At 43.9% G+C, this 138,301-nt stretch overlaps 44 protein-coding genes across 44 annotated transcripts in view; 23 read left to right on the forward strand and 21 right to left on the reverse strand.

The window, feature by feature from the left end:
• Positions 1-6,165: 6,165 nt before the first annotated feature.
• On the forward strand, positions 6,166-9,492 carry O0I10_010485 (potassium/sodium efflux P-type ATPase, fungal-type; the record flags this gene model as incomplete). Its single annotated transcript, XM_058490464.1, has 5 exons — positions 6,166-6,576; positions 6,645-6,901; positions 6,964-7,118; positions 7,185-8,823; positions 8,895-9,492. 5 exons carry the CDS (start codon positions 6,166-6,168, stop codon positions 9,490-9,492), a joined length of 3,060 nt encoding a protein of 1,019 aa, XP_058338718.1.
• A 435-nt stretch (positions 9,493-9,927) lies between these two features.
• On the reverse strand, positions 9,928-11,430 carry O0I10_010486 (uncharacterized protein; the record flags this gene model as incomplete). Its single annotated transcript, XM_058490465.1, has 1 exon — positions 9,928-11,430. One exon carries the CDS (start codon positions 11,428-11,430, stop codon positions 9,928-9,930), a length of 1,503 nt encoding a protein of 500 aa, XP_058338719.1.
• A 3,080-nt stretch (positions 11,431-14,510) lies between these two features.
• O0I10_010487 (uncharacterized protein) lies at positions 14,511-17,499 on the forward strand (the record flags this gene model as incomplete). The annotated part of the gene is made up of 4 exons (XM_058490466.1): positions 14,511-14,572; positions 14,629-14,734; positions 14,800-15,744; positions 15,829-17,499. The coding sequence occupies 4 exons, from the start codon at positions 14,511-14,513 to the stop codon at positions 17,497-17,499; spliced, it is 2,784 nt and encodes a 927-aa protein (XP_058338720.1).
• A 3,058-nt stretch (positions 17,500-20,557) lies between these two features.
• Positions 20,558-23,272, forward strand: O0I10_010488 (uncharacterized protein; the record flags this gene model as incomplete). The annotated part of the gene is made up of 13 exons (XM_058490467.1): positions 20,558-20,629; positions 20,693-21,153; positions 21,211-21,250; positions 21,312-21,455; positions 21,511-21,554; positions 21,611-21,745; positions 21,802-22,093; positions 22,169-22,287; positions 22,342-22,403; positions 22,483-22,592; positions 22,654-22,780; positions 22,844-23,005; positions 23,067-23,272. The coding sequence occupies 13 exons, from the start codon at positions 20,558-20,560 to the stop codon at positions 23,270-23,272; spliced, it is 1,974 nt and encodes a 657-aa protein (XP_058338721.1).
• A 197-nt stretch (positions 23,273-23,469) lies between these two features.
• On the reverse strand, positions 23,470-23,986 carry O0I10_010489 (uncharacterized protein; the record flags this gene model as incomplete). Its single annotated transcript, XM_058490468.1, has 4 exons — positions 23,470-23,547; positions 23,603-23,689; positions 23,771-23,876; positions 23,940-23,986. 4 exons carry the CDS (start codon positions 23,984-23,986, stop codon positions 23,470-23,472), a joined length of 318 nt encoding a protein of 105 aa, XP_058338722.1.
• Positions 23,987-25,143: 1,157 nt separating this feature from the next.
• On the reverse strand, positions 25,144-26,525 carry O0I10_010490 (mannose-1-phosphate guanyltransferase; the record flags this gene model as incomplete). Its single annotated transcript, XM_058490469.1, has 5 exons — positions 25,144-25,275; positions 25,370-25,768; positions 25,836-26,270; positions 26,323-26,426; positions 26,501-26,525. 5 exons carry the CDS (start codon positions 26,523-26,525, stop codon positions 25,144-25,146), a joined length of 1,095 nt encoding a protein of 364 aa, XP_058338723.1.
• A 1,264-nt stretch (positions 26,526-27,789) lies between these two features.
• Positions 27,790-28,251, forward strand: O0I10_010491 (uncharacterized protein; the record flags this gene model as incomplete). The annotated part of the gene is made up of 2 exons (XM_058490470.1): positions 27,790-28,165; positions 28,229-28,251. The coding sequence occupies 2 exons, from the start codon at positions 27,790-27,792 to the stop codon at positions 28,249-28,251; spliced, it is 399 nt and encodes a 132-aa protein (XP_058338724.1).
• A 372-nt stretch (positions 28,252-28,623) lies between these two features.
• On the reverse strand, positions 28,624-29,199 carry O0I10_010492 (uncharacterized protein; the record flags this gene model as incomplete). Its single annotated transcript, XM_058490471.1, has 4 exons — positions 28,624-28,816; positions 28,879-28,972; positions 29,037-29,109; positions 29,167-29,199. 4 exons carry the CDS (start codon positions 29,197-29,199, stop codon positions 28,624-28,626), a joined length of 393 nt encoding a protein of 130 aa, XP_058338725.1.
• A 383-nt stretch (positions 29,200-29,582) lies between these two features.
• On the reverse strand, positions 29,583-31,853 carry O0I10_010493 (uncharacterized protein; the record flags this gene model as incomplete). Its single annotated transcript, XM_058490472.1, has 7 exons — positions 29,583-29,992; positions 30,053-30,647; positions 30,714-30,845; positions 30,911-31,048; positions 31,111-31,173; positions 31,262-31,561; positions 31,674-31,853. 7 exons carry the CDS (start codon positions 31,851-31,853, stop codon positions 29,583-29,585), a joined length of 1,818 nt encoding a protein of 605 aa, XP_058338726.1.
• A 3,726-nt stretch (positions 31,854-35,579) lies between these two features.
• O0I10_010494 (uncharacterized protein) lies at positions 35,580-36,803 on the reverse strand (the record flags this gene model as incomplete). The annotated part of the gene is made up of 1 exon (XM_058490473.1): positions 35,580-36,803. The coding sequence occupies one exon, from the start codon at positions 36,801-36,803 to the stop codon at positions 35,580-35,582; it is 1,224 nt and encodes a 407-aa protein (XP_058338727.1).
• A 360-nt stretch (positions 36,804-37,163) lies between these two features.
• Positions 37,164-40,263, reverse strand: O0I10_010495 (uncharacterized protein; the record flags this gene model as incomplete). The annotated part of the gene is made up of 8 exons (XM_058490474.1): positions 37,164-37,504; positions 37,572-37,815; positions 37,896-37,935; positions 38,004-38,071; positions 38,133-38,302; positions 38,390-39,448; positions 39,514-39,831; positions 39,915-40,263. 8 exons carry the CDS (start codon positions 40,261-40,263, stop codon positions 37,164-37,166), a joined length of 2,589 nt encoding a protein of 862 aa, XP_058338728.1.
• An 875-nt stretch (positions 40,264-41,138) lies between these two features.
• Positions 41,139-44,449, forward strand: O0I10_010496 (uncharacterized protein; the record flags this gene model as incomplete). The annotated part of the gene is made up of 8 exons (XM_058490475.1): positions 41,139-41,177; positions 41,243-41,335; positions 41,401-41,723; positions 41,796-41,929; positions 42,003-42,035; positions 42,097-42,234; positions 42,314-44,244; positions 44,300-44,449. The coding sequence occupies 8 exons, from the start codon at positions 41,139-41,141 to the stop codon at positions 44,447-44,449; spliced, it is 2,841 nt and encodes a 946-aa protein (XP_058338729.1).
• An 831-nt stretch (positions 44,450-45,280) lies between these two features.
• O0I10_010497 (uncharacterized protein) lies at positions 45,281-46,963 on the forward strand (the record flags this gene model as incomplete). Its single annotated transcript, XM_058490476.1, has 1 exon — positions 45,281-46,963. One exon carries the CDS (start codon positions 45,281-45,283, stop codon positions 46,961-46,963), a length of 1,683 nt encoding a protein of 560 aa, XP_058338730.1.
• Positions 46,964-47,089: 126 nt separating this feature from the next.
• On the reverse strand, positions 47,090-48,460 carry O0I10_010498 (uncharacterized protein; the record flags this gene model as incomplete). Its single annotated transcript, XM_058490477.1, has 6 exons — positions 47,090-47,246; positions 47,321-47,642; positions 47,730-47,805; positions 47,872-48,066; positions 48,122-48,168; positions 48,232-48,460. The coding sequence occupies 6 exons, from the start codon at positions 48,458-48,460 to the stop codon at positions 47,090-47,092; spliced, it is 1,026 nt and encodes a 341-aa protein (XP_058338731.1).
• Positions 48,461-48,728: 268 nt separating this feature from the next.
• O0I10_010499 (uncharacterized protein) lies at positions 48,729-51,068 on the forward strand (the record flags this gene model as incomplete). Its single annotated transcript, XM_058490478.1, has 5 exons — positions 48,729-49,002; positions 49,086-49,281; positions 49,372-49,611; positions 49,685-50,477; positions 50,592-51,068. 5 exons carry the CDS (start codon positions 48,729-48,731, stop codon positions 51,066-51,068), a joined length of 1,980 nt encoding a protein of 659 aa, XP_058338732.1.
• Positions 51,069-51,344: 276 nt separating this feature from the next.
• Positions 51,345-52,370, forward strand: O0I10_010500 (uncharacterized protein; the record flags this gene model as incomplete). The annotated part of the gene is made up of 2 exons (XM_058490479.1): positions 51,345-51,694; positions 51,755-52,370. 2 exons carry the CDS (start codon positions 51,345-51,347, stop codon positions 52,368-52,370), a joined length of 966 nt encoding a protein of 321 aa, XP_058338733.1.
• A 173-nt stretch (positions 52,371-52,543) lies between these two features.
• Positions 52,544-53,418, forward strand: O0I10_010501 (uncharacterized protein; the record flags this gene model as incomplete). Its single annotated transcript, XM_058490480.1, has 3 exons — positions 52,544-52,619; positions 52,688-53,060; positions 53,151-53,418. 3 exons carry the CDS (start codon positions 52,544-52,546, stop codon positions 53,416-53,418), a joined length of 717 nt encoding a protein of 238 aa, XP_058338734.1.
• Positions 53,419-54,017: 599 nt separating this feature from the next.
• O0I10_010502 (uncharacterized protein) lies at positions 54,018-55,429 on the forward strand (the record flags this gene model as incomplete). Its single annotated transcript, XM_058490481.1, has 4 exons — positions 54,018-54,076; positions 54,133-54,247; positions 54,316-54,589; positions 54,657-55,429. The coding sequence occupies 4 exons, from the start codon at positions 54,018-54,020 to the stop codon at positions 55,427-55,429; spliced, it is 1,221 nt and encodes a 406-aa protein (XP_058338735.1).
• A 114-nt stretch (positions 55,430-55,543) lies between these two features.
• On the reverse strand, positions 55,544-58,067 carry O0I10_010503 (uncharacterized protein; the record flags this gene model as incomplete). Its single annotated transcript, XM_058490482.1, has 2 exons — positions 55,544-55,667; positions 55,732-58,067. 2 exons carry the CDS (start codon positions 58,065-58,067, stop codon positions 55,544-55,546), a joined length of 2,460 nt encoding a protein of 819 aa, XP_058338736.1.
• Positions 58,068-58,539: 472 nt separating this feature from the next.
• On the reverse strand, positions 58,540-60,994 carry O0I10_010504 (uncharacterized protein; the record flags this gene model as incomplete). The annotated part of the gene is made up of 2 exons (XM_058490483.1): positions 58,540-58,626; positions 58,691-60,994. 2 exons carry the CDS (start codon positions 60,992-60,994, stop codon positions 58,540-58,542), a joined length of 2,391 nt encoding a protein of 796 aa, XP_058338737.1.
• Positions 60,995-63,681: 2,687 nt separating this feature from the next.
• On the forward strand, positions 63,682-66,905 carry O0I10_010505 (uncharacterized protein; the record flags this gene model as incomplete). Its single annotated transcript, XM_058490484.1, has 9 exons — positions 63,682-63,780; positions 63,856-64,182; positions 64,259-65,147; positions 65,219-65,292; positions 65,353-65,757; positions 65,821-66,090; positions 66,144-66,336; positions 66,387-66,733; positions 66,798-66,905. The coding sequence occupies 9 exons, from the start codon at positions 63,682-63,684 to the stop codon at positions 66,903-66,905; spliced, it is 2,712 nt and encodes a 903-aa protein (XP_058338738.1).
• A 325-nt stretch (positions 66,906-67,230) lies between these two features.
• Positions 67,231-69,292, reverse strand: O0I10_010506 (uncharacterized protein; the record flags this gene model as incomplete). Its single annotated transcript, XM_058490485.1, has 9 exons — positions 67,231-67,397; positions 67,483-67,767; positions 67,828-68,193; positions 68,266-68,488; positions 68,566-68,648; positions 68,718-68,899; positions 68,971-69,032; positions 69,096-69,156; positions 69,246-69,292. The coding sequence occupies 9 exons, from the start codon at positions 69,290-69,292 to the stop codon at positions 67,231-67,233; spliced, it is 1,476 nt and encodes a 491-aa protein (XP_058338739.1).
• A 214-nt stretch (positions 69,293-69,506) lies between these two features.
• Positions 69,507-70,715, forward strand: O0I10_010507 (uncharacterized protein; the record flags this gene model as incomplete). Its single annotated transcript, XM_058490486.1, has 5 exons — positions 69,507-69,711; positions 69,778-70,046; positions 70,118-70,442; positions 70,502-70,549; positions 70,633-70,715. The coding sequence occupies 5 exons, from the start codon at positions 69,507-69,509 to the stop codon at positions 70,713-70,715; spliced, it is 930 nt and encodes a 309-aa protein (XP_058338740.1).
• Positions 70,716-71,749: 1,034 nt separating this feature from the next.
• Positions 71,750-73,575, forward strand: O0I10_010508 (uncharacterized protein; the record flags this gene model as incomplete). Its single annotated transcript, XM_058490487.1, has 3 exons — positions 71,750-72,164; positions 72,265-72,399; positions 72,524-73,575. The coding sequence occupies 3 exons, from the start codon at positions 71,750-71,752 to the stop codon at positions 73,573-73,575; spliced, it is 1,602 nt and encodes a 533-aa protein (XP_058338741.1).
• A 488-nt stretch (positions 73,576-74,063) lies between these two features.
• On the reverse strand, positions 74,064-75,901 carry O0I10_010509 (uncharacterized protein; the record flags this gene model as incomplete). The annotated part of the gene is made up of 5 exons (XM_058490488.1): positions 74,064-74,925; positions 74,985-75,090; positions 75,151-75,379; positions 75,463-75,695; positions 75,823-75,901. The coding sequence occupies 5 exons, from the start codon at positions 75,899-75,901 to the stop codon at positions 74,064-74,066; spliced, it is 1,509 nt and encodes a 502-aa protein (XP_058338742.1).
• A 1,188-nt stretch (positions 75,902-77,089) lies between these two features.
• On the reverse strand, positions 77,090-78,424 carry O0I10_010510 (uncharacterized protein; the record flags this gene model as incomplete). The annotated part of the gene is made up of 6 exons (XM_058490489.1): positions 77,090-77,131; positions 77,193-77,357; positions 77,418-77,594; positions 77,656-78,200; positions 78,254-78,292; positions 78,361-78,424. 6 exons carry the CDS (start codon positions 78,422-78,424, stop codon positions 77,090-77,092), a joined length of 1,032 nt encoding a protein of 343 aa, XP_058338743.1.
• Positions 78,425-80,304: 1,880 nt separating this feature from the next.
• Positions 80,305-83,287, forward strand: O0I10_010511 (uncharacterized protein; the record flags this gene model as incomplete). Its single annotated transcript, XM_058490490.1, has 9 exons — positions 80,305-80,749; positions 80,830-80,931; positions 81,044-81,153; positions 81,211-81,269; positions 81,332-81,488; positions 81,553-81,635; positions 81,704-82,098; positions 82,153-82,300; positions 82,366-83,287. 9 exons carry the CDS (start codon positions 80,305-80,307, stop codon positions 83,285-83,287), a joined length of 2,421 nt encoding a protein of 806 aa, XP_058338744.1.
• Positions 83,288-86,680: 3,393 nt separating this feature from the next.
• Positions 86,681-89,541, reverse strand: O0I10_010512 (uncharacterized protein; the record flags this gene model as incomplete). Its single annotated transcript, XM_058490491.1, has 10 exons — positions 86,681-87,307; positions 87,379-87,666; positions 87,736-87,884; positions 87,950-88,207; positions 88,270-88,307; positions 88,365-88,667; positions 88,729-88,947; positions 89,020-89,219; positions 89,277-89,367; positions 89,441-89,541. 10 exons carry the CDS (start codon positions 89,539-89,541, stop codon positions 86,681-86,683), a joined length of 2,274 nt encoding a protein of 757 aa, XP_058338745.1.
• A 1,067-nt stretch (positions 89,542-90,608) lies between these two features.
• O0I10_010513 (60S ribosomal protein L11) lies at positions 90,609-91,250 on the forward strand (the record flags this gene model as incomplete). The annotated part of the gene is made up of 3 exons (XM_058490492.1): positions 90,609-91,052; positions 91,123-91,152; positions 91,224-91,250. 3 exons carry the CDS (start codon positions 90,609-90,611, stop codon positions 91,248-91,250), a joined length of 501 nt encoding a protein of 166 aa, XP_058338746.1.
• Positions 91,251-91,596: 346 nt separating this feature from the next.
• On the forward strand, positions 91,597-92,613 carry O0I10_010514 (uncharacterized protein; the record flags this gene model as incomplete). Its single annotated transcript, XM_058490493.1, has 6 exons — positions 91,597-91,599; positions 91,685-92,008; positions 92,071-92,166; positions 92,231-92,311; positions 92,372-92,494; positions 92,560-92,613. The coding sequence occupies 6 exons, from the start codon at positions 91,597-91,599 to the stop codon at positions 92,611-92,613; spliced, it is 681 nt and encodes a 226-aa protein (XP_058338747.1).
• A 932-nt stretch (positions 92,614-93,545) lies between these two features.
• O0I10_010515 (uncharacterized protein) lies at positions 93,546-95,065 on the forward strand (the record flags this gene model as incomplete). The annotated part of the gene is made up of 7 exons (XM_058490494.1): positions 93,546-93,739; positions 93,798-93,863; positions 93,932-93,983; positions 94,295-94,368; positions 94,439-94,532; positions 94,592-94,899; positions 95,038-95,065. 7 exons carry the CDS (start codon positions 93,546-93,548, stop codon positions 95,063-95,065), a joined length of 816 nt encoding a protein of 271 aa, XP_058338748.1.
• Positions 95,066-95,281: 216 nt separating this feature from the next.
• On the reverse strand, positions 95,282-96,368 carry O0I10_010516 (uncharacterized protein; the record flags this gene model as incomplete). The annotated part of the gene is made up of 2 exons (XM_058490495.1): positions 95,282-95,727; positions 95,864-96,368. 2 exons carry the CDS (start codon positions 96,366-96,368, stop codon positions 95,282-95,284), a joined length of 951 nt encoding a protein of 316 aa, XP_058338749.1.
• Positions 96,369-97,448: 1,080 nt separating this feature from the next.
• On the reverse strand, positions 97,449-99,484 carry O0I10_010517 (uncharacterized protein; the record flags this gene model as incomplete). The annotated part of the gene is made up of 10 exons (XM_058490496.1): positions 97,449-97,503; positions 97,609-97,901; positions 97,994-98,121; positions 98,208-98,286; positions 98,352-98,471; positions 98,572-98,823; positions 98,902-98,957; positions 99,026-99,068; positions 99,197-99,357; positions 99,430-99,484. The coding sequence occupies 10 exons, from the start codon at positions 99,482-99,484 to the stop codon at positions 97,449-97,451; spliced, it is 1,242 nt and encodes a 413-aa protein (XP_058338750.1).
• Positions 99,485-99,752: 268 nt separating this feature from the next.
• On the reverse strand, positions 99,753-101,054 carry O0I10_010518 (uncharacterized protein; the record flags this gene model as incomplete). Its single annotated transcript, XM_058490497.1, has 2 exons — positions 99,753-100,853; positions 100,923-101,054. 2 exons carry the CDS (start codon positions 101,052-101,054, stop codon positions 99,753-99,755), a joined length of 1,233 nt encoding a protein of 410 aa, XP_058338751.1.
• Positions 101,055-105,060: 4,006 nt separating this feature from the next.
• O0I10_010519 (uncharacterized protein) lies at positions 105,061-105,891 on the forward strand (the record flags this gene model as incomplete). Its single annotated transcript, XM_058490498.1, has 1 exon — positions 105,061-105,891. The coding sequence occupies one exon, from the start codon at positions 105,061-105,063 to the stop codon at positions 105,889-105,891; it is 831 nt and encodes a 276-aa protein (XP_058338752.1).
• Positions 105,892-106,737: 846 nt separating this feature from the next.
• Positions 106,738-109,388, reverse strand: O0I10_010520 (uncharacterized protein; the record flags this gene model as incomplete). The annotated part of the gene is made up of 11 exons (XM_058490499.1): positions 106,738-106,759; positions 106,815-106,848; positions 106,926-107,017; positions 107,079-107,947; positions 108,011-108,215; positions 108,268-108,364; positions 108,421-108,514; positions 108,576-108,795; positions 108,852-109,000; positions 109,116-109,201; positions 109,304-109,388. 11 exons carry the CDS (start codon positions 109,386-109,388, stop codon positions 106,738-106,740), a joined length of 1,953 nt encoding a protein of 650 aa, XP_058338753.1.
• A 219-nt stretch (positions 109,389-109,607) lies between these two features.
• O0I10_010521 (5-aminolevulinic acid synthase) lies at positions 109,608-111,469 on the reverse strand (the record flags this gene model as incomplete). The annotated part of the gene is made up of 3 exons (XM_058490500.1): positions 109,608-110,802; positions 110,869-111,133; positions 111,205-111,469. The coding sequence occupies 3 exons, from the start codon at positions 111,467-111,469 to the stop codon at positions 109,608-109,610; spliced, it is 1,725 nt and encodes a 574-aa protein (XP_058338754.1).
• A 1,158-nt stretch (positions 111,470-112,627) lies between these two features.
• O0I10_010522 (uncharacterized protein) lies at positions 112,628-114,416 on the reverse strand (the record flags this gene model as incomplete). Its single annotated transcript, XM_058490501.1, has 3 exons — positions 112,628-113,899; positions 113,961-114,299; positions 114,360-114,416. 3 exons carry the CDS (start codon positions 114,414-114,416, stop codon positions 112,628-112,630), a joined length of 1,668 nt encoding a protein of 555 aa, XP_058338755.1.
• Positions 114,417-114,814: 398 nt separating this feature from the next.
• On the reverse strand, positions 114,815-116,656 carry O0I10_010523 (uncharacterized protein; the record flags this gene model as incomplete). Its single annotated transcript, XM_058490502.1, has 6 exons — positions 114,815-114,948; positions 115,006-115,817; positions 115,878-116,179; positions 116,247-116,348; positions 116,411-116,508; positions 116,572-116,656. The coding sequence occupies 6 exons, from the start codon at positions 116,654-116,656 to the stop codon at positions 114,815-114,817; spliced, it is 1,533 nt and encodes a 510-aa protein (XP_058338756.1).
• Positions 116,657-122,661: 6,005 nt separating this feature from the next.
• O0I10_010524 (uncharacterized protein) lies at positions 122,662-124,121 on the forward strand (the record flags this gene model as incomplete). The annotated part of the gene is made up of 7 exons (XM_058490503.1): positions 122,662-122,865; positions 122,918-123,082; positions 123,300-123,338; positions 123,400-123,515; positions 123,569-123,698; positions 123,755-123,867; positions 123,926-124,121. 7 exons carry the CDS (start codon positions 122,662-122,664, stop codon positions 124,119-124,121), a joined length of 963 nt encoding a protein of 320 aa, XP_058338757.1.
• A 1,372-nt stretch (positions 124,122-125,493) lies between these two features.
• On the forward strand, positions 125,494-127,005 carry O0I10_010525 (uncharacterized protein; the record flags this gene model as incomplete). The annotated part of the gene is made up of 4 exons (XM_058490504.1): positions 125,494-125,719; positions 125,826-126,590; positions 126,650-126,777; positions 126,835-127,005. 4 exons carry the CDS (start codon positions 125,494-125,496, stop codon positions 127,003-127,005), a joined length of 1,290 nt encoding a protein of 429 aa, XP_058338758.1.
• Positions 127,006-128,269: 1,264 nt separating this feature from the next.
• On the forward strand, positions 128,270-134,149 carry O0I10_010526 (multi drug resistance-associated protein (MRP); the record flags this gene model as incomplete). Its single annotated transcript, XM_058490505.1, has 21 exons — positions 128,270-128,359; positions 128,418-128,470; positions 128,552-128,666; positions 128,806-128,925; positions 128,998-129,252; positions 129,313-129,422; positions 129,477-129,560; positions 129,622-129,679; positions 129,740-129,872; positions 129,940-130,103; positions 130,168-130,231; positions 130,291-130,475; positions 130,532-130,597; positions 130,649-132,473; positions 132,532-132,941; positions 133,012-133,044; positions 133,111-133,406; positions 133,464-133,527; positions 133,584-133,727; positions 133,792-133,860; positions 133,925-134,149. 21 exons carry the CDS (start codon positions 128,270-128,272, stop codon positions 134,147-134,149), a joined length of 4,563 nt encoding a protein of 1,520 aa, XP_058338759.1.
• Positions 134,150-135,013: 864 nt separating this feature from the next.
• O0I10_010527 (uncharacterized protein) lies at positions 135,014-136,136 on the forward strand (the record flags this gene model as incomplete). The annotated part of the gene is made up of 2 exons (XM_058490506.1): positions 135,014-135,032; positions 135,088-136,136. 2 exons carry the CDS (start codon positions 135,014-135,016, stop codon positions 136,134-136,136), a joined length of 1,068 nt encoding a protein of 355 aa, XP_058338760.1.
• A 417-nt stretch (positions 136,137-136,553) lies between these two features.
• O0I10_010528 (uncharacterized protein) overlaps positions 136,554-138,301 on the forward strand; it is a gene marked incomplete at both ends in the record, with an annotated part of 5,875 nt that continues 4,127 nt past the window's right edge. The window contains 10 exons of the mRNA XM_058490507.1: positions 136,554-136,655; positions 136,734-136,786; positions 136,864-136,987; positions 137,100-137,219; positions 137,292-137,546; positions 137,610-137,719; positions 137,788-137,871; positions 137,929-137,986; positions 138,046-138,178; positions 138,246-138,301. The exon at positions 138,246-138,301 is cut by the window's right edge and continues 108 nt beyond it. Of these exons, the coding sequence (XP_058338761.1) occupies positions 136,554-136,655; positions 136,734-136,786; positions 136,864-136,987; positions 137,100-137,219; positions 137,292-137,546; positions 137,610-137,719; positions 137,788-137,871; positions 137,929-137,986; positions 138,046-138,178; positions 138,246-138,301 (1,095 nt within the window). The remainder of the gene's footprint in view (positions 136,656-136,733; positions 136,787-136,863; positions 136,988-137,099; positions 137,220-137,291; positions 137,547-137,609; positions 137,720-137,787; positions 137,872-137,928; positions 137,987-138,045; positions 138,179-138,245) is intronic.

The following is a 138,301-nucleotide window of genomic DNA, read 5'->3' on the forward strand; positions in this document are numbered from 1 at the left end:
ATACAAATTGGTTTATGCAGCTCGACTTTCTTCTACATGCAAATGTGATGCATACCTTGACACACCTTCATTATTGGATGCTGTTTACTTACGTACCTTCACAAAAGGCAGTCATCATCATCATCCATTTGTGTAGCAACCTGTCAAGGACGTGTCTGTGTAACCACCACGTGCGGTTTCACTCAGCTCTTCAACTTTCCGTTAATGCAGCCGACACCATCCACTAGGAAAAAGCAACTCCATCACGCTTACAGCATAGGTAAAACATAAACGTGCCTGTATCTCCAAACTTTACAATGAGACGTGTGGTTTTTATTAGAGCAATGTGCTCGGCTTGGCCAACAGCACCTTGTGTGCAAGTTTCGCGTTCAATGTCGCAAATAGCCCAAAAAATATTTTTTGGTCGTCGTCGTCGTCGAAGAGGTCGACCCCCTGACCAGTTTGGCTGGTGGCGACATTGCGAAATCTGGGATTGGCAAGCTTGATCGTGAAACTGGCACCCAAGGTGCAGTTGGCCAAGCCGAGCACATTGCTCTAATAAAAACCCCACGTTTGATTGTAAAGTTTGGAGATACAGGCACCTTTATGTTTGTAAGCGGGATGCTGTATGAAGAGTGGTCTTTGTTCATTGTCAAGTAGGTGGACCCTGGCAGAGCAAAAGATGCAGAGAGACCTCTTTGTGTAACTCAGCTACTTTGCATGACTGGAAGGATTGATGGATTATACTTTATGGTCTATCCACGATAGTCCAATATTGCGCGCTATCAGCCATTTCCTCACAATCAGTGTTGTTGCAAAATCTACTGCATGTGAACGATGCTCCTGCTCCAGCCGAGCATTTCCATCATTCAAGTTTCGTGATCCGAGTCGATTTGACTGAGCTACGGTGGAACAGCAAACATGAAAATTAATGAATCGCAGACCCTGCGAATGTCTCCGTCTCTCAAACTTTTGGACGCACCCATTCCAAATTTTCAAATGAAGCGTGAAGTTTTTATTAGAAAAACGTTGATCAGCATGCTCGGAGCACCCTTCTGACCAATTTTCAAGTTGGAGGTGGGCAACTTCGGGGCGGTGGGCCGTCCGCTCTTTTGTTCCCATCATCCACCATTTGGACAGCCCCGCATTTTAAATCTTCATAATGAAGCCTACGACTTTTAAATGAATGAAGTTGATCAGCATGTTGCAGCGAACCTTCTGACAAAGTTTCATATTCGAAATCGGGAATCCCAAGGTAATGCATACTATTTCCATAAATCATGAATCTGGCGCTGACCTCCATTTCCGCCTTACATAGTAAACCCACATTATACCCTCCCATTCCAATTTTTATAATGAAGCATGGGCTCTTTTTTAGATCAACGTGATCAGCATGTCCAAGAGCATCTTGTGTGAAAGTTTGAGGTTTGAGATAGGAAATCTCAGTATCAAGTATTGATGTACAGTGTACATGCATTTATACAAGAGGTGTCCGATCTATATGATTTTCACTTCTTTCACTCAACTACTTCCCTCTTCCTCCTATTCTCATCTGTTGCCCCATTCAAGCATACAACTACCACCTGCGAACGATTGTCCTGCTTCAACCCATCATGTCAATCCTACAACTATCGTGATCCGATTGTCTTTGACTGAATGGCAGGTCCATGGCGTGTACACACCCTCTACAACACCTGCCTTTCCTGATACTACACACCCTCTTGCACATTCTTCTGCCATAATCAATCGTAACAGCATGCATTTCAGCTACTAGCAAGACCTTTACTCTATTGGTTCAAACAGCCTTTACAAGCTTGGCTATCTACTACAACATAGCCTTTGCCACGACCAAAACAACAGCAGTTGCTACCAGGAGGTCTTTACTCCATTGTCTCAAGTTACTTGCAGCTACTTGCTTTGGTACATACGGATTCCAATGGATGGGGTGCCACATCAGCTATCAAGTTTACCACAATACAAGCAAGCTTCACCTTGTTGAGATGCGCTACAGACAATCAGGCGTGATGGAAAAGGAAGCAATCAGCAGCAGCCACAGAATGCTCTTTCTTATTGGACTTGCAATGGTTGTGGTGGGTGGATGGATGGAATCAAGTGCATGATGAGAAATACTGGCATGTTGCTTTGGTTACTTGGCACGTCGTCGGCAGGAATGATCATGTCGCGTGGATACGGCTGTGGATGGGCATTGACGAAAGGGATTGTATCTTTGACGAGAGCTGTTTTACGGCCATGGACGATATTGGAGTACTCGATTCAATGCTACAAGCCGCTACTTTGCAATCATGGATGAAGGATGATTATGACACCAGCAACCAAGAATACAATGACATCATTATCCCCGTTGCCTCTATATGATTCACTCGTTCCTTACCGTTTAATCCTATTCCTTCATCATGTTTGTTTGGTAAACATCCACACTACACCATATGCTATTCTTTGACTTTTTCATTGGATGATTCTCATGATAACGGCGACTTCAACAGATGAAAGCTACCATGGCAAACAAGTTATGTACAAGCATGTGGATTTAGCTAGGATATTCCTTCCTTCTTGTTGCTTGTGGATTATACCTCATTGGATGAAATAAAGGTGGTATCGGTGTTGTAAGTCATTCAATACGATGTACTCCTAAGATGTTGCGCTTGAGAAAATGCATGGGCGAAGGGATTTCGGGTCCTGTAGGATGCAAGTAGCTGCAGCATCAAGATGAGAGAAACAACAACAGTATCTTAATCCAAGACATTTATTGAAGCTTTGGATGATGGAAGCATACGGCAACCTAACGTAGTCTGCTAATGGATCAAGGCACAGGAGGTATGCTCTGCCATATAGAATCAGTGCCCCAACGAGAGGGAGGTGCCTGATCTCGGCTCCATTAGATCGTGGAAGGTCCAGCAATCAAGATCGCAACATAAACATAAACCAGGATCAACAAGGTACTCGATCGCTGTTATGCTCCTGTTGGTGGCTGGTATCAAACAAGAGCGCTTGTCGTAGTAGTCGTACTTGGTGTATAGAGTCAACTCTTGTGCACATGTTTTAGTAGTTGATCGTGGGGATTTTTTAACCTCTCCTTCCTTTTCCACCACCACCACCACACACACTATTGTCGATACACTTGAAAGATCCTTAAAAATCGATAATAAAAGATCACGAAATCGGGACCAGCTGAGTCAGTAGTAGTACACAAATGAGTATGCGGCATGCGTGTCGTGAACCCCCTGGTCTGTGCGCCGAATTTATACTATATCAAGTAAAGAATAGCTATGTCTCCGCTTCCCTGCTATGTTTCACCATGCACATTACATCTTTTCTTTCAAAAAGTACCCTTTATACAAGTTAAAAGCATGCCTTTACTACTGATCTCTACACGCTGAGTCAATAGCCAATGAGATAAGAGTCCCAAAAAGGTCATAATAGCCAAACGGACGTCAGAGCTGGGAGCGAAATTGGGATCGAAAGGTATAAAAGAAGGGCGTTTCCCCACACTTTTTTTCTCTTTTTTCTTTTCATCAGAGCACCGTTACCAATTCCGTAAACATGAGGACTGTAATACCTTCCAAGTCTTAAAGGCCTGTTCAAGGGGGGCTTCCTTTATTGCGACCGTAACTACCTTGCAGTTCTTTAAGCTCTGGTTAAGGGCTGCTTCCTCACTGTGCCTTGGTCAAGGTTGGTGTCCTTGGCTAAAGGCGGGAATGATGAGGCAAACCTTCTCGTGGTCATTCCTGTGAGTACATGAGTCGTCTTAGACTTGTGGAAACCAATTGCCTCCTTTAGTTCTTGTTTTAATCTTGAATGCAAATCATACATAATAAACTCTCATCTCTTTAAAACATAAACTCGAGCTTTAATGAAACAAGCAATACCTCAAATGATAGAGAAAAGTGCTGCGGTCAACATGAGACCAAGGTTGGGTGGGGTAGTATTGGTGGAACACGCTTAAAAACGCGATAATACTTCCCGGACCCGAGTCTTTTGGTTGCACTTTTTCATTGTTTCTAGACAAATAAGATATCAAACGATAGAGAAAAGTTGTGCGATCAACATTATGTATACATCGTAGGACACATGTTTGAGAGACGTGTGGAAAAGCGCGCTTTTAGTTGGTTGACACGCACTTTTCCCCTTTCTTTGTCCATAGGTACCTCCACCAAATTCCATCCTTTTTACACGAGTAATACTGCAAACAATAGAGAAGCGTCATATGATTAAGATGATATCAATAAAGTATATGCAAGTTTATTTGGATCAGGGGATAGAGTGGTATGAGGCAACAAGAGCAAGTGGTTCCCATTCAGATAGTTCGCACTTGACCCCTTCTTTTCTCCGTCACTTGCATTCTAACTCTTCTTTGCCGATCGACGTTGAGGATCTTGACCCTATACTTGTGGCATCGATGGCCAAAGATCTGGAGCATTGGTAAACACAAGATCGTCATTGCGAGCCTTCTTGAACACGAAGAGAGCGTGGATCGCACATACACTAGTGCATACAAACTCACAACCTACCTCTGGATATGGATCATTTTGCCATGGCAACGCACAGAGTATCGTATGCTGTTGGTATAGCTTTTACGCCTTCTCAGCAGCCAACCGACATTGTGGACGCTTGTTATGGTTATCAACGTTTGGATCCAAGGAGGGTGTGCACTGCATGAATGGACGGCAGACCATCAACTCATGATTGGATTACGGCCTTTACAAGTGCGTTCCATATGTGATGACAGCAACCCACCAACACTACCTTGTTGATGATAATGACGGAGCAAGATTGGATTGTATTGAATGGCTATGCCCTTGGCAGTACTTTTACGTCGCCACAGTTAATAGATCCCCACCATTGCATCATACCTTTGTAATCATCGAATGGATCATCTCCTTTTACATTATAAAGCAGTACTATATACTATACTTTTGTTGCTGAAAGACCGGATATTAAAGTATACATGTATCATCAAAGTGATTTGGGATGTTGCCAAGTATCAGCAACAATAAGGTTGAGCTCCTGAAAATGCCGCTCTTTCCATACAGCTGACTCGGAAAGATGGTTGTTGTCGGATCGACGGGTGTAATTTATGCATCCACACACAACGTAATGAATGTGATACGAACGTTGGAAATGAACATGATTATCAAGGATATCAAATAATGACAGCATCTTTGACCTAGAAGCCGTCTTACTGAGTCAGCTTTATACATGTGAATGTGAGTGGATGGGCTACGACAACCATGACCACACGTGCTAAGCTAGATCGGATCTATGATGCAAAGTTTTAGAGGTGGGTAACCAAGGATCAGTGTAACACAAAAGTAGCAAGAAGAGAGAGGGTTTCTTATTTGAGGAATAAAGGGCAGCGAATCATGTTACAGAAAAATGCAATGTGGGTGAGAGCTAGGACCACTTTGTTGTTTGAGATTTCCCCCACCGCACACGCACACGCACACACCTAAATAGATCTTATAGGTAAGCAACAACATCTACTCACTATCCCCGATCTCAAGCTGCATCAACACACAGCTTTAGACTTGACGAATCGCATTTTTCGCGCATGAATGATTAGAGCCCCAAAATGAAAACACCGCTCAAAGCATTACGTTTGTTTCGTAGCGTTTTGCCGTGGTTGATGAGTGGCTGGTTGCACCAGGGATTCGGACACATGGTTTTTTGTTTCCTATTTCATCCAATTGCAAACACCCGGGATCCCACATACACCTCGTCGCGTGCTTTCAAGCATGCCATTCATGTTTATGGTACCCAATATTCACATCAACATTGAAAGTCATATGATCTTGACAGCTGCTATTTGACCAGATTGGGATATATACACATTTGCCCTTTGCGTGATACCTGTTACTTTTACCCTTCGTACACGCTATCCTCTTTATCAGCAGCAGCAGTAGCAGGCTGACAAAGAAAAACTTTGAAACCAGGAACCCTTTTAGCGTGGAGCAGTGCCGACGACCGAGAATGCGCGAATTTTCCTATAGGCCAATCCAACCTTGCTGGGTTATCGGATTACTGTTCTGCTGTTTCCATCGGAAACAACGACACATTCACGTTGAACCAGTCTCAATGGTCGATCATGGGCATATGGGTGTCGAAATATAAGGGCACCGGGATGGAGACGTATTTTTGGTTTCTTTTTCTCTTTAACAACTTTTTTTTATGTCTGAACCGCAAAATACCACAATCAGCTTTGCTGATGGCGGCACAAACACACTACCAACAGCAACTACGAACGAGAAAAAGATTCAAAACAATGACTCGACATTGACATTGTCAACGGATACCGAATCCAAATCCGGCAAAACATCCATCAAGGACAAGATCAACCCTTTCAATCGCAAAAAGCCGGTGATGCGAGTGGAAGGTCCTCCTTATCACACCATGGATCTCGATACGGTATGCAGCTTGCTCAAATCCGATCTCGAGCGAGGCGTCGATGATGATCAAGTCGAAGCACGACGTGCTGAATGCGGCTTTAACGAACTACAAGGATCCGGTGGTGTCAATCCAATCCAATTGTTTATTAAGCAATTCGTCAATCTGCTGGTCATGATTCTCTTGATTGCTACCGTAAGTGTTGAAAAGTTCTCTCTCTCGATTGTAAAATGCATGATGATGCTTATCCAATCGATCTATAGATTGTCTCGTTTGTCTACCGTGATTGGATCGAAGGCGGTGTCATTTGCTTTATCATGTTTCTAAATGCCTTTGTTGGTTTCATGCAAGAATTCAAGGCTGAAAAGACCATGGAGTCACTACGCAAGATGGCTTCACCCACTAGCACTGTTATTCGCTCTGGCAAAGAACAAAGTGTACCCACACGTGAACTCGTCGTTGGCGACGTTATCATTCTCAAGAGTGGTGATGTTGTTGGTGCTGATTGTCGTATCATTGAGTATGTTGTTTATTGCCTCATTCACTTTACAATTGTGTAATTAACCTAAATCTCTACTACAGGGCATCTAATATGGATGTGGACGAAGCGCTCTTGACCGGTGAATCTGTTCCTGTCAACAAGAATCCTGAAACATTGCCCAATGCCGAGGTATCTCTTGGAGATCGTGTCAACATGTCCTATTCCAGCACCACATTGGCCAAGGGTCGTGGTAAAGGTGAGTGATCCACGCCACAAATAGATATTGCATCCTTGCATCATACTCACATGAAAATAATCGTAGCCATGATCACTGCCATTGGCATGGAAACCGAAATTGGTCGTATTGCGCAACGTTTGATGGATAGCGATGATGCCAGCAAGACCCCTCTTCAACGTTCCATTGATCGCCTTGCCATGTTTTTGTTCGTCTTTGCTGTTATTGTGGTGATCGTCATTTTTGCTATCTCCAAATTCCAATTGGATGACCAAGATATTTTGTATGCCATTACAACCGCCATTGCTGCTGTACCCGAAGGATTGTTGGCCGTGCTCACCCTTACACAAGCATTTGGTGTCCATGCCATGGCGAAAGCCAATGCTTTGGTGCGTCGTCTTGTATCCCTCGAATTGCTTGGCTCGGTGACCAATATTTGCTCTGATAAGACGGGTACCCTTACTCAATCCAAGATGGTCATGACACGATTTTGGCGTCCAGGAGCTGGTTTTCATTCTGTATCTGGATTGGGTTTCACGACTGAAGGCGAAGCAACGGCTGAAGAGACCAATACCCCTGTTGAAATGACCGATGCCATGAAGCAATTCATCCATTGTGCTGCTTTGTGTAACATGAGCGATGTCCAAGAGAATGAACAAGTATCGGGTGATCCCACCGAAATTGCTTTGCAGGTGTTTGCACACAAGATGAAGATGGGTAAGCCTGCATTGAACGAGAAGAATTGGTCGATGGCGGCAGAATATCCCTTTGATTCGACGATCAAGCGCATGAGTGTATTGATGCGTACACCGGATGGTCATCATGTTGCCTTTGGAAAGGGTGCCACTGAACGCATGTTGGATCGTTGTGGTGGTATTCTCAATGCCGATAACGAAGTTGAATACATGAACGTGAGCGATATGCAAGCATTGATTCTTCCTCAAGTCGAAGCCCTCGCTCGTTGTGGTCTACGTGTGCTTACATTGGTGTATCGCCCTGTCAAGACTGACAAAGATGTCGTTGATCAAGAGACTTTCGCACGTGATTTCATTGAACGCGATATGATCTTTTTGGGACTTGCTGGTATCTATGATCCACCTCGTGAAGAATCCAAGGTTGCTGTTGAGAGATGTCATCGTGCTGGTATCACTGTTCACATGTTGACGGGTGATCATATTGCCACTGCCACTGCCATTGCTCGTGAGGTCTCCATTCTCCCAGCCGATTATGGTCTTGATAAGGACCCTGAAAAGGATGGTCTTGTCATGTCAGCTCAAAAGTTTGACAAGCTATCCGAAGAACAAATCGATGCATTACCTGAACTCCCTCTCGTCATTGGCCGTTGCTCACCAGAAACCAAGGTTAAGGTCATTGAAGCCCTTTATCGACGACGCAAGATCTCTGCCATGACTGGTGATGGTGTGAATGACTCTCCTAGTCTCAAGGAAGCCGACGTTGGTATTGCCATGGGTGAAACAGGCTCTGATGTTGCCAAACAAGCATCCGATATCATCCTTGTTGACGACAACTTTTCAACCATTGTCCATGCCATTGAAGAAGGCCGCCGTGTGTTCGCCAACATTAGCCGCTTTTGTGTACACTTGATCACTGCCAATGTGGCTCTTGCATTCCTCCTGATTGTGGGTCTTGCCTTCCGTGACAGTACTGGAAAGGCTGCATTCGCATTGTCGCCGCTTCAGATTCTCTTCGCCAACTGTTTGACTACGTAAGTACAAGGAAGGAAGAAAGGAACAAAGAAATTTCATGCAGCAGCTGACTTTTTATATGTGTATATAGAACACCTCCCGCACTCGGCTTAGGACTTGAGCCTGTGAATCCACTTCAAATGCAGGTGCCTCCTCGCAAGCGTAGCCATGGCTTATTCCGTGCATCCAATCTATGCGATATCTTCATCTATGGTGTCATTGTCGGTGGTATTGGCTTGTGCAACTTTGCCGTATCCATGTACGCTTGGGGTGACAACGACTTTGGTATCGATTGCAGCAAGAACTACAATGAAACATGCTCAACGGTGTATCGTGCACGTGGTGCTTTGTTTACATCCATTTGCTGCATGTTGCTCATGCACAGCTTCACATGCCGTGATTTACGTAATCCACAATGGTTGCCTTCTTTCTTTTGCGGTGAACGTCGTTGGTATCTTGCTTGGGTCCCCAAGGCTTTCAATCAGCGTCAAAATTGGTACCTTTATTATGCATTTGCATTCACCATTGCCCTCCTCATCATCACCCTTTACGTACCGGTCCTCAACGAAGTTGTCTTTAAGCAACACGGTATTGGTTGGGAATGGGGTATGGTCGCTGCTTCTTGCCTTGTATACACCATCATTGTGGAAATCTACAAGTTCTTTAAGCGTATGGTCGTCCCTTACTAATTTCCCATTTTCTCATCACACTCCCCCATCACATACACACACTTTTCATCCTTCTTCCTCCTCCTCCTTATACATTTTGTACATGTTGCTTGTATTATACCATCTAGAAGATTTAGTTTTGTAATAGAATTTTGTGGGTGGAAGGTATCGCTATTACTCCTTCCTCCCATTTTGCGTTTGTTGCATACATACACAATGATCGTTCTCCTTGATTTGTGATCGGATCTGGTTCGTTTTTATGCAGCTTGCATGCCGAATCATCTCCCGCTCTACTTATGTACTCTACTACATGTGCTGCTGTGATTGGAAAAGCTTATTCTTCATTGTTTGCTCTGTTATGAACATGCATATTGTTGTATTATATATGCACATTGGCGGGGGGGATCTTGTTTGTTTATTCAATGATGCTACTATATCAAACACAAAAGGAAAATATTAAGAAAGGCTACTCGTAGTAGCAGCAGCAGCAGCAGTGGATGGTGTAGTGGCGACACGTTGAAAAGCGGATGGATGAAGGGGAGATGGTGGTGAAGTACGATGAGGAGCAAACGGATGAGGAGAAGTAAAGGAGGCATCATTCGAATCATATTGCTGCTCAAATGATGTCAATAGATTGGCAGCAGCAGCAGCAGCAGTAGCCGCTGTGCTGGATGAGGGGCGTGATGATGATGATGAGGAGTAAACAAGGGGTGGCTGTGGTGTAGTTGCTATGGTAAAAGTGGGCTCATGCGTATCCGTGCGTTGCTGTGCACTGTTGTTATTATTGAGCAAATTGCTAATTGAAGAAGAAGAAGGAGTATGGATCGACAAAAGGTGTGGAGATGATGATGAAGATGGGTGTTGTTGATCACCACGATTATGGCGAATAGGTGCCAGCTGGATAGATGATGTTGATGTATAACCGCCCAAAGGTGCTGTTGTTGATGATGGTGGTGATGACAGGGGTAATGTTGATGATATACTACCAGGTGTTGTCATACTGTTGTAGGATGATGGTAAATGACGATATGCTCCTTTCGGTTGTGCACCGGCGGCTAGCACATTAGGAACAGGAGCAACAGGGGCGGTAGTAGAAGGGGGAGGATATACAGGAGCACTCGTACCAGCACCACTATTACCTATCACCGCTGTTGCTGAAGTGGGAGAATGTTGGTGATAATGAGGGGGAGACGATGGCAACGACGAAGATGAAGACGACGATATGGATCCCACTGTGACTCGATCCGGCTCCTGTTGCTGATGCTGATGCTGCTGTTGTTCATGCTCCTTGCCGCAAGATGTCATCATCATCGTTACACCATTGTTATTACTGCACCTGGCAGTATGGTTGTGTGTTTGATCTAAGGCTAGTAACAATGTGCTGCTTGGAGGAGGTGAAGCATGACTACCATTGCCACTACCACTGCCGCCATGGTGATTGGAGCTTAATATGGCACGTAAGATGTCTTCAATAACCACCAAGCGATGCTCAATAGCTTGAATGTGTGAGGTCTTGTATCGTTGTTGTTGTTGGTGTGATGATGAAGATGCCGTGCTCATTGTTGTTGCGGTGTTATTATTGTTGCTGTTGGTTGTATAGTGGTTATTATTGGCGGGATCATGGTGTTGTTGTTGTTGATGCCGAGATAGTTGATGCGCGCGATGACCAGCAGCAGAGGCATTGGTATTAGTAGTGGTAGTTGTATTAAGAGAAATGAGTTGCTGTTTTTGTTGTTGTGCTTGGCGGTTTGATGAATGACCGGTTGTGCCTTTGGTGGGAGAGCTGATATACTTGCATTCTACCCGAGCCTTTATACACCCTGTGCAAGGCTGCTCTCCATTGCATTTTGTCTTTTTGCGTCTACATTCGCTACAAGCGCTAACCACCTTGAGACGTTTACGCCTTGTCTTGTCGACAGGCAATGCCTTGGTTGCTATCACACCATGTTGTTGAGTCATGACAATTTATAAAAGAAAAAGCGAAAGAAAGAGAGAGAAAGAGTAAAAGGAAAAGGTCACAAGAGGGAAAAAAAAGAGCACAAGCAAACGGGAGTGTTGCGGGCGGCGCGAAAAAGAAGGAGAGCATGGGTAGTTGGGGGAGGAGAATACGAGTAAGATGTGTATGTGTGTGTGTATGTGTGCCGGTGATAGAGCGTGTATGTGCCTTTGTGTGTATGTTTGTAAAAGAGGGGGAGGGATTGTTTTCGGGAAACGTCGGTGCACTTTTACATATACACACGCACCAACATTGCATCCTTGTTGGTTCTTACAGCAAAATCATCAACATGATATAGCTATAACACTCGCCACAATGAGCAGCATTCTCTTCCAAAACAAAGGTGGTGGTGCGATGGTTGCATTCATGATACGACGAGCATTTTGAAATGGAACGGTTGATACCGGGAGCATGATGGTTGTTGTGGGGACACTGATTTTTTGACGGGCACCCTTGATATCGTTGATATGAACAACAAGAGCAGCAACAGCATGACCAGAGTATCCGAATCCACCCCCTGTGATACCACAACAACAGATCATGGGAAACGCTGTGCCACCTTGCCCGCGTTTATTGTCGCCCCTCACCGCATTAATCTAATTTACTCATCGTCTCGGAAGCCTTACCCGACTTTGTTCTCGATAATGATAATAATCCCGGGACCATAGCTTCACCATTTATCATTGTCATCTGTCAGGTAAGGGAAACCTATCATATGTACTTGTCACTATTGCCACGATGTGATCTGACAACATCCATTACACAAGTGCACTCCTTACAATGTACCATCATAGCGATGAGCAAAAGGGATAGGGTGGTAACAAATGAGCTTATTTATGCTGTTGATGACATATCTCCTTAATGCATCACCTCCTCTTTGATCTCCATCTTTAACCTCCTTCCCTTTAGCCGATCCCCGATCATGATCGATGTGCGTTTATGCTGATTATGTATTGAGGATCTTTATGTGTGTGGGGAACAACGCCCGGACCATGAGAGATCGGCAGCGACAGCCTTTGAAAAGTCCGCCTTTTCTTTGTATCCGCTAATTATGCACGTACATGGATGGATGATTCCATCGACAAAGTTTTTGATATCAAGGTCAATATGCAATGCCACCGTTAGGCTGCAATGCGCCGGATAATATGTCCGATACATGTCGCCTTTTACTCTAATATAAGCTTTCAACTAAAACTCTATGTACGACAGCGTATGTACATTTCTTGCAATGAGGGATATGGTAATCGGAATATGCAACGGGGAAATGAACATGCTGCAGCCATGAAACGCAAAAGAGAAAATCTTGTTTGAATCATGCATCTCTATCAATGAAGAGCATACACTGTGATGTCAATCATTGCATAACCAACAGGTTTTGTTTAATCGCAACAATCATGTGCAATGCCCATAAGTGTGGATTGCTGTTCTCGGATGCCATGTATGTATGTGCACTTGATAACTTTTATGAAGATGTACATCGCTCATCGACGACGAGTACATAATAATGCATTTGAATGGGCGGCTGTGTCATGCATGCAAAGGTTTTCTCGTTCTTGGCAGGCAGCAAATGCATCGCTTATGATAAAGTTGATGACCATAATAATCAATCTGCTGTATTCAATCATGCCCATTATGCATTGCTGAAAAGTAGTTGACTCATTCACCTCATCTCAGAAGAAAAGGGGGGGGAATTGAGGGTGGTTGAAAGGATAGCACAAAAGTAGTAGCACAAAGCATGGGCATCATTGATCATTGATTGCAAGCGATCCGAGCACCTTGTGACACCGTAGGTCATGGGAGCATGCATACGCACACACACACACGCATACATTCAACAGGTTCCCCCAAGCTCACACAAACGAGGAATGGCTTCCAGATTACCTTGTTGCACATCCTACCATTTCCATCGGATTACCAAAATCATCCATACCTACATTTTTTTTGTCTCCAGTAGTAGCTACGACTACCACTGCCTTGCAGCTGATATCTGTCACCAGATGACACTATGGGGCTAAACCATATTGATAGAGCAACAATCGATCATCAATCCATTGTATTGGTTTACCTTTTTTACGTATACAAATGGTGTTAGGATGGGGTGTGTGCAACGGGACTGGGAGAAGCGTACACGCAAGGGATACAAAATCAGTCAGCTTGAAGAACCTTTCCAGCAAACCGTAAGGATACGTAGCATTTGAGCGTGAGACAATATTCCAAAGTATACCTCTTTTTCAGCTAAAGGCCATGTTTTCTCCCAGCTGGCACACCCCAAATGATGGATCTTTAAAAGAGGAATCATCGCACATACTTTTGAGCAAGAGCAGGATGCAGTCAACAAAGAAGATAAGTAAGAGAGTGGAATGCAACAATGGGGACATTTCATTATACACGCCTCTGTAGTAGCTATACACGTTTATTCAACGACCCATTATCAGAGGGTATGTAAGTATTCAGATGGATAATGTCAGCATTGTAATTGGGGTGATTACTCTAGTCAAGCGCAATTAAGGGGTGACAGCATGTGCGATTCGGGGAAGGATACAGCATGACAAGGAATGATGTCAGAGTCATTGAGCGAATATCAACACCTTTATCCAACCAGCCAACTACTACTGCAAGCTACTATGCCAACCCATAAATACAAGTGGATGATCATGATGCTGTGCAACAAATATATATATGGCTCTTACGCCCGTGGTGCTCATCCATGTGCATTGTTCTTCTTCTTTCTATATCTAATATGCTTGTTCTCCTTCAGCTGCTCCTTAATAATTTATCTCATTGTCATTCCCACATGCTCTCTTTATTGTAAAATCTCATTAAACAACACATGGATAGCATTGGATGCCAAGTAATACTGATTGGGTTCAAGAGGTAACATTTACCACGGTTTTGGAAGAGTCGATTGGACTGTGTTTCACAAGTTGCCTTTCTCTCTCTCTCTCTGCTCTCTCTCTCTCATTCTTTTTGTTGCCTTTTTTTTGCACACGCACAACACACACACACAGCATTCATTCACGCATACTGGCGACCTCTTGTGACAATGTCGAGTGGTGAAGCGAGCGATGGCTCTTTTTTGAAGAGACAACGAGTCAGCCGCGCTTGGTAAGCTCTTGATTTCACTCCACGTTAAGAGCTTGGTCTCATTAGAGTTGTTGTAGTGATCAGTGTAGACGAAAAAAGATCAAATGCGATGGGCTTTTCCCTGTATGCACCAACTGTCAGGCGTTTACACTTCAATGCAGTTATAACGACACGACCAAAAAGGTAATAGTAGCAAGGGATTTTTCCTTTATTATAGAGAGTGGAAGTATACTAACATGCAAGTAAAGCGAGGACCGCCCAAAGGATACATTGAAGCGATCGAGAACCGGTTGTACAAGCTAGAGCAAACGCTTGCAGATATCGCCGACCATAGCGACGATGCACGATCCAAAGCTGTTCTTGCCGAGTTACATGCACCTCTTGAAACAGCTTATGGAGAGCAGATCAGAACACGGCCTATACGTCGAGGTCGCAGCAAAGAAAAGAATCGCACCTTCTTTTGGCAAACACCCTCTTCTTCATCGCCCGCATCACCTACCGTATCGACTACAGGCAACATTACATCGACTCAGCTTATGGATAGTCCCATTGAAGATGAACAACCATCAGCACCGGGAAGTCCTGTTGGCACATCGTCGTCGGCAGTGAATGATAGCCATGGTCAATTATCGATGGATGAATCTGGTCAAGTGCGTTTCCTTGGCAAATCTTCTGGATTTTATCTACTACAAAACAGCCGCTCGTATCATGATGGAGCTTTTCATTTATCACACTATGGGCATCATCATCACAAATCATCATCGAGCACCAGCAGCACTTCAGGCCTTATCAACAGCCCAACAACATCAACACCCTTGGATCCATTAGCAATGCCACCCAAAGATTTATCATTCGATTTGATCTCGTTGTACTTTGCTCATTTTTATCCCGTGTTGCCCATGTTTTACAAGAAGCGATTGACGTTGCCACAAGATGGTCCTGCCGATGCTGTATCCCCACTCTTAGTGAACGCCATTTACGCTGTTGCATCACGTATATCCCCTGACACACGCGTTCGTGCTGATCCATCTTCACCCGATACCGCTGGAGACGTGTTTTTTGAACGCGCCAAGCGATTGTTGGATGATTATTACGATGTACCTCGAATATCAACAGTACAAGCGCTCTTGTTAATGGCTATGCATCAACATGGTATGCTAAAGGGACCACGTGCATGGTTGTATAGTGGCATGGTAAGCATTCTATAAGAGCTGGTAGTGGAAGGGAGGAATCGAGATATGATCAGGGTGCTCACTACCACACTGAGTGAATTATAGGCATTTCGTATGGCTCAAGATATGGGATTGCATCGAAATTGTGATCATTGGGATATTTCACTCGAGGATCGAGAACGTCGAAAACGTGTATTTTGGTGTTGTTTTATTGTGGATCGATTACTCAGTGCAACATTTGGACGTGCATCTCTCTTTGAAGAACGTGATTGCGATGTACCCTTTCCTTCAGTGGATGACGATGAACCTATTTCACCACCCAATGACAACCAACAATCGAATTCGCCTGTACGACTTTTGGACTCCTTTGTGCACACCATTCGTATCTGTGACATCTTGGGGCATGTGCTAAAGAGCAACTATTACGCCAAAGCCAAACATCACACGCCTGGATCACAACACATTGACCATGTCTTTGCAGCGCTCAATCAACAACTCACCAATTGGTATCACAATTTACCTCCAGCACTTGGCTATGATTTGAACAAAAAGAACGACCATGATCAACCCAACCCGGTGTGTCAATTGCACATGATTTACTATACAACAGTCATCTTGCTGCATAGATCATTCATTCCGCCTTACTCGAAATTACCACCAGCATCACTACCATCGTACAATGTATGCATGTCAGCAGCAGAATCGATTTCAGAGATTGTGGATGGAATGCTTCAAAATCGCCATCTCAAATGTGTAACCAACTTTGGTGTATATTACATCTTCACGGCAGGGATCATGTTTATCAAGGCAGCTGCAGCATCAGATGCGGATAAGGCTATGCGAGCCAAGGCTAAAATACGACAAATCATGTGCGCTCTTGATGAAGTTGAATTAACGTGGATGACCGCTGGCCGTTGCTGTGATATCCTTGGAGATCTTGCAGGGTTACGACAAATCAATCTAGAATCGGATGACAAGCATTCGGAGGCTACAGTTGGGAGCACTACACTTCAAACACCTTCCCCAATGTCTTTATCGGCAACAACAATGCAACCACCAGGTCTTTTGCAACAAGGATTTTGGAACACCGTTACCACGGCAACAGCCAACAATAATCCATTGCAACAGCACCAACGTAGTGGTGTACCACCTCCGTATCCTAATGTATCATGGATGCATCCAGCTGCTTATCGGCCCCCTGTTCCCACTATGGATCCATTCGCTGCACCAGACACTATTCCTCCACCTTCACAACAACAGCAACAATTCGATCCATTGGGTACTGCTTTTTGGGGCGTGCCTCAATCATTGGATATCAATGAATGGAATAATTACTTTGGTGGCCAACAACAACAGCAACAACAACAACAGCAGGAGCAGGATCAGCAACCACCACAAACAGCAACAGGGGCATCATCACATCAATCAACGATAGGAGCTTACACACAACAACAACAACAAGCAGGCAATCAACAACAGCCATTGATCCCATCGCATGAATACTTCCAGCCACGCTTGTCGTTCTCCAATCATGATCCATCTCCACTCCAACCACTCCAACAGCAACAACAACAGCAGCAGCAGCAACAACAAAGCAAACATTTAATCCACAATGATGATAATGTGGATGTATTGTCGGGTATCGCTATTCCAGAGACGAAGAGTGGTGTATCATTGCTTGGGTTCTTGGGTGGTCAAACAGATCCTTCGGCCAATACGCTTCCAGGCACTGAAGAAGGTGGTAATGGCAGCAATACACCAGCATTGCAATGGTAAAATAGCACACATATACGCATTAGATACTACCTTTGACCATCATTTCATACACACACACACACACACACACATACATCATTACTCCATGTACACATGTAGATGCGCACCGACCACACAATACCCCCTATTTATCTCTTGTATATTTGTTTCTTTTTGCATACGGCTTTTCTTTTGGCGTGTGTTTGTGTCAATTACGCCTTGATAAACTTTGTAGTAGCCTTCTCTTTTCTCCTCCATCCATCATTATCAGTCATTATCTTTTTCATTCTTTTTCCTTTATCTGAAGAAAGCTTGATACGGTGCGGGAGAGAATAATATGTGTAGGTGACGGGGTTATAAAAAGAAAAGAGAAAAGCATACATGAGAGGGAAAAGCAGAGGAGGTTAGGAAAGTGTGTTGATGAAACATATACTACAGCCGGAGAGAGAGAGAGCATAAAAACGAGCGGAAGGGGGTAGTGTGTGTTGTAGAGACAACTGGTATTTGTTGTGTACATGATACAGGGTCATTTGACGCGTCCGCGTGTATTACGCGATCGCATACAGCCCATTGATCCTTGTATCAAGATGCACACACCATCTACCGTGTCGTTGCACAGACCAAAAAGGAAGAAAATAAGCAGAGACTTGTTCATGGTGGCCAGATCCAAAAAAGAAAGAGAGGAAGATGCAACAAGGATAAATAAAAGTACATGAAAAACTACAAAAACTATACAAAGAGAGGGATATGGAAAGAGGAAAAGTGCGTGCACACACACATTTGTATCCACGGAAAGGTAAACTATTATTATCATGCACCACATGTAAGTTTGATGTTCGCATCATCATCATGTTCATTTTTTACGTACCTTGATCGCGTTGTTGTTGGATGCTATTGTGCTCAGGATACGAGATAGACATCATTCGTTATGTACATATCATGATCGATTCGCACTGATGAAAAAAGCGCAACCGCCAAACAACGGATGTTGACTTGCACCAGGCAAGACATTGTGTCGTACACGATCCGCTTCATGTGTGGTGAGCCACCTCTTCCTAGGCTCCACAACTGCGCGTGATGGCAGTATCAACTTTTTCTTGATGGCTAACGAGTTTTTCTTTGATGCAGTAGATAGACGGCTAAAGACTGAAAAGAGGAAAAGATGCTATTGTGGTGACAATTTGATGCGGATGTTGCAAAAGATGTTGATGACGAGGTGGGGCGGTGTTCAATGGATGAAGAAGAAAGGATGATATGAGAGAGAGAGAGAGAGAGGGAGGAGCGAGTAAATGGTTGAATCATTCGTTGTGGATTTATATGTATCGATCATTCATCATCAAGACAAGGGGCACACACACACGCACACACAACAGTGGAAGATTCGAATGTTCCTGTTTGTGTATTGCCACGTTGCTTCTTCAAACATTCCATTTTTCTCTTTCCGGTGGTACGCACGCGTCAATAGGGCAAGGACATGTGTTTCAAATGGACCTCTCTCGTTGTTGTCAAAGCACGCATCGTTGGCGGCGGAGCCTCTTAATCGTCATTTTTACACTCTTTTGGTTCCGTTAGCGGAGCAAAGAGGGAGAGACGCCTCGTTTGTTTTGGGCACATAACAGAACGTTCCAACGTAGATGCGGCGAATCATTCGTATATACACACACAACGTACTTGCACATATATATTCACATAAACCACATGCGTAAAATTCTCGGGCTTTACCATTTTCTGATATATGGACATGTGCTTATACCAAGGATGAACCACATCGGTTGGCGGGAGATCATCTCTCTCCCTCCCCCATGCTGCATCAAAATGAAATTAGATATGATCCACACAATCTCTCTTTCTCTCGCTATCTCGTTCACATATCATCATCTCCACGTGGTTACTTTGACATGGTAGCCACATGGCTCTTCGTTTAGCCTCGCTCTTCTCCCTTTTCTTTTGATGTTGCCCGATGCACTAGAAGCCTGACGCTGATGTAATCCAGGGGTAGTAGATTTTTAACTAAATCGCTGCCGAGACCATTTAATGCTATAGGTTTACATGGTCCATCCAAAAGTGCTATAGAATACCCATTACAAGGCTTGGATGGTCATCGACATTGCGCCATATCCTAACGCCTTGTTGCTCTTGGTGTCACGGAAAACGTGAAAATCCGGGGTAGAGTCCTATTGACGACCCTCATATGTTGCATCTAAGGGATCGTCCGTTTCGAGGCATATGTACCAATACTCTTTCGGAACCACATGTGGTCATGTATGCGAGGTTTTTTTTTTACCCTTCTCTATTTACATTCATAGACAAAAGAATGGGGGGGTAGAGGAGATGCATCATCATCATGTACAATGATACATTACATGCTGTGCTTCATAGGGTGATTCAGTGCTACCAATCATGTGTGTCATGTATTGTCATAAGGTCGTGGTGGATGAAGCGTTTAAGCAAGGCTACAATAGTACGTAGTGATGAAATGACGCTAATACGACTAGACAATGGCCATACCTTGTAGTCAAGAACATTTCAGGGTGCATTCTAGACACAGCAAGAAGGTGGCGATGAATTGAGCCCGTTCGTTCAAACAAAATGATCGAAAAGGGGGATTTGGGGATAATTGATTCTCGTGCACAAATGTTTATTTGCTAACAGCAAGTCCACTCTTGGACAAGCGTGATCTTCAACAATGAAAACAAGCATCTAGATTCAACCAATCAGCCAATTTCCTCTAACGCTGGCAGGGGAAGGATCGTCCACTCCTTTATTAAAGTAAAATTGGGTTCATCATCATAATCATCTGCTACTACTACTATAGTAGCGCAATTGATACAATAGGACAGCAATACTGTTTATTTATCGAGAGAAATTATACTAATATCAAGATGCCTATTACCATCTTATCCGAATGGGCGTTCAAGATTGCATTTGTTAGGTATCCATGCTGAGGGAATAATGAGGATCTTGGTGTCACGTGCATAGCTGCTAATGTAAAGTGACACAAAGAAGGTGTGGTTTTCCTAATTCGATCGCAGCAGCAGCATACTGCTCTTTGTCCCACTTGCCGTACTCCTCCATTGCGATGCTCAGTAGTCCACAGCAGAAACCTCCTTTAAAGGAAAAGTTTGTAGTGCTTACCGAATACCTATTCCAAGTAAGGAGAGACAACAACTTCTTGAAATGGTACATGCGCGAGCTCACTCACCCAATGTCCTAGTCCAATGAGCCATACAACACCAACGATCAAGCTGCCTTTTGGGATGAATTCTTGATGCTCCCCGTCAACACGACCGCTCTTTCAGAATTGATTCAGTCAAAGCCCGAGGAATCGCTGTTGGCCGTCAGCAACAATATCACGAGACTCTTTGAAACGTGTTTGACCCGTTTGGTTATCCAGGCACCAAATGACAGCAGCAGCAAAAGTGACCAGATACGGCAACAGCATGCTATGCAAATCCTAGCTTGCCTTATGCGACAACTCTTCCTCAAGAAACGGCTAAGCCATTTCAACATCATCCAGCTTCTTGCAGGTCTCGACAAGGCCGATACTGTGTTTGGAGAACTCGTCAAGAATATCCACGACCTGCTTGGCAATCCATCCACTCGATCCAATGCGTTATTGCTGGCTATCAATTTTTCAGCAGGCAACGACAATGTCAACCAGAACAATCTCAACACGTATGTACATCGAAAAGGTGGTGGAACAATGCGCTTATTACTTTTGGGTCGATATAGATATTTCATGCAACACGACATATCGGATGCATTGATCAAGGTGAGATCCGTCGTCATGCTTATTGCTCAAAATGGAACACTCACGTTGCTATGATACGTAGATACTTGACGATGATCAAAGTACCATGGAACAAGTACATGATACAGTCATGCTTTGGGGGATGTTGGCCAACTACAACAAGCGTGAGATCAAGAATCCATATCTAACACGGCTCACACGTTGCAAAAACGGGCGCGTTCTTGAGGTAAAGAAAGGCTTGGGATAACAAGGAAGTATGTTGTTGCTAAGATGTATAATAGAGCTTCGTCCTTTTGTTCACGAATGTGTTATTACGGATGACCGAGTAAGCCTATCGGCGTTGTATGGGAATGGACATAGCATTAACCACTGGAATATTAGTCGCTACATTCAACTCAAGAACGATAATGAGACGCTGACACAATCCATGGTGAATTATATGGCAAGTTGGTTTTCTGGGCCGGGATCAAAATCAACGACTGTGGATTTGGATGATATCGAAGCAGCAGCCGATTTGTAAGTTCTCTCTATATCGTCCACAGAAGCTATCTCGATGATTAATTCAACAATAGACCTCCTTATGAGTCATCGCTATTCTTGGTTCTATATGATCTGATCACTGCCAACCCTCATTTTGTCGCCATCATGCTACATCAATCAGCTCGGGAGGATAAGACGGGTCCTACGTTTCTCGGGTCATTCATATCATATGCCTCATACCTTTTCCAGCACAATCGAAATCCTCGGGCTTTCCTATATACGAGATTGATGTTGACTATCTTTTTATCCATTGTGGAGAACCAATCCATCATGAATTACATGGCCAAAGAACAGAATGCTGAGTTTGTCAGGATATGTCGGCAGGTAGAGTGATCAGCCCTTTTCTTTTCCAAAGTTCGCACATGACCTATTTACTAACACAGCCTTTTGTTAATGTAGCGCCCAACGCCACTACCACTCGTGAAAAAGGAGCGATCATTATTCTGTTCCATAATGGATGTCATGTTGATCTTTCTAAAGTACAACATTCGCAAGAGGCTTGATATCATCACCTACAAGTAAGCCTACATCGGTTGGGAGAAGTGGCTATAGCTCACACATTGATTCCCTAGGCTTGCATTTGCATGTATCCATCGTATTTTGGTATATCTCAACAATCGCAACATCCAGCTACGTGAGTATAATGGGAGGGTGCTTGTAGAGAACAAAGATGGTGACCAAGAAGGGCGTGGCTAACAAAGGGATGTATGTAGAATACCATTGGGTCGAAGTATGGCCGATCGTTACATCCACAATACATTTCATTGCAACGCATCTCCAAGATCTCGAGCTTCGGGACGGCTTTGACAGCTTAGTCACCTCGGTAACAAGATGGCATGATGGCATTGAATTCCAAGATACTAATTTTCGACAATGTCCGCTAGATCATGGATGTGATTAACCTATGCACAGCACATGGCGAATCATTCCTATCAGATACCACCAGCTACGACATGCTGTTTTACGAAATCATTCGTGCCAGCAACGATTTCAATACGCTTGCATCCTATGGTATGTATCATTGGGAGTATGTATGCATGAGGATGGTGAGATAACCTTTATGATGCAATATAGTGAGTCAAACCACTTTCCACAAGGCACCGGGTGATCGATCCTCACCACTCTCACAATCGGATTTTGCCAACGTCAAATTGATATGCAATCACTTCAAGCCTGTGCTGGATGAATGGCAAGAAACACAAAAGGCACATTTCTTGACACCTGAAAAAGTATTAGGTAAGGGCCCAGCGTCAAGATTGGAAAAGCGATCCCTTGGTTAACCATGCTATAACCTTAGGCATCATCAATGAGCATTATGATACGTTGGATTTGGGACCAGTGGGTAAAGCGGACCAGTATACGCCATATCATGAGATACCTGCCGAGATGGCATTTTTCCGTCACGTCTTACGCACAGCAACCACCGATTACATCGCTCATATTACGCAATGTTCTCCTCCCATTCGCCCTATGTCACCACCCAACCCAAGCACCTCACCATAATTGTCCATGTACTTTAGCCATCTTCCATTACATTTGTATCATTAATAACAAGACGCATGCCATTCTTCCACCCCTTGAGGACGTTGACAAGTGATGTATATTGGTCAAAGTGGATCATTCTTATTTGTAATACGTGCATTCAACATTGACTTTTGTGTGGTATCTGGAATGAGTGATGAGTGTATAGAGCTGTTCTACTACTGTGACACCTCAATGTCAGAAAGGACAGAGCGTGCTTCTTCCAATTCGGTGGTGCCAGCGTACTGTGGATCTTCCTATATATCCTTATGTAAGAATCCCCCCATTCAAGACACGTATATCCATACTAACCACTGCATCCTGCAAGTTCTTGTAGGCTTCGGCAAGTCGTCTCTTGACATCAGGAATCATTTGTAGCGTCTCGTTCAAGACCTCTTTCTATACAACAACAACAACCCCCACCCAATAAGTTTCAGTGGATCGAACAAGAGCACGTACAGGAAACAAGCTGCTTCGTACCTGTTTACGCACATCAGCCTCATCGGCGTTGTCAGCAATCAACTTGTCGATGCGTTTCTGTTGCTGCTCGGCTTCCTTGCCATAGGCAATTTGCTCCTTGTGGATGCTGGTAACGTAGCCAATCTCGGTCAGATAAACGACTCTTTACAATTGACAGCTTCTCATTTACCGCTTAACAACGTTGGTCTTGATTTTCAAATCACGGGGTGGTGCCATAGTAGAAGTGATAAAGCCCTTCCTCTCTCTTGTATCCACGCATCATAAATGAATACCAATTCACGCAACTTTGAACTTCCGCAACATAGCATCATTATCAGACAGGTTGTTTCTTTGAAGAATAAAGATAAGGGGAGGGGAAGAACAAACAGTCATTTTACATGATTGAAGCTACATTTGGAGGAGAATAAGGATGAGGACGAGGACGAGGACGAGGAGGGTACTGCTTGATTGTTTAACCACAATGACCATAGCCATTATCTGCTTCTATGCATGTTTGGCCATCAGGGCAATCCTTCAATCCTACGATACATTCTCTTCCGGCATCTATAGTTGTCGAGTTAATATCATTTCATCATCCCTACCACACACACCAAGAAACATTACTTATGGTAGCACCGGGAACAACAATCAACAACGTACACCCTATCAACAGCAATAGAAGCCGATGCGATCTCATTATGGGATATATAAACAAGTTGAAGGATAACGAAGGAGAGAGAAAAAGTATAAATAAAATGGGCTGTGATGGATCCACACGGCTCGCCTTTAACTTTCGGATGTTTGCTGGGAGACAATAGCTAATGACACGGAATAAACTTGTTTTCATGCTCAACGGGCAGCTTTTTAACGCGACTGTGTGTCATCCACGCATCATGTATCTACAGTGTGATGATGATGATGATGATGAGGCTTTGGTAGTAAATCACTCGAACGATAGTATCAAGACGGCCGAGAATACCGATGGTTTCAAAAGATGAGCAGCTGAATAGTGACAACTTACATCCACGTGATGGCCAAAGTGGGCAAGATCGTGATCACGTAATATGTTGAGATTTATCTATACATGCTTCTTATATCCGCATCATGAAATAAAATGCGGCAAAAGACACGGCCATTATCCATCAGAAGACGTTTGACAGCATATGATGCTCTTGTTTCATCTTGCATAAATCTTGAGCCGATGCCATGCGAACGATGGCATTGGTTCATTGTTGCATCTTTATTTGCTATTTGGTGGTGGTTCATACGCATACACAAACACTGGATCCATGTAACCGGGTAATTCAATCACTACCTGTCATTGATGGTTGATAATAGAGTCGTCATTTCAAGAAACATCCGTTTTGATATACAATAAACATTGGTTCATTTATTTACATGATGATCTTGGGTTCCGTAATATTGGTTGAGATCCCCTTATGTGGAAGAATGGAACCTCCATTGACATAGATCTCGTCGTTAATGGTCACGTCGTCACCAAGAACAGAGCAGCCCTCCAAGCGCGACTACATTGGAAGACACAACGCATTCCAGTCAATCATTCAATTCCACCATCATGAGAAAATTTCACTGGCCACTCCTATTAACCCGAAAACTTACCCATCGACCCACTGATGAATGCCACCCAACAATGCTAGATTGAACCCAAGCATAATCCTTCACCTTTGCGCCCTGAAGAATGACGCATCGCTGCAAACGTACACCATCACCCACTTGAACATCAGGTCCAATCACTACATTTGGCCCAATACGGCATCCCTTTCCTATCTTGGCTGATGGATGCACCATGACATTGCCCTTGTGAACATAATCGGTATCGGTGTTGGCTAATTGTTCAGGATGCTTCTTGGAAAGATGGCTGAGATATAAGCAAGTTCCACTCAAAAAGTCCTTGGGTTGACCAACATCCATCCAAAAGCCTTCGAGATCAAACGTGTGCAATTGGCCATCATTGGCGATATAGGGGAAGACTTCCTTTTCAATGGAAGTTGGTTTCAACTACATACACATGCATGAGCGTTTCGCACATTTTTTTCCCTCTGCACACCATCATCATCCCTCTTACCTCGATGCGATCTAGTACCCGTGGGCTCAAAACGTAAATACCGGCATTGATCTTGTTGCTGATAAACTCCTTTGGTTTTTCCACAAAGCGCTCAATTTGTGTGCTTCCACCGGGGCAGTTAACAATGACACCATATTTTGATGGATCATCCACTTTGGTCACCACAATGGTTCCCTCATTTCCATGACTCAAATGAAAATCACGGAGTTGTTCAAATGGATAATCACAAATGATGTCGCTGTTGAGAACAAAGAAAGGGCTATCGTCTTTGGCGAGAATGTCTCTTGCCAATGCCAGGGGTCCAGCAGTGCCCAAAGGCTCGGTTTCAACCGAAAATGTAATGGTGACACCAAATTCTTGCTCGTACTTTTTCAACGTGGATACCATGATCTCAGGACGATAGTTGACAGCCAACACAATATCGGTGACACCAGCCTTCATCATTGTATTCAGTCTCCTCAATCAAAAGAATAGGTGAATGGCTTACCTTTGCAAGGTGTTCAATTTGGTGCAAAATCATGGGCTTGTTGGCAAATTCCACGAGAGGCTTGGGAAGTGTAAGGGTAAGAGGTCGAAGACGTGTACCAAAACCTGCACCAAAAGGCAACATGGTGAATGTTATAGAAGAAGCAAGTCGTCAAACAATGACAACAGCCAACACTTACCACCAACAAGAATAAGTGCCTTCATGATTTATAGTATACGTGTGAGGAAAAAAAGAATGGATAGGATCACAAATGAATGCGTAAAAGACGCTAGGATGTAACAATGATGACAAGGATAGGATGCCTGCTTCTTATATATATGCGTGGAGAAAAAAAAGACAACAACAGGGTGAAAGATCTCCGTGTTTTACCCTGCATCTTTAACGACCCCCATCCCTTTCCATGCCAGGCAAGAAACAGCATACTTGCCACACCCAAGATATACTGGAATGAGCGAGCGTGTGGGTTAAAGGAGCTGCCACCATACATACATTGTGAGATTAGTGGGAACGTATACACATGCAAGTTCAACCCCGCGGGTGTTGTCTCGAGCAATGCAATAAGGGCGCTTTCAAATACGTCGGAAGGAAAACCGTGCCCTACTATCCCTGCATGTATTGTTGTAGTATCTTGAAGCACACCATTATCACATCCCACGCCTATGTATATGTAACACAAAATGATGGATCAATGAGTTGCATAATCTGATCGATCACACACACAAAATAAGCATCGTACGTTTTCATTTTACAGACACCTAGTTGAGTTCAAACCATGATGATGATGGCACCACGATGATGGCATGTGCTTTTTTACACAGCTCACATACATCATCCCCGTAGTAGCCTATGGTTTATGCATGTGACAATCATTTTCCGAGAATGCTCGAGATGCCTTCCAAAGTAGCCCACATCATTGACAAGCGACATTTACCATTTGATTCGGCCAAAGGGTCATTGATAAATCTAATCAAACACCAATCAAACCCATCTATCACTCCACATCCCTCTATAAAGGATACGTGTGTGGTGGTGGCGTGTGTGTTCTTTACCTTCTGAGATGGTTACATAGCATCCTACAGAATGGGTTTGCTGTTGTATATGCAATTTCAATAGTATCCGAAAGCACACGTCTATGTACAGGTATTGCCAAAAAGTCAAAAAAGGAGTGTCTATAGCTGAAGGTCATTGATTCCTTTGCGTGATTCATCGATCCACGCCAATGATGATGCATATCGTCATTTATCAAAATGGGTGTCATCATGTATCATTAGACGTCTATGATGATCAAGATTTTCAATTGCATTTTCATCCAGCAAGCAGGTCTATAACACACGCCGACAAATGGTTCTTTATGCTAGGGTATTTGTCAATGCAAGAAGGATGTGCAAGTGTATGTGTGTGCGACAAATGAAAATCGCCGATGGGTCCACCTTTGAGTCCCATTCGCTCCCTTTTCCCTTGTTTGTCATGGAAGCTGCTGCATCCAGCTCGACAACCACTGAACGATTACTTGAACCCGAGCAGAACAAAAGGATAGCATTGCCCATACGTATCGAACCCAAGGTCTTTTTCGCCAACGAACGCACGTTTTTATCATGGCTTAACTTTACGGTTGTCTTGGGTGGTCTCGCTATTGGCTTGCTCAACTTTGGTGATCGTGTCAGTCGTATGGCAGCTGCTCTATTTACAATGGTCGCTATGGGTGTCATGCTTTATTCCCTTTACACCTTTCTTTGGCGTGCCAACAAAATCAGGAAACGCGAAGCAGCACCTTACGATGATCGAGTAGGGCCAACTGTTCTCTGTATCGTGCTCATCTTGGCTGTCTCATTCAACTTTTATTGTAAGTATATGTACATACTGTTGTATATCCATTCAATGCATGAAGCTAACATCATGTCATTAGTACGGCTAGGGACTGATGTATAAAAAAGAACATTCATATGTATCCAATTGGCTTTGTCACACACGCACACACACACATGCATTCTTAAATCAAAATTACGCATATCTATTGGAAGATAAAATCGCCTATCATGCATATTGGAGAAAGTAAACAATTGTATATTATATACGATGCAATATGGAAGAGTGAGGAAGCATGAATGATAAAGGATTCGAGATAGTAGGATTCACTCGAAGACACAATAAGAGAGAGAGAGGGAGATATACACAAACGGATGAAGGTAGCTAGCTGCTGTTGGTCTAAAACTGCTGGGGGGTGGTGGGTGCGTGGGTTGGTTGTCGTTGGTTTTTTCCCCGAAGTTCATCGACGACGTAAAGAAGTATGATGGATCGTGATCATGTTTCTTCTTGACCGGGTTGTTGTGTGGTATCAACAGCTTCTTGTTGTGGTTGTTGTTGCTTTGCAGATTTGGCGGTGCGCCTCCGTGTGGGTTTAGGATCCTCTTCCATAGCTTCTGTTGGATCGGGAATACTGGCTACCATGTCCTTTAAGAAATCGAATTGCTCAACGGTCTCAATGGTCTTTTTCCTATAATCCATCATCATAAGTAAGCCCATAAAAGGAGACGTGTGGATGGTGTGATACATTACAAATGAGCTGCGGATAAGCGTTTAGCATTGCGTTGTCTGGTCTCCTGGCAAGCCTGGTCGATCAAAGACTGCATAAACAACTCCAGTGCTTTGGCTACACCAAAATACAAGGTCAATGAGGGTGTTGGATTGAGACGCTTCATGCCATGATGACTTACAAATCAATACAGGAGTTGCCTGGGCCACCTTGCCGACATCTTCATCGAGCTGCATGATCTTCTTGATGCGAGCCTAGAACGCCATGGAACGTGTTAACTAGTTTGTAAAAGTAAAGACGATATCACATACCACGGGGAATTTGGTTTTGTATTTCTTTTTCATGACAAGTGTAAGAGTTGAGAGTAGTGGAGGGAAAGGGAGGAAAGGAATAACAGGCCAAAGAGAGAGCGGCTTTTTGACTTTTGCCATGCGACTTCGAAAGTCACGACGCTTGTGTGGAAGATTGATTTGTACTACAATTGTGTAATGTATTGTTCTTTGTTGCTTGATACAAAAGAGAGAGATGGATGACAAATGTAAATAAGGAAAAGCGTGATTGTGGTGATCGTGTATGAGAGAGAGAGAGAGAGAGAGATGGATGAAAATCGTGTATATAATACTGTGTTGCTGTTGTTGTTCTACCGGTTGCTGCTGCTGCTGCTGCTGCTGCTAACTACTAACAATGAAGAATGGGGGAGAGGGGGGCAAAATAATATATGGATGTGTTAACGAGCCTGATGTTGTTGCCGCAATCCTTTAGGTGTAGACGCAGGGGATGGTGGTCGATAACCCGGCTCAGTAGGTGATATACGAGAGCTACTACTGGGACCTCCTCCACCTCCTCCTCCTAGTGCACCTGTTGCTTTTGCTTCGTGTGCATGCGCCAATGGTGGTGTAGCATGGGGAGAGACATGAACAGGGTGTTGTGATGTACTACTTACATTGGCAGAAGAAGAGGTTGGTGATGATGTTGATGATGATGTGGGTTGATCAAGAAGGGCAGCAATCGTAGGTGAATGCCTTGCATCAGGTGGTGGTGCTTGTTGTTGTCCCATCCGCGGTGAATCAATTCTTGCTTTTTTGGATGATGGCTCTCTGGATCCCGAATCTTTGCTTTCCGTTTCTTCCATAATCACTTGTAACCAATATGAGTATCACGCTATCATCCATCACCAAAGCACCCCAAATCTTATACCTTCATTATCCTTTCGTGCAGGGAATTTCAATGTCGGCATCGATAAAAGTGCATTGGCTGAATCAATGGATCGCTTGGATCGTCTTGCCTCTTTGGTGGCTTCATGTTCTTCTTTGCTGAAATCAGGATCATTCAACATTCTATCAGCAACAATTCCAAGACTTTCAAGTGCTGACATGTGCTGCTGCTGTTGTTGGGTGTTCGGTGAGGATGATGCAGCATGAGTCGATTGTGATTGTGTTGAAGTATGTTGTTGCTGTGGTGATTGTGCTGGTGGTGGTAAAGGTGATTGAGATTGTTTAGGAGGTGGTGGACGAATCTCATGTCTCATCTTTGGTGAATACTGTTGCTGGAACAAATAAGGTGGGCCTCGTCGTGGTGATGAAGTGAATGACGCTAGCTGCTGATGTTGTAATTTAGGTGACGATACTTCATGGTGTGGATAATACGATGGATGTGAATTGGATGACTTTGACACCTGATACAGGTACTCGAGCTCGGCATCACGTGTATTCAATCGTAATTCAGCCAAATGCAACTTGCGTTTCAAAATCTTGCGTTCTTCTAGTAACGTGTCTCGATCCAATTTCTCATCCTATTTTGACGATTTCGGTCATTCATCTGGAATAAAGAGATCGCCGCCCCATTTTCATTGTTATACCTCTGTTGGAAGTTTCATTGTTTCAATATTGTGCAATGTCGACGTCAATCGCTTGAGCTTTCTTGATAAAGCCTCCATATCCTTATGCAACGTCTTTGTATCCATCAGGTATCGTAGCTTTTGCTCGTTTTCCTGAAAGATGTCCAATAAGAAGATGGCTTGTGGGAATGATGGTGGTGGTAGGTTTCATGACTTACCGACATCATGTAAATACTACGCATGGTTTCAATTGCCTTATTCGCGTCGGGAGGATACGTCTGGGATTCCTGGATTTGTTCAGCTTGAGAGCGTACAATATTCTCCAAATAGCGCTGTCTCTCAAATGAATCATGCAGCTGCATAGGCGGAGCAATTAGCGTAGTTGAACACAATAAAAGGAAAGGTCTCTCCTTGTTACCTGTTGCTTTAGCTCGTCGACTGATACCTCGGTAGGTACGCCTGTGGGTGTCACATAGTCCATCTAGTGTGAGTGAAACATTCATTATTATCATTGTTATTATCCGACAACCCCAACCCAGAAATAAAAAAAAACGCCACATTACACTTACAGGATATTGCGTTGTCCTTGAAACTGGTAACATGTATCCTTGATGACCCATCCCAGGCTCTTGCGGTGCTAATTGTGTTGGATGTGGATGCATAAAACCGCGTGGTGATGATGATGATGAAGCAGCATGGTGATGATGAGGATGATGATGGTGTATTGGAGCAGGTGACCCCGGAAGACTGCGGTTGCCGCTTGTAGTAGTCATATTATTCTTGGTTGCCGTAGTATTAGTGTCGTTGTTGTTGTTATCAAGCAGTACAAGATCAATCTTCCATTTAGCATTGTCACCCCAACGTTGTATCTAATAATGATAATAAATGAGTGGGTTTTGTGTGTGTGTGTCTCGGGAAGATGTTTGCAAGCGATAGGCAAAAAAGATACCCTCCCCACCCCCATCCAATATGATGACATACTTGTTGCCGTACAGCATTGAATATATGAGTCAATTTATCTTGTGGTGCGAGTGTGGGTGATTCCGTTGGAGGTCGATAGCTATTCGTCTCTGAAGCTGATAGTGGTGGAGTGCCAAGTGGTGAACGCGTTCGAACGGTTGCAGTGGCATCCCGTAGTCGATTGGATGCTGGGCTGAACATGACAGCAAGAATGAGGATTAACGTACAAGTCGAAAAGCAATGTCGAGTTCCAAATCGGTAGAGATGGAAATGTACAAGTAAAAAGTGGAGAGAAAGGAAAGAGAAGGAAAAAAGAGTGTCGCTGGTAGCTGCCCCGAACGCGTTCTCCAATGACTGAAGCTCTCACGCATGAAATGGGACATTATCGTATCTAAAACTGAAACCCTGACGTCATGTTACTACGGTTAAATAGCCATTTGGAATACTCCATCCTTTATTGAAAGAAAAGCATCATTCATGTGTGTTGTCTCACATAATTAACGTGTGTGCTTCGTTTGTACCAACATGCCACAGGCTGAGATAGGTGTCATTTTCTTCTAGATGCAAAGGTAAGGAGCGTACATGTGTGTGGTATGCCGAAGATATCATCCAATCACAAACAAGTCTTATGCGAGCAGGCTTGGCATAAACTATGCTTGCATTTAGGTCATACACGGGCCATTTACATATCACAGTGATAGATGATCATGCTGACAATAGCAAAAGAGAGAGACGTACAACATTCACAATAAAAAGAAAACAAAGCTTGCCTACATCATGCTCTTTTAGTCAAGGCGGACATTGGATCCGCGGCATATGCGGAAAGGCTATAATTGGTGATGAAGGCGGAGACCCAAAAGTAGGATGAACAACACCACAACAGATGACCTACCTGGTTGCCCCCCGAGTAAACACGTTCTTTGCTCTTGCGCAGTTTTCTAGTATACAACCATAGGGATTGTTGCATATACGTGCATTATTGTGTCTATTTAATCTCAATGCTCACACGTACTCACGTGCCATACTTACAGCAACGTTGTTTATTCTTCTCGATTGTGTTATGCTGTCTATCCCTGTGAAGATGCCACAATGTACGAGGCTTGCCAGCCGTGTCCAGAATGCTGCTCATAGATGTAATCTTATACCATATTTCAGTAGACCATGATCGATCGCGAAGTTGCTATTGTCAAATAACGTCATTGTACGATACGTAGCCAAAAATGGTACAGGGCATGATAGCACCTTTTGGCACTTGAAAAACTGGCAGCAGTAAGAATCTCGTTTCCATAAGTGAGCCTGCTTTAGGATTGAAGGATCATGATTCATTACATAGCAATCATTCTCCCTTTAGTGTGTATCCTGCTACATAAATGATAAACCACCCTGTAATATGCTAATGCAATTACGCAGAGAGTGGAGCGACATGCCCTTGTATTGGATGATCACAAGCGTCATGTTGTTGATGCGTATCTTAATAGAAAGGCACCCCATCTTCCTCATCGTCACGGGTCAAACATTGTTTACGCGCAAGGCGAGAAATCAGGTATTCACATCCTCTACTACCATCACAATGACATAGTTTTCATGCATAGCTCAAGAGAAAAATAGTACCCGTATGTCCAATGATTGACACGGTGCTCCGTGTCAAACACAAAAATCATAAGCCAAAGCCGTTGATCATTACGAGCAATGCATAGGTGATGTACAAGCGAGAGTGAGGTGCCCTTAATGTATTGCATGATCCCAAGCGTCATGTTGTTGATGCATATCTTAAGAGAGAGGTGCGCCCCAACCACCCCATTTTGTCGAGTGAAACATTGTTTACGCGCAAGGCGAGAAATCAGGTATTCACATCCTCTACCACCATCACAATGACATAGTTTTCATGCATAGCTCGGGAGAAAAAGAGTGTCTGTGTATAACATAAGAAATGGTAATCCATAGCCGTTGATCGTTACGAGCAATGCATAGGTGATGTACAAGCAAGAGTGAGATGCCCTTGATGTATTTCATGATCACAAGCAACATGTTGCTGACGCGTATCTCATGAGAGGGGCTCACCATGCACCCCATTTTCTCGAGTGAAACATTGTTTACGCACAAGGCGAGAAATCAGATGTTCGCGCCTTCTACCACCATCACAATGGCATAGTCCTCATGCATAGCTCGGGAGAAAAAGAGTGCGTGTATAACATAAGAAACGGCAATCCATAGCCGTTGATCCTTACGAGCAATGCATAGGTGATGTACAAGCAAGAGTGAGATGCCCTTGCAATCCATCATCACAAGCGACATGTTGCTGATGCATATCATAAGAGAGGGGCTCACCATGCACCCCATTTTCTCGAGTGAAACATTGTTTACGCACAAGGCGAGAAATCAGATGTTCGCGCCTTCTACCATCATCAACACGATAAGGGGGAATGACTCCATCACGCATAAAAAGACACCAACCGGTTATGCTCTTCCACAGCATCTTTCTTTCTTTCTTTGCTCTCATCGTCTTTATTCACACACATGCACACACGCACACAAGCCGTTCCAATGTCACGATAAGCCTTCTGGTTTTCCCGCAAGGTACGTGTGCGCTGGTGTAGATGAGTACTGAAGCATTGATTACTGACAATATTACATAGGAAAAGATGTCGTCTGGTCCCTACGTTTTGACACGGTTGTTGGCGCATATGGCTTATCAAGTTTCTCCTGCTGGAATCGAAGGCTGTACACCGTGCTCATGGAGTGGGTTTATCACAAACTACGCATCAATGAAGGGAAGTACATTTTATTTCATGGGAGCATGTTACAAAGGATCTCATTTCTTCTATATCTAGTTTTCTTTTGCCCATGTTGAGCTGACCATCTCCATGTGGGCTGACAACACGGGGTTCTGAGATGCACTATGATTGTTGGGAAGAGCTTGGTCAGGAGCTTGTAGATCCACTTTTACAGCTGCGGAGAGCCTTGTGGATTCCTTTCTTTGGTACCTTCAAGGTAAGTTATGAAGCATTATGGTCAATGCTATTTTGGTTTTGACAACGTTTATTTTTAGGGCCATTTATCATATGAATTGCCGTTATGCCTCTGTCTTAGGTGTGGCGGTAATAGCCGGCACGGTGCGAGTCCGTTGAAGCTCATTTTGTCTGAGGAGATTGGGACAGCAATCGAGGATTCATTCAATTTCTGGCTGAGGGCTAAATCAGCGGGGACCATCAGCTTTCGGGTTTGACAGTGTCCTCGCGATTAAGATACGTGGTAAGTGCTTTTTATTGGACTGCTGAGATTACAAAAAAGCTAACAGTGAATTTCCTGGGTGCGTAACTACAAGTCCCGAGTAATCCCAGCTTGTTATTATTGCCATATCCACTCGTCTGTGCACTTTTGGTCTTGTGATAATCAATCATGTCTATCCCAACTTTTGAATTTCATATCCCCCCTCCTCTCTCTCTCTCGTCATAACCTGTTGTACACGCGCCGTTAACAAAGGTACTATGCAAGAGTAGATCTACACTATGCATAACACTTGGCTGGTGCATCAAACATTTACATCAACAACGGCCCAACAGGTATGACAAGAGAATCAACCCCGGCAACGCGTGCACTCACATAAACATGTATACACGTATGCTCTCTCTCATGTTACTAAACACGGGTACAAATGAACTTGGTAATCTGTCATATGCAGCTGCGTGCTGCTGAGTTGAACTTTTGACAAGTGAGCAATGCATGCTGCGATCAATGCATAGCTCCCTTCTTAGTGTCTCCTCTATTTTACCAAACAAAAAATGTTTCTCAACCTCCTTTTTCTTCCATCTCACGCCATATTGACATACTTTGCGTATCTATCTTTTTGACCTGCAATTGTATTTATAATATAAAGAAGTGTGCGAGATAAAAAAAAGAAAATAAAAAAAGGGGGGGACGATTGCTTTAGAAAGAATAACGACGTTTGATCATCATGCGCGATGTTGAAAAAAGGGTGGGTTGTTGTTGTTGTTCTTCTGGCAATGATGATGGATGCACGGGTTGTGTACGAGAACGTGCAAGGGCTGAGGAATGTGGTTGTTTTCTATAGACAGATGGCCTGCGAACCACCCTTGATCGTCGCTTGACTATGTACATGGCAGGGGTGTGTTGCTGTGGTGATGGAGGAAGTTTATCGGTGGTGGTGTTGGTGGTGGTGTTGGTATCAACCTTCTTTGGGCTTGTAGTAGTAGGCAAACGGATCACCCGATCGACCATGACGTTGGCCAAGGCGAAAAAGATACCCCATGCAATCATACCCGTTAGATTATTGGGATCCTTGGTCGATAACGAATCGAATACCATTGAGATGAGTGCATGTGGGATATGTAAAAATGGCAAAATGAGTAGTGCCGATAACCGGAGTGCAGATGACGGCTGTACTAGTAGTTGTTGCTTTGCTTGTTGCATTTTCCTATCACTTGCTGCAAGATCACGCGACAAGGATTCAACAAGTGCCATGGATGAATCGAGTCGCTTGTACGATTCCACAAGTGGATCACGTAACACAACTGCAGACGCACGACGCATGCGTTGTTGTTGTTGTTGTCGCATACCCACTACTACTCCTTCACCAGATGAACGTCGTGCCATCAACATAGGACATGAAAGAGGTCTTGATGTTCGCTTCTTGACTACCATTGTTGGTGATGGAGCAGCAGCAGCAGCAGCAGCAGTGGTCGTACTAGTAGGTTTCAAAGGTGATGAAGGCCTTGACATGGTAGGCGATGTGGCACGAGATGATGTAGAAGGTGTTGGAGAAAAGAGAGGTTCAGCTTGTGAAGAAGATGAAGATGATGCAATTGATAGATTGGACAATCGCCGAGATTGTGTATATATTGGACGTGGTAATCGAGAAGGATGCATGTGTCGAGATCCACGTTGCTGTGCTGGTGAAGATGGTCTGATATTGTTGGTGCTGGTGCTGCTGCAGCTATTATAGTCTTCTTGTACTCTCTTATCAGACGCGTCGGCATCACTATTATTTTCATTCTCCACACCGTGAATGGCGTTGTTGGCTTCTTCAAGCAAGTTGGACAGGATGCCTGATATCCGATTAAAGGCTTCTTGTTGTTCTCCATCATCATCGTCATCATCCTTTTCAAAACAGGATTCTGGGTATAAGGACATTGCCGAGTTGGGTCGTGAAATCGAGTTTTGCTCCTTTTCGGATGACAATGGATGCTGGTTTGTCATCCATGCTGGGGTGGATACTGACGGAAATGGTTCCGGTTTAATAAAATCCTCTGGTATGGCCGATTCCTTTTACAAAAGAAACGGGGGGTTAATATAGGTGGTGGTAAAAAGAGATGGCAATAGAGAATGTATTTTACCATGATAGAGGAGGAGGACAAAGAAAGAGAAAAGAGAGGTTGTTTATGATGTGCGAGACGAAAACGGTGGCAAACAAAGAAAAGGAAGGGAGAAAGAAACTCTAGTCGTGTCTAAAAACCACCGCGTGTCCCCTGTTCTCTGCGAATTGCACATGACTTAAGAAAATCCGATAGCTTGCTTCTTGCGTTCGCTACCCCCATCACCGTATTTGGCGGCCCACTTGCGGATCTCAACCAATGAATCCATGTCTTCTGCAGAACTGGGTCGTACGAGTTTCAACGCCTCATCAAAATGAGCTTGAGTTAAGATTCGCTTCTTTTTGCTTGATACTTCTTGCTGCACAGCTCGCAGGGCAGTCGTTACACACAAGTTTTTCAAGTCCGAGCCAGAGTAGTGTTCCGTTGCGTGAGCCAGCTCCGCCAATGACACCTCATGCTCTTCGTCACGCAACAGGAGCTTCAGAATCTCCATGCGATCATCCTCTTTCGGCAAGTCAACTAAACAATCCTCATGCATTAGGCAACTGCATATAATATAAACACCCTGAACAACTCGGTCACTTACCCAATATCCGCCGTGGCATACGTCGCAACACTGCATCATCAAGATCAAAAGGTCGATTTGTAGCTGCCATCACCATCACACCTTGATTGTCACTCGATAATCCATCCCATTCCACCATAAATTGATTGATGATCTCTCGACGCGAATTGGATGATGAATCAGATCGTCTTCGTCCCAACAAGCTGTCAACTTCGTCAATGAACACGACGCAGGGTGATAACTTGCGTGCAAGTGAGAAAAGGGCCTGCATGCGAATGTTAGTACATTGCCAAATGAGGATATGCCGTGCAACCAATGATGGCTTTTCTTCTTCTTTGTACTTGCCTTGACGTTCTTTTCTCCTTCACCCACATACATTTCGTAGCTATTGCAAAAAATGGAAAGGATCAGTTATTTGTGTTTTGTTTCCTTTGTCTACACAAAACCCCGTACATGTCACTGGCTTGGATTTCGAGCATACGACTTCCACTTTCCTTGGCAACAGCCTTGGCTAACATGGTCTAATGATCATTTTAGTCTTTAAAACATCCCATGATCCCCATCCATGTTGATGATAAATACCTTTCCTGTTCCTGGTGGACCAAAGAGTAATACACCCGATATAAAGTTATCCTTGAGAATTCCTTTGCGGAACACATCTGGCCGAACCAGCGGCAGAGTGATCAAACTTTGAAGCGTGTCGATGGTCGTTTGTGGAACTCTGACATCTGCAAATGAACCATGCACCTTGTCTGCAAAAGCACTATGTGAGTTTTTCAGCTGATCCCACTACCTCTCTCGTATCACGCAACACACACACACACACACACACTACTCACATGGATCGACAATGCGGCTGAGAAAACGACTCTCGTATGAATCGCAATACTTTTGCAGCTGATGTATGTTGAGTGGCTCATTGTTGTCCATATCGATCGTTATCCGCTGCTTATCAAGGAGGCGCTTTACTTGCTTCCGCTGATCCATATTATGCCGTACAAAGTTGGTTGCAACCACAAAGTCATCAAGCGTCACCATCGTCTTGCCACTGGATAATGCGTTGCCAATAGCACAGGTCACATGACGATCAATCTCCCCTGGTTGCCATAGCGACTTTTGAATTCCTTCAAGATTTGACAACTCGGCTACCATCTTGGTTTGAGATCCCTGAAAGCCCTTGATACCAATCACATCCTTTTGCTTGAGAGCCATAAGAATCTGCCGGGCATTGATCTCGCCAATCCGCTTTGCTGCATCCACTTCTAGCTGTGTTTCCCATGATCGGAAAAGAAACGTATCATGCATAGGTGGTGGTACACTGATACATTTCATACCAGGCATGAGGGGTATATCAAACTCGGAAAGCGATCTCTTGTAATTCTGATACTTTGTTGTCAAGGAGGGTGAATATCCAGCAAGAGCAATAATTCGATGTCCTTTTTGTCGCAATTGTTCCACCGAATCCATCAATGCTTCTCGTAAGGTGAGCGACAAATGATCCCGCATTCTCTCATAATCACGAAGGTACACAATCTTGGGTGACGATGGGTTTTTGTCGTCACCGGTCATCAGCATGCGATTGAACATGGTATTGAATTTTGAATACATCTCTTCGGATGGCTTGGTTGTTGTTGTTGTTGTTGTTTCCTCTTCTGTTGTTGACGTTGTTGTCGCATCCTTAGCCTCCTCCGCTTCTTGTAATCTTTGCTCCAAACGGTTATATAACTCTTGCAGTGGTGGGAAACCCATATCTCGCAATTTGCTGATGAATTCTGTTGAAAATTCGTCTCCTACGATCGCTTTATCATCCAAGATTGACTGATCCCTGTCTACAAACATAACAATGGATGGCTGCCCTTTGGAATCAATCGACCCTTGTTGTGATGCTGATAATGTGCCTGATAAAGAAGATATGGATGAGCTCATTATCATCCTTCCTCCTTTTGTTGATTTGCTTACTTACTTTGGCCATTGCTATCACTCGCTTGTGCCAATGCAATAAAGTCTTGTGGGTCAAAGACGATGAGATCAGCTCCAACATCTGCTGCAAGTCGCTTGGCGATATTGTCTTGCATGTAAGTGGCTCCTCGACCGGGAACGTTGAGCAATAGATGGTCGGCATGATTGGATGATGCAAGTGCTCCCTTGGGTGCAAGGCCTGTTTGTACAGCGAAACGTAGCTCGTGCCATAGCTGCTCTGTAAATGACTCGGCATAGCTCGGATGTAAAGCTTGTACTTTGATAGATGAATGAGGTGTATAGTTGCTGTTGAGGAATGACTCTATAGATGTAGATGTATGCATGATCAATATCTGCTACTTTGAGAATATAGGCTAAAATAAGGGGCCTGTAAGATATACTCACTCGGAAGAACCGAAAACGATCGTCTAGATTTGCGAGAGATCTTGCGTCCTCTTGAAGAATCAGAGGAACCCTTTGAACCATTGGGCGAAGCAGCATCGAGCATTGAATGAACAAAGGCTTTTGACTCGTCGATGGGTGGCTCTGAGGAAGACGAAGAGCGTGGAGGAGGTGTGGTTGGTGCTGTTGCTGCAGCTGTTGCGTTGTTGTTACTGTTGTCCTCGGTAGCTGGTGCGTCTCGACCTGCTGCAGTACTAGCTCTTGCTAATCGTTGATAGCTCGTTCTTGCAACCCATTGTGCTTTAGATGGAAGAGTCGATCGGCCCAAGCGCGCAAACAAAACTGCTGACATGATAAGTAAGGGGGAGGAGATGTTGCAACAGCCAAGTCGAATCCTGAAATCTCAACCAGGCTTTTCATTCCCAGTCGCTCTTGTTGATAGCTCCAGTCGTCATTGGCACTTGCACCACTATAAAGCTCATTTGGTAGTAGACTACAATTCAAGTCGCTGCACATTGTAGTATTTCGACCCATTCAATAAACACGCCATGCTACATGCAATGCTCTCATTGCCATATTTATTGGATCTGTATATGTCATTTGTGTGTCTTGTATATGAAAGCAAGGATGCCCATCTATAATTCATATGGTATAATCCATCAACCATTACTCTAGCTACCTACTGAGGAAGAAGCACCACGATGCTGGGCATTGATTCTTCTATGTAGGTATGGTGGATAATATAGTTTGAGTCACGTGGTTTAATGAAAAGGCTTATGTCTGCTGCATGAATCGTACCATATTGCTTTCAGTTCCATAGTGACACAACATTTGACAGCATTTGCATAATTGATCAAGGAACAAGTTGTATGATGGATCAAGCTTGTAGACATGTGCAAACTGGGGCAAAAGACAAACGAGGAAAGGTGCAAGCTGACTTGAAATTGGGCCTCCTTATCTCAATGCAATACTTGAGCTTCCTTTTCTCTCATCTCTCCCTTGATCGCCTTCTTGTATTGATGCTGTCTTCCATTCATTAAATGACGTGTCATTGAAGCTTCTCTCTTCCCTACATTCATTCGTTCAATATACCATTTCGACCTACACCCCATTCATTCTACTCCATTACCGTTGTCCTCGATACCACTTCCTTCTTCCAATATCATCCATACTCCGTTCCGCTCCTTCCTTTTTTATCTATATCTTATTTTATCAACACAATAAGCCATGATGCCACGATCCACATCTCGTAACCAAAAAGCCAAGGTAAAGTAAGTGGGGGATGGGAAATGGAATGTGCTAGATATGTACTGATTGCATCCATCCTCCAGCTCGCAGCAGATTACAATGAATTGCTCAAGGAGTTATCTTCAACTGAAATGTCATCTGTGGGTTATTATCGTTTAGGAGAAACCATTGGCCAAGTACGTTAACTTTCGTTCCCCAAGAAAAAAAGAGAGGCATTGGGTTTAATTAGATACCTTTATAGGGAACTTTTGGCAAAGTCAAATTAGGCACGCATCAACTGACAGGCCAAAGGGTTGCCGTGAAAAAGATCAGCAAGCAACATGCTCCCATGATTGCCCGCGAGATTCATCATCATCGTCAACTTCGTCATCCCAATATCGTCACCCTGTATGAGATCATTGTTACCGAATCATCCATCTATGTCGTTTCAGAATACTGCCCGAACGGTGAATTGTTCGATGCATTAGCAACATGCGGAAGATGCCCAGAACACTATGCCCGAAAATGGTTCTCGCAACTTGCAAGTGCCATCAAATATTGTCATGAACAAGGCATTGTCCATAGGTATATACATACAACCACGCCATTCGATAGTATCATCATTCATTTAACTCATCATCACATTATCCATTACAGAGATTTGAAGCTGGAGAATATCCTTCTGGATGAGAATGACAATGCCAAATTATGCGACTTTGGCTTTGCGAGGCAAACGGATAATCGACAACTCTTGGAAACCTTTTGTGGAAGCCTTGCTTATTCCGCCCCAGGTAAACTTTTCATATCCCACCCCTTTGTTTTGGAGTGATGGTCTATTAACATCAAGTCCCCCTCTCTCTTCAGAGGTCATTGAAAGGAAAAAGTATACAGGGCCTGGTAAGAAGGATGATCATGCATCATTGTACAGCGTTCGTTTAGTAATAATGTGTCTCTATAGAAACCGACATTTGGTCGCTTGGTGTGATTTTGTACACGCTATTGGCCGGCGAATTGCCTTTTGACGATGATTCTGAAATTATGACCCAACGCAAGATTGTCAAGGGGGTATATGAGATGCCATTTTATTTCTCTACTGGTATGTGTTGTGAAAAAGCTTAAATGGGGATTTCATGCATAAGCATGTAGCACGAATCTTAAAATGAACAACATTTTAGGTTCAGCCGATCTTATCCGATCCATGCTTCAAAAAGAACCATCACAGCGAATTACAATCGACCAGATATTGGCTCATCCATGGTTGCAGGAGGCGGCTACAAATGGTTCAGAAGATACCGATGACTGGATAACCAATGCATCCTTGACACGCAATTCAAGCCAATGCGACCTCGATTCAGTGTTTTCAGGGAAACATGCAGCAATGGATGAGGATGATGGTTGCACTGATATCTCCAGTTACGACAGCTATTCGAGTCTTTGTGAAAAGTCAACCATGCATGTGGATAATCGCTTATGCCCTCCTTCTGCACAAGAATCAGCAACCGCGTCCAGGTTCTCCCCACAAGTTCGCCATAGCCTGGGTATGCTGCGACATGATGACATGAAACGTAATGCTGCTCCACGATCACCACGATTCTCTGCTCCCAGTACAATGAATATCAAGTCGCCACTATCACCACCATCGTCACCTTTAGGCAACCGATCATCCATGCCGAGCACTTTGCCGTCAAGTTTTATCAACTCCCTTTGTGATGTACCACGACATGACGTACCTTCCATGACTGCCAATGAACAACATTTGGCTGTGGCATTGACGGCTGCAGGTGTGGATAGCGAGACGATTAAAGAGATGCGAAAGGGCACATGCGATTCCTTGAATGGCTTGTGGACAATGCTGCTTGAGAAATCTTCGGCAAAATACGCAAAGGAAGGATTTGCTACTGTTTTGCAACGTCAACAGCAACAAAATACATCACGAATCCCTATCCAATTACCAACCAAGTACGCCACTAGCTGCAATGCAAGCGATGATAGCAACCAAAAAACACCATCCTCACGTATTAAAATTGATGCTACGACACAAACAGCTGATCACTATCATGCATCATCTACAACACCATCACGTCATTGTGTTGCTATGCAACCATCGCCTTCGCAACCGTCACCACAGCAACAACGTCGTACAATGAGTCATGTTCGAGGTGGAGGTACCATGCCAATCAACAACAATCGTTCCCCACCAGAGAAACAGGCTGCTGGATGGTTTAGTGCCACGGTCAAGGCATTGTTTGTTGGTAGCAACAATGAATCTGAACGCCATCAGCGTCGGGGATCGAGAACTTTCAGGAACGTGGATGCACCACCCTCCAGCAATGGTAGTTCCAGAAAGCGGTATTGGGATGATTCTGAGAACCAACAACAGCATCAGCAGCCATACAATGGAAAGGATGTTGTGGCTCATCGCAACATGAACCACAAATACAGGCTACACATGCTACAGTTTTCAGATCCACCCGCTGGTGAACTAGATCAGCTCAGCTACAGCAATGAAAAATCACGCCTTTTACGTCAACAGGATCATCGTATTTCACAGCAGCCTCATCATCACGCTTCAATGCATCATCATCCTAGTCAACGACAACAACAGCAGCGGCCATCTTCTCATGAACCACTGATTCCACCTATAGCACGCACTATCATCAAGCCAGCCACTGAGATCTTGCCTTTGATGACCGAAGCTGATTCTTCAACTTCAGTGACCATGCGTAAAAAACGGTATTCAACTACGCCTTATCGTCCATCGATTAATGATCGTGCGTCTGAAGAGGAGGAATTGGTATGTGTGCCTCCTATTGCAGCATCGGCTTTATCCACACCTCCTTCATGTCAGCAGCATGTTCATCGTGAGGAAGATAAACAACAACAATCAGATGTCATAAACACCTCATCTCAACAACAACAACAACGCCCCCCACAAATCGTTACACCTCTATCACCAGTCCTTTCAGCACTTTCACCTTCTTCATCCACATCTTCTTCCACTGATGAAGATGATCCTGCTTCACCTGTTTTATCACTTCCGGTTTCTCAAGCAAAGCAACCTATCAAGAACATTACCCCAACTACTACTACACTCTCCAATGTTTGTGTAAGTCATTCTACATTTATTGATGCAATACGCTAATAGGGTTTGATGTCTATAGCACATGCAACAGGCAAGCACAAGTCTTAGACGTCCCGAGTTTATGCCACGCTCAAGACTCAATGTTTACGGGATGAGTAGTGGTGGTGGCGGTAGTGCAAACAGCTTTGCTTCCAAGGCCATCATTGAAGAGGACGAGGAAGAAGAATAATGGTGAAGAGAGCAACATCACCGTACACAACCTTCTTTTTGAAATCCAACAAAAACAGCATTTCATATCACACAACAGCATCTTACATTAGCCGCATCGTTCTTCCATCATACACATCACCATATCTCAAATCCTTTTTTCTCCTTGTTTCATATTACTGTTATACTCTCCTTTGTCGCACGTAGTTTTTCTTTATATCCGCGTCAGCGTATCTGCGAAAGCTTACACATTAAAAATGTATGTCGTCTTTTTCGCCACGCCACCTGATATTCGTCTTTTAGCAGCTTGGGGCAAAATGATAATATGTGTGTAACTGAAAACTCACAATGAGGTGCAGCAGCAGCAGCATCATCAGCCACGACGCTTAGTGCCGTTTGTGCCGTTGCTATCATACCCGCCAAAAAATTATATGTACAAGTGAAGGGCAGCGGTGGTGTGTCATGTTATCGTCCATCAGACCTTGCCTGGTAACGTCCATGTTACACCGTATTGTAGTGAAGATCCAATCCTGTCAACAATGATCAAAGCTTACACGCATACAAATGACGTTGTATACACACCACCTTTAGTGTTTTCATATTCACATACATAGCAACGGAAGGAAGGATACATAAAAACAATAAACATGTCATTATAAAAGGACGCAAACTTTATCGGAAAACGGGATGCTCGGGTGGTGTTCCGTGGGAATGGCTAAAATTGGACATGAGCGCGCGCCCATGCAGAGAGCTTTTGCCTTTCTCTCTCTTACTCCCTTTATCTCTTTCTCCCTCTATTCCTTTCTTCTCCGCTCTTTTTCTTTGTTCCTTACTACCGCTGCAGTTCATCTTGATGCGTAGAATACTACCGTCGAAAAAGAGTAAAAAGAGACCTGGTGACCTTAAGATCCCTATTCCTCTTGTGGGAGGTGTATACAACGCAAATCTCACTGATAATCAAATCGATCAACTACTCACAGGCCGTCGCCATGATAATTCATTGTCAACAGCAACAAACGATCATCATCATAAAAAAGCGTCCTCTATCGCTGAGGAAAGATCAAATGCTTATGAGGAGAAACCACCACCACGACCTATCAGCTCACCACCTATTCTTGCTATGCCTAATCCACGTCGACCCTTTGCTCCAAAAGATTCTGTTCTTCAATGCCCGGAATATGATAAGACGCAAATTGAAAATAGCACTATCACCACCAACACCACAACACCACCACCACTCTCTGCAGAGAGCAACAACAGCGACCAGCAGAGTGTGCTTGTATTATTACCACAAAATTGGAAAGAGATTCCTAACCACATTCAACGAGAGCAAATCATGGCTGCACCAGAAAGACCAATGTTGATGGATGATTCTGAACAGTGGGCAGAAAGCAGTGAAGATTCAAATTTGCAATATACTTCAGCGCCCCAATCACCCCTTGTTTCAGATGATGATCCTTCATCCACTGCCCTGTCATTCAACCATCAATACAAACATCACCATTTATCATCTGACAGTTCCACACCAAGAGCACATCGCCATCAACGTGCTGCTAACAATATCCGTCAACCACCTCCAATCATCCAACCAACAATGGCACCTTCACAAAGACCACCTGCTGCTGCACCAGAACACAATGTTATCAGCCTTGAGGCGTTGAAACGACAAGTAGATATGATTCAACAACAGCGAGAACTAGAAAGACGTGAATGGGAAAGGAGAGAAATGGAACATCGGCAACGTGAACAAGTGATGCTTGATAAGATCATGGATACTCAACGACAACTTGAAAGAGCCTTGGCAGCAAGCAGCAATAGTAGCAATAGCAGCTCATCCAATCGGCGGCGTAATATCACAATACGCCCCTTACCGCGTGATCATGACGATGATGATGATGATGATAGTGATTCATCTATTGCTGCAGCACCTGAACGAATACGACGATCGCAACGTCGACGATCAGCTCCTGGATCGCCTCAATATCATTCAGCTGTTGAAGAAGACCATCTTGATCAAGATGATCCAATGGCATCATTTCCAAGACGTCGTGCAGCAGCAGCAGCAGCAAGAAGATCTTCCATTCGTGATGATACAGCAGCAGCTTACATGTCATTACCAGGTCCACATCACCATCACCATCATCGTTTACGACGCCCTCATCATCATCATCCATCTGCAACAACGACTACTATTATGCACCTACATCCTCCTCCTCCTATTCGTCCTCCTCCACATGCAACACCAGCTGGTGGTCCACCTCCACCTCCTCCACCACCTTTACTTTATGATGAATGGGCTGCTGCTGCTGCTGTTGGATGGGGTGGTCCACCACCTCCACCACCACCTCATTATCCTATAGCCCCACCTTTTTCAGAAAGTGCATATCAAGATGAGCCTGCATTGTATCGTTCATACAATCGTCGTTCATTAAGACAGCAACAGCAACAACAAGCACCAGGATCAACACGTATACAACATCGACGACCAAGTGGCTATCATACCTTCGTTGATGGTCCACCTTCCTTAGGATATTGATATGTAGAAAAGATCATACACTTTTTATCTCTCCCCCTCCACCCTCACCTCCTCATTGTATCATACTTGTTAAATTATATATGTATATTCTTTTGTCTTACACGTGTGTATTTATATATATTGGTTCTACATGATTAAGGTAAACAGTAGGAAAAAGAATATAATGGTAGCAAAAATCTTGATCATGAGCCATCGGTTTGAGCTGATATTTGTATAATATTTGAGTAGTTCACGCTGAGCACCCATCACATTCATCTCGATATCCTCTGTATTTTGATCAATCCTACATTTTCCCATCCCAATCATTCCATGGTCAATCACCATTCTATACAACACCTTTTTTTCATGATGACTTGCCTTTGTACCGTTTCACGTTGTTCAGCAACCATGGTAGCAAGTTGTTGAAAGATGGAACCCAATTCGGCAATCGTACTCTCGATGCTTTCGATGGCTGTAGATCGGTTTTCAATGTATCGATCTTGTTCTGCAAGGACCATTTGCTGCTGCTGCTGTTGCTGTTCGGGTGTAATCATGGGTATACCCAGAGATAATGTTGAATCTTCCGGTGGTGGTTGTGGTGGTAGCTGTTGTTGGAGTTGTTGTTGTTGCTGCTGCTGCTGATTATGCGCATCCTCGGGTGGTGAATCACGCCGCCTTGACTTGAGCAAGGGTGAGCTTCCTTTTTATCCACAACATACACACACACACGCACACTCCATCAGCATGATCAATAAGAATAATACCTTTTTCCTCTCTCTCAGCTTACCGAATGATGGATCCACAGCTTGCTCGGATGCCGAAAAGAGAAACTGATCGCGCTTGTCCTTGGACATTTTCATATTCTAACATCACATCACCCACACTTAGCTCATCATCATCCCTTCCACGTCTCCCTATTCACAACTTACCTCTGTCCTAATCTCAAGTACATCCTTAAAACTCATTGACGTATCGGCTAACTTGCTCTGAAGGGCAACAACGACATTCGATGTATGCTCGGTTGCTTGCTTGGAGGATTGGCGTTGGTGCTTGGTATAATCTTGCAACATGGCAATTTGCTTGTTGAGCTTGGCAATATCTTGCTTGATAATAAACGTCAATTCCTATATATCTCTCGTTGAGTATCCATGATGCTGCTATGAGTCGTCGACGACATACGCTGATCTCCACGGGTTTATCATCAAATAAGGTCTTGCGTTTGGCCACTACATACATGTATATACAGTTAGTGAGGTCTTGTTGCAATAGACAAAAGCATCCATATTTACGTTTGGTCAGCTTCTCTAGCTTGCTTGCTGTACTGGTGATATTACGACTGATCTCTGCTGCCATCAAGGAGAATTCGCTTCGAGGATGGTGTTGCTTTTGTTTTCCATTGGAAGTCATCCGAGGGGATGAAAGGAGTGAACGTCGTTCGAGAGTCGATGATGCGTTTGAACGTGACCGAATACGGTCCACCATGGAGTGGAATTCATTGGTGCGATCTTTGAAGGACATGGCTGGTGGTGGTTTAAAAAGGGAGGGAGGAGAAAGAGAAAGAGAACAGCACACACCATTCTCCGCTTGGAACACGCATTGGCCTTATTTGGATCTTCCTTTTGAGAGAGAGCACACGCATAAAAGGTGTGAGTGTGTGTGAGAGAGTGCATGTGTGTGTGTCATACATGTGATTCTCGCTAACGCATATATTTTAAGACCTTTTCATTCCCATTTCCTCTTTCTTTCTTTCTTCTTTACTCATTTACCACAACAACAACCGATCACCATGACGACGGCTGCCACGACGAATACTAGGAAAAAGACCTTTTCGATGCAACATACCGTACCACGCCTCCCTATCCCTTCATTGGAAGAGTCCTGTGCGCTCTATCTACAATCCTTACGTCCATTGCTGTCACCAGATGAATACCAAAAATCAGCAACGTTGGTTCAAGACTTTGTGAACAGTGATCTTGGCAAATCCCTGCAACAACGACTTGCGGATATTGATCAAGCTTCTCCTTACAATTGGCTTGAAGATAACTTTTGGCTACGAAAAGGTAAATCCATCATCATCATCATCATCATCTCTTTATTGCGTGTGTATGTGCCTGACTCAACAAGGGTTACACACATGATATAGCCTATCTGGAATGGCGGGATCCACTTATGGTCAACAGCAACTGGTATATGCTTGGCGTCAATGATCCAAATCATCCACAAGAATTATTGACCACCAATGGAGGTGTGTTGCCCAAAGGCGAGTTTACGCATTTTCAAATCCATCGAGCTGCACACTTGATTCACCGCGGTTTGGAGTACAAGGAAATTCTTGAAAAGTGAGTTAAAAAGATGATCCGTACCATCGTCTCGGTATTTCTCACGGCATGGAAAACTGACATGTGTGTATCACCACCACATACGTATAGCGAAGACATTCCTGCCGACATGATCCGAGGAAACAAGGCTCAATGCATGTGGCAGCATACCCGTATCTTTTGCTTGACACGCATTCCAATGCATCATTGCGACAAGTTGGTTCAATACGATATGGCATCCACCAAGCACATTATTGTCCTTGTACGGGATCAGGTTTATAAGCTCCCTGTATACAAGCAGCAACCTGGTACAACAACATGGACATTATTGACACGTCAAGAAATCGAGCAGTAAGGCACCCTCCACCCTTGTGTATAATATGAAAAACATGCCAGATTCATTCTTGGACAATCAATCATGCAGTGCTCTTTTGGCTATCGTATGCCATGTACAACGCATGGACAGCAATCAACTACAACCTCCCATTGGTCTTCTTACATCCTGGGATCGAGATAATTGGGCTGTGGCACGCAACCATCTACTTGCTTTGGACACCATCAACAAGGCTACCAACCAGGATATTGAATCCAGCCTTTTTGCTGTAGCCTTGGATGATTACAGTAATGGAGCCGATATGGGAGGACGTACCAAGATGGCCTTTTGTGGTAATTTGGGAATCGGCAATGGGCACAATCGGTGGTATGACAAGAGTATCACTGTCTTAGTGGAAAGCAACGGCCAATGCGTGTATACGGGTGAACATTCGCCTGCCGATGCGCTCCTTGTCAGCTATGTCTTTGATCACATGCTCATTGAACCATGCCCGCCACCCTTTGACATCCGCCCTGTGGCACCTGACGCAGTACAAGATGCATCATGCTTTGAACATCTCACATGGAAGGTTGATCCGGTTATTGAAAAGTGCTTGGAGAATGCTCAAAAGGCGGCCGATGATACAGCAGCATTCTCAGATTCATACGTTGAAGTTTTTGAAGATTATGGCACCGATTGGATCAAAAAAGTAGCCAAGCTCCCACCCGACGCCTTTTATCAAATGACAATTCAACTTGCATACCACCGTATCCATGGCAAGGTTGCGCCAACGTATGAGACAGCATCCACTCGGCAGTTTTTACATGGTAGAACGGATACCATTCGTACATGCAGTGTGCAAAGCAAACGATTGTGTGAAGAATGGATGAATGAGCAAAACGATGTAAGTCATTTGACAAGGTTCTCTTTGTTACCCTCTATTCGCATGATGTTGTTGGTGGTGGTATCTTTGTTCTCATGCATACAGTACATGTTCAATTTGGGCATTTTAATATAGGCCAAAACCAAGTACGATCTTTTGAAAGATGCCATCAATGTCCATCGCAAGTACACCCAAATCTCGAGTAATGGCCATGGATGTGATCGTCATTTGATGGTGCTGCGTCTACTCAACATGGATCATCAAATTGTATCTCCTACCACGGGCAAGCTTGTACCAGCACCTATGCATCCAATGTTTGAAGATCCTATATTCAGCAAATCACAAACATGGGTGCTTAGTACATCCAATTTGCATTCGGGAGTTCGTCTTATGGGCACTGGTTTTGGTTCAGCTGTCAAGGATGGCTATGGTGTCAATTACATGGCCGCTCCCACAGTGGTCAAGTTCACTATTGAAGTAAAGCAAGTGCCTGATACAGTGTCTGCCAAAGAATTTGGTGCAACTTTACGCAGAGTACTATTGGAGCTCAAGGACGTTTGTGAAAAAGTCCACCAATCCACATCTTCAACAACAGTGCAGGCAAGGATGTGAAAATGGTCTTTGTTTATCCCAAATCCACATATATCCCATATAGCACACACTCATTGTCTTTGTGTTGACCTCCCCCCGCCTCCTCCTCATCTTTAGACAATGTGCGCATTTTGGCACTAGAATAATAAAAAGCCAATACTATTTTACACGTATCCATATTATCCTTTCTTTACGATCTACCTTCGACTCTACCTACTCCTCCCTCCTCTCGTTATTCTTTCCTTACAGCCATTATTACACACACCCTCCTTTATTTTTCCATACTTTCCTTTACAAATGTCTCAAGAAACCTCTTTTCCAATCCCTACTATGATACCTGGTCTCATCGATGATACCAAGACTAAGGATGTCAAGATACTAGCTGAGCAAACCATGATCCACGCAGGAAAACAACGTCGTCGTCGCACACGTAATCGTGGATTTGACCCTAATCACATTCCAAGACCAGTCAACTGCTTCATGCTGTATCGTATCGAGATGCAAAAGTATATTCGAAAGCATTGTCCATACGCCAACCACCGACAAATCTCGAAAATTGTAGCCAAGTGGTGGCATCAAGAGACCGAGGAAATCAAGGACGAATTCCGCTCTGCTGCTGACAAGGTTAAAATGGAACATCGTAGCAAGTAAGCATCATCAACGTTTAATCTTTGGAAGTTTGATTCTAATGTTGCTTATCTTTACAGGTATCCTGAATACAAGTATTCCCCCAAGAAAAAGAAACAGCAAGAGCCAAAGCATCAAGAGCCAAATCAGCAACATGTAGTGCCTCACAATGTTCAAGAAAGCAACGTTGATGAGAAGTTCGAGACCTTTGATTATATGGCTAGTGCTCCATGGCGCCAACAACCTGCTACCTTGTATGGTGATGAGAAGCCAAGTCCCGTTCTTTATATGCCACAGCCTCAGTATTACATGCTATCACCTGAAACAGCTCTTCCTTCCTCGCATCTGCCATCGTTGGATTACCCACTTACAAGCACTTCTGCAAGCTTGAATACACCAGTGTGGGATTCGAAAGCACTAGACCATGATGACTATAAGCTTGATATGCCCAAAGGCAGAGGTTGTGCATTATCATCGTCATCATGTTCGTCATCGTCCTTGTCCCCTGATATGTGGAGCAATCCATCCTTGCCATCATGCAACTTGGAAGCCTATGCTTTGCAGCAGCCTATCCTTGACCATCATCCAATCATCAGCCCGTGGACCCATTCCTTTGTTCCAGTAGGACAAGAATCAATGCTAGTGGAGCCTCTCGCTTCTGATTATTCCAGTAGTAGTACCCATGACAATGCCTAATCACGTGTCTAAATGTAAAGCAAGTATGCATGGCATACTATGTTTGTTGTAGTAAATAAAGATTCGGATTCGTTCAGTAAAATAATTTACCGAGGCCACACAGGGATGCAGGGGGATGGAGATTCAATCCACTGAATAAACACCACTCCTTTGTCTTACACAAAATCATATCCATGCCGTGTTTTCCCATCCCAGATCCAAAGGGCACTAGCCATTATACCCGTATTCCTTTTGAATTTGATCAAGAACGCAAGTTGGTGTTGTTGTTTATATGACAAGAAAAGAAAAATGGAGCTAATTGTATCTATTCGTTCTAGTCACTGCATCCCGTGTCTTTGTCAAGCTTCCTGATGGTTTTTCGCCCTTGGAACGGATGGTGTTGCAGACAACAGGCAACTTGCAACGGCTTCTCTCCGCATACTTTAACGTCCCAAGTCGTGTCACCATTATCAAGAACGAATTGGTCCCATGCGATGCTGGATCGTCAGGATCGGACGATGACGACGATACTTGCCGACATTCCAGTGCCAGCGATCTAAAGAGCAACCTCGATATGCGATTCGAACGACGTATTCTCATGCATTTTGGCGACAAGTTTGCATACGATGCCGACTCGATTGTCACTGTCAACGACCAAAAGACACTTGGCTTATTGACGAACCATGAATTTGGTCTGGGTCAGGTATTCAGGTATGTGTGTGTGTGTGTATGCGCCTCATTTGACAGGGCGTCTATGCATTGTGATGCAACTTGACTTTTGACATGTTTTCTATTATGCAGTCACCTGCGACACACACCCAAGTTTGCATTGCATGCTATAGGTCGTCATGGCACCGAGCACGGAAGCAGTTTTTGGAGAGATTATACATTACAAGCTCCTGGCGTCGTCAATTGCTTTATTCGTGAGACTTTTGTGGAAGGATTGTTTGAACCATTCACAGGTGAACCTTCGAATCAAGGTACTATTTGGTATTCTCCGGAATGTTGCTGTGGTGCTAGTACTTCTACTACTACACGTCGTCCTGAAGCTCAACATACATTGATCTAGTTCTAGTTGCATTTTTTTCTCCCCCTTCATCATCTTCATCTTCATCGCTTAGCATCGATTTATTCTATTTTCAATACATACAAAACATGGATACCATTGTCCTGCATATGTACTTAATATCATGACCTGCCATGTATGGTATACAATGAACCCTGCAGCAGCAGCCTTCTTTATCAAATGCAATCAAAAAGTACTTTGATATGCTTATCTATTGCGTCATTTTACCATCAATCATGCATCATGCATTTATCCCTACTCTCGGTCATTTATCATATAGTAGGCCCTCCTACTAGCTTGCTTATTATGTAGGATGGGTTAAAGCACTGGTGGGATCAAGCCCGTCCATGACAATGATGCTATTTATGTTCATTGTTTATCATATCAAAGAGGATTGATCTCGAGGCCAGAACCATCAAATGAAGCGCGCGTCATTGTGTACCGTCATCATCTTGTCTTGGCTATGACCTGTATTTGTGTACCCATTTATACACACAAATCCAGGCTAAGGTGCCAAGAGAGCGAACAAGTCCGATACACCGTGCCACATTAATGCACCACCCTCTCTTTATTTCGTCTATATTCAAAAAACACACGCCCCGATGCAACCACCACCACCAGCTACCAATGGTCCCGTCATTGCAGGCTACTTTGTCAATTGGTATGATCTCATGCACTGAACTGTCACCAAGCCAACCGCCTTTTCTTTTCATTCAGGGGGATTTATGCACGCAACCACAATGTCATAGATCTCGCACCCGATGCACACAAGCTCACACACTTGCTATATGCTTTTGCCAATCTCGAGCCTTCTGGCAACGTTATCCTCGGCGTATGTACATGTAGGGGAGTAATGGCTATGTCTATCAGCGTACTTATTTGGTTGGGGTTGGGCATTAGGATGTATGGGCTGATAAAGACAAGCATTTCCCTGCCGAACAAACGATTGATGGGCAAGCTGACAGCTGGAATGACCAAGGCAACAACTTGTATGGCAACTTTAAGCAACTCTATCTACTCAAGCAACGCCATCGACATCTCAAAGTGACTCTCAGCGTGGGTGGATATTCATGGTCTGCCAATTTCGGCGCCGTTGCAGCGGATCCACAGAAAAGGGCTACCTTTATACAGTCGGCTATCAAGCATGTTGCTGATCTTGGATTGGATGGCCTAGGCAAGTATATATCGATCACGTCAAGAGATGGTATTGGAAGTTCTAAAAGGTAGTTTTTGTGATTTAGATATTGATTGGGAGTATCCAAAGAATCCTCAAGAAGCATTCAATTTTGTGCATTTGCTGTACGAGTTACGTATCGCTCTTGATCGATATCAGCAAAGCTTGGGACAAACAAACGAGCCGCGTTTACTACTCACTTTGGCCGTTGCATGTGGACCCGACAACTACCGATTGCTTCGACTACGTGAGATGGAGCCCTATGTGGATATCTTTTATTTGATGGCGTACGATTTTGCAGGCTCGTGGGATAGCCAAACAGGGAATCAATCAGCATTACATGGAGGTTCAATCAATGGCCATCGAGCTGTGACCGATTATATGCAAGCAGGTGTTCCGCCCCATAAGCTGGTACTTGGCATTCCTGCGTATGGTCGTGCCTTTTCCAACACATCAGGACTTCATTCGAGCTTTCGAGGTTTACCAAAAGGAACTTGGGGAGAGGATGGCATGTATGATTACAAAACACTTCCCATGCCTGGAGCCACCGAACACAACGATCTTCAAAATATGGCCTCCTATTCATATGATCCTGCAAAACGAGAATTTGTCTCCTATGATACACCCGAAGTCGTTCGAGCCAAATGCGAATATGTTAAACAAATGCGGCTTGGTGGTGCCATGTTTTGGGAATTATCAGCAGATCACAAGGACAATCATCCACGCAGCTTGCTGAATACAGTCTACAACTCATTCGGTGGTCGCCTAGATACAATCCCCAATCATCTTCGCTTTCCACAAAGTCAATATGATAATATCAGAGCGATGGGAAATATGTAATAAACCAAGTATCCGGTATATTGATTAGGAGTTTCTAAGATAGTAAATAAAAGATGATACTACTACATGTATGGGAATGATGTTATAAAAGGTCTATGAATAGGATGTATGTATTTATGCGGCATTAGGGCGGAATCGAAGGTAAAAGTTGACAATGAGCGCACCAACCAAGAGACAACAGAGAACGGCAGGGCCCCATAAATCATCATAGCGACCAAGCACACGACGATTGATCATCCTGAATAAAAAAATGGATATGAGTTAAGAGTATTTGAAAAGACAAAAAGAACAATGATACATACCATGCACGTTTCTCAAAGCGATAAAGGGCATAGATGGCAACAACAGCCGAGATACCAATGAAGATACCACCAGCAATACGCGAGACATTGTCACCAAAGTTGAGTAAACTGAGAGCCACCGTCAACAACAATGCACAAAATTGAAGCCAGCTGATGAATGTACGTTCGTTGGCAAAGAACACCTTGGGCTCAATCTTGATTTTCTTGAGTGGCACCCGCTCATCACCATTCTTCACAGTAAGATTCTGGTTGGCACCTTTGCCGAAAAGCACACGCTCCCATAATTGCATTGGACGTTGGGCAATCATTTCTTCCTCGGCTTCCTTGTCCTTTTTCTTCTTTTCCTTTTCCTTGGTGATCACACGCTTGTTTTCCATATCCAATACAATATCACCCTTTTCCAATTGTACGTCTTCGCCCAACTCGTTCTTGTCATCGATGACGGGTGAAGGTAACGGAGTGCCATAGTCTCTTGGTGCATCACCTGTTTTGATAATAGTGGCACCCACAGGCTCGTTATAGGTGGTTGATCCAGTAGATGACAGCGTACCAAGCGAGATATTGGAATGTTTACCCATTGCTGATCCAGGTGCTAATAAACCAGCCTCCCCTTCTTTTGCCTTGGTTGGGTCTGTGGCTATCGTAGGTGGTTGTGGTTGTGGTGGTGGCTGTTGTGTTGTTGGTCCTTCATCAACCAAAGTGCCATTCGATGTGCGTTGTTGTGGTACGGCAAGCTTTCCATCCTTGTCCTCAAGTTGTTGTTGCTCTGCAGCTTGTTCTTCTTCCTTTTGCTTATTGACATGGGCATTGACAACATCAATACGACGCTCCTCAGCTTGCATAGCAGTACGATATTGACCATCAATCAAAGGCTTGTATGAAGTTGAGCGACTCAATCCAAAATTGGTTTCACGTGGCTTGCGAATGTCAATATCCATCTCTGACAACCACCAAGGAAGCAAAGGTAGATGATCACGGAAAAGATTGGCTGCAGCGTGAAGGTACTTGCTAAATCTTGGGACTTCATGCACCAAATGAGACTTGATAAGATTTTCCAACCATGCTGGAGGCTCTTGACCCAAATGACTTTGCACCTTCGTTTCAAGTACAGCATAAGGAAAGCGTACGATATCCTTTTCATCCACATGGTTGAATGGATAATCAACACCAACATCAGGACGGTGCCATTCTTGCCAAGAAGGAGCCTTTTCACGAATAAAAGTAAGGTCTGTATCAAGGCTTACACGCACACGCTGATCACCAGGTAGCTGGAATGCTGTACGATTATAAAAGATGCGCACCACAGGACGTAAATGTTTCTCGTGAACCGATTGTTGAACACCCGTTGCAATAAATTCCGTATCTTTGGCTTGCTGAGGATTATCCTGGAAGCGAGATGCAATGGTTTGTGGTGATAGCTTTCCTTCTAAGAAATCGGGTACTTCTTTTGCATCCAAACGAAAACGATCCTTGATGGAAACACCATTCAACCAAGGAGCATGATGTGTCTTGCGTTCAATAAAGATACTGTGTTGATCCGATGGGCCATACCAGCGAAAGCGAATAGCCTCAGCACCTTCATCACGTTGTAACCTTCCCGTGTACAAGTCAAAATCCTCGTTATCAAAGTAAACCGATGAGATGGCTGAATCGGTTTGCTCATATGGCTTGTCTTTGTTGAAAATAAGCACCGGCAAATGAAGCAGCAAAATCGATTGCACCTCTGTGACGTTATCAGGATGGATCCAATACTTGGCCGTGGCACGTTCAAATGCATTTTGTGAACCACCAGCAGCTGCATTGCCCGTTCTTGGTTTGCCTTGACGTCGACAAATATCATGCAAAGCCGAAATAAACACAATGGCCACATCAAATCGCTGATTATCCAAAGGCTCCACACGCAACCACTCGACCAATTTTTGCTTGAGGTTCAAGTTTGTCCACTTGTCGTGCTTTTTGACGATCTTTACAAAGCCGGTGTAGTTGATGCGAGTAAACTTGGCAAGGTCGTTGATATCAAAAAGCACTTCAGTCAATGCATCATCCATGATTTGCCAGCTTTGATCAGAAGCCCATCGTGGATTGCTCATAAAAGACTTGACCGTACGCTCACAATAGCAAATGCGTGCATCGGCTTCACGCATCTTTGCAGTGACAAAATCGTACACCTTATGAAGTTCACTTTCCACGAGGTGAGAAAAGTCTCGTTCATCTTCATCGGACCAGGGGTGATCCATTTGTCGCATCTTGAGTTCAGTCTTGAGCATGTCATATTGGATATAGGAAAGGCGCCATGGAGGAAAAATCTCCTGTTGCAATTGTGCGCCAAACTTCATGATGGAAAAAGAAAGCGAAAGGGAGGAAGAAACAAAAGCAGAGAGAGAGAGAGAGAGAAGATCAGAGAAGAAGTTATCAACCCCCTTCACACAACATAACAACCACGGCGGCTAAGGTATAGCCTTGAAATTCACGCACAGCAGCAAAAGATTACCAGTGAAACCCTTGACCGCTGGGATTGAGCGGTGGATTTGGGTGTCCCAAGCAATGGCCTTTGGTATGTTTCGTAATGGAAACATCGGCCCGAATGCCGTAACCATTGACTCATGCCGTTTTGGTAACACGAAGTATGCGTAAGCGAGCTGTCATGTCGGGTCTGTGCTTTAATGTCGGTACCTGGTTTCTCATTACACATGCTTTATTTGTTTGAATTTTCCCCAAAAAGGACAGTAGAAGGGTTATGGAAGATGTGTTTCGGGAAATTCATATACATCGTATAATCCATGGGGAAGGGAATAATTTGTCTAATACTTATTGTTGTCGACCGGTGCTGTTGTTGATGTTGAGGTAGGTAGCGTTGGGATCCACAGGTTGCATCATACGCAAAACAAAGTTGAGCTATGTGATGAGACAAGGTGAGTGAAAAAAAATCTTTCAAGCATTATGCTGACTAATTACTTACAATCAAGGCTCCAACAAGAAGAATGCACAAGCCAATTGGGCCATACAAGTCGTCGTACCGTATCCGAGGACGATTGGTAATTTGCCATGCACGATAACGGTATCGTCCAAATGCATACAATGACAAGATCATCGATACGCCAAAGAACACTGCACCAGCAATCTTACTCGTCTTGTCACCAAAGTTGATCAATGTCAAGGCCGCCATAAGAATCAAAGCTGCAAATTGAAGCCAATTGATAAAGGTGCGTTCGTTGGCGAAATAAATCTTGGGTTCAATTTGCTTGATTTCCTTCTTTTTCTTGTTGCCTTTGCCATTATTATTGTCGTCATCAATCAACAAGACCGAATCACGTCCCTGAGTAGGTTGAGTTGTTGTTGTTGTGGGTAGTGGTTGTGGTGGTGGTGATAACATGGCTGATGATTGTTGTTGTTTCTTTTCATTGATGATGGGCCGTTCCACCAAATAATCAGTTGAAGAGCTGTCAACCATGCCATTGGTACTGCTGGCCATAAAAGGCGAGTTGCGATTACGCATTCCACCCACTTGACTGCCATTGTTGTAAGACCGAGATACTTGTGAATCATGCTCGAAATCAAGTGGCTCACTACGACTCCAAATAGGGTCCTCAAATGGATTACTGCTGACATCCAATGCTTGATGATCTTTGCCATTGCCATTGACCATACCACCAGCAGCATAGGTTGGACGAGGCGTTGCTTGTGGTTGCTTCTCGCTTGGTTTGCGTTTGAGAGTGGCGCGCTTTTCCAATTGCGTGTTGAGATAACCCATGCGATAACGGCCATCAATAAGAGGTTTGAGACTCTTGGATCGTGACAAACCAGAAAAGTTGCCGGTAGGTTGTTTGGCATTACGGATATCCAAATCCATTTCAGTGAGCCACCATGGCAACAATGGCAACTTTGGTTTCCAAAAGTGAGCTGCACCATGCAAATACTTTGAAAAACGAGGGACTTCATACACCAAACGCGAGTCAAGCAAACGAGTAAGCCATTCAGGAGGCTCCTGACCAAGGTGTGTTTGTAACTTGGTTTCAAGCACGGCATAAGGGAAATGGTATACATCTTCGGGTGGTAGATAAGAGAATGGATGATCGATTCCCATATCAGGACGACGCCAACCACCTTGACGACGCTTGCCATCTTCACGAACAAAAGTCAAGTCTGTGTCGAGTGAGATACGCAATCGTTGATCACCAGGGATTTGGAATGCTGTGCGGTTGTAAAAGACTCGCATCACCGGGTCAAGCTTTTTATCACGGATCGAAGTCTGTACACCCGAAGCGATAAAATGATTTTGGCGTACAAGATCATCCGACATGGAGCCGGCAATATCCCGAGCGTATTGATCTGCGGTGTAACGTTGATGGATAAAATCATCGACTTGGTTGGCATGCAATCGAAAACGATCTTTTACGGATGCACCATCAAGCCAAGGAGCATGGTGCGTCTTTCGTTCAATGAAAATGTGTGGCGTTTCCATGGGACCATACCATCGGAATCGAATCGCTTCGGCACCTTCATCACGTTGGAGACGACCCGTATAAAGTTCATAATCACCGTTATCGAAATAAACAGATGAAATGGCACTGTCACTAGGCTCAATGGGCTTATCCTTGTTGAAGATGAGCACTGGCAAATGAAAAAGCAGGATTGCTTTGAGCTCCGTAACATTATCCGGATGCACCCAATACTTGGCTGTGGCTCGTTCAAAGGCATTTTGATCAGCGCCTGCAGCTGCATTGCCAGTGCGTGCTTCACCATTCAAGCGGCAAATGTCGTGCAAAGTTGATATCTTGACGAGCGTTGTATCAAATCGTTGTCGATCGAGGGGTGCCTTGGATCTGGAAATGTCAACCAGGAGCTGTTTGCCATTCGTATGCGTGTATTTGTCATGCTCCTCAATCAGCTTCTCCAATGCAAGAAAGTTGTAACGGGTATACTTGGACAAGTCATTCAGGTCAATCAGAATGTCCGTCAGCGCATCGTCCATCGTGTCATAGACTTGGCGTGCCGAGGCTGCCGTCAAATGCTGTCGTTGTTGTACAAGGGTACGTTCGCAATAGGCAACTCGTGAATCGATCTCTCTTTGCTTACGAGTGATGAATTGATCCACCTTATCAGCTTCCAATCGTAATGTGCGTTCAAAGTCGGCTTCGTCGTTATTCGACCATCCATGGTGTTCCTGACGACTCAACATGTCATTGCGGATAGCTGTAAAAGATACATATTGAAATCGCCATGGCTCATAAATGTTTGCTTCCAACTCTTCAGCAAATTCCATGATTGATATGAATAACAAGGAATAGAGACAGAGAGAGAGTGAAAGAGAGAAGAGGAAAATGAAAGAGAAGTAAGAAAAAGGGGGTCTTTGGAATCGGGGGTGAAGAAACAAAAGAGGGAGAGTGTAGGGGAAAAGAGAAATAGATGTCCTCACGTGTATGGCGCATTCAACAATATGCAAACACAACTATACCAAGTACAACCTACTCCCCTCTCTCAACCAATACCCTTGGGTGATATATTCTTAGAACAACAAACACTGATGCCCCAAACAAGAGGTCATGTGCCTACATGTGCACGCCACCTGCATTACTCCCTCTCTCCTCTCTCTCCATCTCTCTCTCTCTCCTCCCCCGTTTATCATCATCATCACCCATTCACATTATATATAAACTACTACTTACCCCGCCATTGCTCTTGTAATGTAAATCCCCGGATTTTCCCTCTTTCCATACATATGATGCACCATGACATTGCTAATCAAAACCATATCCATCCATCCACCCAAATGAATAATAATGAGCTATTTGCATGTATGTATATACTACGTGTAGTTTTGTGGCGCACGCAATTCACAACGCACATCTGTTGTACCTTGTGTAAAGCGTACTAGAGCTTAATCATTCATTTAATAGGGAACACAGCAGGTTTGCCAAGATGCAAGAATTGCCATCGTGCATCAATCTTCTTCTTCCCCGCCGCTAAGCGCGCCATACTCTTTTTCTTTCGGAACCTTCATCAAGTAGTACACAGTCAAAGCATAATCAAAGGTTGTACAAAGGAAGCGGCTAAACATAGGCACACTTCCGAAAACGACATCAATACCAAATCTCAGGTTGCCAAGAGCATTGTATTTCTTTGACCATCTTACGTACTGAGAGTTAAATGATCGGCGCTGGATAACAATCCTGCAGCAAACATGTCGCCCATCGGCACGTCACTTGACCTAACATCATTCTTCGCATGCTTCTTCTTGCCACACCAACATCATCGTGTGATCTCGTATTATGCTGGTGTACGTACATCATAGGTATAGGATCGATGATTCTATGCAGGATGCATATTCTTCATGACTTAGCATCATACGTGTAGTGGACAAGCCGTGTGGTATCGGCATCCTCGTTATTACTTTATCCTCCTTTTTGAATTTCTGCTACATACCCATTATCCACCATCAAATGCATGAGCTTGGTGACGATCGGTGGCAACGACTTGTAATGCTGTTATGTATACACATGATGCACGCGTTGTACATACAAAAAACTAGGTACAACTCTCTAAGGGTTCTTGTTATTGGATATCAATTGGATCAATATAGAAACCATTGGCAAAATATCTTTTTGCTTATAGACGCTCGATATCACCATGGATACTAATGCTATGGTTACGGGTACTAACTACAATGATACGCTTGAACAATTGCCAGGCTGACTACATACATACATGCTATATGTATTCCTGCATAATAAAGTGCTGCATCACGCAGCTCTTCTATTTTAGCATCAATAGCGTAAATGTTTGGTTGGGTTCGTTGTGTGAAGCGATTAGGAAGGTAACGATTTCCAAATGTTTGATATTGTCTTGGCAAGCTGATAGATACGCTGGTCTCGATTCTCGTTTCGGGGTCGGCTTCGATGATAAATGACAGCTTCACTATGCTAAGCATCGATTCAACATGAATCCATATCACTGGTAGCATAGCAACAACGTTGTTTCATGCAACCTTGGTGGAATGGCTTATTGGGGCGTGTTGCAAGATGTACTTTGAGTATAAAGATCACATTAATCCAACACCTTTGCTGTAACTTGCGATCTTTTTTACGGCGAGTGCTTTATATACAAATGGGACTGTTTGCAAAACAACAAAGGGTAATCGAGACCTCGATATGGTAATTCGCAAGACCAATGTCCTGAAATAATTCATGCAAGTCGAACTTGCTCCTCACTCTTAGCCCCTTTTTACATTCAAACATGTCGAAGTAATAAAAACAGTTGATGGATCAATCATGACTATGCATTCGCAGCTTTCCTAAAGACCGATTTATATATTGAATGGGGTATATAAAGAGCATTATGAAGGGAAGCTATGTAGACTATGATGAGGGCTTAATAATGGGGGATCATGAGATGATGCTGGTTGAGTAGCAGCAAACGTCATCCAATGGGCTTTTGGGTTTCACAAGCCGCTTGCAGACGAAAAAAAAGTGAGTGGCGTTTTGGGCCGCACAGCTTTCCTGGCTCACACACACAACACAACGAAACGACTTTGGTGAAGGAAGAGTCCTAGACGTCCCCTTATAGTCGACCGCACCATACACAACAACAAAACCATCGTTCTTGAGTTGTCTTTCTCTCTCAATCCCACCGATTCGCAACCCAGAAGGCAAGCCACAATCTTTTTCATTGGGGGGCGGGGGAGAGGAGGGGAATGAGAGAAAAGGGTCCATCGGCACAAAAAAGGGACATGGATAGCATGAGCAGAGGATGGGAGTGACGACCTTGTGGGTGTTGGCTGTGGGGGGAAGCAAGCGATCCTTTTTACGAGGCCCCATTTACAACGTCATGCTGACTTTTTCTTTGTTCAATCTTTTTCCAGACACACACAGACACACACACACGCACGCACGCTCATACACACACCATCCATCCCCCTTCATCCATTGACTTGTCCACCTTTTATCGGCAATCATGAGCAACACCTGGCAACCAACCGAACAAGGACTCTCTGACCTTTTGCAGCTTTTGCGTGAAGCTCTTAACCCAAGCGACAGCCATGCTGTGCAGCAGGTATGATATCAGGGAATTGAGGGATTGGGGATAGATACATAGACAACAGGCCATACTCATGCTTGCGATATGTAGAAATTGGAGTACTTTAATAAGATCCCGGATTACAACTCGTATCTGGTTTATATCCTTACAAAGATGCCTCAAGAAGATCAATATGTGAGATCCGTCGCTGGTCTTACTCTCAAGAACAATATCCGTGGACATTATCCCACCATCAGTCCTGAAGTGGTGGATTATATCAAGGAATGTTCGTTGGAGCATATCGGTGATCCTGAGATCGGCAAGGCTGTTGGTATTGTGATTGCAGCCATCGTTGAACATGGTCATGTACAAAACTGGGTCCGAGCCTTGGAGGTCTTGATGGCAAAGCTCGATGATCCTAATCCCACTGTTGTCGAGGTATGTTGGTTACGAGAGGAATGGCTACATGAGAGAAAGAGAGAGATGGTATGATAATAACACATTGTATGTATAGAATGCATTCACCACCCTGCAAAAGATTTGTGAGGATTGTTCACGTGAACTTGACCAAAGTGTCAATGGTGTTCAGCCATTGGCGTTCATGATCCCAAAGTTCATCACTTTCTTTGCTCATCCACAAGAAAAGTTGCGTCTCTGTGCTATCAATTCGACCACTCAATTCATCACTTTACGATCTGCTCCTCTCATGAACAACATGGAACCCTTCTTGACGGCGCTCTTCAGCCGTGCCACAGATGATAGTCTTGAGGTTCGCAAGGCCGTTTGCCAAGCTTTGGTCAGCTTGCTTGAAATGTGCTCAAGTGTCTTACTCCCTCAAATGGCCAACATTGTCGACTACATGCTCTACTGCACCCAATCGGATGACGCTGATTTGGCCCTGGAAGCGTGCGAATTTTGGCTTGTGTTTGCTGAACAAGATGATTTGCGTGAGCACTTGCGACCTTTCCTCCCACGTGTTGTACCCGTGTTACTCAAGGGCATGGTGTATTCCGAAATGGACTTGCTTACATTGGGTGGTGACGAGGACGATGCCCATGTTGCCGACAGCGAACAAGATATCAAACCCCGTCATCACAAGGCCAATGTCATTGAGAATGAGCATGCCGAAAAGCCTGAAGGTGCCGGTGATAAGCAAAAGAATGGTGCCGACGACGACGATGAAGATGAAGATGATGATGATGATTATGATGATGATTTGGATGATGAGTTTTATGGCGAATGGAACTTGAGAAAATGCAGCGCTGCTACATTGGACGTTTTGTGCACAGCATTTGAAGGCGAAGTGATCCGATTACTGATGCCTCTTCTCAAGACTGAGCTCGAAAGCACTGATTGGTTACATCGTGAATGTGGTATCCTTGCACTTGGTGCTGCTGCTGAAGGTAACAGGGAAATTTTGGATACATGAGGAAAAGATGGATGGATGGATAGCTGACATACGTGATAAAATTAGGTGGCATGCAAGAAATCGCTCCTCATCTTCCAGAGCTTGTTCCCTATCTTTTCACAAATCTTAATGATCCAAAGGTAAGAGATGTCAATGGATGGTGATGGTGATGGTAGGTTACTTACACAGAGGTATCATAGCCCCTTGTTCGATCGATTACATGCTGGACATTGGGTCGTTATGCAACATGGATTCACCAGGCCAAGCACTTTTTAGAACCATTGATCCAGAACTTGTTGCAACGTATACTAGACAACAATAAGCGTGTACAAGAAGCAGCATGTTCATCGTTCTCACTCCTCGAGGAAAGCGTTACCGTTGATCTTGTTCCATATCTTCATCCCATCCTTGTGACGCTTGCCACAGCATTCGACAAATATCAACATCGCAACTTGTTGCTCCTTTACGACACTGTGGGCACTTTGGCCGACGTTGTTGGTGCAGCAATCAATCAGGAACAATTCATCAACATCATTATGCCCCCACTTATCAAAAAATGGCAAGAGATTCCCGATGACAGCACTGATCTTTTCCCCTTGCTCGAGGTAAGCTACATACATAGCTGGTTGGCAATCAAAAGGATTTTACTAACCCGCCCTATCTGATAGTGCTTGTCATCCATTACGACTGCTCTTGGCATTGGATTCAAGCCTTTTGCACAACCCGTCTATGCACGATGTGTGAGCTTGGTTTGCAAGACCATCGGAGAATGCCAACAGGCCGCCAACGATCCCTGTTTAGAAGTTCCCGACAAGGATTTCATGATTGTTGCTTTGGATTTGCTTTCTGGTATCATTCAAGCCTTGAACACGGACGCTGAGCCTTTGGTGGCTAGCACCAATCCTCCCGTGGTCCAATTCCTTTCTATTTGTGTTCAGGTAATGTGGCGGCAAATCATGTATTTGGGATAGTGTATTGACACTCGTAATAGGATGAAGTGGCCGAAGTACGTCAATCCGCATATGCTGTTCTTGGTGATTTGGCCATCTCTTGCTTTGAGCAAATCCGTAACGTGGTGCCCCAATTCATGCCTCATATCGTGAGCCAAATTGATCCTCAAGCCGAACATGTATCTGTGTGCAACAATGCAACATGGGCAGCTGGTGAGATTGCTATCAAATGGGGTATGTATATATATAAACTTGCATGTGTATCTATGCTAATGATTATATAGGACAAGAGATCCAACCTTATGTGGATCCCATGCTTCAACGATTGTTCATGTTGATTGTTAATCCCGCTATCCAGCGCACTTTGTTGGAGAATGTTGCTATCACCATTGGTCGTCTCGGTCTGGTTTGTCCTCAAATTGTCAGCAGTCACCTTCACGTATTCATCAACCCATGGCTCAGAGCCCTTGTACCTATTATTTCCAACGATGAAAAGGCATCAGCATTCAGTGGTCTTTGTGAAATGATTAAGATCAATCCTGAAGGCGCCGCAAAGGAAATTTCTCACTTTGCCATTGCTGTGGCTACCTACGCTGAACCACCCCCTGACTTAGCACAGTCATTTGGACATGTAAGATGGATATACAAAATAGAGCGGTAAATGGCAGTGCATTAACCTTATTGGATCGTCTTAGATTTTAAGTGGATACAAGAACATGTTTGGTGAAGAACAATGGCAACAGCTGATGCAAAGCTTTGAACCAAATGTACCAGCTGTATTACAGCAACGATACGGTGTCTAGTTAGGAGTAATAAAGAGAGAGAAAATACGCAATATCGTCGCCACCTCCCGTTTGACCCATTCCCGTTATCCCCCATACAAACGTACACACACACGCACTTACACCAACAACATCCCCCCCACCCACCCAAGTCTCTTTTTTCCCCCTCCTTGTTTTAGAAACTTCTTGCACACTCATACTCACACACATAAAACTGATGTTCATTTCGTATCTGAATCATTGAAAAGCGAATGGGTAATAGATGTGTGACATCCTATCCAATAAATACTTTAAAGTGAAGGTTTGGTGGTGATGGTGGGGAAGTGCGGAGTTGTAGCGGGAATTATTAGCGACCGGAACGCTTGAATTGGGCGATCGGATCAAGATCTCCAAAGTAATTGACAGGTTTGGGTGGTGGAGCAATATCAGGTTTTGTCGGAGGTGGTGGAGCATCCAAAGGTTCTGAAGCAAAATCACCAAAATCATCAATGGTAGTAGTGGATGTCGAGAATTCTGTTTACATGTCATATGTATTAATACAAATAAAAACGCACACGCACATGTTTGCATCATGTGCCCTTTTTCTTCCTTTCCATACCTGTCCATGCAGTATCCTCTGAATCTTGACGTTCGTGCACACCATCGGGTATCATTTCTTGTTGTTTGGGTGGTTCTTCTTTTGTGCTGCTTATACTAAGACTTCGTAGAGCTGCATAGGGATCATTTTCAATAGGTGGTGATTGAGGAGGAGGAGCTGTGGTTGATGTTATTGGAGATGAGATCGACGAGGAATGGGATTGATGACGCTGGTGGTGGTGGTGGTGATGGGTTGGTGACAATGGAGAAAAAGTGGAGGATTGTGGCTGTGTTGTCTTGAATGAATCTACTACAGCATGAAAGGTTAATTTCAAAAAAGGGTTACACACGTAGTACGATGTTGTACCTGAAGACAATCCTCCAATAATGGATGAATAAGGTGTTGAACGAGTAGGACTTGCTGCGCCAGGTGTGGCGGGTGTAAGGATACCACCAGTGTAAGTGGCTCTGCGAGCAGGCTTAGAGCTAATATCAAGGCCTGCCAATTCAGAAAAGATGCTTGATGTGGGTGTAGTGGTGGTAGAAGCAGCATTGGTTGTGGTGTTGTTAATGGAGGCTACTGGTGGTGTTGGTCGTGCTGGAGATGTGGGGAAAGGTTGTTGTTGAGAGTAAGCAACATAGGTGGGAGTGGTTGGTGCTGCTGTATCCCGGGCAATACGTGATGGTGTAACAGGTACTGGAGACGCGATAGCGGGTGAAAAAGGTGTAACACCTAAAAACAGTAATAATGATATGGCGTGTTGGATAAGACGTTTTCTTGATACTTTTTCTCCTTTTCACTTGCCTGAGGATCGTACTTCTCTTGCCGACATGGGTGGTTCGTACACATTATCACCATCATCCAGCAATGATGACGATGTAGTATTGTTACCATTGGCTGATTTCCAAGAAGAGGATGTAAGTTGCAGTGAGGCAGGTCGTTGTTGTTGTCGTTTGGGTGGAGCTAAAATGGCGTTGCCATCACCTGGAAGAGGTGGGGTCTTGGCACCGGGTCTTCGAATCCCTTCCTGTGTCGTGTGATAACATAAAGTTAGTTAATGACACCAAATTACAATCCGCCGTTCCTATCCCAAAAATAACAAACCTCTGTAAACATGGCCTTGATCATCTCACGAACACGATTTGTGTGTGCCTTTAATTCTTCCTGATCCAACCACTTTTGTTCATCTACAATGATATGTTAAATGAATACAGCCATCTTGTGCACACGCACTCTGAATCATCCTCCTCACTTACAATACTTTTGCCGAATGAACGCTCTCACTTCATCATCCGTCTCAGGGTCAACGTTGTCCTTTCCATAGTTGCTCAACCAAATGGCACGGGCCACTTCATTTCCTCCTTGTTGTAATGTAACAACTTCAGCACCAGAGAATTTACTTGCAGAGATTGATTTGACACGATGACCCACTTCACGGCTATTCCAAACACGCGTACACAGGAGATGTCAGAGAAAATAGGCATTTGTTTGGGAATACCATATACTTACACAAGCCCCGAGCATCGACTGCAAATGAACGTTTGGACACTCACATTGACGAAGAAAGGACTCTACATGAGCCTATCAATATCAGCTATCCGATGTAGTTGCAAAAGATAAGATTGGCATGTTACCTTGGTGGGGCAATCGAAACATTTTTTGTTTGCCGGCAAGCGGAGTAGGTCCCGTACTTTTCTAACATACAAACAGGAGGAGGAGGTGAGTTGAAGGTGTTGTTTTTGATAGGTTGGAAGAGGTTTCAAATGGCATGAGAGAATACTCACTGTAAGTTTTTTTCTTCCTGCTTCTTTTGTTGAGCGACCGAGAACATGGCAAGAGGGCACAAGACGAAACGAGTTGAATATGAAAAAGAAGGAAGAAGGAAGAAGAAGGAGAAAAAGAAAACCGACCAAAGCGAAGGGTAAAATGTGTGACACACAGCTTGCTTGAAAATGCAAAGCCCAGCTGATGGATATATTTAGTTCTCGTGAGCATTGCTTTACTTATCAACCCCGTGGCTTAAGGCTTACCTTCTCTTTCATTTCATGCGCCCCCATACGCTTTGTACGCCACTTCGAGCCAACTGGCAAGTGGCTGGTCACCTCACCAATACTCTATGGTGGCCTGCTCGCGAAGAAACAACGACCGTCCTTCTGTTCATTCCTGGCAATCCGGGTCTCATTGAATACTATGCTGAATTCCTCGAACGCATTCATGAGCAAGCTTCGCCCAATCTTGAAATCTTTGCAGGTAACATACATACTCCATGTCACGTTGCTTGATGGGTGCATTGTATTCATAGCAGCTGTCGAATAGTGTCTCACTTGGGCGTATCCACGGGTGATGATCCAAACGCGCTCTATTCGTTCCAAGACCAGATTGACCACAAGATCGAGTGCTTCGATATATTGAAGAAGCGTTATTCAGCTGATGATACCAAATTTGTGCTGATGGGGCACTCGATCGGCGCTTACCTTGCAGTGGAAGTGTTCAAGCAACGGCATGCATTTAACATTGATCGTTTGATTGCCCTCTTTCCATGCTTGTATGACATTGCTCTCACACCCAATGGGATGCATTTCACGGTAAGATTCAGGGGCTGGAGAAGGAAGGAAATAAAGGCGAATCAGGGGGCATTGAACTATTTTACCATTAGCGCCTATTTAACAAGCTACCCATCGGTGTCGTCTCTACTATGGCAAGCGCCCTCTCGTACATCTCACCGCCTATTCTTGAACGCTTGATTCGCCTCTTGACAGGACAACAAGGTCACTCTGTCAAAGTGACAGCTTCATTGTTGAATGGTCCTTTTGTACGATCCGTGCTAAGAATGGCTCAACAAGAAATGGAAAATGTGCAACAACTCGACCACGACTTTTACACTACGCATCTCGACAAGTTCATCATCTACTATTCTGAAAACGACCAGTGGGCACCCATTGAACAATACAAGTACATGAAACAATCCTATCCTGAACATGGTAATCATCATCGTATTGTGCTGAAATGGGATCGTTACTTACTTACTATGGAATGATAGAGCATCTTTATTTGTGTGAGGAAAGATTGCCGCACAGCTTTATCCTAGGTTGGTAATGGGAAGGTGATGGGGCTAGACTATTGTTTATTCCCAGCATGCTGTCATTGGTTCTCATTTGCGATATGCTATAGATCCTGGTGCAACACAATACATGGCGAATAAGGTTGTCCATTGGTTGGATGGCAGCAACAGCAACAGCAACAACAAGGAGTAACGCAGATGACCCATTCCCTTGTACAGCACCCGGGATCCAGGGCCGTTGTCAGATGTGTACCAAAAGACGGAAATCCCCCACTAGTGCATACGACCTTATAATTTTCGTTTGATATCCTGTCACCCCTTTTTGTTTAATTATCCCCTATGTAAACTTGAAGAATAGATCCACAAAATAAAGACTTCTCCCTTTGGCATTGCTAGAAATTGTGTCTAAACGGGTATCCAAAGTATAATTGATACGGCCACACGGTATATGCAAACCACATGATCAAGGTAGTACTGACAACTCGAGCTAGTTTCATTCAAATAACGTTTTTTTGGTCGGCGGCGGCGGCATGGATGGAATAAAAAGACTCAGCCATTTCCTGTTTACGCCTATAATGTTGCCGACAACGAGCACTATTTTGCCGCTGAGCTCTGTCAAAGTGCACGGACAAGGTAATATGAGACATGACGTGAGTGAGTCAATGAGCAACAAGCTGCCCTGATCAATAACGCCATGCTGACTCCCGATGGTGAAATGCAAAAGTAAGCCGAGACTCAGCTTCAAAAGTAGTCGTATCAATAAATGCATGATGTGGAGGGTATTATGGATAGTAGTGATAATCATCTTTCACGGGAATTGGTAGCTATATTGTTGAAAGAGATGTGGTACTAAAAGAAAGGTAGTTGTCGTCCTACATGTTATTTCCATATTGGTGGGAGGTTGTGTAGGGCATTGGGCGGGGGGAGATGTTGTACCCAAAGAAGTAGATTTTTCTTAGGCAGGAATAGCTAATGCACTAAAAGATGGTAGTGGGCTGGGGTAAAACAGACCAACGCACAGCGGCAAAGGAGAGAGCTAGAGTGGAAGGAACGAATGGAAGCTGGGTCGGATGAACCGCTGTTAGGCCAAAAGTGGTAAGTCTTGGATGTTGGGCCGCAATGAGCTTTTTTTTTCTTGCTTTACTCCCTTCTTGTTCCTTCTCTCTCTTTTCTTCCTCTACACATTATTAAGGCTTTATCCACTCTTTCTTTCTCCTACTTTTCAATATGAGGTTGTGGTCTGCTCCATTGGCACATCACAACCAAACACCATTATTAGCTCTCCCTAAGGAGCTCTTATTGAAAATCATATCCAATGTCGCCCTATACGACGCATATCCATCATCATTGATACAGCTATCCATCACCTGTCGACATCTTTATTACCTTATACACAAAGACCCATGGCGACAAGCGACATTATGGCCAAGAGCCTTTAGTGCACGTTTCGATACCTCGGCAATTTACCGGCGTCAACTATATCGGCAACTCGATTGGCAGTCTGCGCTTGAGCGTAGGTGCAGAGCACTTGAAACATGCCGTCAAGTGGCAGCAACAGCAGCAACACAACAACCACGAGACCTTGTTGACCAGCTCAGCAAAATCGATTGGGAGATCATTTGGGACATGATTACAGAGCATGGTAAGTATCCAATATTGTGTGTGTATTGTTGCGCACACACCACCTAATGAGAAACATCCGCCATTCTCACACCGACCATTACCGCTCAAACGTTTTGCAGATGAGCTAAACATTCCGCAACTATTGAACCATCAAGTGCATCTGCTAGCTGGTGCTGCGTTTCAATTAGGATCCCTTCGTGATCGAGAAGCTTACCCTGTGGTCCTGCCTATTTTGTCCTTGCTAGTGAATTATGGTACTCTATTTTTTCCCCTGCACCATCAATACACACACACGCACACAATTGCTTCCCACCCCCCAAAACTTACCCACAACATTCCCCCACACTAACCTGTCTTTCTCTTCTCTCTCTTTTTTAGACTTCTCCATCAGCCGTTTCTTTACATCAGACATTTCACCACACATTGTATCACATGAACTAAGTCAATTTGCATACGACTTTGAAGCGGATGCCCTTATCACCAAGCACATGTCACCACGATTATTTCACTCACAAATCACGTTGCATGAAGATGATGATGATGATGATGATCCATTTATGAATGACAGCAAAAGCACAATTGATACAACAATCTTTTATCCATCACAAGATCCACTGACAGCTGCATTCCATTTATTCTTTACCACCATCTTTGCATGCCATCCTGCACCTTACGAAGCCATTCCAAAATGTTCACCCATTCCACTCTTTCCTATACACTCTGCCATGTTTGATGTTGAATACCTTCGACGTTATGAGCGTCAATTGTTTCATGCAAGTTTAAGGGAATCACGTGATAAATGGCACGACAAGCATTATAAGACGCCTGCTCCCTCCAACGGTAACCAGGCATTAGAAAACATTTACAGCGACACTGGATTTGCATCATCCACACATTTTGTCAGCGAAGCATACCTCATTGAAGGCGAATGGATGGGCTATTATTCGTTCTTGGATGTGGATGAAGACGATGATGGCAACGACATTGCAACAGCAGCCTCGGATTGGTTTGACGGTCCAATGCGTTTGACGTTACGTATTGTACCCCTAGATGATGAAGACGAAGAAGATGAACAAGTACAACAAGCATCATCATCCATGATCAGCCGACCCACAGGGTTTCCATCATGCCATTTACGCACGTGCCCATTGACCCGATTTGAAGGCATTGGCGCAGATAATCTTGGTGGTTTCCATGTCACGGGTTTAATTGACGACAGCGAAGATGGCCAAGTGACTTGGGAAAAGACCTACATTGATTCAGGCGAGACCTGGGAATATGCTGGCAGATTCCTCTTGCCCATGGGTCTATGTGGTCGTTGGGGTGATGAACAATATGGAGGTCCTTGGTGGATGTGGAAAGTACAACCATCCATTCAACCTGCCAACGGTCTCGAAAAGTCATCATCATCATCATCATCATTATCATGACCCTCCTCAAACACACGCTCGCTCACACACACACACACATTACTTACATACCTTATCATCATATATACGTACCTAGCCCACCGACACCAACAACCAACTTAGTATTACACACGCATTTGCATCTCTTTCCTTTTTGCATTCCATTTCCTCTTTCACCATGCATGTAAATCTCTCACTCTCTTTCTAGCTCTCTCTTTTCACCCTTTAGCATACTTTTGACATTCCTTCTTCTCTCTCATATTCCAACGTAAGATAAAAGCATAAGATGAACCACTTTACCCAAATAGGATTACAATAGAAACAAACGGCAAAATGGGGATGATATATATTACGAAGGTGAATGCGTGAGAGTGAGTGGGTGAATGAGTGTGTGCGAGTGTGAGAGTGTGAACTATAGATACAATGTGAGAATAATGGGGGTGGTAGGTGGGAGAATAAAAAGGTGGGATATAAAATTAAGGTGTGTGTGTGTGTGTGTGTGTGCGTGTCTACATGCCATGATGCATCATCTGCTTTCGTTGCATTCTTTGTGCGGATCGCTTTTTCTTTTGTAGAATCCTCAACAAGTCACCATCGTCATCGTCATCATCGGATGAAGAAGAATCGATCATGTCGTCTAGTCCACCAGAAAGAATGGGTTGAAGGATAGGAACGTGTTTATTGGCGGATGCAGGTGGTGCAGGTGGTGGTGGTGGTGCAGCAGCAGCAGCAACAGGTGATGTTGGTAAAAAGGATGATGTAGCATGATCGTAAGGTGTTCTAGAAGATCGACGGATATGCAACAACTGCTCTGATGGGTCGTTACGTGATTGTGGTGTATCAGGCATGGATAAAGATGTGTTGCGTGAAAGAGAATCCCAAGATTGAATCGATGAAGCGTAGGATCGACGAGAAGAGGCATTAGAATCAGAACGATCCACACTTTGATTTGGGTGATTGGTGGTGGTATGATAAGTAGCAGGGCGGATATGGGTTGCACTACTCGCAAACGATGCTCGATAGTTGCCGGAGAGAGAGAGTCGAAATGATTCTGATGTGGGTTCACTATGCGTATCCGACATGTAGGTAATGCTTTCATCATCATCATCGTCATCAATTGGAATATCCGCTCTTGGCCATGTTCCCACCACAATAGGAAGATTGACTTCAGCCTTCTTCTCCTCACTCAATTTCGCACGCACGCGTACTTGATAATACATTCGAAGTGTTGTTCCCCGAAAACCGATAGTAGGTGGTGTCGATGTGGGAATGGGTAATTGGCAGCTGATGGCTTGGGTGAAGTTGAAAGGACCATAGATATTGATATCATGTACAACGGACCTCAGCACCTCCTCCTTGGTATAACGATGTCTATGGGATATTATTAGTTATCATGTTCTCCTTGATGATCCCCTTTTATGTATGCGTACCTTCCATGTCGTATATCAGCAATTCTCACAAGTGACACTTTCAATCCCTTGGTGACCACTAATGGCTCCACAAAATTCAGGGTTGCACCAACATGAACAATGCTCCCTGCAAATGAGGCGTCAATGATGTCAATAGCGTTACACAGAATAGCTCTTTAGCACCAACCTCTAGCGTATCCAATGTGTGGTGTTGTGACCCGGAGATGGCATAATTTGTTGAGTGATTTGGACACGCTCACGGATTTCTCTTGTGATGCTTTGAATTGGGCTTCTTCAATGTCAAGATACTCCAAGATGGGAACCACGTATTCAGCCTTGTTGCAAAAGGTCTCTGGCACCATGGGTCGATGATGAATGGCGGTCAATGTGTATCGCACCCGTGCTTTCTTGGCAAACTAGGAAAGGTAAAGAACAAATGGCATCAATATAAAACGCACATATTAACAACAACCACCACCAAACCCCTGTTTCTTTTTACCTCCATTGAACTAGTCAAATCCACATTTTGAGGAACTTCAAACTCGAAAGGGAAAGTGTATGGCTTCGCCTCAAGTACAAAGGTCTTATCATCACCCGATAATCGTAGTTGCTTGGTTTCTTGAAACAAGACAATAGTCTCCTTGTCCTTGATAGTCAAAAGCACCTCTCCAATAAACTTGAGCATGATGTAACTTGTCTTTGTCGGGTTCTTGGGATGAACAATCACATTGCCTATTCGTATTGAGCACGATGAGCAAATAGCAAAAGTGGGGTGAAGAAGAGGGCTGCTGCTGCATATGGGTGTGTGTGGGTGTGTGCGTTCCTATCTCTTATCAAGGAGTATCCATATCATTCTTACCTTGCAAGTGTTCACCTGGGAAGTAGAACTTCTCTTCATTCAAGGTAATGTCGAGTGTTTTGCCACTCTTTAGTTTCATTGTGGAAGTGTGCAGGACACGAAAAAAGAAAGGTGAGGGAAAAGAAGAGAATTATGCGCGCAATTGAGCTGCGCCCATTCTCTGTGTGTGAATATGCGTGTGCTTCATTCTCCCCAGCCCCCCATCCCTCTCCCTTACAATAAAAAAACTTGCCTGTGACCAGTTGATACTCGTACAAGTGCCACGTTGCCCTTACAACTATTGTTGTTATATTGAACCTTGTTAACTATCGTTGTATCCATCGTTGCTATTACTACATTATCTCCTTGTTGCTATGATACTACTACATGTTACATATTCCATGCCCTTCTTTGTCATCAAAGTTGGTGATAAGCTGAACCCAAAATTGTCGTATCGTATGATCTATTATCCTTATCCGTACATGTGCTGAGAATGTATCCCTGTCATTGTTTAGGTAATACGTTTGTTACTGCTACTACTTTTTCCGTATATCCCTAGTAGGCATTACATACTTAAATTCGCACAGATAGACTAATTAAACATCTTTTATGACTTGCATATTACCTCTATCCTACCTGATTCTCCTTTGTTGTTTGAGATTTGTTGACCATGCGTTAAAGTCTTAAAAGGACCCTATGCAAGGGATCCGACTACTTACACGTGAAATGTGTCTCATCTATACTCAGTCGTTTTAGGCTGGCCATGATAGCACATGACAGAAAGAATTGAAGGCTCGGATAAGATGAACGTGGTACTAAAAGATGTTATGTATGAGACCATGAAGCCAAACGTACTTCAAAGAGTGCTTGGCCTGAGCCAAATGCTACAAGACGTTATTATTGATGACCTTTTGCACCTGACTCGTTCGTGCTTGGTGCATTTGCATATGCATGCATTTTATTGTAAGAGCACAATCGAGAACCTACTTTTCCTTTTCAAGCGTTATTGGATACTTTAAATAACACCAAAGGTGCCTCTATCTTTTGAAGGATCTCGAAGGTGCTTAAAGGTTCTATCATAGATCTTTTGTCAAGACCGATTACTGCATCAAAGTTAGGGTTGCACAAAATGCTATCTTTGAAGATTTCCAAAGTGGCATCATCCATCATACTTTTTCAAATCCATAATATAGCAACAGCTGTATCACAATGATCTCCATGTATTCCCTTCATCCATAAACCCACAAGAATGCTTCATACAAAATCAAAAATATTATTCCCAATGTATCTATTGCTTCAAGTGTAATGGGGAATCACTGGTGTACATCATCTAATGAAAATGACATTTGAGTCCCTATACCCTATCATGATCACATCCCTCATCTCTTTACCTCCTTTGCACCGACACTGCCACCACCACCAGTGACACCAAAAGTGGTCCACGACTTGGCATCTGAAGGTTCCAAAGTAGCCCATGAAACACCGCTGGTCTTCTTCAAGCTGATCTCGACCTTTGTGGTAAGAGCATTGTATTTTGATTGCTCAGGATCGATTGTCTATAGCCAAATGATCATGAGAAAACTATGCTATAATATCCCCAACAATGGGGCACTTACGTGGAACAAGGGGATAGTCTTCTGATAGCGCTCATTGTTCTTCATCTTGATATCAATGGACAAGGATTGCTTTTCAAAGGTGACCTTGGTATCAAGCTTGTTCTTTGCAAAAACGCTCAAGATGATATGGGTTTGGGTTTGGTACCAATCTGTCCGGCAATCCACAAGTTGTTCCTTCTATGACCTTATGTTAATAAAGGATCCCTCATATCATAGTGCATCTCACTCACTCACTCACCTGGTTTTGACGACCCACAAAAAGATGCTTGCCTTCCTTACAACCTGGGATCTTTAAGAATTCATCAAATTCGAGTACACGACGACGGCAACAACTCCAGCCCTTTGAGCCTTCATGGAACACGGGAGCACCTGGATGATAGACGCATGTAGCTTCGGGACCTTGACCACGTGACGTAGCATCATCCTTGTATTGAACACCACATCCCTTGCGTTTACAAGTAGCATTGGCTGGTACAGGAATACTTTCATCATCCTCTTCTTCCACAACCTCTTCCACAACCTCCTTCTTGGGTTCTTCCTTGGGGACAGCAGGCGACATTGATGCTGGAGGGGGATTGGAGGGTTGGTTGCCATACACTTCTACACCATCCTTGGTCACCGAAGTAGCAGTAGGCGTGGTGGTGGTCTTGGTGGTGTCAGCTTCAGGCTTCTTTTCCTCTACAGGCTTCTCAGTGGAATGACGACCAAATGTGCATCCAGGGATATTGAGAAACTCGTCAAAGTCCGTGACACGCTTGTCGCAACAAGACCAACCCTTGAGACCTATGACGGCATGTCAATATGGAATCGAACCCATCGCGTCAAGCACAATTTACCTTCGTGGAACACGGGAGCACCAGGATGGAATTGACAAGCTATCCAATGCACACACACATGAGCAAGCAGCTCAATACGCCATTGAGTCCATGATCAGCAGCTTTACCGTTATCCTTGTTGTCTTGTTCGGAAAAGTCTTGGTTGCAACCTTTATGCGTACACTTGACCATGATAATAGTCGTCGTTGAAGCGTTGAAAGAAGACGAGGGGTTTAAGCATCCACCTGTTTCTTTTTGTTTCTATTCCCGCCCTCCTCACCACCGGTGATCTAAACGTTGCGCTGCTACTACTACAGCTGTGGATCTGTCAAAGAGGTTTATTGTCATGCACACATACATACACACTCTGTTTCCATCCCTCTCTCTCTCTCTCTCTATGTAAAGAAAGTCCATATACAACTACTATAATATAGCCCTCCCATCCCCTATCTAACTTTGATTGACTCTCCTTTTAACATCTCCCCCATCATCCCTATTCTTCATTATCATCACCATGGATAAACAATCGTTCCAGCATCTTCCAGAAACAAAGGCACTTTTGAGTGATACGCTTTCCTTTTTCAAAACGTGTTGTTCCCATTGTGAATGATTGGAGGCGTTGTCATTAGTTCTATATTTACAATCTACTGCCACACACTGACGCTGACTCACACGTGGGGAATCGTCATCGGATTTTGTCATTTCGTTGAGCATGAATGAATGACTGCCAAGGTTTTCTTGTAAAGATGGATACACAACACCTCTTGTGTGTGTGGGGTGATGCCTTTATTTGTTGCTGCAACAACGCTCCAATAGGGAGCTTGACATCAAACATAAACGAGCAGTGTAACATGTTATAAGCATAATCAGCATAATAACACATCGCTCGGGCCGGAGATGGCTATGGTCACGACACGAATAAAACAACAACACATGCACGGATTCGTCATCTCAAAACAAACAAGGTCAAAGTAAAATGTCTTTTCGCTCATGTGCACATAGCGCATTATACATAGTGAATCGATCATGTTGGTTGATTTGCTGTAACACTAGGATCGTTACTATGACATGATAATGTAAAGTTACCCGGTTTTTTAGTACTATCATCAAGCTTCTGGATCCCGTATCTTGGGTATAGGCGCAGGATAAATGAAATGCAAATGGAAATACGCGGGTTAATACAAATACAGCAAATGTGCCTTTGTTACCTTACATGCTTTTCACATCAGGATGCAAGATACATAACAAAGAAAAATGCCTCACATTTGCATATAGAAAATATCACCCTTTCTTATCATAGCTATGCGCCTTCAACATTTACATAGGAAAAACAAAACGTCGATCATCATGTTGTGTATACTTTTATCAGTAAAAAGTGGCATGTGGTAGGATACGATGCGAGACACATGATGAAACGCAAATAACGTGAAACCCTCTTTTCCCCAAACTTACATCATTTTTTGCCCGCCCATTTGTGTCCATGTGTAGCAAGATCTCGTGGTCAATACGGCATTACACGGAAGGACGACATTGCCATTTTAGAATGTTAACGGCTTGGGTTTGCAACAACAGCATCATTTAGCACAATGGCTTGGTCGCATTCAGGTGCACGTAGACACATTTATTTACCTCATTGTGTAGTATTTTAGGGCGTGTGAATAGAATGAACCTTGTGTTAGACACAACAGGAGAAGGAATAAGCGTGCTCAAGTGCCCTATTGACAAAGGGCCCCCTTTTTGTGCCTGCAACACCTCTTGTGCCACCCACAAATGGGGTGTTCCTCGGATCAGTTTGTGGTTCGTTGTAGTACGTTGGGGAACAAGAAACTTGTTTCATCCATGAATCAGGTTGTCAGCTATTTAGGACAATGATAATGTGTTTTATTGTATGATTCCATAAAGATTGCTATGGAAAAAGCATAATGGGATTGTTGATATGGCAACAAGCACAGCAACGTTAAAAATGACTCTCATATCTGTATTTGGATGGGGCGTCCTCAAGCTGCGGCAATTTCATTCCCGTTGGAAAGCCCCTGGCCCTTTCTTTCTTCTTTCTTCGCACCCACCCATACATGTCTTTTGCAATTCCTTATCTATTCAGAAGCAGCGCTAAAAAGAAAAGAGACAACAATGCCACCACGCATCAGTCATTGCCATCAACAACACCCGTAACTACAGGGATTTTACCAACAACGACAGTCGATTCCTCCTCGTCAGGCATTAGCAGCGATAGCGATAGTAGAGATCAACCTTATCCAACATTGGTTGCCATGACACAGTCCAGAGGAACACCTTGCTCTCGGAATCCTTCTCCAACTTCGTCAACAACCTCTCGATCCCGCCCCACTTCCCTTGGAGCCCATCCCACAATGTCATTAGAACCCGAAGAGTTGGACGAGAATCGCTTCTATCGTTACATACGATCTCACTTCAACTTGGTCTTCTCACGCTCCACTGTCGTCTGTATCCCTCATTCAAGAGCCGTGGAAGGCATGATACTCACCAAAGACTTTATCGGTAAACGCTGCATAAATTACTTAGCACCCATTTAAGGAAACCCGCTGGTTCTGATTACAAGCTCTTGCACACTTCTTTAGAGACACACTCGTACAATCCATCACCCTATTATCAAGGACAATTCCAAGCAGCTAACGGCAAAGTGATTTCTATTGAACTTCCGATCATCAGCACTGTGTCAGGTAAGTGGATCTCTTTTTCTCTTTTTCTCTCTCTCTCTCATGTGCACAAAACAAGCCCTCCCACACACACACCCCCTTTTATAAATGTCAACATGATCCTGATTTGAGATAGGTTTCAAGGATCCACGTGCAGTCTATGTGATGGCTGAGGAATGGGTTTACATTGGAAGGAAAAAGATACGAGTCCTATTGATCGACAGAGCTTTGGAAGGTGATCCTTTGGTACGTACGATGTATGATATCAAAGAGTCAACAAGAAGTACTTATTCGTGTCTTTAGCCTCCTCAACCACGAAGCCCGAATACTCTCTCAATCCCAACCGTGCGCAACTCGAAAACGTAAGTTTCTCTTGTCAAGTGATGTTTATCAATCCGCACGCATTCAACTCAGTTTGATCCAGTGACCTTGATTTTCTCAACATGCTCCCAGAGAACGCTGAAGCAATGTATGAGCTACAAATGGGCGTCCAAAAGTTTGTCAACACCTATGTCTACATTCGTGGATTCAATCAGTATACCGTGGATAAGATCCAACACATGTATGGTAAAGCTTATCGAGTAAGTAGATGGATGGCTACGTAGATAGATGTCTTCAAAACGACTTACATTATCTTTTGCTTAGACCATTCTGCAAAAGAATAGCCGATTACGAGAAGCATGTCGGATCCAAGCTGAGCATGATCACTTTTTGGAACTAGTGGAAAAGTAAGTATACTTTAATGCTAAACGAACCATACACACAGAGAGAGCTGATGCAAAACACATGTTAATAGCGTTGTCATGGGGTTCCTGTACGAGAAGATTTGGGTTCAGTCGTTGCGTGCTATTTTGCAATCTCAGGATAACTACTTGGATTCCATATGCAGGGCTTATGCTCGGGAGACCATCACCCTTGATCGATACCTTGTGAGCCATCCTATGGCCGATATGCCATTAGAGTGCTTTGAGGCTGCTATCGCTTGTCTTCGCCGAGTGGATACCGAAACAGAGGGACCGATTTCGGTGGATGATGACAGACTCGCTGCCCCAGTGCTGCAAAATACATCGGGTGATCAGCTGGCATTCACCCCATTGGAAAAGCTTGCATGTGTTCGTATGACATTGGACCTGATCACCGCAGCCGTTTCGGATTATATTCAAAGTACATCCGTCACTATGATCAAAGATGGTAAGTTGTTTATTTAAAATGAGTGAGAAAAATGAGATGCATTGACCAATCTAGCCAAAGAAGATGATTCACCGGTGACAGCTGATGAAATGATACCATTGTTTGCATATATCCTTGTACACAGCCGCATTCCTCGTATCGCTAGCCTCGCTTTTTATATGGAGCATTTTCGCCTTTCTCTTATTGAAAGATCTGAGCATAGGTAACTATTATCATCTCCTATCCTCACTTGCCCCCCCTTTTTTGGCTGACTTTGTGTTATTGCAGCTTCGTACTTGTCACGCTCAAAGCTGCATCGGATTTTCTCAAAGCTGATCCACTCTCCTTGCATGATGCTAATTCAAGTGTATCCACACTTTCGACATCGTCAACTCCAACAGCACTTTCACCAAAATTACAACAAAATATTCGAACACGATCAACATCCTTTGGTTCATCTCCCGTCACCACTCCCCAAGCTAATGTACCTGGTCCACAAAACTCATTGCATTATCGATCTGTATCCATGTCATCAGCAGCTGGCACTCCCAGTTTACGGCATCGTAAATCACAAAGCGCCGATCTCCATAATATGGCAGTCGCCGACGCAGCAGCTGTAGATGAATATGATCGCACCAACAACAATCGACGCAACTCGTTAACACCCAGTGTCATTATTCGTCCCATTGTTGCCCAACAACAAAACAACAACAACAACAATCGACGTAGCCTGGATATCAGCAATGATTGGATGGTTGGAAAACATTACCAACACCATCATCAAGCACCTAAAATACCCACCATCAGCCATTCACGTCCTATCATCTCAACCACCTTTCCCACTATCTCCAATTCCACTCCGCTACCAGGTCTCAATCAAAAGACAACACCAACATCATCAGCCGCATCCTCGTGTCATGGAGTACCATCACCCACAGCCATCACATCCGAGAATCGTAAATTGGCACGCTCTCTCAGCTCCACATCCTCACTTTATTGCGGCCAAAAGATCCACCATCCCCCAGAAATCATCAATCTACGCAGCAAAGGCCGTCCTGCATCAATTTGCATTGATCCCCGATCGATGCATCAGGATAAGGAGGAGGATGAAGAGGATGATCTTGGTGACTTTCTTCGTGGATTACAAAGCGTGAATGCTGATATCGTTGGAGAACGCTCAGGTGCCTATCGTGCAGTTCGGCGGCTCTAGTCAATCAACCCAATATCGTTATTTTTATATCTTCAAAAAATGTACATACCTAGAACCCATGTTTCGAGACTTTTACAATGGACAATGGGAGAGGGGAAGGTGGGTTTATTAGATATGGATGGAGCATTTGACAGCGATGGGGCTTTTTTTTGGGATGATGTATGTAAATGTCATATGGCTTTGAAGGGTATACTACGTACGGACCTGGTTGTTCACTTTGATCGTACATAAACTTTCGAATACAATGCCACAATAATACACGCTGATTCTATGTGACCCACGTGATTGGTACCAGGGATGAAAGGTGGATACAAATGTGAAGGTTGGAAAGCGAGATTGCATCATCTATATAATTGTATCGAGACGCTTTGGTTGCTTTTATCATATTGCATTCGTTAAAGCTTCCTTGTTCATATGCTGATAGACAGCAGGCAGTGGCCATTCTCAGGATTGTACACAAGTTTAGATAGACGCTTGTATTTTCAAAGATAATAAACCCATAGTAATGGTACTCAACAATAGAGCTTGTTACAGAAGTTTGATCCATTGAAAGCTTAAAGTCATTACGTTTAGGAAAAAAGTGAGCTTTGATACAACGTGAAACGAGTACATGCATATGCTTATGACAACTTTCAGCATGTGCCCTTGTCTTGTATGTATGATCTTGAATGAGTACAATCCCTGGAGACAAGCAATGCCATCCCCCTGTTACCCTTTCGCACGATACTCTCGGATGTATTTTTGGCTTGTTAACTATACCATGTTTCCATACGGTCTTTCAAAGGCAGACCCTTACTATAGGGGCAGGAACCGTTATGCAATCTTCACCAATAAGATTGACTCTTGTCAAGTCCCGACTTCTCGGCTTAGTTGCACAACAAATGCTTCTGCATCTTTTGCTGTGCCAGGCTCTAGTTACTTGACAATGAACAAAGACCACTCTTCATATGGCATCACGCTTACAAACATAAAGGTGCCTGTATATCCAAACTTTACAATGAAACGTGGGGTTTTGAATAGAGCAATGTGCTCGGCTTGGCCAACAGCACCTTGTGTGAAAGTTTCGCGTTCAATGTCGCAAACAGCCCAAAAAATATTTTTTGGTCGTCGTCGTCGAAGAGGTCGACCCCCAGATCCAGTTTGGCTGGTAGCGACATTGCGAAATCTGGGATTGGCCACGATGAACGCAAAACTTTCATACAAGGTGCTGTTGTCCAAGCCGAGCCCATTGCTCTAATAAAAACCTCACGTTTCATTGTAAAGTTTAGAGATACAGGCACCTTTATGTTTATAAGCGTGATGCTATATGAGAAGTGGTCTTTGTTCATTGCCAAGTAGCTAGACCCTGGAGAGCCAAAGATGCAGAAGGACCTCTTTGGGTTACTCAGCTAAAAAGTCAGGACTTCAGGGACAATGCATGACAGGTACACAACCCTCACTTTTATGTCATACATTGGCAGCTAATAGCCACTTTTGTGCATTCCCAACTTTTGTGCATTCTATTGTAGGTGGACGATGCTCCTGCTCTAGACATTCATTTCCATGATTAAATTAGGTTGATCCGAGTTGATTTGGTTGAGTTACGCTCACACAAGATTACATCGGTTGAGCTACATCGAGCGTGCTTGATGTCGAGAGTGATGTAATCTCTCTTTGACCGCAGCTCAGTCAAATCAGCTCGGATCAACCTACTTTAATCATGGAAATGAATGTCTGGAGCAGGGACATCGTTCCCATGCAGTGGATCTCGCAACAATGATGATTGGATAAAAGTGGCCGTTAGCTAGCAATACATGCCTGCTCCTAGATGATCCATAAAGTAATTATACATTGACCCTTTCATTCATGCAAACGTAGCTGTGTTACACAACACGACCCTCTGCATCTTTTGCTCCAGTCCATCATCACCATCCTTTAACTTTCTTGATCCGAGAGGATTTGACTGAACAACGCTTGTACAAAGAAGTATCATCCAAGCATTAGAAAAAAACTACTTAATTTCCACTTCTTCCACTCACCACATCTTCTCTCTTCCTCCCATTCTCAACTGTTGGCCCATTCAAGTACATCTACCACCTGCGAACCATTGTCCTGCTTCAACCCACCATGTCAATCCTATAACCCTCTTGATCCGATTGTCTTTGTCTGAATGGCAAGTTCATGAGCATGTACGCAGCCTTCTTGTCACTCTTCCACAACACACGAATCTCTTGACACAACACGAGCTCTTGCACATTCCTCTACCACGACCAATCGTAACAGCGTTCATTCCAGCAGTTGCGATTCGTTCCATTGTCTCAAGCAGCGTTTACAACCTTGTCATTCTACTACAACACATGCTCTTGCACATTCCTCTGCCGCAACCAAACGCACAGCAAGGGCTACACCCCGTTGTCTCAAGCAACTTGCAGCAACTTGTCTTGCAGCCTTCTTTTACATGAACAGCAGATAGCCATTATGTAGAAGCGACTTGATTTACGCGTACCAACTTGCTTCAATACATACGGGTTGCTTTGGATATGGATATTGGTATGGTACATGGGATGGAAGGATCTGGATATATACAAAGTGTGGAATGTTCTTATGCATCCATAGTGTATTGGACCATTATGTTTGATCTTATTATCGTGAACGATTGGTGCATTCAATTATCCCACTTTACACGCTATTCCACGGCAACTACTATCATCATTATCTGTGCAATGTATCAACTATCAACCACGTAGAGCCATCATCATCCTACTCCATGTCTTGACACACCATCATGCATACAATTCACCACCTCAGATCCATCCATTGGCCTTTTCACAATGTACCCCAAAGGATAGACATTTTCCAAGTTGATGTATCTCCCCCTGAAGCAATTCTTTGTGTACTTCTCAATCTATCTCTTGTGGATGATCTAAGATTAAAGGATTACTTTAACGAATACTAAGTTTCTATAAGATCTTCCTTCTTCCTAAGTTAGACCTTGTCGCGTGAGTGGCACTTGATGCATTGTGTTGTAGAAGTATATCCACTTTTAAATGCTGTGATAAACAAAAAAAGAAAGAAAGTGAGAAAGGGATCTGGTTGATTCATTGTGCCTTGAACAAAGGCGATACTCAATAGTGTAATCCATCTCCTCTTTGTGATTAGATACACACACTCCTCTTTTGTGATTTAGTTCTTGCAAGGCGGGAGATACACGGCATAATATGAATACTTCTCCTTTGTACCATCCACATCCATTAACATTGTACTCATCCACTCTGCCACAAAGAATAGGTAATTATGTAGCTCAAGAATATACAATAGGTTGGCGTTTTATGTATCAACTTGGGTTCTATGTATGTAAATTGGGCAATGGTGAGAAGAAGGAATGCAAGGAAATGAGAAGTTGGTGAGGGGGAATCAGTGATCTCTATAGATTTCTTTTGCCAAAAATGCTGCTACATCTGGATCTTTCCAATAATTGAGATGGGTGGCCAATGCGCTCCAATAAGGATTGTCTAGATTGTTCTCTTGTAAACAATAATCAACTCTTCCAGTCACGTTGAGTAATCGTAAGCGACGTGCACCATCCGAATAAGGTGATGTATTATCTGCCAATGGAGGAGGTGGTGATTGTCGTGCAGGTGAATTGTTCCACATGGAGATCATGACAGCTGAATCGCTACTGGATCGTGAATGGGTAGGCGATCGAATATTTTCAGGGACGCTCAAATCTTGTTGTTGTGCTGTTGTCAATTGATCGAATACAGCTGCATCATCATCACTGCTGTTGGCTGATTGCATATCCTCATACATTTGTTGTTTGGATAGTCCAAGTCCTCGCATCACAAGATTCGCTGTGAGACCATATTTGATGGATTCATACATGGCACCCGCTCGATTGGTTAATCCACCCGAACCACTTGCACGTTTGCCCTTTTTCTTATCCATGATGAGTTCTTTGATGTGTGGTATCATTGCTGGTTTGAAGTTTGCACTGTATTGGCGGGAAATAAGCGGCTCAAGTCGATACGCCACCGGATCAGACTACATAAAACGGTACATCAGCCATCTTATCCATCACCTGGTACACCCGCTACTACTGCTACTATACATACCCTGTTGAAGATATTGTACAAATTGTTTACCGCTGGGTAACAACATTGAGATGACTCTTGACCACGAAAGCTTTTGCTCTTTCTTGATGCTACGCGAGTGCCCTTGACTAATAACATCACGCCGGCTGGAGATCCAAGTCCAAAAAAGTTCTCTGCAGTGAAGAGCAATGCATTGGATTTTTGATACTGCTTCAAGAGATCTGGTTGCTTCAAGGCAGCGAGCATGCTTGCTTTATCAGGAGGTGGTGTAACAGGTTGTAAAGAGAGCATATCAAGCGCAATAAGAGCCTGCAAATTGATGAAAAAGCACCTCTTGATTAATGAAAGAATGCATCTACTTGAATTGATCATACTTACACCAAGAGAGTGGCCCACCACGGATACTTTTCCATTCCTCTCCAAAAAGTCTGGATTCCTCTTGATGTATTGTAGATAGATGCCATTGATAAGTCTGCAAATCGATGTGGTCATTTGCTCGCGGTATTTTGGCGTGAGATATAAAGGAACTAAGATGATACAGTAAATGTGTTAGCTTCAAACGCTACCCATCTCTAAAGCAATGTATACTTACTATCCATAATGACATTGGATACAAGTGACCGGATATTGGGTACGCTGTCGACTGTCAACTCCTCCAAAGTGGGACACCCATCATCGCCATCAGGCATACCAAGGTCCGCTTCAGTGTGCTGTAATCCTTCTTCACGCGATATACCAAATTTGATCTCCTGACGCCAAGGCACTGGTAAGAATTGAATACCATTGGGTCGATCCGAACGTATTGCAGCAGCATAAGCCGATTTCACTCCTCTCCGCAAATTGTCAACATCTGTGGTGGTGGTCCTGTTAGCCTTGTATACCCAGGATATTTTTTGCATAAACGCAGCATACCATCAATGAAACTTTGACCAGCAAATCGTTGACCAGCCCTATATAAATCACATGATGAGCCTCTTAGCCACGCCACATTCCTCTTTTCCTCTTACCCGGGTATAACAAAGACCAAATGATCAATCTGACGAGGTTCTTCACCATCCTCATCACCCACTTTGATGGTATCATCAGCCCCTGGTGCTTCGATACAAATAGCGTCGTCATCATGAACACTTTGTCCTTCTTGTTCCTCAGCAGCTTTACGTAATGTTGATAGGGAGGGCGATGACTTGGATCCTCGTAATTGTCTGTCAGTGGTCTCCTGATATCCACGCACCAGCCTTGTACCACCGAGATTTTGCTTGTTGGTGAGGCGTGTGATGATGCTTTTGGCCAATTTGCTGCTAGTGCTATTTCTATAATATGACGTCGTTTGATGAGTTCCTCTTCTTGAATAGATAGATTGATATACCTTACGATAAAAGCCATGCAGTATGTGGACCCGTGTACGCAACGTATTGTCCCAAATAAGGCCCAAGTAAATTCCATTGCTTCTCAACAGGTTGACTTGCCAACGCTATCTCCAATTTCTCTTCCTCGAGTGTTGTGGTCGATGCTGCTGCTGCTGCTGCTGATGCATCCTCCTTACGTTTACCATTGACTGCTAGGCTTGGATCACTGTAAGGCTTGTACTTGCTAAATTAAGAGTGTGAGTATTACCATTCTTATTAGCATCATCATCATCCACACCTCATCATTGACATTTACCGATATCCCGCTTCTACTTGCTGAGCAAGTGCCTCCTCGCATGGCACCCATTTAGAGCCATCGGATTGCATAAACCATGTTGCACGCCGTACAGGGTATGTGGGTCCTTCCCAATAGACTGGCGATAATGTACGATAAAAGACCTTGACATCAAATAAATGATCTTCATTGACGGGCACAGTGGTTGACATGTCTTTGGACTAAACCCCACCCCCCTTATCAGTTTGTTGCTATGCATAGCTTCATGCTTGCTTTACCTCTAGAGCTTTCTCCAATGCTTCAGAATCCCTCTTTGAAAATGCCACCCATTTGAGCTTCTTGGATCGTGTACTGTCAACTGCATAAAACCTTTTGGAAATGAAACAATCTTGAGCAAGAGGGAAGAAGAGGAGGGGGCGATCGTTTGAACTGGGGTCATTACCATCGAGGTTCTAAAGGAGGCGCATTTGGATCTGGAGTAAGGCCCAATGTACGCGGACTGGCGAGTGCAAGGCGAGTATTGTTGACATCTCGCTCCAACATGACAAGGCTATGGAAAGGGAAGAAAAGATAAAAGTGGGCTTGAAACGCGGCTCCAGAAATTGTAAACGACGTTGAGCTCTTTGTGTCACCTGTCCTGCATGTCGTTTGTTGCACCACCCAAAGCTAAAGCGCCCAACTTTTGCAAATTCCCCCAGATTGCTTCATTGTCGTAATAAAGGCAGTGATAAGATTAGCATTGTAGTCATATCCTTAATCATCAATCCAATGATCATGACATGAAAGAAAAGGTTGTTGGGTGGAAAAGCGGGATTATGCATAGGGTGCATGACGTTGTCTCTATGCATTGGTGATCAACCAATACCTGGTTTGATGTTTCCATGATCTCATGTATGATCTTCCTTTTTCTATACTTTCAAATGACAACCAGCAGTGGCAGTGGTAGAGGCAAACAACAATAGCATCTCATCGTACCATCATATACATGGATAACGCAAATGATCATCTATCCATTATCTAGACCCATTTTAGTAATCAAGAGGTGATGATTGAATGGTTACTTGAATGACATGAAGGAAGTGTGATAGTAGTAATTAAGATAGATCATGCATAATTCTGCTTGATGATGATTCAATGTTGCATAGGTGTATCGATCTTCCAATATCATTAAACGAGCAAGTCATTAAGCAAGATGTCATTGCTAATGGAGGTTTTATGATGATTGACAAGTGACATGGGGGGTTGCTAGGCAACGATTAGAGGAGTAGAATATGGTATGTAGTGGGTAGCTACTTGAATTTCAACCCCAGTTGTGGCAGGGAATCGAGCGTGGCCAATAAGTTACACGCTGGTGGAAATGATGGCTCCTTCTCTTCCGCCAACAGACAACGCTCTAGGCTACACCCATCAGCAATGGTACGATTATCAGCACAACCTATCCAAATGATTCCTTCTGTTACCTTTAAGCAGATGGATGGATGGATGAGATGCAATCGAGATGAAGAGTGGATGAATGGATAGAGCCGATGGATTAACAATATCTACCTATATCCATATTGTGTACCCACACGTATATATAGAGTGCCGAACAAACCGCCAAAACCAACAAGATGCGTGGTCTCCGCATCGAGAAGCTCGTCCTCAACATTTCCGTTGGCGAGTCTGGTGATCGTCTCACCCGTGCTGCCAAGGTGCTTGAACAATTGACTGGTCAAACTCCCGTTTACTCCAAGGCTCGTTACACTGTCCGTACCTTTGGTATTCGTCGTAACGAAAAGATTGCCGTTCACGTTACCGTCCGTGGCCCCAAGGCTGAGGAAATCTTGGAACGTGGTTTGAAGGTCAAGGAATACGAACTTCGTGCTCGCAACTTTTCCGAGACTGGTAACTTTGGTTTTGGTATCGATGAGCACATCGATTTGGGTATCAAGTATGATCCTTCCATTGGTATCTACGGTATGGACTACTTTGTCGTCATGGGTCGTCCTGGTTACCGTGTTGCTCGTCGCAAGCACCAAAAGAGCACCGTTGGCTTCAACCACCGCATCAAGAAGGTAAAATGGAATAATAACGATTTCACATCACACCAACATAGCTCTAACATGGGATGGGTATTTTCTTTAGGAGGAATCCATGGATTGGTTCAAGTCTCGCGTAAGTATTTGAATCTCGAGGGAATTGGAGTATGCCATGAATAGCGATTAACACATGAATTCCTTTTTTAGTTCGATGGTATCATCCTCAACAAATAAGTTTATCGACTTGTCTTTTTGTGCGCGTCAATAAAACGATCTTTGAAACGAAAATGAAAGCATGATTACTATCAGCAGCAATATGATGTATAATGAGATTTATTTGATAATGGAATGGAATGGTGTGTGATATAAAGATATAGAATGTACATGTGTGTGTGTACATGTCAATGGGGGTGGGGGGATCATGCAGCATCGAGGCACAAACCACTTGCTCAGCCACCAAATAGCCAATCAATAGTAGTCTCGCTGGGAGACGCGAGTGAGCGCTGGTTGTGGTGTGTGTGGTTCCTTTTCAGCGCACCCAATCGATCGTCATTCCATTGAAAGAAATAATATAGCCACCATGGTAAGCCTTGAAGACGAGTCAACAGCATCCGATCTACATGACCATGCTCTATTGGCAGCCGCTTGCTAATGCTTGTCCTGTGTAGTCGTCCAAAGGATCGAAGATGACGAATATCATCAACTACCGTCTCCGTATCACCTTGTCGGATTCGCGTACATTGACGGGTCAAATGCTTGCTTTCGACAAACATATGAACTTGGTGCTCGCTGATTGTGAAGAGTTCCGCAAGATCAAACCAAAGGGCAAAAAAGCAGACCAAGAAGAGCTTGAACAGAAACGAACACTTGGCTTGGTTATCCTAAGAGGCGAGACGATTGTCAGTATCAGCATAGATGGCCCCCCTCCTCCACAAGCACAAGAATCAAAGTTACGAGGACCTGCAATGGCAGCAGGCATGGGTATTGGCAGAGTAAGTAATCCATGGGATGTATAGAGACGAGTTATTCATCATTGGGGTTGTCATTTTTTTAGCCAGCTGGACGTGGTTTGCCTGCAGCTCCTCCTCCTGGTGCTCCAATGACTGGTTTGGCAGGTCCTGTAAGAGGTGTTGGTGGTCCTTCTCCACAGGTAACATTGGGTATGCGTGATCTATGTAAGACCTTTGATATTAAATGCTACATGTACATTGTAGATGATGCAACCAAGACCTGGTGGTATTCAAGCTGGCCCTGTTGCTTATGGTCGGCCACCTATGCCTCCACCTGGTCAAGGCGTAAGTATCAATGGACAATTGTACTATGGAATTTTGATATTCATATATGGATTTATATAGCCTATGCCACCTGGATTCCGGCCACCACCTGGTATGCCACCACAAAACTTCAGACCTCCACCACCTGGATTTCGTCCACCCCCACCCCCACCAGGCGCTCCAGGCAATTTCAGGCCCGGGATGGTAAGAGAAAAGAAAGGAAACAATGGGCTATACAAAAAGCGTTGTTAATCATCTTTGTTTAATAGCCTCCATATCCTCCTCAAGGCGGTCCTTATGGTAGACCCCCATCGTCACAGTAATGCTGCACAATTGTTTTCTTTTACTTGTATGTGATAAATGTGGAATGTGATTTGCGTTATGTCTTTTGTCTTTTCATTGTCGTGGATGTTGCTGCTTTACGATCCTCTGTGATAACTTGAAAATGAGCAAGCGCACACACATGGATAGTGATCATCATCATCATCATCATCATCATCATCAAAGCTCGATCACGTTATTGCACGACATCATTCGTTTACATAAGAGAAATTGCGATCCAAATTGTGTTCCTGTGTATCTTCCCAGTAGATGGATTCCAACCCCCCACCTAGAATGACTCAATTCAAAGACATCGTACTTTCCAATACATATTATAGAATAGGCTTATGCTATGACATGTAAAAGATCCATGTTTTGGAGTGGGTTTTCGATATCCTATGAGCTGAATGAGTGAGAGGAGGGTGCATGATGTAAATTCAAACACTGATTAGGTGGATAGGTGGGATATGGATGAACAAAGTTTACATTTGATTCACCTATTAAAAACATTCCTAGCTCTAGGACCAAAGTAAAAGAAAGGTTTACATGGTGGGTTTTATTATAAGGAATACGGATGTGGACATTGTATACAGCTGCATGATATTGTTCTATTTTAGTACATCTACTCAGCATGGTGATAACCTGTTCCCTGCCGACACAGATCTTCTTGGAAACACGTATGTACGACGACACCGCTGAATCCAATGCATGATGGAATCCATAAACGAGTGCTTACGATTGTTGTGTGGCACAAGCAGACATTGTGGTATAGAAAGGGAAAAAGTCAATGTTCGGATTTTGCTATGCATTGATTGATGGACGCTTACCATTGGTTCAAGCCATGCAAGTCCGCAGAGCGTAGAAAACAATCGTGGTTGCTTGGAAGCAAGAACGCACTTTTGCTTTCACACACCAACTCATTCGTCTTTCCCTCATGGCTACTCGTGTTTATATTGGACGTCTTGCTCGTGACGCACGTGAACGTGATTTGGAACGTCTCTTCAAGGGATACGGCGATATCCGTGAAATCAACATCAAGAACGGCTACGGCTTTGTTGAATTCAAGGATCCTAGAGATGCTGAGGATGTCGTGTACGATTTCCATGGCAAGGACTTTTTAGGTGAAAGGTAAGCTATTCGTCATATCGATACAATGAATGTATGTATTGATATGGATACCTTTTAGAATCATTGTGGAGATTGCTCGTGGTACTCGTCGTGGCCGTGAAGATCGTCGTCGTCGTGATGATCGGTATGATAGCATATCAACCACCATAGCAACCACAACAACAACCACTGATATCATGCACTTCTTTGTAGTCGTTCGTATCGTCTCTTTGTTGAAGACATCCCTAGTGGCACCAGCTGGCAGGTACGAATCATTGCAATACGCCCACAAAAAAGAAGAGGGATGATGAAAATGAGGATGACAAAGAGATCCCATGTCTCTTGAACCTCTTTTATTGTTCCCCATTTGGTCGATTGGTTTGGTGGCTCTTGGTCCTTTTATCCACCCCTCTGAATGGATGCTCTCCCTGGATCCTTTCTCTCTCTTCTCTCTTTTCCTTTCTTGTGGGGCAAAACTGGGACAACAACGAATCGTTTCTCTAAATCAATCTTCTCTCTCTCTCTTCCCATGGTCCGCGGCTCTCTTTTTTGTGCCTTGTCTGCCCATACCAATAGGATCTCAAGGATTTGATGCGTAAAGCAGGTGAAGTGACATTTGCTGATATCATTCGCAGTCGTCCTGGTGAAGGGTAAGGTTTCCTTTTCTTCTTTAATCATGTTACAAGCAACATTTTATTCATGGACTTATCCTATTTATAGTGTGGTTGAATTTGCCCATCGCTCTGATATGGAATATGCTTTGAGAAAGTTGGATGATGCTGATCTTAATGGCCAACGTATTCGATTGTTCGAGGTATGTAAATTCAAACATCCAAACTTTATACAACAATGGTATCTCATCATTGAATCTAGGATCGTCGTTCGTCACGTCGTTCTCGTAGTCGTTCTGTATCACGTAGCCGTTCTCCACGTCGTCGTTCATCTCGCCGTAGCAGATATTCGCGCTCTCGTACTCCTTCTCGATCCCGTTCTCCTTCACGCTCTCGCTCTCCTTCACCACGTCGTTCTTCGCGTCATCGTAGTAGCCGTCATCGTGAAGATGAAGATGTTCGTTCTCGCTCTCGTACACCTGAAGATGAACCTCGTAGAGGAGATGATCGTAGCCCTGCAGCAGATCGTAGCCGTTCCCGTACTCCTCCTTCTCGTTCCCCTTCGCGCAGGTAAGGATTCTCTAATCATTTCAATGTTGAACGACATGATGAGCTAACCATATCCATATCATGTAGCCCTGAGGAACCCAGAGATTAGTAGTGCAATCAAGAATAGGGATCATGCATTGAATGGTTTGTTGACAAAAGAAAATACACAAAAGACTTGGTCATGTGATTGTGAGGGTTGTTGTTTTCAACACTACAGTGAAGAAATACATATAAAAGGGAAAAAAAACAAAAGCAACCGTATTTACGGGGAAGAATGTGTGTATATGGAAGAACACGTGTGTTTGTGTGTGTGTGTAATCTATTTACAGTGGTGTTTGTATGGACAAAGAGTGTGTGTGTGAGAGGACTATATGGATCAACAATGCAGGAACAGACACATGGATCATCGAGTGATAGCGGTGGGTGCTGCACGACGTTGATTGTTGTTATGGTGTTGAGCAAAGTTCAAGTATTTGCCTTTACAAGTAGATCGAATGCTGGTGGTGGTGGTTCCTTTGCTCCTGTATTGACTATTGAGAATAGCTGTTGGACGTGGGGAAGGTGGACTCGTCATTTCAACATGTTGCTGTTGGTGTACTAAACGTTGCTGTTCATGTAATTTTTGATGGAACACATCCACTAGCCTCACAAATCGCTTTTTGTTTTCCTCTGGACGTTGACGGCAATGGGTGGAGGTTGTTGACATGGTCGATAATGATGATGATGAACATGTAACGGTAGAGGATGAGGATAAAGGTGGTCGTAGCAACTTTCGAGGTACGTAATGTTTACGAGCGGGATCGTCTTCCGGTGGTGGGGTCAAGGAGGAGTAACGAGTCAAGCGTTGTCCTATTAAATGAAACACAAGGGGGGTTCCCCAAAAGAGGAGAGCAACACATTTACCGTCAATTTCTTATTCACTCTCATGAAACAGACCAAAGGGGGCTGGTTCGGTCAAAGCAGAATATAAAAAAAAGCACTTTACCTGTTATGCTTTGCAACGGTGCCATTGCATCATGAACGGCAGTGGTTACATTCTTAGTGTGATGTTGTTGTTGTGTTAGGCGACGAGTTGTTGAAGGAACAAGAGGACGATGATGTTGTTGTACATTGCTGCTGCTGGTGGTAAACGATGATGTATCAAAGATTGATCCTCTTCTTGTCCGCCTTCTTCTAGTTGTTGCAGTAGTAGCATTATTGCCGTTGCAACTAGAAAACCACTCATCCATGGCATGTTGATCTGGTTTCTTTGCGTGTGGTGCTGGTATAGGTGGAGGTGGAGGTGGCATGTGTGAATTGTTATCGTTTTCTAGTAATGTTAGAGATACTCGTTTACGCTCAGCTGTAGCACTTGCTAACTTCTTGAGTAAACGTGATCGTGGAGGAAATTCGTATTGCTCTTGTTCAGGTGTCAGTGTTTGAGGAACATGAATCTCGACGGTACCATCTGGAAAACGTTGAATGGCGGCCTGTGATGTTATGAAGCCCATTGATAAGTGGATGAAACGTAAAGGAGAAACAAGGAGAAAGAGGAAAATGGGGTTTTTTGTGTTGTTGATGATGCAGGTTGGTGGTAATAGTGATGGTGCTTGTGCTGAGTGTGTACCTTTTTACGATCACCCCACACAAACATGGACCTACGATCCTGTCGTCGACGTAATTGCTTTTCCATGGCCTTGGCTGCTCTTGCAGCAATACGGCGTTGTTGTTCATCGCTTATGATGTTGTTGCAAGTTGATGGGCGGCTTGTTGATAATGATGATGATGAGGGAATAGGAGGGCCCGTGCGTTTGTTGCTCGATAAATGAGCTTGTTTAGAGGTCGTCGTGGGATTATTCTTTTCTTTGCTGCGATCATGCATCTTTTGCATATTTTACACGTTGTGTTGGTTACACGTAGCAGGGTTGACCCCGACAAGAAAGACGCATATACAGTTTCGGCTTACGCCACACAAGCACGCGCAATACACAAAGAGAGCACACGGACTGGTGTACAAAAATAAGGGGCTGTGTGCTGCAAACACAGATAAAAAAGATGGTCGTAGCAGTAGTGTGTAAACGAACGAGAGGTTGATTGATGATGTAGCAATCAAGGCACAAGATGTTACTCCTTGTTTTAAAGGGGATTGTTGTAAGGGGGGAGGAGGATGAAAATGGAGAAACAAGTGAGGATGTGTGCGTAAAATGTATAAATGTATATATGCTTGTGCGTGTGCGTGTATAATAAAATGAAAGAAAAAGAGAGAGAAAGAGAGAAAGAGAGTTCACAGAAAGAGAAAAGAAGAAAAGAGAGGAAGGAGGTCGGATCCCGTTTCGACGAAAGTATCAAATAAAAAGTAAGGTTTAGGGCAGCGTAGCAACTTTTTACAAAACCATAGTTGACAATATGCGAAGCAGGTTACACTAGCAAAGAATTGCTGCACACGTTCCTCTTTTTCACTCTCACACGGATCCATATTTATTATCATGGTGCAAGGGGAGCTGCATTGGAATCCCATAACTAGTATATCGCACGGCCCGACGCAGCATTTTGCTCGTTCACGGGACGCATATAAATTATTCATATTCGGTTTACTCGTACATCTTTTGAGGGGTAAGTGGCGGAGGCAAGTTATTAGTCGAACGACTAGAAAAGAAAATTGGTGTGAGTAAATGGGTTATAAAATGGCTGTGCGTGCGTGTGTGTGTGTGTGTGTGTGTGTGCTTTCTCTTTTGTGTGTGTCTCACTTACCCTGCATCACCCGATGATGGTGATGATGATGATGTATTGCCTTCTGCAACTCGTTGCGTATCAGCGAATGGATCAAAGGGATCAACCGCCACCAAGGGTGCTGCTGTTGATGTTGCATTCTTGTTGTTGTCACCTCCGCCATGCAGGTCGAAATTCACAGCAGGTTGTTGTGATGATGAGCTGCTGCTACCACCATCAGCTGGTCGAGGTTGATGGAAAGGATTGTTACTTCCACTGCTGCTATCGCCAAGCCCAAGTAAATCGACATCACCCTCTTGTTGTTGTTGTTGATGCTGCAATGGGTTGGCTTTTATCAGTAACCCCGATAATATGTGCTTCCATCATCGTGTCATTTTTTTCTCCTTCTCCTTTCTCCCCGTCTTACCGGTCGTGTGCTTCGGTTGTGCAGTGTTTCGGAATTTCTTGTTGCTTCGTTCATTGCACGCCGCTCCAGCATATCGTCGTACGCCTTAAAGGCCGTCACCAACTCACTGTTGGCTTCCAATAGGGACGCTGTTGGGCATGTACATCATCAGAGTTAAAGTTCTGTGTCACAACATCTGTGCTATATTGTGTACACGCGCGGCACACCAACTTACAAATGATATCAGAGTCATTGCAGGTCTCCAAATGTCGTGCCAGGATCTTTTGGAACATTTTGCATTTGCCATAAAACTCCTGCATGTATATAAAAGATCATGATAAGCAATGCCATTCGTTCAAGAAGGAATAAAAACACGAACTTGTATCAGCTCATTCTTTGTAATGTCCTCTTGCGTGGGATCCGTGAATGATAACGTTTGTGAGAATAACTGAGCGTTGTTCTTGGCTAGTAACACATCGCTTGCTGGATCCGCAGAAGCCTGATGGAATTAGTTAGTGACTCATTCTATCAGCCATGACGCGTATCTCCCATCCTCGGCATAACATCCCGATCCCTTTTTGTGCCCCAATCTATGTTACCTGTTGCTGTTGTTGTTGTTGTTGCTGTTGCTGTCTATGGTGTTGCTGTTGTTGTAATTGGAATTGTGCTGGGGTTGCAAGCCGAAAAACAAGATTTTGAGTGCCACGTCTTGGAGGAGGAGCATGTGATGTTCCATGCGTCAATCTTTCATAGACACGATGCACACCAATGAAGCCTGGGTCAGCACCATATCGCGTCACCCAATTTTGAAGGCACGTAACCAGCTTGCTGTGAACTTGATCGTTGGAAGACTATGATGAACGGGGTTAGTGTACCTCTCCTAATCTGGGTTCTACAACATGATATTTCGGATGAATCTATCCACATACCTTGCTCGTAGCTAACGTGTCCAAATCCTCAGCAAATGATTTTGCAGACAACTGGCCTAGATGATGATGATGATTATCTCTGTCAGTCATCATTCAACTTCACTTTTGCTTTGAATACACTCACTTTGGAATTTGGCTTGGCAATTTTGAGATAAAGCATCGAGTAGCTGTTGTTGCATAAATCCATTATCCGCACAATGAAATTAGCATGTTATCCTTCTGTATATGGAGTATCCTCCTCCTCCTCAACCCTCCAAAAAAGGACCCAACAAAAACAATACCCCATATTACATACCTCGAGTGCAAGTATTTGTGTTTGTGGTTGATCAGCCAACATCTTCTTCTGCAACAGCTTACGAGCTTCCTTGGCACCTTGCTCGGTATTGTTGACTACATCGCATATGGCAAAGACGAGGGACCAGTCCATTTCTTGCATGGAGGGATCAGTAGCCTTCTCTAGATGTGTTGTGTATAACTGAATGAGCTTGTTTGCATCTTGATAAAGGAAGAGTTTACAATGCTACTTGCCGACATTGGTAGTGATGGTGGTTGGTGTTATCTTTTTGGAGAAGATATTCTTCATGTTGTGGAAGGTGTAAAAGAGAGAGAGAGAGAGAGAGAACAAAAGAGGTATCAATATATTGGTTTATTGGGTTATGGATAATCGAGTCCGGTGAAACAAAGGAAAGTCCAAGCAGCTACCTCTATCCAATCAAAAGGGTGATGCCAAGAAGAGGATCGTTTCAACATGCTCACGTGGTTGTTGTCTTTTTCATCATCATTTCACATCCAATGACAATACTTCGTGGATGACAGCTTCGATGCCAAAACAAACAAAAGTAAATCATGGTTTAATATCTTGCACTACTATGCGTAGAGAAACGACGAGGAGGAACAGTAGCAGTTGTAGTAGTAGTAGGGGGTGGAGGAGGAAGAGGGGTTGTTGGTGGAGGGTGCCTTGGTGGCATCATGAGAGCATCCATCGAATAACGCGCGTAACGAGGAGGTCGATCTTCATGCTCAAAATGGAAGAGATCCACTGCTGATACTGTAGATGGTGATGATTGTTCAACATTATTGTCTCGACGTCGCATCGTTGTTGCTGATGTATCCAATGATTGTGGTGATAAGGGAGGTGAACGATGTTGCAGCTGACGACGACATGATACCATCCTATCCGAGGTGGTAGTCAATCGACGACGCAAACGAGTTTGAGCATTTTGTGAAAAGGCATTGGCCAGCAACGCAGACGAAGGACGCTGGGTATCGTTACTGCTGTAAGTAGATAAGGCAGGTGATAAAGGCAATGATGATGTGGTGGTAGTATTGATATTGTTGTTGTTGTTGCTATGGATACTGTTGCTGGGTGGTTGTGCTGGTGAATAGTTATCGTAAGTTGAGGAAGCAATGACACTATTGCTGCCAATGGTATCGAGCGAATCGTTTGACTGGTATCCAAGTGCAAAAGATAATGATACTGGACGACGTGAAGATGAAAATGACGAGGAGGATGAAGTGACAGAGGATGCATCATGTTGCTGATAAGGAGCCAGCTCCTCGCTGCTATGGTTGGGTTTCTCATCTTGAAGATCCAATCTTTCCAGCCACTTATCAAGTACGCTATCATTGTTGTCATTATCATTGTTGTTGTTGCTGCTGCTGCTGGAGATCAAGTTTTGGTCAATCGATGTCATGCTGGTATTGTGATAAGTTGACGATGATGATCCAACACCACCACACTGATGTTGAGCTTGAAGATGCTTATCAAGGTGTGCTTGAATCATTTCCATCCACACTTGTCCTTCCATCCCATTCTCTGCGTATAGTAGTTGGTTCAAATGATGCCTGCATCTTGATTCAATTCGAAAAGCATACGGCGACTGCTTGACTGGGTGCTTGCTCACTTTTCGATAGTGTTTCAGCTCAATGACACCCGCCGGTTTCACATCGTTCTAATGGTGGTCCCTTCCCATTGAGTACTATGGTCTTGTACACGCGCACACACACTTGGGTATACTTACAGGTTGCTTATAGTAACGTAGTTCATTATCCTTGAGCACAAAGTAACGTCTTCGCCATGTCTTGTGAATGTTCAGCCAGCTGAGCTTGTAGAGCCACCCTTCACGGAATGTGGAAACAGTGGTCGTTGACATGTGTCAAAGTGACAGCAACAAAAAGGGGAAAACGAGTAGAGTGAGTCAAAGCGCCGTCGTGTGGAAGAAGAGCAATATCCGGGTCAAGTTTGAAAATTAATACCATAAAACGGCGGCGGTGGTAGAGAAAGCACTGTCCACGTGCTAATCGTTCTCTTAGTTTCTTTCTGCCCTGAAGCATTGGAGACGTGCATCGTCTTGCATCCGTCACCTACATATGTATTTTTACTTCCTACTATAATACCATATACATATGCGATCACATCTCCCGTGTAGTATAGACATTGATTGGATATAAGAGATAAAATGCGCTTTTTAATATCACTGGCTGATCAGTAATGGCTGCTGCTTCTTTTCATGTCACAACGCTTCTTTGGCAATCGTTGACGTGATCCCATCATCAGACCAAGGTCATAATGATATAAGATCTCTTCACCTATATACCCTTTTTCTCATACGTATTATCACAACCCATACACTACTCAAATCCAAACACACACACACACACACACACACACACACCGCACACATCAGGAAATTTCATCGTGGAGGAGCGTGAACTCTCGGCTGTGTCCGATTTGCGCCTTTCTTGTATTGTTGTACGACGCTATTCTGATGATCGGCAAATTGCAAATCGTAACGCGTTTGCTGTCTCAAGGGTTCATCTCCCCCATTCATCAAATTATTCTCCATTACATACGCAAGTATCACTCTATTGCCTTGAATTGGATCTACAACATGCTGTAGCATTTACTCGCATCATCCGAAAACAGTAACTAGCCTCTCACCACCACATGCCCTGTCACTTGGGTCCACTTTGCTGGTTCTGAACATGATGTAATCCCTTTTGATCGATATTCCACTGCATCCATTGTATAGGTAGATCTGATATTAGGCGTGGGACAGCCCCCAAAACCTCGTTGCTCTCTTCAAGTTTTGCTGTAGGAGGTTGGATGTCCGATAAACAATGATACCATGTACAAGCAATATTGCATAATTGAGTTCAAATTGTCCCATCCCTATCCATCCTTATTATCGTATGAAGGCGTATCCAAGGGGAAGATGGATCATCTAAATAGATTACTAGGATACATGAATGCAGCTATCGTGTGTACTAGACCACCCCCATTACGATGTTAAGCTAAGACGACGGCTACATGAAGCACTGCATTTCCTATCCTTTGTATGGGAAAAACCAACGCTTGCGTTGTACATATCAAACAGCAGCAATATAGATCGTTACGAACAAACACGTCAGCATCTCGTATTGCAACAAGCGTGGTGTATAATTATACATCAAGAGATGATGATTTAATGGCGAACCCAGTTACTTGGGCTCCCATTATTGCGTTTGTTATCACGTATTGTTGGATGATTAACCTTCTTATCATTGGGGAAAAAGATAAGCATATGAACAACGCAACATGCCATGTATGCTTTTCTTCTCTCCCACGCGTCAAAAACCCCGGTTACGTCTTACCAAGACATGTGGCCTTACAACCCAGCTGTGATCATTTCACGGGTGCATTTCTACATGTGGGAATCATAACGCACGGGCACCAACATGCTGAAAGATCATTATATTGAACAACGCGTATATACATGCGTCGTAGGACATGGTTAAAATATACCATGGTGAAGCACATGTGCAAAAAGAAAGATCTTGAGCTATTACTGCATTCGGTCAACAAGATGGGGAGCTGCTGTCATAAATGGTATGGCAGATGCAAGCTGTCAGGTCTGTGTGCGCACTATCTTGTGTCACCAGAATGTCATGGCGGGGACATAGGTCCGATTGAAAATTAAGTAACGCAGCTATGTAGCGTGCCTGTATACCAAGATCGGCCATTGTTGCCCAATCCACCTACCTTACATAATATCAACGTTGGTCCCTTTTCATCTTAGTATCCTGGATCATTGACCCTTAATAAAAACAAAGACTCAAAAAGTTGGCATCCCGTGAAACCAATCTTTTTTTATTTTTGGATCATTGACATGCTACTACTACAGCTGATTTGCATGATTTGGAAGTCCAAAAATTATCCTTGTTCATGAATATGGTGCATGGCAACTAATGGCATGGCAACTAATGGCATGGCAACCAATTACATGGCAACCAATTGCATGGGGTGATTACCTGATGGAAGAGCACAGCTACATACGACGACCACGTTTGAACATGACATCAACCTCAAGAACAAGGCCTGATGAGCGTTTCCATTCGCTCTCTTCTTCTCTCATCGCTGCAAGTGTTGCCTCAAACTGCCCAAAAGATTCATTTGGTAAAGTTGCCGCGGTCGTTGTGATCCCATATCAAAATTAGAGCAAGCTTAAGAGCGCCCTGTCAATTTCAGCTTTCAGATGATAGAGCAAACCATATCACCAAATCCAACTTTGCATATGTATGTATCATGGGACGAGGTAGCCATATCAAAGGAATGTGATCAACATGCAATTTGATTAGGTTTTACCATATTACAAGAGTCAAATGACACAATGATGACCACGACAATGTAATCAGGATAACAATGAAGCACTAATTAATGATCACAAAGAGCAAGACATGCATCAGCTTTCATCCACAGGTATGCGAGAAATGAGATACTCACCAATCCGGAGCACATACATGATGGTTTAAACAATCAAGGAGCCATGTGTGGGAGCATGGTGAGCGACACCATCATTTTGGGAATAATGTACTTCCATGCATGAATCGGTGGTTGGCATGAACCAATACCAGGTTGCAACATCCATCAAAGTCAATATGCCAGCAGATGATCTTTTCGGGTCATTAATTACTCATTGTCCCATAAGCGCCTCCCCATCACCGAAAGAGTTTTGCCATTGTCCTGCTACATGCATTCATGATGGTTGTATTTTTGTTGATCGAGCACTATAAGCGGCAATGATCCAAGTACATTGTTGATACTAAAGTGAAGCCCTATTTGGGTTGAGTACAAAGTATGATGCAAGAGTTATGGTACAAAAGCAAAACATGGTTCTTTGATATGCTATGTTGGTGTTGTAGCGTTGCTTGTTGATTATCGTCGCAAGAGGTAAACATTGTAAGAGAGAGGGGAGAGGGATTTAAGGGTGGAAAGGCTGAGAGAAAAAAAGGTTCCTCCACACGCAATAAAAACAATCCTCACGTTTATGATAGAGCCCTATAGCTACTGAAAGCTTGTTACCATTGGCAAGGATGCGAAGAATCCAATGGGATCAAGTAGCGAAAGAGGATCTTGGGTAAACAACTTTCAATTTTGAGCTCGAACAAGCAACCTTCCCAAGCAAGCGTCATGTACGCATAATAGCGATGATTCAGCTCCACCTAGATCAAGCCTAAGGTTACCATGCTATTAACCACAACCATCACCCTATAATAAGGTCAAGCTATTGCTATCATAAACCCGGAATCGTGCGATTACTATTTCGTCCATTCTCAAACTGCAGAGCTTGGCATAAAGTGGTACGCCACCTCCAGCGATATGTATTAGGCCTGCCGTATGGTATCGGTCATTTTGACCTGCAGCTTCAATCGATGGCGATGGTCATCCACCTTTTTCGTTATTAAACATCTCGCTTGTGCCACCCGATATCACGAGAATCGAGGTGTATGAAATTAATGGAGGTTCTTCTGTACAAGGTAGCACTAGTAGTATTCCTCTATGAGAACCTTGTAATAACAGCATACGGTCGTGAAGGTACATTGATTCATTATTACTCTGCTATACGTAGCAACGAGCGTCAAGGATCACTGTGCATGGCAAAAATGCATTGGATGGGTGATATTATAGATCACCTGGAAAGACAATAGCGAAAAAGTGATCCTGAGTTTGAACCATCCGATACATGAACAACGAATCATTGACGGAGGCGCACCGTAAACGTGAGACAAGACTTGATTCCCGCTAATTCAGCCGACAGGTACATAATACAAACAGCAAAGGTTTTCGTTCTTGTCATTCTTCCCCTTCCCTTTCCTTTTCAACGCATACCGCTTGTTCCCATGGGGTTGTCGATTTGGCCTGGTCTCTACTTTAACGATATCTCATACCTCTCCATTGGAAGCCTGGTGTATGGCTTGGCGATTGTAGCGGCTGCTTTTCATAGTGAAAGCTCAACAAAACCCACACCCTACTCAAAGTTTGGTAATGGTCCAAAAGCTTCTCTCGACAGCAAAGTGGCCATGTACATCATCTATCTCCCAGCTCTTGTCTCAGCACTTTACATGAGAGAAGAAGTTGTTAATAGTGTTATTTCACGATACACATTGGTCGAATCATTTTACTTTATTCACTTTGCCAAACGATTGATGGAAGTGAGCTATGTGCATATCTATACATCCAAGACCGATGTTGGCACCATGCTTACTATTTCAAGCACCTATTTCTTGACGACGACATTGACTTTGTTGAATTTACGACGTGTTCCCGAAAGCGTGTTTGGATCGGGATGGCTTGCACTGGGCATGGTATGCACTATTGTCGGCGAACTTGTCAATGGATACCATCATTGGCTATTGCGTAAACTTCGACTTGCAGGTGGTAATACCGCTATTGTCAACAAGAAGTTGGACGACCAGAGAAAATACACCTTGCCCTCGGGTGGACTTTTCGAGTATTGTATCGCCCCACATTATGCTGCAGAGCAGTTGTCATACATCGGTATCATGCTCATGTGCCAAAACGTGGCTGGCATCGTGCTCAACCTTTTCCCAATGGTTTATCTCACTCTCCGCTCCGCTCGAACCCACGAATGGTACGCTTCCAAGCTCTCGAGTCAATACGAACGATCATTGCTACAACACCGCAAACGTCTCATTCCGGGTGTTTGGTAACCCATGGCAACCTTACACGTATACAAAGATACACGATATACGTAGATACCTGAAATATAGATCATATTATGTAACCCGGTATTTGAAGTCATGGTTGTATTATAGAGTATGTTGGATGGAAAGGGTTAAAAAAACATTAGCTGAAAGATGCAAACATCACGATGCACCATCTGATGATGATGATGATGATGCAGTGCTCGCTCATTTATAGTGGGGCGGAAGCAAAGAAAGCCTATCGTGCATAAAAAGGTTGCTGGTAAATATTCCTTGTGCCCCCTTCTCACGGTTCCCCCATTTTCTTTCCTCTTTCTTTTTTCTTCTTATCTGGTAAACGAACAACCACAACCATCAGCAACCCATCCTTATATATCTATCTATTGCAACATGCCGCGACTTGTCGTTAAATGGTAATAGGAATGAATGCATCCATGTAACTTTTTTTCTCAACACGAGTTCTATAATAAAAAAAGGGGAGTTCCACTGGCACTCGTTACTGGGGCGGTTTATTACTACAACTCTAGTAAGCACAAGAGTGACCATTCCCAGCCATTAAAGTTCGAGCCATCTGGTCAAGCTGATCATGATTCGGAAAAATTGGAACACATCCGAGAAGACTGGAAGGAACGTAACCAAGGAATTGGCTTGCGTGATGTCAAGTGAGTGCAACAACCATCATCACCCCAGCTTAACCATGCTAACGAATTTGACCCGATTTATGCAGCCGAAGCGGAGGTGGAGTATAGGAAAACAATCATCTCTTCATTGTGTGTGTGTGTGTGTGTATTTCCCAAAAGTGCCCAACAACAACAACAACAACGATTCAGCTAGCTAGCTATCTTGTGCTTATCACATGTTAACGATACGAGATCTACAGAATAAAGTACATAAGCATGGGTGTGACACACGTATTTAACTCACATTACCTGTACTCTTCGATATTGTCAAAATCCAGAACGACTATACCAAAAGAAGGAGGAACCCAAAAGTTAGTGCATGGAAGAAGAGGACACCGCCAATCCTTCTTTTACACTTGCCTAGATCACGCTTTGACAATGGTTTCTTGGTTAATGGGCAGATGTTGCGTTGACCTTCCCAACTTGTTAAGCAACGGACCCAACTTTCGTACCTATTGTAAACACAATACCTTAGCTTTCAAAAAGGGATCCAGTAAATGCATGCTATCTTACCCCATTACATGTCCATATTTCGAAATGGCAGGCTTGACAACCTCTTCAAGAGTGATCGGATCGATAAAACCAGGCAAAGGATTTGTTGCATGTGTCATGTTGGCATTGGCTCCCCATCCAGTTGCATCGTTTTCCTTTCCATCACTATCCTTGGCCACACCTTTGCCTTTCCATTTGCTGTTAGCGGTGGGTGATGCATTGTCAACAAGCCCTGCTTCGATGGCTGCTGTGGTGGGTCGACGTTGGCGTTTGCTACGACGACGACCTGATGCATCGTCATCAAGTCGCATAGTGTAACTTCCTGATCGATCATCGTCATAGCCAATATAATCATCATCAGAGGATTCAGGTGAATCCGACGCACCCCATCGACGATCTTTGCCACGTCGTCGTCGAAGTCCAAGCGTGGTTTTTTTGGATGTTGTAGATGCTGCTGGTTGTTGTTTCTTTTTCTTACTACGTCCACCACTACTACCACCACCACCATTGCCATTGCTATTACTGCTGGATGCCGCTGTAGTAGCTGTACTCTTGGCTTTTGATGATGACGACGGTGATGATGATGATGAAGCTGCAGTTGCACCATTGTTGCTGCTGCTGTTGTTGTTTCGTGCTGATGAGTGTTTGTTGTGAGATCGAAACGTCTTTTTGACCCCGCCATCAGCTGTCTTTTTGTCGAACAAGTAATGTGCCTTGCCACGCTCATCCAGAACGTAATTGGGATCATGAATCTGCTTCGTTTCCACCAGGAGCCGATAAAAGTTGGAACACTGATAGCCGACACGACCCGGGATTGCCATACTGAAAATACCCCATTGTCCATTCGCACCCACTTCATCCAATCGCTTGTAAAATAACTTTTGCTCATCCTAAATATCGAGTTGTGTATAAGTAAACCTTGCTCATGAGAATAACGCATATAATTCGCTTACCTTTGACCATTGTCCTCTACGTTGTACCTCACCAGGGGCATTGAAGCGATAGTAATAGCTGTTGGGGTTCTCATTGATCATCTGATATGCGCGAATACGAGCTTCTGACCACCCCTCAAATGCCTTTTCAGGATCCTCTTCTTGATGCTTTTGTGCTTGTTTGACAGCTTCATCCAAGCAAAGGCGACCACCCATACGATATTGTCTTGTAGATAAAGGAATGAGTAATAAGGATCCATGGTATAGTATGCATTTACCTTTTGGCATTGTCATTGGTGGTTTTCCTCAACGTCTCGGAACGCTTTTTCACCAATAGATCATATGCGGTTTTCTGGGCATCAGTCATCGTTGAAGCTAATATTGCAATGGTGTATAAGTAAATGTTGACGTTTTCTTGATGAGTGACCTACCCTTTTGATACGTTTCATCCACATATTTGGACGCTACGGACTTGCGGATTTCATGAAGGTATCCAGGCTGCGTCAAACGGTAGACGACTTCTTCCTATTGTAATCATAAAGCTTAGTTTTCAGTGATAAAGCGGGGAGATAGTGGATGGACCTACTTCATCATTATCACAATCTCTCAACATGGCAGCAATCTCCTCGTTCTCCACGTGGTCGAAAATGGCACGAATCTTCTTAGCTTTGCGGGCTCTCTCGCGTCTCTCGTATGCTGCAAATTGCTTCTGATGCTCTGCGACTCTCTTTGCAACAAGTATCTTTTCTTCTTCGGTCAACTCTTCGCTGAAAAAGCTTTCCTTGTGTACGACTTCCATTTTTTGGCTAGGATAAAAAGGATAAGTATACATCCCCGTGTGAATGAAATGAACCCATAATACCTTTCAGGTGATGATGCCGATGATGCATCATTGTCATCGTCTGCAGTGGTGTCATTGCTCTGATCCTTCTCATCTTTCAATGGGATATTTTGATCATCTTCATCATCATTCGATTCTGGTTCTTGAGGCTTGTTGCTACGCAAACGTTCCTATAAGCGGATGATGTCGGTGTTAGCCGTGTGCATGATTTGACATGGCAACCCCTCCCCACACACACCACTTGACCCCATCTCCATACACGCTCATCTCCTCTTCTGTACTTGCCACAACCGATGCAATCTTGATAATGTCTGGTATGATGACCTCTTGCCAGTGTACGATCTTTGGTCTCTCCTTTGCATGTTTAGTGTCTAAGAGAAGAAACAAGCACCATAAGCTGACATTGTTGCGGCATAATAAAGGAATCACCACCCAAACGCGTCCAGTGGTTTGACAAAAGAGTCATTACGCACCTTCATGGAAGAAATGAGACGTTGTGAATGCTTGCTTCTGTTGCTCTTCAATGGACTGCTGCTTTTTGTTGTTCTTGGGCGGCATGGGTTGAATCCAGTTGAATGAGAGAAAAGAGTGTCAAAAGTGGAAGAAAGAAAGGAGAAAGCTACAAACAAAGTGGGTGATGCTGCATCGCGTTTCATGTTATCATCCAACCAGAACAAACAAGCTCACATGATCAACACCCTAATTTAAAGATCGTTCACAACAAAAGATAATCACACTGATTTTATTCGTATCATCAAAGGATGTGTGTGTAATGCATTAAAGCATGTTGGATGACTGTTGCTTGACAGCCTTTTCTTGCTGAATGACTTCCTTATCCAAGCCGAGCTGAGCATCGGTCCAAAGAGGGGACACCTTGGGAGGATTGGCCATACCAACGCCAGCACGACCTCCTTGAGACACCCAATCGTTGACACGCTTGAAACCATAACGATTCCAAATGGTCTCAAGAGAATCCACGAGATGATCAATCATGCCTTGATTGTGACCAGGAGTGGGAGTGATACGAAGACGTTCTTCACCAACAGGAACGGTGGGATAGTTGATGCTTTGGACATAAATGCCATGTTCAGAGAGCAATTCATCCGAAGCCAACTTGGCTTGAGCAGCATCACCAAGCAAAACGGGGACAATGTGAGAAGGATTAGGCACCACAGGAATACCAAGCTCATTCAAACGAGCCTTGACGACACGTGAGTTGATTTGTTGCATTTGACGTTCCATGTTGGAGACCTTCAAGTACTTGACAGATTGCATGGCACCAGAGACAACAGCGGGTGGAAGGGAGGTAGTAAAGATGAAACCAGGTGCATAGGAACGCACCATATCAACCAATGATGCTGAAGCAGCAATGTAGCCACCAACCACACCATAAGCCTTGCCGAGAGTACCGGTGATGATATCAATTTCATCGAGAATTGAACCATTGCCAAGTGTGGGATGAGCTGCATTCAAATCGAAATCAAGATGCTCGGCAACACCGGCACCACGTGGGCCGTACATGCCAACTGCATGCACTTCATCAAGGAAAGTAATGGCACCATACTTTTTAGCGAGATCGACAATTTCACGAATAGGGCCAATGGAACCACACATCGAATACACAGACTCGAATGCAATGATTTTGGGTGTAGCAGGATCAACCGATTGCAACAATTCTTCGAGATGAGCCATATCATTATGGCGGAAAATCTTCTTTTGTGCACCCGAATGGCGGATGCCTTGGATCATGGAAGCATGGTTCAATGCATCCGAGAAAATGACACATCCAGGCAATTTGCCGGCAAGCGTAGCAAGTGTAGCATCATTGGCAACATAGCATGATGAGAAAACAAGGGCACCTTCCTTGTGATGAAGATCAGCCAATTCGGATTCGAGACGCAAATGCAAATCGGCATTGCCAGCAATGTTACGAGTACCACCCGCACCAGCACCATAGCGGTCTAAAGTACGTCTATCGTCACGAAAGGTAAGTATGTGTTGTGTATGTGTGTGCATGTGATGCGTTGTTTATACTTACTTCATGGCCTCTGTCAACACTGGGTTTCTTCCCATGCCCAAATAATCATTGGCGCACCACACAGTGACTTCATCTTCGACACGAGCAGTGTGAGCACGAGGGAACTTTTGAGCAAGGCGATTGATGTTGTTGAAATAACGATAGCTCTTGTCCTTGTGCTTCTTTTCCAATTCATGTTGATAAAATGATTCATAATCGAAATGCTTGGACTTGGTTTCAAAAGAAGCAGGTGTTGTTTCTGTCACGGTGGCAACAGGGGGACGCACTACATCAAAGATTTATGTGTTAAATGGGATGCGATAACGTTCCCCCAAACAAGGGTCTTAGACACATTACCTGCTGCAACTTCAGATTGCTCAACGGCCTTAGCCTTCACAGGAGTAGTGGGCTTTTGAGAGACGACTCGCGAAGTTGAAATGCCACGGGTTTGAATGGCTTGGCTCATAACAGGACATTGCTGGGCCTTGTTCAAAAGAGCACTACCAGGCTTGGCAGCAGCGGCACCCTTCGATTGCAAAGCAGAGAGTCTACGCAACGAAGATGCTGATGCAACGTGCAAAAAGGGGCATGATTTTTTGGCTTGGACAAGTGCAACCTCCATTTCGAAATGTAAAGAAGTTGAGTAAGAAAAAAAAAGCTGCACACAAGAGTGGGGGGGATAAAGAAGAGCAAGAAAAAGAAAGATACCATTAGAGGAAACCGCCTCTGAACAAAATAAAAACCACCGGGGTGCAATTTTTTCCTACTCCGTGTGCCAATCGAACGGCAGATTGGTAATGACGATGGCCGCCCCATCGCGTATTCAGGTTACCGAGAAGTGAACTATCGTTGCGTAACCTTGACTAATGCTCAACACGTGAAGTCTATTGTTCTTGTTCTTGTTCAAATGGGAAAATCAACCTTGTCCTGTGGGTAAAAAACATGCCTTGTCCCTTGTTAAAAAGGATGCACTTGGAGCACCTTGTCAAAGGAAAACAATCAAATGTCTCTTCCCCCATCACTCATTTCGCCGCGCTTTAATTCTCCGGTTACAAAGAACTATGATTACAATAAACAAGGTTTTCTGCAATGTCATCCTTTTGTTCTTCTTTGGTAGTCCCTGCTTTTCAGTGGGAAAATGCAACCATACATGTGGGATCTCATATCCAACGAGGTGATTGTTGCCTTGTATATCACTTTTTGATATCAACCCCACAATACCACTATTCCGATACAGCTGAGCCCTTCCTCAAACTTTTCCCGGTTGGCAAATTTAAACATGAATCATTCAGCCTTGTATCCCCAATGACCAAGCTATCACCCAGCAGCATCAGAACATGATTACTATTTGTTAAGTAGAATGCCTATGATAGCCCCTACTATGCTTTCGGGATCAATCAAATGGGCTGATCTGTAGGAAGGCTGGTCGGCAATTTCGGGATGCAATGAGTCAAATAGATGTCTCATGAAACAAAGAAAAAAAAGTTTTCTAGCACAGCCATCCAGGAGAAAGACCACACACACACACAGACCTCATGTTCGATCCACCACCATGTGCTTGCATAAATCCACATACCAAATACAGCATATAAGAGATCAAGTCATCTCGATTGATCATCCACGTTTTGTTCTCTCACACTCATTATTATCCCTTTCAACCATTTCCCCATATCAAAACGACATAGCAACCTATTAACTTTTGTACATGTGTGTGTGTGCATGTTTCACTCTTGGGATTATAATAGATATACAACGTAGTACGGGAAAGGGGAGACCATTTCTACCGAGGGGAAGCCACACGACGTTGTCGTTCGAGACACTTGTCAACGATATCACCTCTACTCATCCTTCTTCCTTTGTCTACTTGAAGCGAGTGTCGATACAAATAATAAGCCGGCTCCTCACTTTTCCGCCTATTTTTGTTGGCATCATCATGTCGATCGGTTGATAGAATATCCCTTGCACTTTGATCGAGGACCAAATCATCGTGTGGTAATCCCGTATCGCTCACACTCCGTAAGCCGAGATACTTCCGGCGCGATTTACCCGATCCAATAACACGTTCTTCAAGATCATCTGGAATCACAATCATCCCTGCTGCCACGCTCACACGTCGACCTGTTGGATTTAATAAGTGTTGATCGGGCAACATATCCGTAGGTTGACATCCATGATCCACGTGCTCATCATGAGGTGATAATTGACCATGCTGTTCTTCTTCTTGCTCCCTTTTCAGCCATTCTTGCCGATTGGTTTTGAGAATAGTCAAAAGCTCTTCTGCTTTGGGGAACATGGCGGCAAAGATCTCAAAGTAGGGTGATACTACAAAGTCCCCAAATTGCAATCCAATGGTGGTTTGCTTCACTTGATCCTTATCCATATTCGGTGATACTGGTAATCCATGTTTCTTTTCCATTTCGCCCTGACGAAAGAATTCTTCGCACACTAATTCGGACCATTTGGTGCAAATAGGCCATGGTCTTAATGCATTGCTGATATCAGCCGCATGTAAAATGATTTGGCACAACATTTGTCGTTCTTGGTGATCCAGAAATTTGGGTTGGAGTGGTGATGATGCCCCATCATCAAAGAATGTCTGTGATTGGAAATTGCGTAGCGGGCTTGTGTCGCTTTCGAAAATATCTTTCATGTGGCCACATGTGTTGTCATGGTTACTGTTGCTGCCGCTGCTGTTGTTGTTGTTATTGGTATTGTTGTTGTCTCCCGAATGAAAGCAATAATGTGATCCTTCTCCTTCATTCTCATCACGATCCACCATGATCTCCAATAGGCTAGCGAAATTCTCTTGTAATTCATAATGAAAGACCATGTCGGTGGCAAGGATCATTTTGATAATGGAGGTGCGAAAACGGTCTTCGGTTGTCGGTATGGACTGACGTCGGCTGGCTTGTTCGACGTTGCGGAGCAACTTGTGTTTCGAGAGGAGATCCATTGCCAACGTGCATGAATAACTTTCCAGCACAGACTTGTTGGCATATCGGATGGCTAATTCAGTCTTGAGCTTGACTTGATAATTGTTATTGTAACCGGGCTATATAAAAGACCACAATCAATGCGTGGAGGTGATGGGAATACAATAATTTACAACTTACATGCCCGATATCGTGACACAAACCAGCAATGAACAATGCTGCTACATCCAATCCAGACAAGTAATTTGCAACTTCGCAGTGCAATAACATGTGATATAGCACAAGACTAACATCAGCTGCATGATAAAACGAATGATATGGATTGGGAAGATAGCCGAGATCCACGTCGATCAAAAAGTCAAGGAAATCGGATGGTGTTATATCGAGTGCATTGAATATGTGTAGTCGCTGTGCACTGCCGAGTATCATGCCATAAATCTCACTACGAGACTTATCCAGTAAGGTATAGTCCAGTGACGAATGTGCCGGTACATCAGGATCAGCGATCTTGATCATCAACTACAAAGACCACCATGAGCACAATGGAGGACGATTCCCCTTCCATACTCTTTGGCTCACCTGTTCTATTTCAAAGAGGTCCTTGGCAGGTAGCTTGTTGTGTCGTAGTACGAGCATGATACGTAAAAGACTGTAAAGAAGAAGAAATAAACCGACAATGTGGGTGTTGGTGTGCGGTGTGGCAAAAGAAGGAAAAAAAACGGATGCGTGTGTGGGTGGGTGGGGTGTGCAAGGGTTCGTTGGCTCTTTTTTTTCTCACCCAGTACTCTCTCGCTCTCTCTCGCTATGCTGGCTCTCTCTATCTCTATCTCAATCTCTGAGCCTTGATAGGAGAAGGATGACAATGGCTTCAAAGTGGCCCGTGCTAGTAGTTTCCCATCCACATAATCTAATGCGCTGCTATATCCAATTTTAACATTGTTTCCGAAGCTGTGGGAGAATATATTTACTGCTGATGCTGAATATGGAATATAGATGAATAATGCAACGATAAAGTACAGATAATAAAGGGAGGCTTAATCTCTATACTCGTTCATGAAAGACTTGTGGAACTTTTCAATGTTGGAGCAGAATTGATCAAAGAGATGTTCTTCAGGCAAGAACGTTGAGCGGAAATGCCAGGTGTCCTTTTCTTGACCGAAACCAGAACCTATATCCACGCATGAATACTCTATCCCCATATGTAAACATCAACAATAACACATACCAGGAATGACACAGACACCAGTAGCTTCAAGCATTTGAAGAGCATAGAAAGCATCAGGGCTCATGTTGGCAGCCTTGGCAGCATCAATAGCCTTCTTGGGCAAACGAACACGAGGGAAGAGATACATGGCACCTTGAGCATCATTGCAGGTCATGTTTTCCAAGTTGTTGAAGCAGTTGGCCAATTTGGTGGCACGACGACGAAGGGACTCGTAGATAGTACCAACTTCCTTTTGATAGGATTCATAAGAAGCATCACCTTCCTTGGGAGGGTTGGTCATCAAATCAACCATGACTTGACCATGAACGTTGGGGCAAAGGGAGATGGAAGCGACCTTGTACAATTGCTCAAGCACCTTCTCATCAATGTTGACACATTCAAGATAACCACCACGACGACCACACTCGCCAATCATACCCTTGGAGGTGGAATGGAAGGAGAAAAGCTCAACGTTTTGGTACTTGTCACCCATGGATCGCAACACCTTCTTGAAGCTGTGGAAAGGACGTTGATCAGGTTGATAAATGTTGGTTTGATACACCTCATCGGCAAGCAACACCAAACGTTCCTTGTGGCAGAAATCAATGACTTCACGCATGTTTTCTTCAGTCAAGCATTGACCAGTTGGGTTGCCAGGATTGATAATGACAAGAGCACGCACATCAACACCCTTAGCACGGGCTTCTTCAACAGAAGTCTTGAGGTCAGCAACGCTTAATCCCCAATCTTGCTCTTCCTTAAGGTAGTATGGCACAGGGGCAGCATCAATCAAAGCCAACGTGGCTGAGTAAAGAGGATACTGAGGAATAGGACTAATAACAAAAGGGCATTAGCATTGATCCATATACATGTGCCCATCATACAATACATACATCATGAAACCACTGTTGGAGTTTTGAGTCAACAATTGCAACACGTTTTGGACACCAGAGGATGCACCTTGAGTGAGGTAAATGTGATCGGGGTTGGCAGGGTAGCCATCGCGACGCTCCAAAGCCTTGGCAACGTTCTCACGGATATGAGGGATACCTTGGGAATGCGAGTAGGCACCAACACTGCCAATGTGCTTCAACAAAAGTTCAGCACGCTCAATGGCATCTGAAGGGTACAACTTGTTGAGAGTCTCACGGTTCTCAGGCTTCAAAAGATCAGGGTTGTCAACGAGCGAGGCAACCTTAAAGAAAGAAAACGATGAGTCCCTTGCTTGTATCAAACAAAATACGCCCACGCTTTGTACGTACCTGACGGAAGAAAGTAACAGGCTTTTGGTTCAACTGTTGGGGATTGCCAATGTTACAAAAGACGACGCGATCAAAGCCCTTGTTCTTGTTGGCTTGCAATTCCTAAAGGCACACTTGAAATGAGACACGCTGGTTACTTCCATTTTCGCATTCCCAAGCCTTACCTTGCTAAGAGCTTCAGCACGAATGGGAAGAGCACCACGAACAGCATACTCGGCATTGCGAATTTGAGGATTCATGGATTCCACGGTCAACACCTTGCCTGTTGTCACTTTTGTTAGTTTCACTGCTCATGTTTCCACCACAACATGTACAACAAACCTACCAGTGGAGGCAGCGCGAGACACGAGGTACAATCTCGATGGCTGAACTTTGGTGCGAGTAGATAATCTGCAAACTTGGCGAAGCATACTAGGATATCATTTAGTATACAATAAAGCATTCATTGTTGAGTAACACGTACGTAATGAGATAGGGAAAAGAAAGAAAGAGAGATGAGATGCGTGGTTTTCGTGGCGAAGACCTGTCAAACCCAAGATCCAGTCTTAAATTTTTTGCTTTCTCCGCGACGTTTGTGCTACCCAATGCATTGCTCGGATCTCATTGTGTGAGCTTATCTATTTCCCCAACATTACAAATGTCGTCACCAATACATCTTCCTGTCCCATCTTGAAAACATACAACATAGGGTACATGAAAGACACTATTGGATTGAGCTATGTCTGTTAGAATACTATATAATCACCAAGATCAAGCTGCATTTGGTGCATGGGAAGAGCTTTCTCGGTAAAAGGTGAGGTATATTTGATTGTAGCACGAATCCGAGCTATAAGTAAAGTGCTGCTACACACGCAATCCGATTATATACCCTTAGAGCCCAATGGATGCCCTATAATACTACAACTCGATTGCCTGCTAGTTACTTCCCCACGTTTACTTTGACTAATTAACTTCATAGACAATAAATGCACACGCATTACACGCTATTCGGAAACGGATCAACAATTCTCGCACTTCCATATACCCGAAACTAACACAGCATTTATGTTAAGATAAAACATACGTTACCAGCTCTTGCTTCATACAACCATGGTAGCTAACCCGTTACAAGAGTAAATGCTTCATGCTGCTTACTCTAAAGTACGCAAAGATACAATCGAAGAGTAACTGCTATTAATGATCGAGGCGCTAATTACACGTGTAACCTTATTACGTGCATAGCAGCTTTATATGACTCTCACACAACAACGGCCTATGTCATTCACGTATCTACTTTTGGACAAATGGCATTCCGGAATAACCTACTGGATGACTTCGGCGATGATCGGGTGATGACCGAAATGATAGGGGATGGGGCATCCTAGCATAAGGAAAAAACTACAAGCAGGCCATGTTCAGTGTTCTAATTATGAAAAGTAGAGCTTGCTCTCAAGCCAGTACGTATTGGTGGAGAACAAGTACATGGCCCAGGATTTGAATCTTCAATATCTAAGGTCAGTAGATCCATCTAAATAGGTCGCATACAGCATGATGATCGCCTAAAGCTATCCTTGTTCTACCAATTTGTTTTCATCTCATCCTAGTTTATGTGCTTGCGATCTCAAGGATCAACTTTGCTCAACACCATCTTTCAATGTTGGATAATAAAGGAATGAGAAAGTCAATGGTTTGCTAGATGCTGTATGCATTATAATATACCACTATTCGAACCACAATGTAATATCATGCATCGACCCTTCCAGTCCCGCCCTTTCGGTTAGTTACACAAACGAGTCCTCCTGCATCCTTGACTCTATCAGGGTCAAACTACTTGACAATGAACAAAGATCACTCTTCTTATAGCATCACGCTTACAAACATAAAGGTGCCTGTATCTCCAAACTTTACAATCAAACGTGGGGTTTTAATATATAGATGTGCTCGGCTTGGCCAACAGCACGTTGTGTTAAAGTTTCGCGTTCAATGTCGCAAACAGCCCAAAAAATATTTTTTGGTCGTCGTCGTCGAAGAGGTCGACCCCTGGATCCAGTTTGGCTGGTGGCGACATTGCGAAATCTGGGATTGGCAAGCTTGATCGTGAAACTTGCACCCAAGGTGCAGTTGACCAAGCCGAGCACATTGCTCTATTCAAAACCCCACGTTTCATTGTCAAGTTCGGAGATACAGGCACCTTTATGTTTGTAAGCGTGATGCTATATGAGAAGTGGTCTTTGTTCATTATCAAGTATTTATATGGAGGCTTTTGGCCTCAGATTTATTACGCGGGAGTATGTCAGAGAGTGATACCCCGCAAGCGAAACAAGATTGATACAATGAAAGTTTTAACGCGAAACAGACAAACGTAATCGGAAAGGCCTAATGCCTGAAACAAATAAGGACCTCATGTCCACAGAAGGATTGGAACCGGCGACCCCGGGAAACGGAAGGAACTGGATAGCCACTCGGCCAGGGGGGGATACCCCCGTTCATTATCAAGTAGCTAGACCCTGGAGAGCCAAAGATGCAGAAGGACCTCTTTGAGTAACTCAGCTAAAAAGTCAGGACTTCAGGGACAATGCATGAAAGGTACGCAACCCTCACTTTTATGTCATACATTGGCAGCTAACAGCCACTTTTGTGCATTCCCAACTTTTGTGCATTCTATTGTAGGTGGACGATGCTCCTGCTCTAGACATTCATTTCCATGATTAAAGTAGGTTGATCCGAGCTGATTTGGTTGAGTTACGCTCACACAAGATTACATCGGTTGAGCTACATCGAGCGTGCTTTATGTCCAGAGTGATGTAATCTCTCTTTGACCGCAGCTCAGTCAAATCAGCTCGGATCAACCTACTTTAATCATGGAAGTGAATGTCTGGAGCAGGGGCATCGTTCCCATGCAGTGGATCTCGCAACAGTGATGATTGGATAAAAGTGGCCGTTAGCTAGCAATACATGCCTGTTCCTAGGTGATCCATAAAGTAATTATACATTGACCCTTTCATTCATGCAAACGTAGCTGTGTTACACAACACGACCCTCTGCATCTTTTGCTCTGCCAGGGTCCACCTACTTGACAATGAACAAAGACCACTCTTCATATAGCATCACGCTTACAAACATAAAGGTGCCTGTATCTCCAAACTTTACAATGAAACGTGGGGTTTTGAATAGAGCAATGGGCTCGGCTTGGCCAACAGCACCTTGTGTACAAGTTTCACGTTCAACGTCGCAACCAGCCCAAAAAAATATTTTTTGGTAGGTCGTTGACAAAAGTTTCAAGAGGTCGACCCCCGGAACCAGTTTGGCTGGTGGCGACATCGCGAAACCTGTGATTAGCCACGATGAACTTGAAACTTGCACCCAAGGTGCAGTTGGCCAAGCCGAGCACATTGCTCTAATAAAAACCCCACGTTTGATTGTAAAGTTTAGATATACAGGCGTCTTTATGTTTTACCTATGCTGTAAGCGTGATGGAGTTGCTTTTTCCTAGTGGATGGTGTCGGCTGCATTAACGGAAAGATGAAGAGCTGAGTGAAACGGCACGTGGTGGTTACACAGACACGTTCTTGACAGGTTGCTACACAAATGGATGATGATGATGATTGCCTTTTGTAAGTAAACAGCATCCAATAATGAAAGTATGTCAAGGTATGCATCACATTTGCATGTAGGAGAAAGTCAAGCTGCATAAACCAATTTGTATATGTAAAAAGATACGTATACATATTGAATGGGTCACTCATCCTGAAACCTCAATGGAGGGATCTCTTCACTTTTTCTCTTCTCAAGCTCATCCCACTTCCCACTCCTCCTTATTGTATCACAAAAGCCATGTACTTCTTGCATGACCGATAACCGGACCACCTTTATTATTCCATCTTGGAAGCAATAGTATGTAATCCACAAGCTAGCAACCTCCAACAAGCGTGTAATAAATAAACAATGCTTTATTTCATCTAGTAGCTATCTTGCTAATGTATATTGCCACCACCATCGTCGTAGTCGTCCTCCGTCATCATTTGTACTCGTACTTGTCACCAGTCGTCAATCTCATCCGTCACCCCAGGTCCAAAAACACACAAGTTGAAAAAGAATGGGACCAAGCAGGCTTCCTTTTGAATCTCGTTGTCGTCATCATTGTCATTGTTGTGGATGGGGTGACCATGCTAATCATGGTAATCGTCGTCTCTATAAGTAAAAAGCAGCCAAGTTAGACCACCTGATACCGGGAATGATGACGACTTGGTAAACCGCTAGGCGATCCTCTCTAAGGAAGAAAGCGGATCAGAAGGAATTTACAAACCAAATCACCACCATACGAGCAACATCGAGCGATCCCTTTGTTCTTGAGAAAGTACTGCACGAATCACGCAAGGCCAGGCTCATAGTTTTCCTCATTCATCCTCTCCAAAGAAAGAATGATTCCCAATCCTTCCAATCATTTTCCACCTCATGAAAAGAAATCCTCAAGGGAAACAACGAGCCTATCACGAGAAGAGCGCGTTGGTTCGCACTGATGTCAAAGCTGTTGCAAATCCTCTTTTACCTCAACACGGTGACCATGCTCTTCCAACAACCCATCGTCATCGACCCATCAACTCAAACGCAGGCCTATAGAGCCCTGGACGCGTTTGAAGAAGCCTTTCCAGCACACTTGGATAGTGCAGAGCGACGCAGCGGCCACTTGATACAGGCTGGGACTTGAACCCAAAGAGATGATGATGATTCCCCAAGTTGCATTGCCTGACCAAAGAAACTTATTCAATTCATTGTTAGCACACACATCCAATAAACGCCTTTTTTCATTGTTTGTTTCATTGCAATTACCTTTTCCATAGACACAAGAACCCCTTTGTTGTTGGTTACTGGAAACCGACAACCATGGTGTAGTAGTGTAGTTGAGCCGAAACAAAGCGCCAAACCAGCCAACGTCTTGAGACCAAACTTGCCCTCTATACAAGCTAACATGTCAGTGGAACCAGTTCAGCTGCAACATTGGACTCTGAATGTACCTGTTGACACCAAGCGTAGAGCGGGAATAGCAACGAACAAGAGGAAGCAACGATATCGCCATGGCAACCACCATCCACCAACCACGCTCATTCCTCAGCACTTGGACACACTCACTCCCTGACAATGCATGTTCAGAACTACATTAACACCTCACAGCCAACAAGAGCACTCTTCTATAATACATTACCTTGATCGAGATGTCGTGAATGGAATAAGGAAAGGTGGGAGAAAAAGAAGAGAAGCCTTGTTTCAAGTCGTGGAGCTGCTGTTCCCCAAGTTTAAAATCCCCTACTGCTATTACACTGAGGCCACTCATCAATTACCCTACACACACCATCCACCCATCATGATCATCACCCTCATGATATTAGACAATGGATACACGTAAATAAAAGAAATGATCCTCACGTATAGCAAAAGGATGTGTGCCATTTTACACTTTACATGATAATGATGATCCAACGACAGCCATTGCCTTACTGCTATCCGGTCAGCTCGGATCAAGAAAGTTGAATGCTGGGCATGCTGGGCTGGAGCAGGACGATGGTTCGCATGCATTGGATTGGGCAACAACGGCGAATGAGTGACTATCAGGTAATAGATGCCTTTGGCCCAAGGCTTCGAATACGGGCTTGTAGAAGACTCTCGAGACCACCGTGGTCAAGGCATGTGGATACAAAGGTAAGATGGATGAACTCATCACAAGTCACTAACTTAGTTGCACAATAAACAAAACAGTGGCTCTCACAATTGTGTATTGAAAAAGACATGAATTGGATAGCGACATTTATGATAAAAACCCGATTTGCAAAAACTATCTAATGGCAAGGGTGCTGAAGGGATCAATATTGCATCGGTAATAAGGACATCCCAAATCGTAACAGCTCTTTACGTTGCCAAGACCACAACCGTCTCCAGCATGAGCAAGATGAGCTTGTAGTATGTGTGATCCACATTCTCCTTGTTTGTGATGACTCCTTTGGATAGAGGGAACACGACTGATGGTTTCACAAGAAGTACACAGAACCGGTCTTGGTGTTGCCTTGTCCTCGATATAATGTATTCACATCTAATAAAAAAATTGCATTTGAGGTACTATAATCACCATTTCATGAAGTTACATACCAAGTTTTTATTGCTGATGAGATCAATAGCAACATAGTCAAGTTGCCACTTAAACCGTACCCTCGGTAGATTGATGACAAAAATCAACCCGGCAAGGAGCCAAGCAAAGCGGCATAACAACCGGCACTTCCACCTTGAGAATCCACCGGTACAAGTAAAGGTTTACAAGCGGCAGTGGCAAAGTAGAGCAAGTGGTGGAGCCTTTTGTTTCTCTTAGAGCGGACTTAAAACAAGCCCAATCAAACGCTGGGCCCACCCTCTTCCCTTTCTTTTTTTTTTGTCCCGTTTCCTCGCCATGATCCGTAACGCGTTTGACCATTTCATGCAGACAAGTCCCTCAGCATGGGATCTCGAAGAGTGCTTTGTTATATATCGTTCCGCTGATGCATCACTCTCGATTCACGATGTTACTACCAAGATCCAACAAGACTTGACACGCGTAGCTGAACTTCGACCGCATCTCACTAATAAAGCAGATTCCCTCTCCGCGACTTTAAAGGTAAGTATGCTTTGGTTCCACATAGGACGAACCATTGAACAAATGATACTAGATACTTGATAACATATCACGCAGCGAGAAGACTGTGCTGACAACCGTGAAAATTGCTGACCGTTGGGAATCAAATGGCAAGGTCACTGTGAATCAATATGGAAGTCAAAGTACATCATCAGGCGAACCATTATCCAAACGCAAGGTCCACGATTCTACTACGCCGGTAAGCAACACTCTTCTCTCTACAAAAGAAGCCCATTAATTGTTTTCAATAGCTACTTGCGCTCCTATAAAGATGTAAGTCCAAAAAAAGCTTCCTGTTATGTGGCAAAAACATCTAATCATACGTGATGATCGAATAGGTAACATCTATCAAAGAGGCGAGAAAGATCATATTCTAGCAGCAAGTTTGGGATAACCCCATATATACGAGAGGACAGCTTCGATTTCGATTGGATCAGATCATGTTACTATCAGCTGTAAGTATCATCTTTTATTTCTGGGTGTATGTTTATGAGTTAACGAGATGACAGTGTACAGGAGTTAGAAGCTGGCAATATTGATTCGGATGAACGAACGGAAGCTTGGCTCATTGGAAGAATATGGGGTATGGTCGATAAGGCGTTTAATGATCTGAAGTTGTTTGACGTGAGCAGGTAAGTACATGATTCGCATGAAATGATCTACATTTAACGCCTTTACTTTCTAGAGGGGAGAAGAGCTGCCAAGCTTCGTCAGTGAGGAAGAACAAGAGCCGTGTGCCTCAAGGTGCTGATGCATTGCAACGCAAGAAGATGGGACGACGGCTAGATATCATATTGAAACGGTTGAGACTCGAAGTCGGCGGAGGAGAAGCAGGGAGGCACACAGAGCACGATGACACCAAAATGCTCAGGGAGAGGGACTTGAAACTACCAAAAGTCTTGAAGGACATGTTGTCGTCGTTGAGGCAGCATACATCGGAGAAGTCTATGGCAAACGTGACGGTAGTTGGAATGTTGCAATACGGTATGTGTACAAGAGTTTGTATAGATCTTCATTATCAGTCTCATTTAGCTGTCTGTAGGCCTAAAGATGTCCTTGCTGTTGATGGATATACCTGTATTTTACACCTGTCGCGTCTCAAGGACGCATACTGTTGCTGTCCCCAATTGCGAAGAACATCTTGGATCATTACGAATCGTACTGTACATGGCATGGTGCGCAAAGATCATCATACGACGTTCCTTAGAAGCATTGAACTCCGCCGATACCGATTCTGATTCTGATTGTAGCATGTACTTATGTCACCTACAAAGGAGTCCCAATTCCCTATCAGATTGAGAGGTTGCCTTTTGCCTACAAATACACATACCACAAAGGGTCCATCAAGGAACACGGCCAAATGCCATTACATAGGCATCAATGAGCACGCCAAGTGGAAAAGCAATGATGTGAGCTACATAGATGAATGCTTGAGTACCCTCATTTTGTGAACCACATAAAGACTATCCTTGAGACTTACCAAAGGCCATCGATGCAGACAAGTAGAAAGAAAGGTTGTATGATAGTGTTGGCGACCACATCAGCCTTATTTATATGTGAGTGGGCGTGGGATTGTTGTCATGATGGATCGAATTGATAAAGTGGACAAGCATCTTGGAGTGCTGAGTAGAGTAATGGAAAATCAACAGCTGATAAATTTGTAGGTGACATAAGTATGTCCTCTGATTGTAGCCTTGAGGATGTGATGGAATTGAGCGATATTGATTATGACATACCATCAACTTTTACGACTCCTGACCGAGAAAAAAAGCATCGCACTGCCAAGTAGACTCTGTTGCTCCTCCTTCACCGCTTCCACATTTGTATATATCTTTTATGTTGTCATTATTTTGCATGAACAAGTATTCCTTGAGTCATTTTAGCCACCACATATTATTGCAGCCATCAGTGTAGCTTCAAGTAGAAAATGCCGAACAAAGAAAGCCTTAGGATCAATCATTTAGCTTGCTCCCCCTACTCATATCCCTGTTTGCCTAGCCATGTGTCTCGCCTTTTGTTTTGTAATTGCCCATTTGTTTGTATTACATCATTAGATACGTTTGTGTTGGATAAAGAAAGATTCAGGGCTCCCTTGCTCACATGACTTGATCTCATTCACTAAGGTAACCATTTTCACTGGGATGTCTCACTTCCGCTCAACTTGTCCAGTGTGCCAACTTATAAAAACGGTATTCATTCTCGTATCTGTGCAACATCAACCCACGTCTGATGCGAGTTCACTTTTCGGAAAGGACTAATACAAAACGCTATTATAAGGAATACATCGGCATAGTAGCGTTGGCAACAATTGGTTGCCATGGAGATCACCAAGGTATACTCCTTGGTGATGAAGAGGGAATCATAACATAGTGTAAGGCCACTCTGAGAAGGCTACTTTCTCAATTTTATTGTTATTAAACTAGCACTTGTTTGGATTAAACGCTAGTGGGCTGGAACACAAGAAGATCCTCTCTGAGTACCAAAAGAATGATTGTCGGCCGAAACGATCCCATTTCTATCGATCCTATCAACCCCTTTCTTTGTTTTCCGCACTACCACCACCACCACCAATACCAACACCTCTATCGCCAGTCGTTCCTTCTTCATTCCATGCGCGATAAGTCATTGTTCGTAAAAGTCCTCAAGATCGCTGCACTTGCCTACATTAGCTTCTCGCTCCTGTATGCAACCGCTCATCTGCTGGGTATCAAGAAATCGACCTCATCGAGTGGTCAACTATTGCCACGGTCAGCAAAACGAGTGGAACCTTTAACCGTATCCCAATTGCAAGAACGTTACAATGGCAATCAACAAGTTGGCTGGAGTAGTGGCAGTGGTATGTATTGGGGGGTTGTGTATGCGTCGGTGTCTATAGGATGACATGCTGGGACCCATATGGATGATGATACTGATGAGGGATATGCATTGACATGGATGGTTAGGAACCAATTCGCAAAAGGAATTCATCAGCGAAGACTTGATGTTGGAAAAGGTGTTTTCAGATGCGATGGGACCGTCCAAAGTGATTCCTTATTATCTCAAGGCAAAGGAGAGCTCGTTTGACAATGAGGAGGTGACAATCTCAACCTTGGTGACACACAATCGATTCCACGTATTAAGCCGACTTGCAACACGATACAAAGGCCCAATTTCAGTAGCTATCCATGTTAACGATGATGACAGCAAACAAGTCATTCTCACCGATCTTCACCGCATGTACGATGCCAATCCGGATATGGGACGCTATGTGGATATTCATTTGGTGGTGGATCGTTTTGATCGACAATTCAACATGTGGCGTAACGTTGCCAAGTTCTTTGCGCGCACAGACTATATCATCATGTTGGATGTGGATTTCCACCTATGCACCGATTTCCGTCAATCGCTTAAACAACACCCAATACTTATGGACGTCTTGCGAAGTGGCACTGGTGCTGTTGTCGTCCCTGCATTTGAATACATTAATGAGGAGGATGGTGAGGATTGGCGTGATTTTCCAAAGGACAAGGATGCTCTCAAGGAAATTGTGGCGGCTGATAAGATCGACATGTTCCATCGATCTTGGGTGCGTGGTCACGGATCAACCAACTATACTCGCTGGTACGCATCGGATGAACCCTACAAGGTCATTGACTACAATTATTCCTACGAGCCATACGTCATTTTCAAAAAGGAAGGCACCCCCTGGTGTGAGGAACGTTTCATTGGTATGTTGTTTTTGCATCATTCGTGAATAACAATGGCATCTCATATCGATATTTTATAGGTTATGGTGCTAACAAGGCAGCATGTCTCTATGAAATTTACTTGGCTGGTATTGACTATTGGGTATTGCCACATGATTTCTTGATTCATCAAACACATCATTACCCTGAGGAGACGCGTGCCAAGGAGGTAAGGGATCATGAAAAGTAATAGCATACATTTTACTGACATCCTCGCTTCTTTTAGCGCAAATACAACAAGAAGCTCTACGACTATTTCCGGGAAGAGGTCTGCTTGCGTTATTCTCGTACGATGATTGCAGCTGGATTATGGGACACGCCTCGTGCCGACAATGTCAAGCGTGAATGTTCCAAGATCAAGGGTTTCAAAGAGATTGTCTCTCGGATGTACACCTAATTCTATCCTCTTTCTCCCCTCTCGCTTGGTATCTTTTTCTCAGCATATCATTATCCCATGTACAGATCCTCCCTCCCCACCCCTACTTTTCCCAAATCAATCAGCATTATCTTTTTTAGAAAGCATCTCACCCACCCACCCACTTTTCATATACTGCATGTATTCCAACATTTGACCTTTTGACCGATACATCCACAACCCTCCTTCATCACTCGATTACACATAAAGCTTAACAGCTCTAGACTCATATAAGTTGCCATTCATTAGTACAGTGTTCATGTAAAAGGATTCATTTGAGCTCAGGGGTCGCATGTGTTTTGGTTGATTTCGTGAATGCAATTCCTTACCCCACAAAACGGTTTACTTTCCATTGCTTTGACAACTATGGGCCCGCGTACTTTATGGGACGTGATGCGATGTTTCGTAAACAACCACACTTGTAATATGAGCAACTTGCTATTGGAATCCTTCAGTGTATGTCTAATTAGAATGATTTGCCCAGTCGCTTTGTAAGAGATAACTCGATAAAAATAATTGAAAGAAGCATACCAATGAGCGGAAGCTCTCTATTTCAAATGCGTGACATGCGGCAAGAGTGATCATGTGCGTCGCCGAAATCACGCAATGCGCACGTAATATTATCATCTCCTTCATGTCTTGCGGGGAATGGTGTCACATCACGTAGTAATGCATCATCTTCATTGTGGGGAAGCTGATCAAGAAGACGCGAATCAGAGTAGTCCATGACATCGAGAAAACAACTTGCATTACATACATCATGCATGATTTTAAGACTACTTGCATTGAGCATACAGCTACAAACACCGTATCAGCTTGGACACTAGTTGTCTATGTTAATATGTAAATGATCCTTCTCCTTGTGAATGAGAAACTTCTCGAAGATAATACAGCATCGTAAATGAAATCCTTGCTGACAAATTACCGGATAACTCCGTGATCAATGAAATAGTTGTCCTTTTTGAATAAGAAATGAGGGGAACCGTTTGCTGACAAATCCATTGGATTACCAGCTTTGTATATACTGCGGTAGAGGGAGATCAAGATGAATGCAACGCGCGTACATTATCCAAAGTGGGAAGAGGCTTGGTAGTACACGAATGTGGCGACAGTGGCAATGAGCGGAGTGGTGGTAGATACGGACCGAAACGGGGCAAGCTTTAAAGCGTTTCTTGGAGGAGCAGTTTTTTCCCTCTTTGTATTTTCTTCTTTTACACACACCACACGTCAACTCGACATTTACATAATGGCACTGCATAATTCAGGCCAATTGGTCCTGTCGGTGCCGGAAGACATACCTCCATGGACTGGCATGTGTCATGACGCGGAAGGCTGGGTAAATGAAGACCACCATGGGTTGTATTAGTAAGCCTTACTCACTTGACCTACTCTAGGGTCCTTTCTCGCCATTACGTGAACCAGACTTTACACCATGCTTTGAAGACTCGTATGTTATTGTGGGATGATGCTATTGTGTCTTTTTTTATACGTGATGATGGATATAGCTGACGCTTTTATAATTTCCTAGGGTGATTATGTTGGCACCATCCGCCTTTTTGCTGATCGCTGGAGCTGCAAGACTATGGATCCTCGCTAAACGCGATTCATTCCCTACCGATATGACACGCAATTGGCTTTATTTTGTTAAAATGGCAAGTATTTTACACATCCTTATCTTCTGGTGGTGGTGGTGGTGGTGGTGTCCTCGGAAGCCAACCCGTCAAAAGATCATGCGGAGTGCAAGGATAGCCGATCACTAAAGAACAATGCGATTTCTAATAGGCAACCTTGATTCTCTTACTATTTACATCCACTGCAAGCTTGGTGGTACGTGCTATGGACGATGAGGATTGGATTCAAAATGCACAAGTATTGGCTCAAGGTTTCAACGTGTTTATTCTGGTAAGTGTGAGGAGGGGGCGCATGTTCATGATCAAAGAAAAAGCGGAGTCTAATCACACTGCTGTGCAACAGTTATTTGCTACCGGTATGCATCATCTCGAGTACACCCGCAATCGCATTGCATCAGCCGTCTTGTTGTTCTATTGGTTGTTTGTCCTCTTTGCCAATGCCATCAAGTTACGCACATTGCTTATGATGCATCAGCTTGAGGTTGATCCCACGCAGTTTATCTTGTTTGCTGTATCCGCCACCCTTGGTGCTATCATGTTTGTGCTCGAGAATGTGCATCGTCCAAAGAGCCAATACGTTATGCTTGAGGAGGATGAGGTAAGCAAGGAGAAAAGGAATCTAATAAGAACGAGTAAGTGAATAACTGATGATACGTAGCACGAGTGCCCAGAACCAAACACAAACATTTTCGGCCGTCTCACGTTTTCATGGATGACACCTTTGATGCGCCTTGGTTACCAAAAGCCACTGATCATGGATGACCTTTGGTATGTATTCTTGGATGATTCAATCAACTATTTACTTATACCATGGGGTACCAGGAACTTGAAGGAGGATGATCAATCTGCTGTCATTGGTGATATCTTTCAGAAGGCATGGGATCGTGAAGCGAAAAAGACCAAAAAGTATGTCCAGCACATTAAGCGCATGAATGCCATCATGACACTAATCATCAAATCTCATTAGCCCATCATTGCTTCGAGTTCTCATCAAGACTGTTGGTGGCCCATTCCTCTTTGCTGCTGTAAGTCTATTTCATTCTTATATCTTGAAAATCAGTGGTGCTTATCATGGCGATTACTAGTTCTTCAAAGGTCTTCAAGACATCCTCCAATTTACCCAGCCTATGCTGTTGAGCGCATTGATCACGTGGGTGGCCCAATATAGCGAATCGGATGGCCAAGGTGTACCTGCATACCGTGGTGTGCTTATTGCACGTGAGTTGCTTTCTTTTAACTTCAAGGGGCATGGGCATGCTTTCTTACGTCCATTATTTCTTTATAGTTGGCATGTTCTTTACTGCAGTCATCCAAACAATGGTTCTTCACCAATACTTCCATCGATGCTTTACTACTGGTATGCGTCTTCGTGCAGCTCTTGTTACAGCCATCTATCGCAAGACATTGGTTTTGAGTAATGGTAGTCGCCAGCAATCCACTGTTGGTGAGGTAAGTATTGAAAATGGATGGATGAGATACAACCAACACGTAAGGCTAATCTTCTATAAAAAAGATCGTGAATCACATGAGCGTTGACGCACAACGATTGATGGATCTCTGCACCTATTTCCATATTGGTAAGTCTTTCATGACGAAGCGTAGGGCGATCAACCTATAGCTAACCTTACATATATAGCTTGGAGTGGTCCCTTCCAGATTGTGATCGCCTTGATCTTGCTATGGAGAACTATGGGTCCCAGTATTTGGGCTGGTGTGGCCATCCTTGTTCTTGCTGTACCTCTCAATACATATCTCGCAAAGAAGATGCGTACGCTCCAAAAGCGACAAATGGGTAACAAGGATGCAAGAGTGAAGCTTATGGTAGGTCTTTGGATGACGCTATCGTGAAACGTATCCATATTCACTTTTATTATTAGAATGAGATTCTCAATGGTATCAAGGTCATCAAGTTGTATGCTTGGGAGAATCCTTTTATGGAGAAGGTAGGATAAGAAAAGGTTCTACGTGATCAATTTGCTAACTCATGGTAATAGATCTCTTTCATCAGAAATGACTTGGAATTGGCAACACTCAAAAAGATCGGTGTATTGACAGCCAGCCAAAATTTCACTTGGTCCTCGATTCCATTCTTTGTGTCACTGACAACATTTGCTGTCTTTATCGCAACGACTGATACGCCATTGACCAGTGAAATCGCTTTTGTCGCCATTTCTTTGTTCACCTTACTCCAATTCCCATTGTCCGTTTTCCCCAACGTTATCACCTCCATGATTGAAGCATCCGTATCGCTCTACCGTATCGAAGGTTACTTGTGCTCGGAAGAATTGGATCCTAATGCCGTGACTCGGGTGGATTATCGTACATTGCGCAATTGGTCTCCCAAGGTTCCTTTGGTTGAAATTGACAATGGCACTTTCAAGTGGTCTGACAATGATCGTGAACCCGTATTGGATGATATCAACCTCGAAGTCAAGAAGGGCGAAGTTACTGCTGTTGTGGGCCGTGTTGGTGCTGGCAAGTCATCCCTTATCAGCTCGCTTCTCGGTGACATGGTCAAGCAAAATGGTAACGTGACATTGCGGGGATCTGTTGCCTATGTGCCACAACAACCATGGGTGATGAATGCAACATTGCGTGACAATATTGTCTTTGGTCATCGATGGGATCCCGAATTTTATGATCGTGTACTTGAGGCATGCTCTCTTAAGAGTGATATCGCTATTCTCTCAGCTGGTGATCAAACCGAAATTGGTGAACGTGGTATCAACTTGTCAGGTGGTCAAAAGGCTCGTGTTTCACTTGCTCGTGCCATTTACGCTCGTGCCGATATTTATCTCTTGGATGATCCTCTCAGCGCTGTGGATGCCCATGTTGGCAAGCATATCTTTGAGCATGTGATTGGTCCTGATGGTCTCTTGAGGAACAAGGCTCGTGTTTTGGTGACCCATGGCATTGCATACTTACACAAGGTTGACAACGTGGTGATGTTACGTGAAGGCAAGGTTATCTTGAATGGACCCTTCGATGAATTGATGAATCAGCGCTCCGAGCTTTATGCATTGATTACCGAATTCAGCAATCAACGCAGTGCCAGCAACAGCGATGACGACACTGAAGAAACCTTTGATGCATTGGCTGAGGAATCACTTGCTACCCCAGCTGGTCAATGTGAGGAGGAAGCTACCTTCAATCGGGAACAGGAATATGCTCGTCGTGAACGTCTTAGCAGCACTAGCAGCGAACTTAGCGTCAAAACTTTACGCCGTGCATCGATGGCATCCCTTAGCAAGCAAGCTCGAAAGGTGCAAAGCGATGGCAAAGACCGCTTGATGACTGTTGAGGAGACTGCCAAGGGTAGCGTCAGCAACCAGGTCTATAAGGAATATATGAAATCATGCTCATTCGCTGGTGTTGTGATGGTACTCGGTTTCCAAATTCTTGCACAAGCCGCTCAAGTTGGTACCAACGTCTGGCTCAAGCACTGGAGCAGCAACAATCAACGTGATCAAGCCAACAACAATGTTTGGTTGTACCTTGGCATTTATGCAGCCATTGGTTGGTCCTCGGCTATCTTTACTGTGGGACAAACTTTGGCATTATGGGTACTTTGTGCCATTCGCTCTGCACGTATTCTTCATTCCAACATGCTCAACACTGTAATCCATTCGCCCATGTCGTTCTTTGATACTACACCACTTGGTCGTATTCTCAACCGTTTCAGCAAGGATCAACACACAGTGGATGAAGTTTTGCCACGTGCATTCCAATCTTACTTTAGAGTGCTCTTCTCGGTTATTGCCACCATTTGTGTCATCGCCTTTTCCACGCCTTTCTTCTTGACAGTGATCATTCCTCTTGGTATGTTCTTTATGTACGTAGATAACCACATGCTAATATTTGCTTACTTGATTCATAGGTTTCATCTACTTGTACATTCAACGCTACTACCTCGCCACATCTCGCGAATTAAGACGTCTCGACTCGGTGGGCAAGAGTCCAATTTACTCGCACTTCCAAGAAACCATTGCTGGTGTCTCAACCATTCGTGCCTATGAGCAACAACGTCGCTTTGTCTTTGAGAATGAAACTCGTTTGGATGATAACCAACGCGCCTATTTCCCATCCATTTCATGCAACCGTTGGCTTGCCGTCCGACTCGAGTTTATGGGCTCTATCATCATCTTTGGAGCTGCCATCTTTGCTGTACTCGGTGTACTTTATGGCTCTTCCTATTTGGATGCTGGTCTCGTTGGCTTGAGTGTCTCGTATGCACTTAGTGTCACACAAGCATTGAACTGGGTGATTCGATCGTACTGTGAAATCGAGGTAAGACTTTTATTACAGCTGCTTACAAATCCAATGGATAAGCTTACACGCCCATGTATATTATTTATAGACCAACATTGTCTCCCTTGAACGTGTGAAGGAGGTAAGGATTAGCGTGGCTAAGCGAGACGTGGCTGAGTATACTCATACAAGACTTTCTTTGTTGTAGTATATCGATCTTCCCACCGAAAAGTACGAGTCTGTGCGAAATGTTGATGCTGCATGGCCTGAAAAGGGTGAGATTGAATTCCATGATTATGGTGCTCGTTATCGACCTGGATTGGATCTTGCTTTGCGTGATTTGTCAATGAATGTATCGCCCAAGGAAAAGATTGGTATTGTTGGTCGTACAGGTGCTGGCAAGAGTTCCATGAGCTTGAGTTTGTTCCGTATCATTGAAGCTGCGGAAGGCAACATCACCATTGATGGTGTAGATATTGCTTCGTTGCGTCTTTTCGATCTTCGGTAAGGGGATGGAGTAAAATGGAGAATACAAGTGGTGCTCACACTCTTTAATGATAGGTCTCGTCTTACTATTATTCCTCAAGACCCCGTACTCTTTGCAGGCTCCGTACGCGAGAACTTGGTATGTCTAGTATATATGTATTGCTAAGTGTGATACTTACTTGGTGTGATCATTAGGATCCATTTGGCACGGCAAGTGATGCTGCTCTTTGGCAAGCTTTGGAATTGGCACATTTGAAGGAACACGTGTCTAAGATGGATGGCAAACTCAATGCTGTCGTGTTGGAAGGTGGTGACAACTTCTCGGTTGGACAACGTCAAGTAAGTATTGGATTATCATCCACGTCATGTATATGACAACTAATGGCTTCTTTTTTTTCCTCAGCTCATTTGTCTTGCTCGTGCATTACTTCGTCGATCGAATATTCTTATCTTGGATGAGGCCACTGCTGCTGTAAGTACCCAACAAAGAATGGCGTTCATGGAATGTGATCATTGATACGAGAGCTTTATTACAGATTGATGTGGAAACGGATGCTATTATCCAAGAAACGATTCGCCGAGAATTTGCTGATTGTACCATTTTGACGATTGCTCATCGTATCAACACTGTCATGGATTCAGACCGTATTTTGGTGCTTGATAAGGGTCACATTGCCGAGTTTGATTCACCACAGCGTCTTGTCGAGGATCAGAATTCCATCTTTTATTCGATGGCCCACGAGGCTGGTCTTGTAGAATAGAAAGCATAGCAAGATCATGCATAGGAGAGATATATTTGTTTATTTGTTTTTGTAAATCTATTTTCATGCAACATTGTGTATACACCACAATCAATGTATTATTCCTGATGTGACATGTTGTGAATGAGTGTTGATGGCTCTTGCCATAGATAGATGTGGGCATGGTGTTGTGAGTACTAGATGGATCACTGCTGCTTGTTATGTACAGCGCAAATCACTCTACTAAAGTATAAAGAACGACCTGACAAGTCCTCTTTGTGATGGATATGTGCTTTTATAACCCAAAAAAGGGGATTATGATGGATTGATCTAATTTTGGTCGTGCCCATTGTTCTTTCTTGAAAGAATCAGACATCGCTTATGAGGACATACTTATGTCACCTACAAAAAATCGTCTTTCAAGTGGCAGATGGGTTCATCAGCTGTGATTTTCCATCACTTCGACTCGGTATTCCAAGATGCTTGACCACTTTATCACTTTGATAACTCATGACAACAATTCCCCACCCACTCATATATAAACAAGGCTCTTTGCACCAAGACTATCATACGCCCTTCCTTCCTTTACTTGTATGCATATCATTATCAATGACCTTTGGCAAGTCTCAAGGATAGTCTTTATTATGTGATCCCCAAAATGAGGGCACTAATGCATCATCCATCTATGTAGCGTACTTCATTGCTTTACACTGTGTTTCTTGATGAACCCTTTGGGGTATGTATAACTATGGGAAAATTGAGACATAACGGATTACACGGATTTGGCGGATTTGGTGGATTTGGCGGATTGCACGGATTTGGCGGATTTGGCGGATTACACGGATTACACGGATCATACGCGGATTCAGCTGTTCTCTCGTTGCCATGGCAATACAAAATGAGGGTAAAGACTTAGAAACAGCCCATTCCTTTCTTTTTTTTAACTTCCATATCCCCAGAGTTCGACGACAGTGATCTTCTAACATTCCGATTGCCGGTCAACTACCTACCTGGGCAAGACATCGTGAGCAAACGAGTTCTTAACGATCAGCGTATCATCGACGTTATCGCAAAGTCGTTGCTATGTGTACCTGATGGCACCTACACTACGGCTCTCAATCAACTGCGGAATGGAACGTGTTGCGATGTATTGTACTTACCTTCTGTGGCTCAGCGGAAGTCTCTCCCACCTATCCTTATCGAGGTGCAAAGGACCGTGAATGAAGCCTTCATGCGACGTTTGATCATGTACTCTCTTTCGATATCATCTACCTATGAGGATTCGCCTTTGCCTATTGCCTTGATCTTCGTTGTGGACAAGGTGGTACCAAAGACATTGTTTGCCAAGTTTAATCCGGTGCCTGATATGCCACAAGTGATGTCTTTTCCTTGCGTTTCATGGGCGAAGGAATGCTATCTTGTATCCAATCGACCCTGTGATTCCGAAGATCTTCCAGACGACCCATTGTATGCATTATCATTGTTTTTCTCTGAGCAGCGATCGGGACTTTATGAGCATTCACATCCAAGCAACAGCATAATCAAGCTATCATATCAGATTGCAAAAGAAGGATCCAGTGAAACACGTATATACCAGGATGATCATCTCTCGCAGGTGGAAACCATTTGCACAATCAATGAAAGGATACTCCAAGAAGCCAAAGATGAAGTAGACCGTGTACCTGAAACACGACGTGCATCGCGAATCCTCAGCCGTGGAATACAATACAATGCAAAGGTGAAGAGAAGACTTGTTTTGGAGGAAACCGATTCCGATTCATCACTTGATCCTCCTCCTCCAAAGACCAAACACAAACCTCATCACTCATCACCATCAACTACTACTACTACTCTGGAAGATGAAATCGCATTTATCAAGGAGTTGAAAAAGAATCGCGTTGGAAGGTTAAGCTGGGCCAACATTTTGCAACAAGGCCATGCTCGGGGTATGTTTAAACGTTACTCTACGGGTGATAGCTTGCGTACAAATTTTGGAAAGCATGTTTAATATCGATAACTCTTCTAATCGTATACCCATCCGTATACTACTACTACATCCTCCTGCCACATCATACCATTACTATATATTGTATCACTTGTTGTAATAAAGAAATTTTCATGACAACGCAAAATTTATTCGTGTCATCCACACAACCATTGTGACATGATCTTTCTTGGCAATATACAATGAAGATACTACAAATGTCGACGTGAACAATGTACAAGGAGGCGGTGTAGCGGTGTAGTAGTCAAGTTGTGCAACATGCAACATGGTAACACAGCCACGTCTGGGCTTGTAGCGGGGGAAGCACAAAGACTGACAATGATGCGGTTCGTGCGCCGAGATGTCTTTTAATGGCAAGCTCTCTCTCGAAATTATTTATTACCATCCCTCCTTCTCTTTCTTTCACTCAACGCGCACAACATGGCCCTACAGGAAACAAACCAATGGGTCCTTTCAGCGCCGGCGGATACTTCAAGAGATGCAACCCCATGGGCTGACATGTGCCATGACGCAGAGGGCTGGGTAAGTAAAGTGAACGGTTGCAAGATCGCGGTACACTTGGGGCTCATGTTGATTGGTTCATTGGCTGCATTGCATTAGGGACCTTTCTCGGCATTACGAGAGCCTGATTTCACGCCATGCTTCGAAGACTCGTACGTGATTGCTTTTGGGTGGAGGCTTCGCTCCCTTTGTCGTCGTACTATGAATAGCTCACATATCAGTTTTGTAGCGTGGTGATGTTGGCGCCATCCATCTTCCTGCTGTTCGCTGGTGTCATTCGACTCTATATCCTTGGCAAGCGTGATTCTTTTCCCGCTGACATGACGCGCAACTGGCTATATTTCGTAAAGATGGCAAGTATGACATCCTTATCGTGATGCCGGGATTCGGTAACCGATCGGCCCGATCATTTTAAGGTCGACTTTGTGGAGGTGATGGATCACTAACTGGCAACGCGTACTATAGGCAACCTTGATCCTCTTGTTGTTAATCTCGACTGCAAGCTTGGTGATGCAAGTTATGGCTGATGATGACTGGATCCGAAGTGCTCAAGTGCTGGCTCAAGGTGTCAACGTCTTTATGTTGGTAAGTAATACTGAATGGATAAGGAAAATGGGTGAATACGGTGTTTAACCGCATATGGATTTGGATCAATAGCTATTTGCTACCGGTATGCATCATCTCGAGTACACCCGCAATCGCATTGCATCCGCTGTCTTGTTGTTCTATTGGTTGTTTGCCCTCTTTGCCAATGTCATCAAGTTACGCACACTGCTTATGATGTATGAGCATGAACATGATCCAACTCGATTCATTTTATTTGCTGCTTCCGCTTCGCTTGGTGCTATCATGTTTGTGCTTGAGAACGTGCCCCGTCCAAAGAGCCAGTACGTTATGCTTGAGGAGAATGAGGTAAGTTGAAGGAACATGTTACCGCATGATGGGTACAAGTGAGTAACTGGATATACTACGTAGCACGAATGCCCAGAGCCAAACACAAACATTTTCGGTCGTCTCGCGTTTTCATGGATGACACCTTTGATGCGCCTTGGTTATCAGAAGCCATTGGTTATGGAAGATCTTTGGTATGTATCTATCTCTTGTTTTAATGATTTGAGGAGCTATACCTTATATGCACCATTTATGTATCTAGGGATCTCAAAAAGGAAGATCAAGCTGCCATGGTTGGAGAAATTTTTCAGAAAGCTTGGGAGGCTGAAATGAAGAGATCAGCAAAGTAAGCCCTGAGAAGACCATGTGACCAACACATGACTAAATTTTCTAATTTGTATAGACCTTCCTTGCTTCGAGTGCTCGTCAAACTTGTTGGTGCCCCCATGCTCTTTGCTGCTGTGAGTTGACTTTTGAACCAAAAGGATGATAACATTTACTCACCTTGTTGTATCACTAGATCTTAAAAGTCATATATGACATTACCCAATTCACCCAGCCTGTGCTTTTGAGCGAATTGATTATTTGGGTCGCACAATATGGTACTTCCGATGATGAAAGTGTGCCTGCCTACCGTGGTGTTATCATTGCCAGTGAGTCCATACATTATACCATCGTATGAATGATGCTCTTTTCTTATTCGTTTTCCCCTTTCTTTAGTCGGAATGTTTGTTGCCGCTGTTGTCCAGATGCTCTTCCAGCAGCAGTATTTTCAG

The sequence above is a fragment of the Lichtheimia ornata genome (assembly GCF_029851405.1).
Source record: "Lichtheimia ornata isolate CBS 291.66 chromosome Unknown scaffold00071, whole genome shotgun sequence".
Taxonomy (NCBI): domain Eukaryota; kingdom Fungi; phylum Mucoromycota; class Mucoromycetes; order Mucorales; family Lichtheimiaceae; genus Lichtheimia; species Lichtheimia ornata.